Source organism: Pinus tabuliformis, chromosome 2_2, assembly GCF_031772625.1.
Source record: "Pinus tabuliformis cultivar Carrire ecotype Pingquan chromosome 2_2, CPIR1, whole genome shotgun sequence".
Taxonomy (NCBI): domain Eukaryota; kingdom Viridiplantae; phylum Streptophyta; class Pinopsida; order Pinales; family Pinaceae; genus Pinus; species Pinus tabuliformis.
The window spans coordinates 522,837,879-522,982,057 of NC_142300.1; the positions used below are offsets into that span (position 1 = coordinate 522,837,879).

The 144,179-nt window shown below is 38.6% G+C and overlaps 1 pseudogene across 1 annotated transcript; it reads left to right on the forward strand.

The window, feature by feature from the left end:
* Positions 1 to 19,392: 19,392 nt before the first annotated feature.
* Positions 19,393 to 116,472, forward strand: LOC149193652 (ISWI chromatin-remodeling complex ATPase CHR11-like; annotated as a pseudogene). The gene is made up of 12 exons (XR_016255048.1): positions 19,393 to 20,177; positions 20,440 to 20,751; positions 89,642 to 89,818; positions 89,877 to 90,059; positions 90,110 to 90,134; positions 90,172 to 90,361; positions 90,570 to 90,694; positions 90,768 to 91,066; positions 91,146 to 91,201; positions 115,930 to 115,987; positions 116,185 to 116,246; positions 116,383 to 116,472. The product of XR_016255048.1 is annotated as an ISWI chromatin-remodeling complex ATPase CHR11-like (transcript).
* Positions 116,473 to 144,179: the final 27,707 nt, after the last annotated feature.

A 144,179-nucleotide genomic window follows, 5' to 3' on the forward strand; every position in this document is an offset into this window, starting at 1 on the left:
ATTCAAGGACAAGCTTCAACTTGTTGAGAATTCATCTCTTAGTGAGAGAGAGTTCTAATGAGATAACATCAAGGAAAAACATTCTCCCTATGTCAAGTAAGTTAACTTGAAATAGGGAGAATCATTTAGTAGAGGACAATGATTCTTCCCATGTCATGTATGTTGACTAGAATTAGGAAGAATGGTATTAGAGGCCCAGGATCACTCAATTGAGTGGGTGCCTTTCAGCATCAGGTTCAGAACTCTTCAAATATGTTGAGTGAGCTCATTTAGCATTAGGCTCGGAATTACTCAGGTAGAATGTGGCCTTTGGAGATTCACCATGTATCAAAGATATTGACCAAAATGATGGTGCACCAAGACTAGTATGTATAACATGTGTCAGATGAACCAAAATTATGGTGACTAGTTGATGCTAATGATGTACCATGTGCCAGGAGTACCGACCAGGATTATGGTGAGGATATGCCATAGGGCAGAGGTGCTGACCAAAATTATGGTAACTTGTTGATGTTGATTTACCATGCGTTAAATTTGTTGACCATGAGTATGGTAATTGGATGATGTTGATGATGAATAGTTATAACCTCTTCTTAGAGAAATTTGTTAGCAAGAGAACTTTTGGATAGTCATTATGAATACCTCCCTAGCTAAGAGGAAGTGTTTAATTTTTGTAGCTATGGTTAGTCTTCATAATTAATAGTTTAGCCCTTGATACATATAATGAAAATGTAAGACATGTTCTTCATTTAATTATATTGACTAGCCCATGAAATGATTAATAGAATACATGTTCTTCATGTTGGTTTCAAAAGAGAAAATTTTGAATTTTTGGCTCCAAACTTGTCAAGTTGGCCCTCCTTCAAGTCAAATTGGCCCTAGTGAAGAGACACCTATACAAGTTAGGAAGAACACAATATATAAGGCACTCGGCCTCCTCCACAAAGCACCATTCGATCTCTTACACAAAAAGATATATTTTGGACAACCAAGTGAAGAATAAGAAGGACAATGAAGGACGAAGAAGAATGAAATCATCTCAAGTATATATCTCTTTCTTTATCTTTAACTTCATACATGTGACTTTCTAGGAATATTCTAGGCAACAAGTCAAGCTTTTGGGCATCAGTTTTTGGGTAGCAGGGCCAAAATTCTAGGCAACATATTCTGGGCAGTTTTTCGAAGTCCGAAATTCAACGTAGGCGGATTAGATAGGGCCAAGTTTTTTGGTTAGAATATTGACTTGATGAGAGGGTTTTTTTACGAGGCTTGACCATAGCATTGTTGGTCATTTTGATCATCATAGTTGATTAGCAAATTTAGGTGTATCCCTTGTTGAACTAAATAATTTTTGTAAGCAAAAGGTTGTTGGCTTTTTCCCCCAAGTGGGTTTTCCTAGGGTAAATCTTGTGTTTTCTTTTTGCATTGTGATCTCTTACACCCTTGAGCATTTATGGTTGAATTTCTAAAGTGTAATTACTCAATGATAAACTGGAAGTGCTAAAAGAATATTTACATCATTTTAAGTAATTATCATTTTTTTCAGAAATTGGTGCTTGTATCTATTGCACTTGAAAAATCTACAATCTCTACCCTATAATCACTGTATTCCAACAAACAAGATCCCTCTATGGCATTTTCACAAACATATTGTAAGAATTTCCCATTTTTTTGCATTTGGCATACAAGAATGTTTCTCATAGTGGCATCCTCACAGTAGAACCTTGTTTACATGATGTGGACATGAATCAATTTTCCTTTTGTCACCAAATTCTTTCTCATGCATTCGTATAAGAAAGGTGTGTAAGTCGAGGGACACATAAGTTCACACATGACTATTAGAACCAACATTACCTTTTTCAACTTTCCCCATTTCATAGAGTATTTGTACAGAGATTCCCTATTCGTGCTAGAGTATCTTGTTCATATGCATTGTCAACAAAACAATGGTCCACAAATATGTTGGACATAAATATAGTCTTAATGATGGATGCATAGAGATGATTACCATATTACATAGATTTTAGATTTTCATATGTCGTGAAAGCTCTAGAAAAGGAATCTTGTCATCTAACTCACTAATTGATCATTGCATATCATGGAAGAACTTCAATGCCTCTACCCCATAGCCATTTCCGATGTAACCAAAAATTGTCATAGTCCATGGAATGACAATCAATTTGAACACATTTTCAAAAGTTTTTAAATGCAACTCCATGATGGGCATGCCCAACAATAATTTCCTTATATGCCAGAGCATTTGGTTTGGTCATTTTTTCAAACACTAGAGAGGCATCTTCCATACTCTCACATCTGACATATATAGAAATAAAAATTTTGCACATAGAGGTATCACACTATGTCCTAGCTTTCATATTTGGAATATGAACAAACTTAACCCCTTTGAAGAACCATTAAGTTGCTACATATCCAACAATTATAGAAAATTAAGGAACCACATCTGATTCAAATATTTGTTGAATAAATGGTAGAAATGTCTTACAAATTCCAAATCCTATAAAAAAGTGATGGTCAACTTTTGCAACTTCTTAATTTAGCTCGATTTGACTCTATGATTTTCAACAAATCTCCCTAAATCACTTTTTCCATAGATTGGTTCCAAAAATAGAGGCTTTGTGATTGAATTTGTCCCTTGAAATCTCTCAAATAGTTTGTATGCATACTAAAAATTTCACATCTGCCTATTGTCTTTGGCCCATGCAAACCCATTGTGGCAACAAGGCTCTCATACCACTTGTAACATCACCAACCCTCCCACTAGGTGATGCCACTCACAAAATCACCAATACAACCAAGAACACACACACACATATAAATTAACTAGAACACATAACTATTGTGCACGATCAAACCATAACAACCAAAAATCGTATAAATACACAACAAAAACATGTCATGATAACTCATAAATAGGCACATAGCAAGTTTTGTGCATTTATTTACTAAATTTTCTAGCTGGCTATAACCCTTAGACATTTCTTCTAAGTATCAACCAACCTGCTCTAGTCTTCTTAGCAATCAGTCACCCCCGATCTCGGGCCATGACCCCACACGACATCAAATTCTTAGGCCAAGTATGGGCCTCATACCAAACAAAATAGGGATAAGGTGCAAAACCTGGAAGCCTCCAACCAACATACTCGATCCCCTATCAACCATTATTTCTGCTAGTCAGGGATGTTTTAGAGTCTTCCGGCTCTAAGAGTTTCACTTCCTTCACGGTTCTTCTAGGTACCTTTGAGGCCTTCAGCCAAGATATCAATCCTGACAACCTCCAACCAATAGTGTTGTGGCTTCCAAGAATTCCACTGCCTTCACAAGCCTTCTAGGTACCCTTCCAAGCTTCACACAACCAAGGTTCCAAGCTCGACTGCCTCCAACCAACAGTCCTATGGCTTCCAGGAGTTCCATTACCCTCACATGCCTTTCAGGTACCCTTACAGGCTCTCATTTAGGGACCCTCGTCCCCTTATTCTAACTGTCTAGCTTAATAAGGGAAACACCTTTTTATAGATTTGGTGTCCCCTTTACTTTATATTTAATATTATAATATATTTTCACATCATGATGTCTATTATTGAGTATCACCCCCCACAAATCTTTTTTTCCATCGATTTGCAACATAATGACAAGTTAGCTAAAAGCCATGTCATCTAGCCTCACTATCTTGATCATCACACAAGCTCATTGGTATGATTTCCCTAGGTGCTCTGGCCTAAAATTCATAAGTATGTTGGACCATCAACATAGTACATCAGACATATATAGGAGCAGAGGCCTTAATGGAACTCATCTCACTAGCCTAATAATACGGGTTCTCTAACCCAATTACATAGGCACATCCGCCTGAGCATCACATGTACATTTACATTATAATTCAGGGTCCAAGCCAGGGGTGTTACATTGATTATAGTATCTTTTAAGCCCTATATAAGGCTATGTTAACCCTAAAATCCCTTATTAAGCCATAGATATTGAGTGATTGCATTTCTATTGTTATGTAGGCTAGAACATCTCATGCTCCCATTTTATTATAATTGTACCATTTGTCTCTTATATATACACTAAGGAGACCTAGTCTCAGATCATAAAATCTTGTCTTGTACATTGTATTCATTGTAAAAGGAGGTTTCCCCCTCAAACAACACTATAATTACTAGTTTCTTGTCATTTTTAAGGTGAAAGGTTGATAACATTTGTTATCAAAGCTCATGATCTGAGGGTTTTGCTGCTTCAAACAATTCATCTCAATTTTTTTCAATAAATTATTTTCTGGGAGGTTACAAATTATGAAACTTGGAAAAAAATTGTGAAGACATATTGAGGAACATCTAATTCAAATTTCAGATCTTGGTTTCCTATACTTTCGAAGGTATGCTCGAAGAAAGTTAGAGTTCCTAAATGCTCCTGAAATTAGTTTTAAATAGGTTAGTTTGGAATTTTTTCTATACTTTTTTTCCTAGGAGGTTTCAACCAGTGAAATTTGGATCATATTGAGGAGAAATATCAAGGAATGTTTGGTTCATATTAGCCTAAGATATGAAAAAAATGGTTCATATCATGTTTTTCTATATTTTTGGAGATATTCTCTAAGGAAGTTAGGGTCCATGAATGCTCTTGAAATATGTTTCAAACAGGTCGATGTAGATGTTTCTCTATAACACTTTTCTAGGAGGTTTTAGATGGTGAAACTTGGATCTTATTAAGGAGAAATATCTTGGAATATCTAATTCAAATTTTAGTGTTTGGTTTGTTATAATTTTGAGGATATACTTTATGGAAATTAGGGTTTATGAAGGATCATGAAATCAATTTCAAATAGGCCAGCTTGATATTTTTGCTAACTTATTTTCTAGGAATTTTCAGACTGTGAAATCTTCAAGAATCTTAAGAGACATATAAAAGTACCTCAAGTACAAATTTCAGAATTATATTTGAAGAATAAAAAATATGGCATACTATACAATTTTTCTCATGGGAAGAGGAAAAAAATTAGCAAATTCTAGGAAAGTTACCATAATTTTTTCTTGGCACATCAAATTCTTATCAAACTTGTTGAATTACAAAGAATACATATCAAAGTATTACAAACCAAAGTTTTAGATTCGGAAGGGCTCAAATCTCAAAGAAATATCATGAACAAGTTCAACGATTTAGATATTTTCCAAATTAAGTCTTTAAAGGCACATAATTTACAAGTGACATAACTTTTGATTAGAAAATCCTTTTTTTCTTTGTGACTGAAAGTGGTGAAAAATAGGAGTACTATTATTTTTTTCCAACATGCCTCTAAATAAATCTACTACACTAGTTAAACCTACCAATAGCTCATTCATGACTCGTGAAGAAACAAAAGACTTCAAATATTAATTATCAGTGTTGGAACATCAATTTAAGGAAATAAGTGATACCATGAGTGTTCAGTCGTCATTGATGAAAGGAGAAATTGGAAATATGGAACAAAATATGATGGATGAAATGGAAAAGAAGATGAATGAATATAAGGATGAAAAAAAAAATCCAAGAATGAAAATATGGAAGAAATAAAAAAACATTCTATTACAAAATCTCAGAGGAAAACATGAAAATAAGAAGAAGAATGGTGTTCAAAACCAATCACATATGACGAGTATTTTCTCACAATTGGAGATCACAAATATTGAATCTCAGAACCATAATCAACACTTTTCAATCCAAGATCCACATCATCAAGGATCCAAGTTAGCACCAAGGAGCTAATATATTATGAAGATCGATATGAGGAAATTTGATGGTAATGATCATATAACATGGATATTTCAAATGGAGAAAATACTTTGATCTACACCAAGTGGAAACATTGCAAAAGGTAAATATTGCATCGATGTTTTTAGAACAAGGCCATGTATGGTATCAATGGATTTGTGAAAGGAAAAAGGATTCTATTATATCTTGGTCCATTTTTATAGAGGAATTAATAGCACATTATGGGGATATTAAAAGAAATACATTCTTTAGTCAATTGGTAAATCTTCAACAAAAAGATCTAATTGCATAGCACATTCAACAATCCCAAAATTTTAGTCTCACGGTAAAAAATATTTCAAAGGATTATTTGTTAGACCTATTTATGCAAACACTAAAGGAAAACATCCAACATGAGGTGTGTCTCTTCGAACCTAAATCTCTAGAACATGCTTTCATTCTGGCAAGGAAAGTTGAAAGTAAAAATATGGCCACTAGAAAATTGGTCACTAATAATGATGTAGAAAATCATGCTCCCTCTCCTAAACTGACAAGGTTGACTCCTCAATAAATGGATGAAATAAGAGCAAAGGGACTATGTTTCAAATGTGATAGAAAGTATAGTAAGGGGCATAAATGTAGTGAGATTTTTTTTTACATGGACTGTCAAGATGAAGAAGATCAATAATTGGAATTGTCACAAGATATAGAGCTACAAGAGACTACACCAACAATCTCCTGTCATGCATTGGTCAACATCAGTACTCCAAAAACCCTTAAGATAGAAGGATATATCAAAAAGAAAAAGGTAACATTATTGAATTATTTAGGTAGTACCCATAACTTCACCAATTAGAAATTAGCAGAATTTCTTAATTTCTTTGTATATCTAGCACCAGAATTTCAAGTAATAATTGCAGTTAGAGGTAACATAAATTGTTTAGTGATGTGCCATAGTATTAAGTTGAATATTGGGTCGTATTTGTTGGATAGTCTCATGATTTCAATCTAAATGGGTGGTGTTGATGTTGTATTAGGGGTCTAATGGTTACAATCATTGGGAAAAATGGATCTTAATTTTCAAGATATTTTCATAATATTTTCCTCAGATGGAAAGGAAATTGAGCTTAGAGGTATTTGAGGGAAACCCAGTAAAGTGATAAGCTCTAATAGCATGACAAAATTGCTAGAAAAGGTACACCAAGGTGTAATTGTACACTTGTGTTTATTAAATGTTCAAACATCTATATCCCTTGCTCCAGTGGATCTCCAATAAGTTATCAACTATCATTCTAAGGCATTTGGAGAGATGCCTTAGGGTCTTCAACATGCCCGAGATCATGACCATGTTATTCATTTTCAACCTAGAATTGTACCACCTAACATTTGGACTTATAAGTATCCACATGCAACGAAGAGTGAGATTGAGCTTATGGTTCAAAAAATGTTGGATAATGGCATCATTCAACCTAACCATAAAACTTTCTCTTCATCGATGATGGTGGTTATCAGAAAGGATGGTTCATGGTGTACATGTCCATATTGTATATAGCTCAACAAAATGACAATCAAAGATAAGTTTCCTCTTCCTTGCATTGATGAATTATAAGACAAATTGCATGGAGCAATTTTATTTACTAAGTTGGATCTTCATTCTAGATAACATTGAATCAAAATGAGGCAAGAAGACATTACCAAAACAACCTTTAAAACACATGAAGGTCATTTTTTTTTTGGTTATACCCTTTGGACTTACAAATGCACCTTCAACATTTCAAAGCTCAATGAATTATATTTTAAAACCCTTCATTAGAAAAATTGTGTTAGTAGTTTTTTGATGACCTACTGATATACATAAAATCTTGGGAGGAGCATTTACAACATGTTAACAGGGTCTTAACACTATTGGAAGAGAAACAACTATATGAAAATCCTTCTAAGTGTGTCTTTGGGGTTTATGAAGTGTAATATTTGAGTCATATTGTATCACATAAGGGCATAAGGTGGATCCTTACAAAATCAAAGCTATGAAGGAATGGGAAATCCCTAATACCTTGAAGAAGCTCAAAGGATTCTTAGGATTGATAGGATATTACCACAATGGTCAAATAATAGCACCTCTAACAAAATTTTACATAAATAAGCATTTTATTGGACTAGAGAAGCAACCAATGCTTTTTAACAACTTAAAGAGGCTATGGGTACAATTCTCATCTTGGCGACACTTTAATTCACATAAACCTTCATTGTAGAGTGTGATGCCTTAGGCCATGCCACTAATGCAATTTTGATGCAAGAAGGAAGGCTCCTTGACTCTAAAAATATAAAACTCAAAGGAAAGAATTTACTTATACCCATCTATGAAAAATAGATGTTGGTCATGCTACATGCAGTTAAGAAATGACATCCATATCTAATAGGAAGACACTTCAATGTAAAAACAAATCATGATAATTTGAAGTAATTCTTGGAGCAAAGATTATCTTCAGAAGAGAAGCATAAATGGGTCACAAATATCTTTGATTACGACTTTGAAATTATATACAAAAAGAGAAAACACAATATTGTGGCAAATGCACTCTCAAGGAAAGAGGAAGACACAAAGGTTTTACTATGCACTATTTCCATTCCGCAATTTGATTGGGTGGAAGAAGCAAGGATAGAATGGAAGCAAGATGAGAATGTATGCAAGACCATTCAACAAATATAGGAGTGATCTCAATGAAATAGAAAAATTATGTGGAAAAATGATTTGTTGTGCTATCAAGATCACTTATGTAAGAATTCTCAACTCAAACAGAAGGTATTTTTGGAATTGCACGCTTATTATGTAGGAGGACATTTAAGGTTCTTGAAGACATGCCATAGGATAAAGAAAGAATTTATTTTGGGAAGGTATCAAAACGATTTTGTAAAATTTTGTGGTGGAATGTGCGGTATGTCAACAAAATAAGGGAGGGATAATAAAGACCCCAGGGCTCCATCCGCCATTTGCCATACTAGGCCAATGTTGGGTAGAAGTTTCAATGGATTTTATTACATATTTACTCAAATATGAAGGAAAGAGTGTAATTATGGTAATGGTAGATCGAATAACAAAGTATGTCCATATTTTCTCTCTTTCTCATCCTTTTAAAGCAAGTACAATGGAAAAAGCGTTAGTGGAAAAAATCCAAAAGCTACATGGAATACCAAAACTTATTGTAAGTGACAAAGATCCAATTTTCAATATAATTTTTTGAACTAAATTAGTTTCTTATTTGGGTACTCAATTGACTCATACTTTCATCTTACCATCCTCAATCTGATGGGAAAAATGAGATTGTGAATAAATGTTTAGAAGGATATCTACATTGCTTTGCATCTAATAAACAAACACAATGGGTCAAATGATTACCATTGACAAAATGGTGGTACAACGCATCCTTCCATACTTCATAAAAAATGTCACCATTTATGGCACTTTATGGATATCATCCTCCATCCATAACATCACTCTTGAAAGGGACTATAAAGGCTCAAGTAGTAGAGGACCACATACAACACCAACAAGAGGTTCTCAAACTATTGAAGGACAACTTGGTTATGGCACAAAACAGGGTGAAACAAGCATATCAACATCACATTGTGGGCATTTGTGACACAACACCCTTATAAATAGATGAGCCTAAAGCAAAAATAAGGACAATAAATTAGCATCGAGGAATTATGTCCCTTGTAAGGTGTTGTAGAGGATTGGAAGTATGGCTTATGAATTGGAGTTGCCTCCATCTTCACATGTACATCTACTCTTCCATCTTTCTTGCTTAAAGAATGTAATTGGTGATAATATACCAATACAAACTATTCTAGCATAGATTAATGAATAAGGGAAAATAATACTAGAACTAGAGACAATCTTGGAAACAAGGACAATTGTTGAGAAACCAAGCAATTACTTAGTACCTCATTAAGTGGAAGAACCTACTGGTGAAAGAAACACCATGGGCATATAGTTTTTTCATATAGAAACACCGACAAATAGCCAAGTGTTGAGGAAAACACTTCTAAACCCCATGTTAAACCTACATCCCCTTATTAAGCCATATATATTGAGTAATTACATTCTATTGTTATGTAGGCTAGAACCTCTCATGGTTGCATTTTATTATAATTGTACCCTTTGTCTCCTACATATATACTAAGAAGACCTTACATTGTATTCGTTGTAAGAGGAAGTTTCCAAATAGGAATATAATTATTGGTTTCTTATCATTTTTATGATGCAAGATTCATAACAGTAACATTAAACATACGGTTAATTTTTGTTTAGGGTCATAGGATACTTGTAATTGTAATCATGTAACAAGTCTACAATCATTTGCTTCAGAATCATAGACCACCCATTCCTCTAGGGATGGAAGTTTGTATTTCTTTTGCACTTTATTTTCATTAAAGTCTATGGGGTAGTTTAAAAGCTACTTAAGAATCTATTGTTTATATCAAAGGTAATGTAATAGATGATTGAAAATATCAATAAAACGAAGAAAACTTGTATTATTTGTTGGTTAGTGATGTTTAGTGTTTGTCAAACCTCCTTGGAAGTCCATGGATGTACTTTTACAAAGCCTTAATGAATAAGGAGATGAGTACACAATCCAAAATTAGTTTCTTTTTTCTTTTTCTTTTTTTCACACCTCTAGTTACTCATATTTTTGGAGAAGAATTTAGTCTAGTACAAAAGGATGTTTCTTTAGATGAGAATGCACATGGAATTTTGTTATTTCTAGTCGAATTCATCACAATCACCACTTTAAGTTAGATAATCTCTTTGACCTAGTACCCCATGCACCTAATTTTGTGTCACCCTTGGTATGTATTGGTTAATATACACAAGCACATGAATTTATAAGAATTATGTCATTAGGATGTAGCTAATGATCTTTTCTACTTCACAAATCCAACACAATTTGTTTTTTTGGTTATATATATAGGGATCTTAATCTATATGACTTTCTATTATATGTTTAGCTTGTATATGCAATTTTCTATAACTTACCCTTGTGTTATCTATAACAGTTCATGTATTAACTTGTATATGTAGGTTATCTATAACTTACCCATGTGTTTTCTATAATATTTCATGTGCTAATATTAGGAGCTTCGTGTCCCATTCATAGGATAGTGGCCAACGAAGAACATGGATTTTTTTTATTATTAATCCTAGCTCTGCAGTGGTATGGATGGCAATTTCTTTCGCCATGCATTTATTTTTAATTTGTTTTAGATACTTGTAGCTTTTTTTTTTTCATAAGTTGAGTTCTCTATTGATAATTCATGAATTCACAATAGTCAAGAATTATTGACAGTCTCTGGCATACCACATAAGAAACTAGACTAGAGAAAAAACAATTACTAGTCTATTATTGTCCAAAAAACATTTGATGAAGAGAACATTGAATATATGTTAGAAATTAAATAACTAAGCAACAAAACTAAAATATTGGAAACACAGAAAAGAATAAAACAAGATAGACACAGATATACGTGGTTCACCCAATCTGGGCTATGTCGATGGAGAAACAACTAGTCCTTCCTTTTATATTATCCAACAAACTGAAGTGATACAACCTACAACAAATTTGTTGTAACATCCTCTTTGCTCTCACGCAATCTCCTCTTTTTTTTTCCTTGCGTAGAATAATAATACACAACTACAATACAATTCCCTCATATAAACCGAGGGTTTTCCTCTAGGGAAAAAAACCTAAATTAACATAACTTCTACCATCATATCTTTTGCCTAATGAACGACCCAGATTGACTATGTAATTACAATATTTTACAAGGCAAATTTCTCTAATATTTTACTTTCAAGGGCATTTCCCCCATACCCACACTGGGGGGTGGCAACACTAGTTGGGGGAAAGTCCCTGACATCACCTCGGCCCCTCCCCATCAGGGACTAAGATCCAAACATAGTTGAAACCAGACCTCTAAATCAAGAAGATAACCAATCTCCACACCCAACAACATATAGAAAGTTTTGTTGCCCCTTAGAGGGGAAAACCAATTGATGAGAAAACAAAATTATGAACAGCCTTATATGTTTGCATCCCAATATTTAGCAATATCTATCTAAAAAGGAAATTGATTGTCCCATAAGTGGAAACATTGGACTCTAGAATAAGCGCTAAAATGACAAAAAATCTGAGCAAAGTAAACATAACGACAACAAAGAGAAACATGTAATTCATGAAAACAAAGAAGTTTCTAGATTGATGGGTTGGTTGACACCCTTGCAATGTGGTGTTGCCAATGGGCATATAGGTGAGCCCATTTCAAAGCAAGCTAGACAACCCTCCACATCAATCATCAATAGCTTCAACTTCTCTAATTTGTGCATAAGGTTGTCCTAGGCTTCCCTTTGATCTACCATAACTCTCCTCATAAGTAAATTTAAATGCCAACATATATCAATAGTATATAGGTAGTGATTTTAATGCCTCTTGGTGTTCCTAGTATCTAAGATCTAGGTTGAAATGGCATCCATATCCTCTGAGCTAAGAATTCATTGATGACACAACAAAATTCCTCCTATGTTGCGTTGATTTCTGACTGAATTTTTGGCTAGGTTTGAGATTGATAATGGAGGGCTAAAGACTCAAAATGGAATTAAGTGCATGAACCTCCAACACTTTCGTAGTCTCCACTTCCACGTCCTCCACCTCCCTATGATGATGGGCTTTCGGGGGGATCATAATAGCCACAGGGAGGAAGAATTTAACAGGACCGAGGGGACTCAGAGTAGAAGGTCACAGGACATGTAAGTCAAATAAGAGAATGATATTATCCTAGAGGACATGGGCTAAGTTTTCCATCACAAAGTCGAATCCTTCCTCCTCCACTATTAGCTCTAGCAAAGGAAAAATATAAGCAAAGGGGAGGAAACCAAGCGAGGGAGCTTGGGAAGGGGAGTCTCTACTGAAAGTCATGATAGGAGAAGGAAACATCAAGGAGGTAAGAACCAGAGTAGTAAAGGAAACCATATCTAAGGCCTTGGAGATAACACGCCTAATGAAATCTCTAGAGACATTTGCACAAGTGAGGTTAATGTGGAGCATTAAGCAAGGAGGGTAGTGTCTCGATTGATGTCGAAGGTATTGAATGCCCCGAGTTGGAGGTGCATTGTGACAAAATGTGGCTTTGAGCCAAGGTTTGATGTCCTCCCACCCCCTTGTTGTATACCATAAACACCCCCATTAGGAGTAAAACATTCAAGGACATGGGGGTGGGCTTTGGTCCACTTATGTGTGCACAAATCACGAGATCATTATAATATAATCTCTCTAGCTGCAACCACACGTTTGACCATTACCTCAAGGTGGCCCCATGGCTTTAGGTTAAACCCTCATGGGAATGGAACCTTGCCCACTAGTGAAATACTCCTCACTTTCCACCATTAGATCCAACCCATTTAGGCTTTAGAATTTTCACTTTATCTTGGATTTGTTCAATTTGATGTGCAATTTCACATCATACAACTATTTGTCCTTTTCTTGCTTGAATATGCCTAGAAACTAAGTAAAAGTTGTCTGTGAAGGAAATTTGGAAGTATCAAAAAATGATATTTTAGTCAATTGATGAATTGCTTGATCATAACAACATTAAATATATGGTTAGTTTTTGTTTCAAATCTTAAAATGCATGTAATCATAAGCATCTAACAATTCTACAATAATTTGGTTCACAACCTTACACCACCCATCTTTCTAAGGATGAACATTTAAAATCTATTTAATAATATGTTATTTATGTCAACAATTATAGAACTAGGAAACCAAAAAATATCAATTTAACACCCTCCTCCCACATCCACCCAAGTAACCATGCCAACCGGGGTAAACATGAGACAAGAGGCTACTATGATTAGATTCGACCTCCTATGTGACCTTAAGGAAGTGGAATCGATGGAACATCACACACAGTCATCCAACATCATCAACAAAACCCTCAGGAGACAAGTCAACCACTCAGATAGCCTGTCCCTGGGTCCCACTACTATTCTGGATCTCTTAGGCCATAGTCGCTCTCATGCTATGGGAAAGGGAGCAACCAGAAACCTAAAGTCGCTCTCATAGGCTTGCCTGCCAGCGACCAAAGACCAAAATTGCCAGTTCTGTGCTAGTGACCTCGGGATTTAAGCCACTTTTTTAGGCCTAGAGCCCAGACCACTACCCAGAATGGAGTGATAGCTTAGAATCAGTAAAAATATAGGGAAACAATGATGCAAAAGCAATAAACTGAACAAGACCATAACCAAATCCTTACTAGCCATGACATACATTTCGTCAAACACATCATTAACATGTAACCTACAAGTGTAAACAACATAATTAAGTGTAGGGATCTCATACTTATATGAGAATCGCTATGAACCATTGTTCCCTCATGTCATTTGCTGCATTATCATCTATTAGGTCATAGACACATTATCCATTCATATACAAGTAAAAAAATGTTGAGAGCCATACATAGTTGTTGTCATAAAATATACATATAACCAGCATAATAGGAACAAAAATACCATAAACATATCAGCCATCAAAATCCACATATACATCAATACATTTACACATGAAAATCAAGGGAATGAATTTCTCATTAATGAATGCAATGAACCAACCGGAGATGGGACTACCACGTTCCACCCGACCATAGATTGGCTGAGCCAAGTCTCTCTTCAGCTAATCACCCCCGTGCCATATTCCAAGCATGAATGTGGGACTCATAGAACACACCAAAAAACACCAATCAACATGGATGCCACCAGAGTTCTCTGCCTACACCGTGAGGAATTTGAGTGCCTCTTAGTCTCTCAGGATTTACCATGCATCCACAGTCTGATCTAGGGATCACTAGGCTCTACACCAAGACATACTCTCCAGGATTTATCGTGCATCCCATCCCGGGATCACTAGGCCCAATGGAGAGAAAATCCACCACTTGGATTTATTGTATATCCCACCATTCACCGGTAAGGATTCCTAGGCCCACTGAGGCACACAATTTGGATTTACCACAACCCACAGTCTGGTTCAAGGGTTACTAGGCCAGTGGCTTCGTGATCCTTAGTCTGGTTCAGGGACCACTCAGACCATGTGTTTGTCAATTCAGAGATCCACCCCACTCAACTTTGAATCCAATCCGGCCATCCCACATAAACCGAATGAGAGAACCCATCTCATCAAAGCTATTAGGAAATGGCAAGGCTAGGCTGAAAATATTGTCACACTTGGAAAAACCCATGCCATGGTAGAAAAGAACCACATGCAATCCCATGCATGCTAAATCTAGCAAGGAAAATACACATGCAAGTCGATACCTGCAATGAAGCCTGCTGTAGCCACTTGATCCTACCTTTCCTTGCTTGATCTTTGCTTCCTCTTGCCTTATTTGCTTTTCTTGCTCCAATGCCAAAATGCTCCAAGAAAACTCTAAGTGTCCAAGAGTATGAGAGAGAGAGAATAATGAGAGAGCTCCAAAACTCAACTGACCAAAGGTTACACTGACCAAACTTGCCAACTGATCCTCATAAGCCTTTTTATTAGTGAGGCCTCTAATTTCTTCATTTTCCATTATTTTCCTTCATTTCCCTCCTCACATGCAACTTGCGACCTTTCACCTTCATTTTCTCCTAATTTCCATTATTTCATAAATAATTGTGCCAAAATGCCATTTTGCCTTTCCAAAGCCTTAGCCATTGCCTTTGCCAATTTCCTTAGCCATAATCAACCAAATGAACACCCCCCAGGATGTCTTGCCCAACATTCAACTTGCAATGTGTCCCATCAATAGTGGTCTTATATATTTTTACATGGAATTTTTTATCAGGGCTGTTACAATCAATATATAAATGAAAAAACATTGATTATTCATTGATTAATTATAGTTCTCAACAAGCAAAGTGTTAGTCTTTGTCAAATCTCCTTGAAACTCTATTTAAAAGAAAACTTTTCTAAGACTTTACAAAATATGAATCAATATACAATTGAAAATTCAAATGGTTTTTCTTTTCCCCTCTAAAGCATGAATATCAATGTGCAATTTTTTTAATATTTGAATTGTATTCACAACCAATAAATGTACATTCACAATCTAGCAATTGTTTCATCTCGTTTGAGGTCAAGCACAAAGTAAATGATATGAGAATAGTTGGAACAAAGTGGTGTCACGTACTCAGTCTTAGGTATGCAAGACAAGTTAATGGTATTAAAGGAAAGGTTTCATTATCTCATTTTCCAACATATTTACATGAAATGGAATACAAGGGTGAACTACTTATCTAAAAGAGCTCTTACCTCGACCTTTCGAATCATTTTCTTTACAAAACAACAGTCCACTAATCTAATCAAAAGAGGCAGTTTTCCTTTATATCATTTGACTTAGTTTTATGCAAACAATTTTAGTGGACTTTGTATGATAAACACAATCAATGTACTTGTTATTTTTGTACTCTCTCTTAGAGACATGTTTATTTTCCTCCTGTTACTGCTGATGGTGTGGTTAGTTTCTAGTACTATCCAGAGTTTTCTTGGTAAATTAATATTTTGTGAATGTTAACATTTAGGCAGTTTGATTGGATAACATAAATACCTTTTGTAGGCTCCACATGGTTCTGGTTGAGTTTCTAATGTACCTTTTTTCAGGTTTCTGAGTGAAGCTTTGGCGTCATAACTCTGTTTTTGTATTGTATGCATCCTTTGATTTCATTTATAAAATAACAAGGTACAATGTTTTTTATTGAAAAAGAGAAAAACCACTTTCGACTTCATAACTTTGTTTTTGTATTGTATGTATCCTTTCATTTCATTTATAAAATGTTTTCTATTGAAAAAAAACCAACCTCTTGAATGCTAAGTCAAGAGTCGAGCTTGCTTACAACCCCATTAGCAACGAGAACCTTGAAAAGAATGGGTTTCCTGCTTAGATAATATGTGTGCAATATACAAGTCCTTAATGGAAGTGGAATCATTAGGAATTGTGTTAGAACCATAGTTACCAAATTCGTTCGTATTGGCAGAAAATATTGAAAATTCGATCGTTTGATTTCGTCGAATAATACATTGATTCAAAGTTTGGTACGCAATAATACAAGGAGAGTAGTGCCCATTTCAATGACATTTTGGAGCATAAATTACGTGGAAAGTTTTTAATGAACTTCTATATATATAGTAACCTATGGTTTATGATGTATATTAAAAGATGATGAAATTCTATATATATAATAACCTATGGCTTATGATGTATACCAAAAGCTATATAATTCACTAGGGCTTATGATATATATCAAAAGTTATAGAATATGTTAACTAGAGAACTAGTTTGTAAAGTAGAGGATTGATATATGTGTTATTTTCAATTTATAAATTAGTAATATGTGAATATGTGTGAGATATATCTATCAAATTTAAACAAAAAAAATTTATGAATTTTTAAAGGTGGCTTTTTTTGGATTTTTCAGTAAGTCTAAAATTGCAAAACTTTCTTTTTATATTATGAAGAATAAAAGATGTTACTAATTATTATAAAATAGAATTTGTGTTGGTTTGGTTAATCATTAATATCAATTTATATTTTGAAAAAATGTTTGCACATACCTAATATATACAAAATATATGACTCCATTTCAAACATAAAATGTATGATAATGTGGAATATATATGGTGCATTGTAGTATGGAATTTGTATAGAAATTTAGGAGGGTCCATATTTTGGCAAGTCAACTCTTGGTGGACCTCTTTTGACCATTGTTGATTGGTTTCTCTTGTTTGGACATCATTTAGAGAGAAGACATCCAAATCCAGGCTTCGTATTAGATGACAACATTTTTGTGAAGGAAATATATGCCTACATCATGCAGGATCTCAGGTCAGTGACTCAATTTTCGTGGTTGTCCAAATTATGGAAACAAACCGCTCCTCGAAAACTGAAATGTTTTTTATGGCTTGTTCTCCACAATAGAATTCTCACCTGGGAGAATCTGTACAAAAGGGGATTTCAGGGTCCTAGTATTTGTCCTATGTGCGGGAATGCAAGCGAAGAGACGTTGCACCTTTTCCTATCATGCCCCTTTGCAAGAGAGATCTAGTTCTCGGTACTACACCATTTTAATATCAATATGGCGATGGACTATTCCTCTATTGAAGTTTGCCTCACAAATTGGATGTCACAGCAGAAGGAATTTTGTATGCTTCCTCTATAAATCTTATGGGGTATTTGGCAAAGTAGGAATGCATGCATTTTCTAGCATTCTATATCTAACACCCGCAACACTAGCCTCAAGATCCTGACTTACTATCTTGAGATTGGGCCCTGCAGACAAAAACCCTACAAAAAAACTGTGTATACAAAGAGATAGATTTCTTAGATCCGGTGGGTTTTTTTGATAGACCTTCCAAGGAGGGAGAATGTGGACGCGACACTTATATTGTGTTAAATCTGGGATTATCCTATCATTTTTGCTAGTATGGGGGATTTAGTTCCAATTGCAGGACTGAATTGGTTGCTTTGTTGGGGTCTTGAGGTATGCTTCCTCGCTGGCCATCGAAGAGAGTTTTTCCTGTCATTTCTGCTAGTCTCAGGGATTTGGTTCCACTAGTTGGGTTGAATTGGTGGCTTTGTAGGGGTCTTGAGGTGCACTTCTTGGCTGGCTATCGAAGAGATAAATATCTATGGAGACTCCAAATCTGTCATAGAGTGGGCTTAGGGCAAGTCTTCCTTTAGAGCTCCCCTTCTCTCAAATTGGATGTGACTTATTTGCTGTCTTATGGCTTCTTTTAATCACATCTCCTCTTCACACATCTTTAGATAACAGAATGGGGAGGCTGATCTCCTATCCAAATGTGGAAGCTCTGTTTTGCTTGACGTAGTCAATTATAAGATTTAGGATAACAGAAATGTCTGCAGTGTAGGGATTTTTTTAATCTATAATGTATGGTTGTCTTCTTGTGGTATTTTGTGTAGGTCTTGTGGGCCCTACTTTTACAGGCTTCTATCACACGTTCAGAGTCAAGGTTTTGCATATCGACTGCTTAGAAGTACATCTTAAGGTTTTCTTGATCATATGCTCTTTGTTTCGGTTTGGAGGGTCTGTTCTTCCCCTGCCTCATGCGATTTGTAACGATGTATCAACTTTTCGAAAGGTTTTAAGGCTATATGGCACTATCTAATGAACGCATGTATCGCAGAAGAAGGAGCTAATGTAGCTACCTTTATATTTATAAAAGACAATTGTTTTTATCTTCTTAAAAAAAATTGATCATATTATATAATTTATGACATAATTGGTTATATGAATGTATATAAAATTTTTAACAACATGTTATTTTAAATATAAAACAATATAAATTTTTTTATTCAGTTTTTATGATAAAACCATTTTTAATTTTTTTTAGATTGTAAATATGATAATTTGTCTATTTCAACTTTTTAAAATATTGAAAAAATAATATATTTATATTTCTGAAGTATTTTTCTATTAAATTTTAAATCAAACTCGAATTCAAACTTGATAGCTATGATTAAAACTAACTAATAGTGTACTTTGCCCTATTGCAAAGGGGTCCTAAGACTTGAACCTCCGAAAGGTTGCCTAGTCATGAGAGAGCCCATATCGGATCTTGACTTTTCAAAAATCTTGTGAATCCGGAACCTCGTCACTTAACTAATTTGATACTTTCATTCACTAGATTATTATTATTGTTTAGATTCAGAGCCTCTTTTTATATGCTTGAATCTGTTTCTGTTTCTGTGAAAGATAAATTTAAGTCCTCTGAATTCCCAGCAAATCCTGCATCCTCAAGGAAGTTATGTTCCACATCTCACTTGTAAGATTAATTCTCGAACAGGAGAGCCCCCTACTAGGATTATGATCTTAGCTTGTTCTCACAGCAAGATTAGTTCTTACCGCATTAGTGTTGATTAATCTTCCTTAATTACAATCCTCCTTTGGTCTTGTGCAGGTTTTCTTTAGCAGCCTCATTGATTTTTAGACCAATTTATCACATGACGACTTCCACAGGGCGATGACTCATCAGTTACCTTTTAGAATCCTTTTCCAATTTGTCCAATTACCCCAGTGAAATTTGCTCGAATGTTGCCCTATACCCATATTAGTCTTTGGGCTTATGTAAAGCTTTAGTAAAGGGAATTAAAGAGCTATCTAAGTTGTCTCTGCCTCAGAAAGATTTTTCATTATCGCATGTCTGTTGGGGTTTTATGTTTTAATAAGTCTATGGATTTTATCTTTGGGTTTGCAAGCCCAACAAAAACCAGCGAGTGCAAAGGCTGTAAAGCGTGAAAACTAGAGGCTTACAGAACTTCGGAAGCTTCAAAAGATGAATCTTTCTGAAGTTTTGGCTCAGCAAAACGCTGCAGTTGATGCAGACATGGTAATTTGATAATTGTTTGTCACCGATAATCCTTGTTCATTTACACAGTAGTTGGAGCCTGTACATCATGCATAGGCTGGAAGCTTTCCTCTGATATGATTTTAAGTTTATGTCTGTTGTTACTATGTAAATGAATGTTTTCATGTGGTTTCTAGATTACATCATCTTTTGGCATTGTTTAATATGCCACAGAGTTAAGAGCAGCAAGATAGCTCAGAGTACTAATGTTAATCCCTCTGTGACATGTTTTTGTTGTTTCCAGAACAACATGGAAAAAGGATGATTGGAGCCCATTTTGCAACAAACAGAGATGTTTACTCATTTTGCTAGGGGTCCTGGTGCAGCAAAAGATTAAAACCAGGAGCAGGGGAGTGATGTGCATTTAATATTTGAGGAATCTGTCTGGAAAGAAAGATGCCACCGAAATTTAAGTAATAAAACTAATTATGACTTTTTTGGGACAGAGGTCGGCATCAATCAAAAGTCACCGAGGAAGAAGATAACGAGTACCTTAAAGAAGAGAAGAGTTCTCCCACTGGTATTAGGACCACAAGAGTAACGCCACAACCATCTTGTATGAATCTTTACCTTCTTGTTCCACTTGAAATGTATGCGTTTTGCATTTGTGACAACTTTGGTTTGTAGTGATTTGATATGTTTAATGTGCCTCTTCCTGTTTTGCCACTGTGGACAATTCATGTTGATTTTTCCAGTGGTTATTGCATTCAGTATTTGCCTGTTTAAAGCAAAAGAAAGAAAAGCAGATGCAATTCTAGCCTCTTGCCATGACATCAAAACTTATGTGACACAGCATGAAGCCAGACCACTAATATATATGCTGTTATCATCTTTTCAACAATTAAATTGTCTAGACATCACCTTTAGTTATGCTTGAAGAATCAGATAGATATGGTGACAACTTGGTTTTCTAAGAATGGCTTTCAACGTAAGCAGTAAGGTAGGTTTTTTGATTGAAAAACTCCATAGTGCATTGCCAACCTTACTTCATGATTGCCCAATGCAACCATAGTTGATTGAAATTGTCTTCTTTATCCTGTCCTTTTATTCCTAAGCCCTGTTGTTGCATATTGCACTTTATTTGTATTTATAAAGTGGTTTTTGAGTCTAGAAACCATATAAGATTGACATTGGCTATAAATTCTGTAACATTCCTCAGCTACCCAACTGGGGCGATGCTATTCTCACAATTACTGACATTATCAAGAGATAACCTAAAACACATGCATAACTTAACCAGACATACATCCATGTGCACAGTGAAGCCATAATAACAAAAACCAAATAACAGCACAGTGAAATACATGCCAAGGAAATCCATGAAACATGCACATAAGAGGTTTCAAACACTTATCTGTTAAATCTGTTGGCTGCCTATGGACCTCGAACATTCCTCCAAGCTGGGGGTTGACCAGCTGCTGAGAGAGCTGGAACTTGCCATAATCCCAACGCGCACAAAACATCTGCAAACAAAGGCTTGCAGCTTCGCCATTCTGTTATTATGGCATTCCACAAAAACAGATTTTGTTTTGGCATTTGATCAAACAGTTGATGTGCAACCTCCAATTTTCATTCCTAGCAATAATAGCTACCCAGGAAACTGTTGGAAAATCAAGATATTTGTAGATTAATGTTGATTCTCCTTGATAATTACTTGTGATATTTGTTGGCATTTTATTATTTTATTTTACTTCTTCATCAAGCAATTACCATAAGAACATGAAGATCACAAAAACACAAGGAACACAAGATATAGGCTCCATGCCAGGGAAAAACCCCACAACTGGGGAAAACTTGAACAATCCTCTTCTTATAGAATCAGATCAAAATGAGACCTCCAAGACCCAAAGACCAAGTCCAAGACCTCCTCAAGCCCCAAGTCAGCCCTCCAAATGATCTCCTCCAAACAAGACAAAGTCTACTAAAGTCAATGGAAGGTCAAACTCTTCACAAATTGCTTCAGTCAAAGTCTGCAACTTCAGGTCTGCAATTTGGCCTGCAACTTTCGGTCCCTGCAGCTTGCCCAGAAAACCCTAATTCCTCGCACGTGTGAGCAGAGATGATTCGTTTTCAAGGTCTTCTTCCTTTGCTCTTGATTTGTCCTTCTCTTCTTGACTTTCGCTCTTGAAAAATCTTCTTGTCTTACTGCAGATCGAACTTGTGCAAAGTGCTCCAAACGAGTTGAAGTCTCATGCTATATATACACTCTTCAAGAGGTTGAATAGGCCTCTTCTAGGCCGACTTCATCTTGGTAGGGCCGACTTGGTCTTTGGAGTCCAAATTGACTTTATAAGCTCAAAAATAATGTTTCTTTCTTAATGCAAATTTGCCCAAAAGGGTCTTTTAAATATGACCATAATTCTTTTTGTTGAAAATGTGTAACTAGGTTCGGTCTTCATAAAGATGAAATGTACTTTTGATTTTTGTAAAAGTGTAAAATGAAAGAAAATTATTATTATTATTTTTGGAGCATGGGTTTCATGTTCAAGGTCTTTTATTTTATAGGTCAAGCACCCATTGAGTGCTTCTAGGGTTTGTCCTAGGTCAAGAAGTCAAAAGAGTCATTGTCATAAGTTGAAGACCCCATCGGGCACATTGTAACTTGTAAAGAAAATTATTTTTGTCTTAAAAAGTGTCCAGATACCCTCCAAGACCAAGTCGGCTTGGCAGCTGGCAAGTCGACCTAAAAGGAAGAGCCACGTCCACCTTGAAGAGCCTATATATAGGAGGGAACTCGTCCTCCTTGAGATACATTCGTTCATTTCTCATTCAGCGAAGAAGAAGGAAGAGTAAGGCAACGAAGGAAGAGGACGAAGAAGATCTTTGTTTGGGATATTTCTCTCTCACACGTGCTAAGGAGAACTAGGGTTTTTGTAGCAGATCTAGGGTTTCTATCTACAAGTTCGATCTTGGAGGAAAGAAGGCAAGTAGGTCAAGTGAAGGTCACCAAGGGTAATCCTCAAGCTCCAAAAGTGAGGGAAATGCGAGCGAAGGTCAAATGGAGGCTCAGAAGGCGGATCAAAACTCACACGTGTGGCAACAACAATCGCTGGGGGGGCCGAAATTTCAGATCTGTAGTGGAGGCCGAAATTCTGCAGCTGGAGGTCGAAGAAGTGCTACTGGGAGAGATTTGACTGGCTTTGACTGGATCAAGGTTAGCACATCCTCCGGAGAGGTTGGTCTTGGTCTTGGAGGGTTCTGAAGTCAGTCGTAAAGTCTTGGAATTCGTCAATTGAAGAATCTATAAGGAAGAGAAGAGATTCATAGGTTTTCCTCTCAAGTGGAGAGGTTTTGGCCCTGGCTCGCAGCCTATATTCTGTGTTCTTGTTCTTCTTGTTTTTGGTAGCTATTTGATGATACACACACGTAATAATAAGTAACAAAGCTAATAAGTAAAAAGACATCACAAGTAGTTATTAAGTAGAGAGAAATCACTATAATCATTGCTCTATAGATTTCTCAACATGGTATTAGAGGTAAGGTTGACTAAGGGCATTATGAAGATCTCTACTGCATTGAGGAAGCTCTTCAAGAAGTGTTCAAAGGTAGCAAGCCATCTCAAGAGAGGCATCAAGGAAGCATGGAATCTTCTATTCACTACAAAGAAGGAAGGAACCAAGATAAAGGATGAAGGACTCTTCTCAGCACTCACTGGCACATTCCAAGACGAGAACATTTGGGTAATCGATAGTGGTGCATCTAGACACATGACTGGTCATCACAAACAACTGAAGACATTATCAAAGGGAAAATCTTCTTACTCAATGGAACTTGGAGATAATAAGAGCTATCCTATAAGAGGAATTGGATCTACCTCTATAGAGCTGGAAAATGGAAGCAACATTCATCTCAAAAACATCCTATTTGTTTCAGGTTTGCATAAGAACTTACTTTCTATTTCAAGTTTAGAAGATAAGGGTGATAGAGTAGCTTTCATTGATGGAAGAGTTGTAGTATGGAGTAAGAACTCAAGCATAGAGAATGCTAGAGTAATTGGTATTCGTGAAGGAAGGCTTTACAGGTTGATATCTCCTCTTGCACAAGCTTTGGTTCACATTGAAATCAACCCATGTGAACTCTGGCATAGAAGATTTGGCCATATTCATTTCAAAATCCTTCCAACTCTAAGTTCTATAGTAGAAGGAATCCTCGAATTGAAAGAAGATCACGAAGGAGTATGCAAAGGATGTGCATTAGGTAAGAATACGAAGAGACCATTTGGAAGCAGTGCTTCACGGTCAAAAGAAATCTTGGATCTTAATCATTCTGATGTTTGTGGTCCTATGGCTCCTAAATCACTTGGAGGTCATCTATATTATGTCACATTTATAGATGATCATTCAAGGAAAATTTGGGTTTACTTGATGAAATCCAAGGACGAAGTATTTACAAAATTTCAAGAATTCAAAGCTGAAGTTGAGAACCTTACAAAAAGGAAAATCAAGATACTAAGATCCGATAATGGAGGAGAGTATACATCCAAGGAAATTATAGTTTTCTGTAAGGAGTCTGCGTTTAAGAGGGAATTGATAGTCCCATATAATCCGGAACAAAATGGAGTTGCAGAGCGAAAAAACCGATCCATTGAAGAAAGTGTAAAAGCAATGTTGCATGATCAAGATCTACCGAAATTTCTGTGGGGAGAAGCCATGAAGACAACTATATATATTCAAAATCGAAGTCCCCATAGGTCACTAGATAACAGAACTCCCGAAGAAGTATTCACTGGGAAGAAACCAACTGTAGATCATCTTCGAATCTTTGGTTGTCCTGTATATATTCATATATCGAAGGACAAAAGAAAGAAGCTGGATCCATCAGGCATGAGAGGAACATTTTTTGGCTACAACAACTCCTCTAAGGCCTATAGAATCTACTTAAAAGAAGGACGCTGTATAGAAGTCAGTGGAGTTGTCATATTTGATGAAAGTATTGCTTTCAAGAAACCAACGGAACTTCTCATGGAGTTTGATGATGAAGAACTTCCTATATTTGAAGAAGAAGTTGAAAGGGAAGAAGAAGAATCTCACCATGAAGATGAAGGTCCCAGTGAACCTATTCAACCTGTGGTCATCCCCGAATCAAGAAAGAGACCTAATTGGTTGAAGTCAACACTACTTGATGCAGAAGGTCATGGAGCAACTCAGGGCACATTTAGGGAAAGAAAGAAGCCCAAACGATATTCTGGGTATGCAACCTACATGAAAAAACTAATAGAAGTAGAGCCATCCACTTTTGAAGAAGTTGTCAATCATCAAGAATGGAAGGATGCCATGAATGAAGAATATCAATCTATAATGAAGAATGGAGTTTGGGAGATTGTGCCTAGGCTCGATGACAAATTTGTGGTAACTTCCAAATGGATCTATAAGATCAAACATGCAACAGATGGAAGTATTGACAAGTATAAGGCAAGCTTTGTGGCTAGGGGGTTCTTTCAACTTGAAGGCATCGACTATGAAGAGACATTTGCTCCAACAACAAGATATACAACTATACGTTCGTTGGTCTCTTTGGCAGCATCGATGGGATGGAACATCCACCAAATGGATGTCAAGGCTGCATTTCTGAATGACACAATTGATGAGGAAGTCTATATAGAGCAACACTTGGGATTTGAAGTTAAAGACAGAAAGGCATATTTTTGTTGATTGAAGAAGGCATTATGTGGCCTCAAACAAGCACCAAGGGCATGGTATGCTAGAATGGATGCATACCTTCAGAGATTAGGCTTCACGAAGAGTTCTGCTGATTTGAACCTTTATATTAAGGTTGTGAAGGGTGAACTGGTAATCATTCTTCTGTATGTAGATGATATTCTCTTGACAGGTGTAGAAGGTCGAATTGAAGAATGTAAGAAGCAATTAGCAACAGAATTTGACATGAAGGATCTAGGGCTGATGCATTACTATTTGGGACTAGAAGTCTGGCAAGGACCTGATGAGATTTATCTGGGTCAAGGGAAGTATGTGATCAAGATGTTGAAGAGGTTTGACATGATGGATTGCAAACCAATGACAAATCCGATGATCACAAACTTGAAAAGGCTAAGGAGTTTCGAATCGAGCCCGGTAGATCCTTCCAAACATAGACAATTGATTGGCTCACTGATGTACTTGGTGAACACTTGACCAAACATATGCTTTGCAGTAAATGTTCTCAATCAATTCCAAATAGAGCCGAAGCATGATCATTGGATAGCAGCAAAACATATTCCGAGATATCTGTGAGGAACCATCCACTACTGCCTGAAGTACGATAGAAGGAATGATGTCCACCTAATTGGATATATAGATTCCAACTGGGGAGGCAGTGAGCAAGATGGAAGGAGCACTATAGGAGGATGTTTCAGTTTGGGATCCTCCATGGTCTCATGGATGAGTAGAAAGCAAGATACAGTTGCTTTGAGTAGTGCTGAGGCTGAGTATATTGCAGCCTGTGAAGTAAGCAGAAAAGCAGTCTGGTTCAGAAAGCTGCTATATGACCTATTAGTAGGACCTATGGACCCTGTTTACCACTACGTGTCAACGACCCATAGCAATACACCCCCTTTTTTCACAAAAGGGATAGCGCCTGATCGATGTGTCTGTGCTGTCCAACTATCATCATCAGCCTGATCATCATGTTATAATGTAAACCCATTCTGCATGTATATGATGTAAATAATCTCAGCAGAACTGTGTCATGTATGTAACAACTTAGGTAAACCTACCTTTCTAGTGACGATCTCCATTCTAGGAGGTTTTTCGTCTCACCGATTCATTTTCGGATGGTCGGTAGAGTTTTTCCCTCCAATCTTACCCCAAAGCTGTAATGGATTTTGTCGCTAGGATCTTAAGCGAGTCTTAGTGTTCTAGATCGAGTCTATGTAAAAGTAATTTGGGAATAATCCTAACTATTTGGTTAGATTATTTTATTACAAATTACTTGATTTGCTGGATTATACTTGTGTCATAGAAATGGATAATCTGTGAGGGTCTATTAGAAATGGGTTCCCCCCCTTATGATGTAAAAAATATGAAAATCATGATGTAAAGTATCTTGAGGGTTGGAAAAATAATATATCCGTTTATAGGTTAATTAATTAAATTTTCTGGCCCAAAATTAATTAAAATCCTAAACCAGAAATTTAATTAATTCTAGGTTCTAGGTAAATTTAAATTCTCCAAAGACAAAATTCATCGGTCCTAAAAAATTAAATTTTAAGAGGTCCAGGGACTAAGGTAGATAAATTATTTTGATAAATTTTAAACTTTTGATCCTTGTGGTTAAGTCAAAGTCAATTTTTTGGGGAAGTGAACTCAAAAATTTATTTTTTGAGTTAATTAAAATGCATTTAAATGAAAATTTCAAATTTCCTCCAAAATTAAATATTTTGACGGATGAGATTAAAAGAAATTTCAATCTTCATCAACGGTCGAGATTACTTTGACGAGGATCACTCGAACTAGCTGTTGGAGGATTTATCTTTAAATAGGAGGTCCTTTGTCAGTCAATCCGTCCGATCTCTGAGTCGTGTGTTTAGCAAGAAGCTCTGGTGTAATATTTTTTCTGGATAATAAAGAAAGACTTTGGGGTTAAATTCTGTTGGTGTTACTCTTCATGGGAATACTGTAAGATGTGTTGTTTTCATGCATAATTTTTTTTTTAAAGCCATTGATGATAGCTTCTGAAGAGTGATTTGAGTACAGGTATCTTGCTCAGTCGCTGGGGTTTGAATAATAATTTAAATTTTGAATGTAATAGCAGGTATCTCTATTTGTCTGAATTTTATTATTATTTTCTCGCTTTATTTTTGATGGCTAGATTGAGTTTTGCAAGGAAATCTTGATTTTAGATCCTCGGGTGTTAGGGGAAGTTTTCAGTTGGACTAGCCAACTCCCGATTTGTGTTTCCTAAAGAGCCCAGCTAAATTAGCTTCGGGCTTATCATAAGATACACTAAGGGTTTCTAGTTAGCACTTCCTTTAAAATTTAAAAAATCTTTTAATTTTTGTGCAGCATAATGATAGATCTGGCTACGTAGAGCCTTCAACTTGTAATTATTGTAATTTAACTGAGTTTTTGGGTTTTTTAATTTCATCATTGTATATATGGTTTTTGGGTGTTTCGTTTTTGTCATTACATGTACAGATTTGAAGGATAATTCCTGTTGAAGCCTGATCTAGGCCCTGGAGGGTAAGATCTGGCCTCAATATCACTTTGCAGGGATATTATTCAACATTTTTTACAGTCCAAGGGTTTTAAACTTTTAAATCTGGAAATTTTACAAGGGTTTCAAGGCCAAATCTGAAGCATAAAAATATATTGGTGTGAAATTCATTTTTTCGTGGTTTATTTTGGGTTTTCTGAGGCTACCATTGACTGCCTGGGGTTTTCCAACTGTTTTCTGTAAATTTCAAATTTCTTTGCTGCCCCGAAGCTTCCTCTTTGTACCCACGCCTTTTGTTGTTCACTGCCTAAACCCTCTCCATAGACCTGCATATTGAGCTCTTCCTCCAAATGCTTCCTATCTCCCTCTCCAGCGTCCAAACCCTTCTCCGTGGTCCTCTTTTCCTCCATTCTGCTTGCAAAAAAACCCTTCTTTTCCGCAGTTCACATCTCCTCTGCTCTTATCCGACCTGCAAACGCTAGCGCGGATCCCATCTCCATCGCATTACCTCCGTCAGCCTCTGCGTGTTTCTTTCCTCATCCCGCGACCCTTTGAGCCAGATCCCTCTCTTCATTCGACCTGCAAAACGCCATCAAACGCCGCCATCATATCCTCCCTCGAACCTCAGTTCTCCTTGCAGTCGCTGCAAATCTATCTCCTCTCCTTCTCCGCGGATCCCAGCTCCCGATTTCCACGTCCACCTGCAACTCCCTTCCTACTCGCAATCCTTCCCTCCTCGCGCTGCCTCATTCCCTGCGTCAAACCCTTTCTTCCAGCTCTACTCTATCCCTGCCCGAGTTCTCTGCAGATTCTATCCTCCCTTCCACCGCCGTCCAAGCCCACACCTGCACACACAACACTACAATTCGATTTTCTTTTTTTTTCATTTGTATTATGCTTGTTTAGGTGTTAGGGTTGGGTTTCATAAATTCGATTTTTGTTTGTTTGTTTTGCTTACTTTGTCGATTTGTTTATTTTGATTTAATTTTTTGTTTTATATTTTTTCATTTTTATTTTTTATGACTCAGAGTTGTGTTTTGATTTTGATTTTTGATTTCATTTAAAAAATATTAAAAAAAAACATTAAAACTTATTTGGTGATTTTAGAATTGCGAATGAAATAATTCAAAAAGGGGAATCTAAGCTTTCACATTTAAGAAATTTTTATTTTTATGTGGCATACGGCCCATAAAAATTTAAATGTAATTAAGGTCTTTTGATTTGGTTTTGGGTCACATTAAAATATTCATTTGCCACATTAAACTTTGCTTCGTAAGCTTAGCATATTAAAAAATTTACCCAAGGGATAATTAAATTCAAAATCTAAAGTTCCTTGGTGTCCTATTTGTGTTAAGTGTAAAATTTTAAATTTTGTGGTATTGATTTCTCTATTGTCAAGTGCGATTAATGTTTTAGAATCATATCTAAAGATTGACTATAGGAGAAAGATAAATTCTAGATCTGGGTTATTGAAGAAAATCATTTTAAATCTAGAATCATTGCTTAGCAGTTAATTTTCATAATTCTTCACGATATTTAATTGCTAGAATATATTGCATGATAAAGTTTTGGGCATTTACATTTAATCGTTCATGATCGTCACATTTATAAATTGCTCTGGATAACTTGTTTTATTTAGTCTATGGTTAATTGAATATAAAGACATTGGTCTAGAATCATTTCTATCTTGTGGTTGTGTCTTGTTCGTATTAATTGTTTGATCTATTCATCTTAGTTAACCAGGACTTGTTTACATCCATCAAGTTGTTCATCCTTAAGTCTCCTAGAGCCCGTGTTCCATAAGCTACCCTCATTCATCCACCCCAGGGACTATCCCCCTTGACTTGTCTAGGAGAGAGTCTAAACGGAGTGAGTAACGATAAGAGTGACAACCCTTTCTCTGAGCATTGTCGCGGTGCCTAGACACTTTGTGCGACAACATTTTTTGGCGCCAGTGTCGGAGACAGAGTTTTTCTGTTCTTGCTCCTCTCAATCTCTTCTCATCATTTGACCCTTTCATCTTCATCCATTGATCTTCACCCATTCATCTTCATCTCATTTTCATCATATCATCTTCTGTGTCGAGTTAGATTTTTGTCCGAGTGGCGACTCCACTTCCTTCATCTTCTACAGGGGCATGTACTAGGAGGAACCCAAGCAGCTTGGCTAATCTTGCTTTGGATCCTGAAAGGGCTATCAGAACTAGATTACAGAAGCTCTCTTCTCGTACACTCCTTAACAATCTCAACCAGGAAGCTCTCAGTGACATCCATTCACTCTTCTTGAATCCTCATGTTCTAGACATCATGGATATCTATGAGCCTCTTTAACTTTTCTAACATCCAGGGTTATCCCCATAACCTTCCTAATATTGGTATCTACAAGTTGCTTGCTTTCCAAGGAAATAATGCAATCACTGTTAAAAATCATTTATATGCTTTTCAGACTTGGTGGGCTAAATTTGCTCATGCTCATAATTATGAGGATGTGCAAATGAAATGCTTCGTCTTGACCCTTGAGCAGGATGCTATGGATTGGTTTAGGGATAGGCCTGATCATAGCATTGATTCATTTAATTCCCTCCTTAATTCTTTTAGAGAGAAATTTGGTGATAAGAAAGAAGATCGATTTCTAGCAAAAGCCATTAGCGTCATTAAAAAGAAAGAAAATGAGACGTGTGAAGAATTTAATAAAAGGTTTAATGGTATGCTTAAAGAGATATCTATTGATTATAAACCAACTGAGAAAATGCTTCTAGAATATTATCTTGATGCTTTCAATCCTGACACTTCTTATGAATTAAGGAGGTCCAAGCCTGGTGACTACAAGGCTTGTCAAATCACAGTTGAAGAGCTGGAAAAGGATAAGAAGGCTTTTGGTAAATCTGAGATTCCTGGGTTTGATAGATCTGCTGTTAAATTAAAAGAACCTAAAGGAAAAGAAAAGGAATCTGAAGAAGAACCTATGCAAAAATTGCTTAAGAAGTTAGAAAATATGGAGTTAAATCAAGCTAGGATGATTGTTGATCATGCTAAGGAGATAACTACATTACAATCTAGGTTGATTCAAATGGAAAGAGCTCAAATGCAAAATCCTCAACCTAGGGGTTAGGATAATAATAACAATCAAAATAATTGGCAGAAGAAAGGTCAAACCAGTGAGCAGAGGCCTCCCAATCCTCTTGAAACTAATAATCTTGTGGAGGATACCTTGCCTTACTGTAGGGCCTGTGATGAGGTTCATGAAGAAGCTACTTGTCCCGTTATCAAGAGAATCATGCATCATGAAATGCTTGGGACAAATAATTAGATAAATGTGGTTGGTAAATAATATCATCTATCGCAAGAGAATTGGGAAGAGGTCAAGGGAAATAGTCAACCCATTAGACCTTTCACATCTTCATATAGCATTAATAATTTTGGTCAAGAAACTGATGTCTTGGTTAAAATTTTTAGTGAGGAGCCTCCTCCTAAGCGAGTTCTTCAAATTGCTAAGAACAAGGGGCTAACCTATTAGAGAAGAAGTCAAAATGATAATCAAGTTAATTCTCGAAGTCTTAACCACGGATCAACTTTTGGCATGAATATTGATTTAGGAGGTTGGATTAATAACTCTAAAGTTTTGGTTCCTGTCACCGAAATAGTGAAGATCCCCTCCAAGAAGGCCAAGTTATTAAGTGTTATTGGCAGTACCCAGGTGAATGCAACTCGAGAGGAACCTCCTGAGGCTTTCTATTAGGATGCTCCCATATAGTTCCAAAGTATGGAATCCGATAACAAAGGGCATTCTCCTTTTTTCATTACTTTGCTTGTTAATAATTATCGGTTATATAACTGCATGCTTGACTTTGGTGCTTCTGCTTGTGTGATGACTAAGAGAGTCATGGAACAACTTAACTTGAGGATATCTAGGCCTTACTATAACATATGTGCCATGGATTTGAAGAAAATTAAAGTTCACGGGTTAATTAAAGACTTGCAAGTCCATCTGTCTGTGTACCCTGATATCATGATTGTCATGGACATAGTTGTGGTTGATGTGCCTGATGCTTGGGGTATGCTGTTGTCTAGGAAACGGGCCTCTGATTTAGGAGGAAGCATACAAATGAACTGGTCATATGCTGCGATTCCTTCCCATAATGGTCAAGGATTTCTTAAATTAAATAGAGAGCTCGAAAGGAGATTCCATGTCGAAGATCCTAAAAGTCCCCATAATGAGATAATATGTGAATGACCAGACCCTGGGGATCATGCTATTTTATCTAATTCAATCATTCCCGTAGAGGTCAAGGTTGATAAAAAAGAGGGTGACTTAAAAAATAAAGTTTTGCATTTGTATTTTGATGGTGCAGCATCTAGGCATGGTAAAGGTGCAAGAATTGTCTTGAAATCTCCCCTTGGTCATATTTTAAAATTTGCCTATCGATTAGAATTTGAAGCAACCAACAATGTGGTTGAATATGAAGCCTTGTTGTTGGGTATTGAAATGGAAAAAACTTTGAAAGTCAAATTGCTGAGTATCAAGGGTGATTCAGATTTAGTTATCATGCAAATAAAAAATAAATTTACATGTAAAAATCAAAGATTAAGAAATTATAGAAATGCTGTGTGGGATACCATGGAGTATTTTGATGCCATCAATCTTGAAGTTATCCCAAGAGAGAAAAATTGCTTAGCTGATGAGTTAGTTGTTGCTGCTTCTACCATGCAGTTGTCTGATAAATTAATTGAAGATAAAACTAAGACGGATATCATTTTTAAACCTTCTATCCCAGATAAATCTGAACATGGGCAGACCTTTGATAATGAAACACATGTTATTCACTTTCTAAATAATTTGGATAAGTTTAAGGGTTTTGTTTAGAGAGGGAAGAGTCCTACCATATGCACGATTGAACATGGCACATCTGAAAAGTGGCCTACAGATTTGCTTAAAAGCAGGCAAATGCTCAGCATGCACTACATTGAACGCATCTGATGCTGTGGGGCATCCTTTGTATTGTATTCCTAACCCTACACCCTTTTATTTCAGTGTTTTATTTTGTAGGTAGATTTATGTTTTTCATGTTATTAGGATAGTTAGTAAATGAAAAGCTTATATCTTTCCTGTGCTTAATATTACATTATGATTTTTGGATGGACGCTATTTATGTTATCTTGTGTGTTGCGTGGATGCAGATTCTGGATTCTCACATTCCTCCGGTGCAGCAATGTGTCCCCAAGTAGAGCCCAATGTTGACCACTACGTGTCAACGACCCATAGCAATACACCCCCTTTTTTTGCAAAAGGGATAATGTTATGAAATCAGCTCACAAAAAGATAGAAAAGATAGATCAATGCCTTAGAAATAAGCCTCTTCGAGGGGGCAACCTCCTTTACATTACACAAATGAACAATTCTTAGATGATACAAATGACAAGACCTCCTTTCTATATATAGGAGTCTAAGGGTTCATAATATAATCAGAGCCGACATAACAATAATAATGTAAGGGCACAATAATAACAATAGTGGGCTTCTATGGGGCACAATAATAACAATATGGGGACTACATGGGCACAACAATATAATAAGGGGGTTGTACTAATAACAATAAGGGGTTACACTAGTAGTATAGGGACCTAACATGCCCCTCTTCTTCAAAAAGTGTTGTCCTCAACGCTTGAGTAGTTCTTGATGCTTCTGTATAAATTCTTGTCCTCCCATGTGGAATCTTCAGCGGGTAAGTTCTTCCACTTGATGAGATACTCTGAAACTGATCTATTTCGTAGTTGTCGATTTCTCGGTTCTGTGACTGCTTCAGGTTCCAATATGATTTTTCCTTCCTTGTCAAGTTGTCGCAATACTGTTTGAACTGGAATCTTCTGCAACTTTTGAATGAGTTCCCACTCCTTTGGGCATATGGATATCTGTAAGGCCTGATGTTTGGAGGAACACTTCCTGGAATCAAATGAATAGCATGATCATGATCATGAATAGGTGGGAGGCCTTTGGGAGTCTCAAATACCTTGGAATGATTGTCCAAAACGTTTTGGAGATTTGGAGAAATACATGATTTCGATGTGGGATCCTCTAGTGAACATAATTGTGCAATTACGCCCCGTTGTTCTTTATTTAGAAGCTTTGTCATGCTGTTAGAGTTGATTATCTTTCCAAGTTTCCCTTCGATACCCCTCAATTCAACTTCCTTTCCTTCCCAAAAAAATTTCAAGAAAAGTTCTTGAAAATTAAAAGCTATCTTACCCAAAGATTGTAGCCATTGGACACCTAGTACAAAATCAACACCACGCATCGGAATGGAAAGCATTGGGCTATTCAATACATATTCTCCCATGGATAGCTTGATATTATGGCACTTTCCAGAGCAATTTATGGTTCCTCCACTTGCAACCATCACTTGATACTCTGGTGCTGGATATAGGAAGCAATTCAATTCCTTGGCTATCTTACAATGAATAAAATTATGGGTACTACCCGAATCAATCAACACTATTACCTTTTTCTTCTTTATATGTCCTTCTATCTTGATAGTTTGAGGAGTGGTAATTTCTTCCAACGCATTACAAGATATGGTCGAATTCATTTCTTGATGCTCGATGTGATCTTTCAATTCTTGAACATTTTTCTTCTTGATATGTCCTTCTATATTGATAGTTTGAAGCCATTCTCTTCATTCGACCTACAAAATGCCATCAAACGCTGGCACCATATACTCCCTCGACCCTCATTTCTCCCTGCAGTCGTTGCAAATCTATCTCCTCTCCTTCTCTGTGGATCCCAACTCTCGATTTCCGTGTCTACCTGCAACTCCCTTCCTGCTCGCAGTCCTTCCCTCCTCGCGCTGCCTCATTACCTGCGTCAAACCGTTTCTTCCAGCTCTCCTTTGTCCCTGCCCGAGTTCTCTGCGGATTCTCTCCTCCCTTTCGTCGCCGTCCAAGCCCACACCTACACACACAACACTACAATTCGATTTTCTTTTTTTTTCATTTGTATTATGTTTGTTTAGGTTAGGGTTGGGTTTCAAAAATTCGATTTTTTTTTTTGTTTTGCTTACTTTGTCGATTTGTTTATTTTGATTTAATTTTTTGTTTTATATTTTTTCATTTTTATTTTTTATGACCTAGAGTTGTGTTTTGATTTTGATTTTTGATTTCATTTAAAAAATATTATAAAAAAACATTAAAAATCAAAAAAATTTTAAAAATTATTTAGTGACTTTAGAAATGCGAATGAAATAAATCAAAAGGGGAATCTAAGCTTTCACATTTAAGAAATTTTTATTTTTATGTGGCCTACGACCCATAAAAATTTAAATTTAATTAAGGTCTTTTGATTTGGTTTTGGGTTACATTAAAAAATACATTTGCCACATTACACTTTGCTTCATAAGCTTAGCATATTAAAAAATTTACCTAAGGGATAATTAAATTCAAAATCTAAAGTTCCTTGGTGTCCTATTTGTGTTAAGTGTAAAATTTTAAATTTTGTGGTATTGATTTCTCTATTGTCAAGCGTGATTAATGTTTTATAATCATATCTAAAGATTGGCTATAGGAAGAAGATAAACTCTAGATCTAGGTTATTGAAGAAAATCATTTTAAATCTAGAATCATTGTTTAGCAGTTAATTTTCATAATTCTTCACGGTATTTAATTGCTAGAATATATTGCATGATAAAGTTTTGGGCGTTTACATTTAATTGTTCATGATCGTCAAATTTATAAATTGCTCTAGATAACTTGTTTTATTTAGTCTATGGTTAATTGAATATAAAGACACTGGTCTAGAATCATTTCTATCTTGTGGTTGTGTCTTATTCGTATTAATTGTTTGATCTATTCATCTCAGTTAACCAGGACTTGTTTACATCCATCAAGTTGTTCATCCTTAAGTCTCCTAGAGCCTGTGTTCCACAAACTACTACCCTCATTCATCCACCTCAGGGACTACCCCCTTGACTTGTCTAGGAAGGAGTCTAAACGAAGTAAGGATAAGAGTGACAACCCTTACTCTGAGTGTTGTCGCGGTGCTTAGACACTTTGTGCAACAACAAACCCTACAGTGATACATTGTGATAACACCAGTTGTATACAATTGTCTGAAGACCTAGTATTTCATATGGAAAGATAAAGCATATTAACAAAAAGTATCACTATATTCGGAAGCTAGTACAAGATGGTGTATTGTAGCTACTATATATCTCCATTGATGAGCAGGTAGTTGACATATTGACAAAATCTCTTCCTAATAAGAAGCTTGTGTATTTGAGAGACAAGCTTGGTTTGGTTGATATATCCTCCCTAGTTGAGAGGGAGAGATAGGCACATCATTCTTGTCTTCACTTGGGAAGACAAATGGAGGATTGTGTAAGCATCTGACATCTGATACACTCTGAGAATGTGGTAGGGCATCCAAGATAAGAGTAGTCGTGGATTGATATTTTTTTAGGACTGGCTATCCAAGATAAGAATAGTCCAAAGAAGGTCATACTATATGAACACCTGGGTGGAGTATTTACCTTGAGAGACAATGATGATGGTGTTTATAAATCATTGGTCTTGCCAGCATTGTAATTTGTGCTCTAATATTGTGGAGAGATAGAGTTGCTATGTGACAATGCTAGTTGTTATGATGCTAAAACAGATGGGTTACCAATCCAACTCTTTTTATGAGATCTCTTCAGATTGAGAATGTCCATGTACCATATATGAATACCTCCTTAGTTAAGAGGGAGTGTTGAAAAATGTGTAACTAGGTTTGGTCTTCATAAAAATGAAATCTACTTTGATTCTTGTAAAAGTGTAAAATGGAAGAAAATTATTACTATTATTCTTGGAGGATGGGTTTCATGCTCAAGGTCTTTTATTTTATAAGTCAAGCACCCATTGAGTGCTTCTAGGGTTTGTCCTAGGTCAAGAAGTCAAAAGAGTCATTGTCATAAGTTGAACACCCCATCGGGCACATTGTAACTTGTAAAGAAAATTAGTTGTCTTAAAAAGTGTCCAAATACCCTCCAAGACCAAGTCGGCCTAAAAGGAAGAGCCACATCCACCTTGAAGAGCCTACACATAGGAGGGAACTTGTCCTCCTTGAGACACATTCATTCATCTCTCATTCTAGCGAAGAAGAAGGAAGAGGATGAAGAAGATCTTTGTTTGGGCTATTTCTCTCTCACACGTGCTAAGGAGAACTAGGGTTTCTGCAACAGATCTAGGGTTTTTATCTACAAGTTTGATCTTGGAGAAAAGAAGGCAAGTAGGTCAAGCGAAGGTCATCAAGGGTAATCCTCAAGCTCCAAAAGTTAGGGAAAGGCAAGCGAAGGTCAAAAGAACGCTCAAAAGGCAGATCGAAGCTCGCATGTGTGGTGATAGCGACTGCTGGGGGGGCGAAATTTCAGATCTGCAGTGGAGGCTGAAATTCTGCAGTTGGAGGTCGAAGAAGTGCTACTGGAAGAGATTTGACTAGGTTTGACTAGATCAAGGTTAGCACATCATCCGGAGAGGTTGGTCTTGCTCTTGGTCTTGGAGGGTTCTGAAGTCAGTCTTAAGGTCTTGGAATTCGTCAATTGAAGAATCTATAAGGAAGCGAAGAGATTCGCGGGTTTTCCTCTCAAGTGGAGAGGTTTTGGCCTTGGCTTGAAACCTATATTCTGTGTTCTTTTTCTTCTTGTTTTTGGTAGTTATTTGATGATACACACATAATAATAAGTAGGAAAGCTAATAAGTAAAAAGACGTCACAAGCAGTTATCAAGTAGAGAGAAATCACTATAATCATTGCCCTATAGATTTCTCAACACTTTTGACTCATGACAAATATTTCTTGACTTGACAAACCCTAGGAGCATGAAACCCATGCTTGAAAAACAATATTTTCTTTCTTCTTTTGCTTGATACATAAAATATACATAATGACATAAGTACAAAGACAATTATGAAGACCGAACCTAGTTATTTTTTCAACATAAACCACCTCTAATTCCACCATTTCATCAAATAGTTTCAGGGCCTCATCAACATACCCATTCTGTGCATGCCCAAAAGTAAATGTATTCTAGCATATTATACCTTGCTGCCACATTTGATCAAAAGTTTGGCATGCATCTACTATATGTTTTTCTCTATATGAGGTCTATCTCCAGAATATTTGGAAAAACATTCACAGTGCACTATACCCACCAATTATCATGGTCCAAAACTAACATAATGGCAACTGAAATAGTTGAAATCTTTTCCACGACAATCTCGCAATTTCAGCATTTTGTCAAATAATTTACAAACATACTCTTAAATTTTTTGTGCTCTGCCTTTGGTTGGCCTATTCAGGCTCAATATTGTAGCCTGCACCCTTATACCACTTGTAAGATTCCCTAACTACTCCGCCAGGACGATGCTACTCTCACAAATACCGACGTTTTCAAGAGATAACCAAAAACATATGCATAAATTAACCAACACATAAATCCATGTGCAAAGTGAAGCCATAATAATGAAAATCAAACAACATAGTGAAATACATGCCAAGAAAATCCATGAAACATCCGCATAACAAGTTTTGACCACATATCTGTTAAATTTGTCAGTTGGCTGTGGACCTTGGATGTTCCTCCCAGCTCAGGGGTGATTGATTGCTGAGAGATTGGAGCAGTGCGGTATACGGTTGGGAAAAATGATGCAGGAGCATTTCATTTCCAAGTCAAAAATCCTTTTTGACTAGACCTAGGGGTTTCATTTACCAGGGGAGTTAGTTCCCTAAACGAGTGTTTTTGTTTAATTTATTTGTTATGTATTTAAAGAATTCTAGAAGAATATGTAATTAAAGAAAGCAATTGTAATCAGATCTATTCCTTAGGAGTGAGTTGGAGAGATTTGAGGGTAGTTGAATTGCTTTAAAGATTTGTGGATCTAGAAAATCCTAGATTAGAGGTTTAGGTGAGGAAATAATGGATCTGAACCAAAATTCTATTCAGAATCCTGTTTGTATAAAATATGTAATCAAATAGAGGGGTGTGTGGTGTAGACAGGACAAAATAGAGGGTCTGAGTGAGACCGAGTAAGGTTGAAGGCCAAGAGGGCCATTTGATGCAATGAGGTCAAGGCCTTTGTAATTTATTTGTATATAAACATAAGACATCTGTCAGAGTGTATAGAGCCAAGAGTTGAGCCATTGAATATTTGCACTTTTGTTATATATGTTTAGCTTCCCTGTGTTCGTGTGTAATCATGTATAATTAAGCTCAGGAGGGACCAATGTCTCTCTCTCTCTCTCTCTCTATATATATATATATATATAGTGGTTTGTAGAGAATCATAGTATGTGACAGTAAGAGCTGAGACTAAAAAGAGTGCAGAGCTTAGAAGGAAGAGGGTGCATTAAATAATGCATAGGGCTTGTGACAAAAGCAAGATCAGAGCCGCAACAGAAGTGTAGAGGAAGAATAAGCTCATGAGAGATAAGCGTTGATCGTTTATAAACGAAGGATCAACAATCCATTAACCAAAGGTTTTTTAGAGTATCGGGCATCAAGTACAAGTAGAAGGGAAGCTTGAAGACGAAGTCTTGAGATCGGAGTAGAAGGGACGAGTAGGGAGCTAAAAGGGCGAAATCAACCGAATTTGAGCTAAAGGAGTAGAATGCAGAGGAGCCAGAAGTTTTTGAGCAAAGCCAGAGGAAGAGTCGAGCTCAGAGGAGCATTACAATACTTAGTCATTTTTGGCATTTTGGAAAGCCTAGTAGCTAACTAGAACCAGGGTGACAAAACTTGATTTATGTAAAGAGGATCATCACTTAACAAGATTCGGGTTGGAGGTTTCATCTTGGAAGTCGGAGAAGGAGTGCACAAGGGAGCAGCCGGGCTGACTGGTGTTGGGATGACATGGAGATCAACCAATAGAAAAGGGGACAAAATACAATGTACAACTCACGTGGCATTATGGGTCCCACCCGAAAGTTTTCCCCGGTCGTTCCCATAAAGGTTCTTTCCCATTAAGTGTTAGAAAATTGGAAAGGCAGAAAGATTTTCTTGCCTTGAGAATTACTTGTGATATACTTATGTTCTTATTTGCTTTCTTTATATTCTTATCTTATTTTATTTTCTTTTCATCAAGCAATCATCAAAATAAAACATGAAGACCAAGGACACCAGATATAGGCACTCAGCGAGGGCTAAAACCCCTATACAAGGGAAAACCCAGTCAAACTCTTCCACTAGTAGATTCAAATCAAACTTGAGACAATCCAAGACCTTAGACCAAACCAAAAAACCTTTCTCCTCCACCAAGTCAACCTTCCAAGATGATGAACCAAACACTAGAAGTGAACTTTTGTCAAATTGCTTCAACCTAGTTTCAAGTAAGACTTTCGGCTTCCCAGCTTCAGAATTTTGGCCCTACTGCAGCCCTGCAACTTCAACCCTCCTGCAGCTTCAATTTCTTCACACATGTGAGATAGAGACAAGATAAAATGGTCTTCTTCCTTCGCTAGGGTTTCTCCTTTGCTTTAGGTTTTCTTCTTCTTTTCTTACCTTTTTCTTGCCTTTTTCTCTTCTTTGAATTGCAGATCGAACTTGAGTGAGTGAGTGTCCAAATGAGGTCGAGTAGTTGCCTATTTATATTTGTTTCTGACTCCTATTTGAGGCCGACTTGTCTTCTTTGAGGCCAACTTGGTGGAGGAGGCCTAAATGACTCAATTTACATCAAAATAAATTTCTTTCTTGATAAACAAACCCCAAGAAGAGTCTATTACATGATGACATGGACAAGGAATCTTGACATAAACCCTAGAAGCCTACAATGGATCCTATGACCTATTAATCATTGACCCAAGCATGAAACCCATGCTTTAATAAGTCAATTTCTTTTATAAGTCAATTGTTTTTTCTTTCTTTTGACAAATACATTGCATTATGACTCGAATACAATTATGAAGACCGATACTAGTTACATTCTTCATCACTCCCTCTTAACTAGGGAGGTATTCATAATTACATATATACAGAGGTACATGGAAAATCTCAAAATGATATACTCTATGAAGAGTTACAACACACGCAGTGCTACAGATTAGATACCTGACCAGGGTATCTCACTAGGTGGGACTAAGGTGTGTTCCAAGCTTCAACCTCTATAGCTACCATCAAGCTTCTACTCTAACACCAACCCAGGGATCTAGGTGCATATCCAAAGTTGGAGCTCCAAGACCAACACCACCCTCCCTACTTCATGATCTAGACATCATCACAGGTCGGCTAGATGTCCTCCCAAGAATCTTGTCACCCCAAGATGCTTCATCTCTTCTTATTAACTAAACCAGATATATCCACCAATCCAATCATGCTTCAAACATTCAACCTTCTTATGGAGAGATCTGCACAAACACAACCCCAATTAGTAATAAACTTTCACTATACATATTTAACACAAACCTTCAGGGTCCTTAATCATTCTGATGTTGCTTAGATCATCATCATATCAAACACATCTAGTCGGAAGCTTTACTTCTTCAACTTTTCCAACAGCACCAAACTCAGCCTCAACACTTCTTCCAAAAAATCCAAGTCTTGTTCACAACTTTATCAATCAAAAATAGCCATCAGTATTGCTTCAACTATTCTTTGATTTCAAACATCCTCATGGGAAAGTTGATCACTTCTCTTCAAGCTCCCTCTCAATTAGGGAGATGTATACTTTCCTTTATCCAAGTACAAGTCATACAGGCTCTTCCAAGCTCATCGGAGAATTTAGACCTTCCAAAACATCATCATTCCTTTACATGGCAACAAGCTCATTTATCGAACTTTAATGTCATCGAGGTTTTCACAACTCCCTCTTTCCATCATGCTCGACATCATCATCAAATTGTCATCAAATATGAGGTAAGCATTCTCATCATCTAGAAGACTATGTACCTGTAAACCAATAAGTACAACTAGACACAAGTATATGTAAAAGAGCATGAAGTCAACTTATCAATATATCATTATGATAGGAGCATAATAAATCAGATTTTAGATATTCAACACCTAAACCTAGTTAGGTTTTATAATCAATCAAGAGTTTCATCCATTAGACTTATTGCAACAACATTTACTAGAGTTTCATCACAAACCCTAGATTTTATCATCAAAACTAAATCATATCAATAATTGAAAACATTATACTTCTAGGGTTTCATTATCATGCCCTAGAATATCAATCTCTACTAGGGTTTTGTTACAAACCCTAGATTTCAAAAACTAAATCATGAATATCAACAATCAAGTTAGCATACCAACATTTCATATAGAAACTTATATCAATGTCATACAAGGGTTTTATCGTAAACCTTAGATACAAACATCAAATTCCAAAATTAGATATACAACAAATTTTGACCAGGATAGGGTTTCAATTATACAGAAGCATATACACCCAAAGATCCATTTCTAGGGTTTTATATTGACTATTACAAGGGTTTTGTCATAAACCCTAATTTACCAAACCCTAAGAAAAATAGGGTTTCTAGATATCAACAACAAACCCTAAAAGCTAGGGTTTTACCATAATATTACCAAAACCCTAAACATCAAAAGAGTAGGATTTTATTATGAGATATAAACTTTATGGACAAACTCTAAGAAGACTAGGGTTTTAGAATGCCTTAAGCATCGTAAGGCTAGGGTTTTATAGTGAACCCTAAAGATTAGGGTTTCACCAAAATGAGCAAACAATAAGAGATAAAATGATAAGGGTAGATTCAATCTAAAGATTAATTACCCAAACAAGAATCCTTATGATTCAAAACCCTAGACATGAGAGATTTAGTAATATGAAGCAAATTTCAACATGAAGAATAGTCATACCTTATTCTGCAACGAATTAAATCAAATCAAACATACCTTGAGTTGTTCTTTAACAAACCTTGTAGAGACTCTTTAACAACAAGCCTACTTTCATGACAAATGTCCTTTCTTGTAGTTTCCTCCATAACCTTTGTGTATTCCTGCAAGTTTTTCTACAAAGAAAGAATTATGAGTATGCAATACAAATAAATCTAGGTGTGTGGAGGAAGTTAAACATGAAAGAGGAAACAAAGAACAATATACTTATCTTTTGGTAAAATGGTGAAGGCTCCCTCTTAATCCAATCTTTCTGAGGGATACCTACAACTTATCAAAACAATTCAAGAACTTCTAACAAGACATATTAGATTTATGAATTCTAGAAATCAAAACATAAAAGAAAACATTACAAAACCTAAGGTAGAAGGATATGCAAGGGATAACATCCCTAAGTGACTTAAGAAATTAAGTCTTTGACTGCGGTTTCTTTAGTCTTGTTCTTCTTTGGTGGAGCTTCATCAACAACATTTGCATGTTCTCTTTCTCTCCTTTTATTCCTTGGATTTTCAGGACATTGACTCTTGTAATGTCCCATCTTATGACAATTGTAGCATTCAATCTTTGATAGATCAACCTTCTTCTTTGGTCCTTTGAATTTCTTGTATCCTCCCTTCTTGTGATTAGCAGAGTATGCATTGGAGGTGTTGTCTTCATCTTCTTCCTTCTTATTATTTGCTAATGAGATGCGGGCTTCTTCTTGACTGCAAGCATTCCACATTTGTTCAAAGGATGGTGTGTCCTTCCAACTACTAATACTTGATGCAAAAGAGCTCCATGATTTTGGTAGACCTAATAGTGCAACAATCACAAGTTCTTTTTCTGGTATAGCTTCATCAATGGCTTGGAGCTCATCTCTTATTTGGGAGATCCTCACAAAATATGAAGAAACAGTATCATCTTTTGTCATCTTCATTGTTCTTAGTTCATTCTTGAGATTGGCTATTTGTCCAATGTTCTTGATGGTGAATAGTTTGGAGAGAGCTTCATACATCCCTTGTGTAGTATCTATGTTGGATATGTAGGGGATTAGATTGTCCTTTACTCCATCCACAATTAGATTCATGGCCAAGATGTCAGTTTCCCTGTACTTTTCTTTTCCTGCATCATCTATTGGTTTCTGAACTTTCCCTTGAACAAATTCTAATACTTTATGTTTTGCAAGGATGAGATCCATCATTTTCTTCCATGCTCTATAGTTGGTGGCTCCTTCTAACTTATTCTTTGTCTTCATTGAAGTTGCCATAGATTTTTCTAGATGTTGATTCTTCCCTTCTTCTTATGATCTTGTCTTGAATCCTTTCTTTTGATCCTTCCTTCTTTCAATAGATCTTCAAGCTACCTTTTTCCTTCTCCTCTTTTACCTTAGCTCTGATACCATGTTAGAAAATCAGAAAGGCAGAAAGATTTTCTTGTCTTGACAATTACTTGTGATATACTTATGTTCTTATTTACTTTCTTTATATTCTTATTTTATCTTCTTCTCATCAAGCAATCATCAAAATAAAACATGAAGATCAAGGACACCAGATATAGGCACTCAGCCAGGGCTAAAACCCCTATACAAGGGAAAACCCAGTCAAACTCTTCCACTAGTAGATTCAAATCAAACTTGAGACAATCCAAGACCTTAGACCAGACCAAAAGACCTTCCTCCTCCACCAAGTCAACCTTCCAAGATGATGAACCAAACACTAGAAGTCAACTTTTGTCAAATTGCTTCAACCCAACTTCAAGTCAGAATTTCAGCCCTACTGCAGCCTTGCAACTTCGGCATTCCTACCGCTTCAATTTCTTCACATGTGTGAGATAGAGACAAGATAAAATGGTCTTCTTCCTTCGCTAGGGTTTCTCCTTCTTCGCTTTAGGTTTTCTTCTACTTTTCTTGCCTTTTTGGCACCTTTTTCTCTTCTTTGAATTGCAGATTGAACTTGAGTGAGTGAGTGTCCTAATGATCCGCAAGCACGATATAAAGCATACATATATGGAGGATTATGTCAATGATATCCTCGTGAAATCCAGGACAAGAACACTTTGTGGTGCTAAAGAGAGTCCTTAGTGAACTGATTGCATATGACCTTTTTGTTTTATTTTTCACAATAAATATGCGAGGTTGCCCTTTAAGCAAGTAAGAAGTGTGATTCCAGAAATGACGTAAATGACATATTGTATAGAGGGTAAATAAGCTAATGTGTGAAAAGGTCTATATCTTCAGGTGGACGCCGACTTGGTGGAGGAGGCCTAAATGACTCAATTTACATCAAAATAATTTCTTTCTTGATAAACAAAGTCCAAGAAGAGTCTATTACATGATGACATGGACAAGGACTCTTGACATAAACCCTAGAAGCCTACAATGGAGGCTATGACCTATTAATCATTGACCCAAGCATGAAACCCTTGCTTTAATAACTCAATTTCTTTTATAATAAAATTTCTTTTTCTTTCTTTTGACAAATACATTACATTATGACTCGAATACAATTATGAAGACCAACACTAGTTACATTCTTCAACATTAAGCCGAACCAATAATAGCGGGGCAGAGCATTAAAGTGGAGGAGTAAGTGGGTCCCGCCCAGAGGGTTATACCTCACCAAATTGTTGTGAAAGCCTTTTCCATTGTGCTGGGACGATATAGGAGCGGGCTGACGTGTTAGAAGCGACAATGTGGAGCTGGTGTACTAGTCGATGAGATCAATGGAGAAAGTGACATGCCCCGGCGGAGGAAGAACAATGCACCAAGAAAAAGGAAAAAGGACCAAGTCACGAGGCTGGTCACATTGAGCGAAGCATGAGTTAAAGCTTGAGCGTCGAGAGCTATAAGAAAAGCTCATATAGTAAAAAGGTAAGGGCTACATCCCTATGTCCGTGTATTGGAAATATCTTGGCTTTAGTGGCTATTGAAACAAAAGGAAAGGGCTTGGATTGGCGCGATGTTATCTTGATCTAGTAGGGTTGCAAGAAACTCCAATTTGGAGAGCAACTGGGCATTGTGGGAATTTGAGCAGACTCATAATTGAGTTTGCATCATGTGGTACTAGAGCTTGAAAGCTCTTTAGCTTGACAATTCTTAGAGGGGAATTTCCAAAAACAATAACGACAGAGGAATTTGAAAGACGGTAAGTTTTTTTGTTTTGTAATTTATATTTGTGTTTGAAAATTGAAGATCACAGGGTAAAGCCTGAAGGAGGAGCGTTGGAAACTTTGTGAAGAAGTAGAGCAGAGGAGTGACTAGAAGGAAAAATGTTCTGAGCAAAAGAAAAGAGGTCTGCAACAATAAAGAGATGATAGTAGCAAGAAGAATTCTGCAGCAACAGTTTACATGTTTCGAGTAAGGAGGTAGAGTTGAAGAGGTTGAAGCAGGTTGAATATGCTCAAATTTAGAGAATATATGCATAGATATAAGGACAGAGGAAATGTGCAGAGAACTATTCAAAAAAGAGGTCATGGAGAAGTATTGATATTGGTCATAAGCATTTATGTTTGTAGCAACAACCATACAACAAGGAGCAGTGATGGGAAAAGAAGATGCAACCATCATAACAATAAAGCTATGACAAGAAAAGAGGAAGTAGCCAAAGAATTCAAGCAAGGATTGTGATAGAGCCTAATAGCAGTGGGAGAGATTGTGGGATGAGGACAACGGAGTTCTCAAGAAGAGTGAGCAGATGAAGATGCAGAAGCTAGGCAACTTTGGAAGTTGAGGAGCAGACGTGCTCAAGAGAAGAAGAAGAGGTTCTACTATAGGGAAACAAAAGAAGGGTGACTTCCAACAAGCAGAAGTTGGGTAGAAGTTGTCAGAAAGGCAGTTCCATAGTGAGTGTGGGTAGAACTATCCAGAAGAAGAAAGAAAAGGCCAAGAGGAGAGCTTGGTATTAATAGCAAGCAATAAACTTGCTACAGAGGAGATAGGCTTCTTGTTGCTCACAAGTGAATGGGGAGAGTTCACAAAGGAAAGAGGTAAAAATGGCTATTGATAGTCATGTGCAAGGTTCAAGCGGAAGTCACAATAAGAGAGAAGAAAATGCCAAAGTAGTAGGCATGAAGAAGAGGAAGATGAGTGATGAAGAAAAGGAGAGAAAGTTGGTTGAGTTAAGAGCATATTTTGATCAGCTCAAGCCACAGTTTGCAGAGTGGGGATGTTATGGTTGGATAATGAAGAAGAAAAAGGTAAGATGGCCTTCATTTGCGGGCAAAGTTGAGACAGAGGAAGTATAACAAGCTGAAGGAGGAACTCATAGCAATTGAATTTGAAAGAAATGTGTTCTATGGTGTAGAAGAAGCCAGAGATATCGAGGAAAAATTTATAGATAGTCTGCAGGAGGAAGAAAAGGTAGTTGAAGCCTTGGAAAAGGAAGAGAACTGTAATGTCACCCGACCCCTCAAGTTACCATTAGAGGAATGGGGTAATTATATATATATATATTTTGTCGCGTTAATAGTTCCATCTAACTGTGCCCAACGAAAACCCAATGGGCCTTCGCTCTCTGCATTAGCCAATCACCTTCCGGGTGGGTCCCACTAGATACGCCACCTTGCTTACTCTCTCTTGGCGGTTCCCAAATTGCGTGCTTGGTTACCCACCGAGCTCTCTGTTCTGGGCTTGCCTGGACAACGGGTCCTTCTCTATTGTCTCTTCATTGGCCCAAGGCCTATCCACTAACCGCTGTCGCCACTGGTTCACGTGATCCCGGTTATGTTATCGCAACACCTTCCTTTACTACGCCTCTTCATCTCGTCGGGGTCACGACGTTGTGATGACTTAGTTGTGGGTCCTTCCTCCGCCAATGGCATCACCGCTGGGCTTGTGTGTATGGCTTGCACGACCTGCCTACATCATCCCGTTGGGTCACTCCTAGCGCACACTAGAGAGTGCCCTTTACCAATTGTCGGGGCTCTCTTACCGGGCTTGCATGGATGGTGGGACCATATGGTCCCTTCTCCCATTGATCTGCTGCCCCAACTCTTATTGTCAATGCTTGTCATCCCACGTCATCTCGCTTCCTTTACCCCAGAGCCTCCCTTGTGGTTCCTATTTATTGTTTCAGGGTCATGTCGTCGGGCTGACATGGCTAGTGCGACCCTTCTCCACCAATTGGATGTGTGCATACCAATGTTGCATGAAGCAGGGACATTTTTTGGAAGTAGATCCGCGAAAGCATCGTTTCCCAAAAATCTAGGAAGTGAAGCATCTCAGAAGCGTCTACTACATATATATTTATTTTTTTGCATTTATATTAAAAAAAACATCCAAAATACCAAATTAGTTGTAGAAGACATGAAAACATGCATATTTTTACATCAATCAAGATAGATATGGCATCCATTGTACATTAATGATTAATTATTCCAGCAACAACCATCTAGAATCTAGATTCCTCTTCACTTGTCTAGCCTTTGCCTCTACTTCGATTCTTTAGGGATATTAGTCAACATTCCCCAATTTTGATCAAACGGCGTAATCCAAGCCTTATAATATGGTAGAGAAAGCTTAACATGCCTGATCCATGATTTTGACTTGAGTGAACAGTACATTTTTGCTAAGGCCATGACAAAGGAGTTCAACGATCAACAACACCAACAAGGGTACATTTTACCCACCATTTTGTGGGTAATATCCCTAGGAGAATTTTTTTTCTCCAAGATAGTCCTTATCCGGCAGCCAACAGCCCCTTGCAGCCACCAGCTAGCTCATTGTGCCATTTCTCTGCCACTTGAGCCAGCCATGTGGTCCCTTGCCCATATGCCATGATCGTATGTTTGAAGGTGGGCCTCCTGACCCTAAAGGTATGCCTTGTCATTTGGAAATTGAATATTGTAGTTTTCTTATCATGGACACTTCTGGGCATGGATTAATGGGAGGATTCGGCGTAAAGAATGGGCTAGGTCTGTGCTCTTGTCCCCTAGACCCCTTTAAGATATTAACCTTGGATTCTAGTCCTGTGGGATTTCTTTTACTGACCATTTGGCTCTAGGGATGGTATTTCATGGAAAACCCCGATTTTGGTTGCGTGATCTCGCTCCCTTGTCTGCTTATATTACCCTCTTTCCATTCATTATTACCCCATTCATCATTCCTCCCACTTGGGTCCACATTCCCCCATTGGGTCCACATAGGGTTAGCATGCCCCTTCCCCTTACCCACACCTTGGGTCATGGCCTGGAATGAAGCTCGAAGGTTGATGTAGCTAAAAGAAAGATAAAGCATATATGGCCACATTCAACAGGAAAATGTACCACAAAATGCAGAAGATGGTCGGGACAAACACATTTAGCACTTGGGCAAAAGCCAACACATGAGCTGTACCCCATCATCATGGCCATCACCCTAGTTATTATAGGTTCTATGAAGCTCCTTCATCATATAGGAACCCATGATTGTCCCAACCCCTAGTGGGCAATGAACTGCCCCACCTTAAAAGGGGGTATTCACTGCTATATTTTATACATCATGCTCTCACCCCTTGAGCCCCAAGTAGTTAATCAAAGAAAATCATAAAAAGGCAAAAGGCAAAAGGCATATAAAGAAGGGTGGAAAAATCAAGGTCGGGGCACCTCATGTACCACGATTTCTCCCTCTTATACATTATAAACTCAAGTGTGGGCTTCCCTCTTATTAGCTACCCTTGTACCTCAGCATGTGACCCAGGGTTGCCCCTTCTCATCCCCTTCTTCATTCACCTATTTGTCACATGCCACCACCTTTTGAAGGATGTACCCTGAATATATCATCCCCTTTAGAAGTAGAAACCACCTAATAGGATTATTGGTTAATCTCGTTTGGAGTTGAGGAGACATTGGCACATCTCGAAGCCCATTATGGAAGGGCAAGCCATTATGAAGTCTCCATTTGTGGTCCAGGATTTTGTAAGCTCATTTACTCGATTTCTCTAATGACTTGTTGTACTAGAAGGCTAGGGGATGCATTGGATCTTATGCAGGATTGTAGATGGTCTCCATTTTGGGTTTGGTCTCCCTATACGGGGTCCTAATCCTTCAGAGGGCTACATTGGCACTTGTAGGGTGTGCGTTGAGAGCCATGGGCCTCCACACCAACAAAAAATACTCCGTGTATCCCCACAGCCATTTAGAGATTGCTTGTGGTTCACTTATTGGACGAGGAAGATGCACCTGATCCATCATGCCCAGCTGGCCCTAGATTTACACCATACACTTGGCAGATGATCTAGGCCTTGCACGATGATGTGGCACCACCTACACCATCATCCTAGCCCTTGCAAGTGATCTACAGGCATCTTTGATTTGTTTGGAGATCCATGAGGACACTTGTGTGCCCCCACATGTCATTTGGGGCACCACAGGTTATTACAAGGGGCCAACCCCTTGTCCATTGCTTTTGAGGGTCCTATTTTCATTGTGGCACCCATGGACCTCATTAGGCCTCTTAGAGGGCCCTATGACATGCATAGATTATTATTTGACCTCTTGAGAGGCTTACTTTTTCATTTATGAGCTAGTTTGGTGGGTTTGTCACCAAAAGTTGAATTATTAGAACATTATTTTTGGGGCTTATGTAGGCCAAGGAGGCTAATTCGAACTCCTAAGTTGTGTATAAATACAAGTGAGATGAGCTCATTTTCTCATCATCACTTTGGATTGGATCTTTTCTCTCTCTTGAGATTTTTGCACTTTTTCTAGAGGATGAATTGGAGCTTTATGGATGAATTTTGATGTGTGGATATTGGTCTATCTTCTCTTGGAGCTTCTCTCTTGTCAATTGTGAATGGTTGGATATATTCTGTTACATGTAAGTACATGCTTTTAATGTTATTCTTGTTTTACTTTGTCATATACATTGGATTGGGATTTTCGCTGTTCTAGGGCTAATTGCTGCATGCATTTACTGCTTAAAATTGTGGAATTTTGTCTCTATTATAGCATCTCTCAATGTATGGGCCATGTAATATGAATGAAATCTCCTAGGGGTAATTCTATCAAAGAATTTGACCTTGATAAGCCATTCCCTTTGTGCATCGAAGTATAAAAGCTGCAAGATTGCTTCTCCTTGACCTAGAAGGCTAGCAAAGTGGTCTTGAGGCCTCCTTGACTGGGAACCAAGAAATCCTACTCATATTCATCATAGACTCCATTCTCCCAAAGACTAAGGCATTGGTCTACCAAAGGTGGTCACCAAAAATTACATTCTTTCACCTTCTTCCAGGTCTAGCCAAGTTGGGGCACCTAGGGCATCAATTTCCCGACAAGATAGCCCTCCAAAAAGTTCGATCTCCTAGGGTTTCCTGTGCTGGTGTTTCCTCAAGGTCTCCTCCAGTTTTCAAGCCATTCTGATGGTGGAGTTGGGAGGAAAGCCAAGCCCTAACTCCGAGATCAAACTTTGCCTTAGCATCCCCAAGCCTAGTACCTCATAGGATGAAATCAACACCTTCAAGTGAAGATTCTTTCTTTGATCCATTCCCCACATTGTTTAGGGTAAGAATATCATTGGTTGCTATACTCATTCTCCCTATCTTAGACTGGTTCCATTTGGTCTCGTGTGGTCCCATTCCTTTGAAAAGACAACTCTTCAAGAACCATCAAGGATGCCAATTACAATAAGGATTTTAGGGATTGGGAAGTTCCTTCATAAGTTATATCCAATAAACCTAACCCTTGAATCCTCCTTTCCTTTCCCTAGAAGACATTGTACTTTGCTTAGGAAGCAAGCAAGCCTTATCCTTCTAACTCTTTCGGGAAAGGGATTGTTTGGGTCACTCCACATCATTTCATTGACTTATTATTCCTTAAACCTAACTATTGAATCCTCCTTTCCTTTCCCTAGAAGACATTGTACTTTGCTTAGGAAGCAAGCAAGCCTTGCCCTTCTAACTCTTCTGTGAAAGGGATTGTTTGGGTCACTCCACATCATTTCATTGACTTATCCTTCATCGGTGACTCCATAATATACTGGGTCTCCTCCCATTGATGAAAGTCCGTAAATAGAAGGGAGCCTTAGCTTAGGTGACAATGGGTTAAGTCTCCATTTGTTGCCCTTGGCCTAGCATTTGCCTTTTAGGGATCCCTCTTAGGTCCCTTGCTAGTTTGAGCAGTAACAGTACATATAGGGCTTGGTGCTATTGATTAAGTGCTAGTCACATGCCCTCATACATGATATAATCCAATGAAACGCTACAATCCCATTGATCCTAAAAAATGTTAAGTCTATTGAATTTTGAATGGGATATGAAATTCTATTTTCTCCATATCAAGTCTGATGAGGTTGGAACCACTTTCAAACATCCAGAGTATTTCATGGTAATGTTAAAAATTTAAGTAAAATGATGAAAATGAAAAATAAAGGAGAATGTCACTTTTACTTTAAGAATTTAACATTATCCCGAGTCATTTCATGGTAATGTTAAAAATTTAAGTAAAATGATGAAAATGAAAAATAAAGGAGAATGTCACTTTTACTTTAAGAATTTAACATTACCATTAGGGAGCATCTAGGAAGCGTCTAGGGAGCATCAAGGGGTATCTTGGGAGTATTCAGAAAGCATAGTTTGTCACATAACAATTCGAAATTAAAAAAAAAAAAAACCTTAGAACCATGTGAACTGTCCATCTTCTCTCAAATCTGCTTGCGATCTGCGGCGAATACACGCTCGAACCTCCATGGATCTGCAATCGATCCTTTCCGCATCCGTGGATCAGGCAACCTGAACTGTAGATTCTATTTTCCAGGAATCGTCGAAAAATGGTAGAACCGTGGATCCAATTTTCGGATCTGCGGTTCTGCTGGAGGATTGGTGGCGGATCCGTACGGGATGCGATTCCACCTCTTGATCCTTGGGGGGGGATCCTGCGATATTGGTACATATTGCCCGCATGGCATGACTTATGTCATCCTACTAGCTTCCTCCCAGTGTTTTTCAATTGCCTCCTACTTAATCTTCTCGGGTGGACTCGTTAGGATAACTCGGCAAGTGGACCAGTCCCCAACTAATAATACCTCATCAACGTTGCGGCCCTGGCCATGCATCCCCTTATGTCATCCCGCCTGGCTTTGCCCGACGTCTTCCATCGCGCCTTCTTTTCGTTCTTCCGGGTTAGGAATCTAGTTGTATTTGGGTCGTGGGCCACTCCTCCATCCAATAGCAAGACTGTCGAGCACACGTTTGCGTGCCGTATCATCCCACTCTAACCCGACTCTCTTTGCTTGCGTCCCTAGAAATATTCTGGGAAAATCCTCCGGGCTCCTAGCTCCGGGCCTCGTCAGTTCCCTCGCGACGAATCGCGTTAGAGGGGGATCGAGCCACACCAATGGAATGCCTCTACAAATAGGGCTTTGATCTATGTTAGGATAAGATTCCCCATTCCTTCTTCTAAGATCAGGGCTTGACTCGTCTTGTGCCGCATCGAATCTTCCTTCTATCTCTCCCATGGCACGACTAAGGGATCTTAACCTTTCCTTTTGCTATGAAGCGGATGGGGATCTCCATGATCGCCCTAAGACAAGCTTTGCTACTGCGAATACTTCCTTGAGCTAGTCTTTTCAACCATAGCTCTGTCTCAGAGGTCCGAATGACCTCCAGATCAGTGATAGGGCCTCATGCCAACACCGATGGTTCATTAAGGCCTCTTAGGGTGCTACCCTTCCTGAGCTTGAGCTAATCTAACTCCAAGGAGTTCCTGGCCCGCCTACATTCCCCATTCTTGGACAGGGAATTCCACGCGTGTCGGCGTAGGCGCTTCTGCGGCCGTTACCTACCATGGGCTTGGTGTGAGCTCCTGAAAGGTCTCCACCTAGCCTACAACATGTTGTGAGTACCAAAATGCATGTCAAGCATGTAAGCAGCTTCATGGTGCTATGCAGAAGCTTCCAGGGCCGAACTAGCTACGCCCTGGTGCCAGTGGAAGACACCCAGGCTGCTGATAATGCATGGCTGATATGCCATTTAGGTAAAGCGTATGGGGATCGAACGACCCCCAAGGGAAAAACAAACCCCTTATCGTTCATACAACGCATTCCTTGCGGCATAACAACTTGTGACTTAGGCAATAAGCTAATGTAAGCAATTGCAGAGCCTGCTAGGCAGACAATCTTCTGTGTAATTTATTTCATATTAATGAAAGGGCCTCTGAGCCTACTATTTCCAAGTTCTTATGGCTTTTGCTACAACTTGTAACATGGCATGATGTTTCTCTGTTATTTATTTATTCATGTGGTTTGCAACACAGTTAACCATTTCATTTAGAATAAGGTCCAGCTCAGCGTTATGGCTCAGTCCTTATTGTCATGTGGTTTATTACACATTTTATGCATAAGATGTTTTGTGCTTAAAATCAACAAGCTATTCACACGACAATTTATTTTCGGTTCAGTGGTTCACGCATTGCTTAGCTTATTTATCAGTGTCATTCATTTCAAAGAAACAACACACACAAATATAATCAGTATGTCCATTGGTGACATATCCACACAGAGATGTAACCACATATTTGAGCATTGACAACACATACAATTCCAAAATCCAGAGTTATTACCATCAGAAATGCATCACACATTCATTAACAGGTAAACAAGTATAAGCAGATACTTATATTTGAACTGTTAGTTTTTGTAGCATCGAAGGTGTTCTAGTCTCGAAACTTTGTGGAGAGACTAAAAACACATGAGTTCTTCATAACCCAGAAATCGTTTTTGGAAATTCCACCTAGAAGTGTTTCAATTAGATTATTAACGTATTTTTAAATATTTCCTTAGTCTAAACTTAGGAAATGGGGTTAATTAATCAATATTAATTGAGATAAGGTGTGAATCATTAGAAACTCACACGGATCGACTGGGAAATAATCTTAGCCCTTGATTAAGTTTTAATCTTAGCCATTGGATTCCCAACAGAAAATTATAAGAAGACGTCGATGGGTAGATGGAGAACACACACTTGAGATCGATTTCCTTGGAGAGTTCGATTTTCCAAAGAGCAGTAGCAGTTGCCGGAAGGGTTTGAGCTAGAGAAGGAAGCAGAGATAGAGAGGGGCAGGGACCAATGTTGCACTAATCGTTATCGGGATAATATCGGCGCAAGGAAAAAATCGTAATAATTGGGAAAAAATCGGTAATAATCGGGAAAAAATCGTTTGGTACAAAAATATTCATTTTTTTCAATTTTTTTAATATCTAAACCATCTACAACATAAAATAAATACATTGACACATAAATATGATAAAAGAACTAATATATAAGATGTTTAATATCATTTCTAGTGCTAAAATCACACATAACAGTGAATCATGTCTTGAATAGTAAGTCCTGACTCTTGAGTCCCAACTCAACCTCAAAATATCAACAAAAAATATAATAATGTATCTCATATCATGAGTCATAATGTCATATACAATGAAATGAACCAAATAACTAAAGTTTAATACTACTGATTTCCTTTGCGCCTCTAGATGTAGATGTTGGTGGAGTTGGCAGGCTGCAGTAGACTATGGAGTCTGCTGTGTTCTAGAAGCTGAAGAACTAGGAGCTACAGGAGGTAGACCACGTTCTCTACGTGTGACAGGGGTAGCTTGGGTCACCTCCTTCTCCTCAGAGAAAAAGAAAAAGAAAAAAATTAAATTCCCCCCCCCCCCCCCCACGATTGCGATTTTTTCGAAAAAATTGGGCCAAAAAAAAATTTACGAGTACTACTCATGATATTCTCGTTCTGATGAAAAACTCGCGGTAAAACGATAAAATCGCGATTTTCACAACACTGGCAGCGACAATGAAGGCGGAGGAAGATTTTCCAGATCCAGTGAGTACTTTGCAGAGAGGCTGAGATTTTCTCCTGGAGGCTATGTAGAGGCAGCATAGAAGCCTCAAAAGGGCAGTTTGATTTTGCTGGAGGAGAAGAAGTTTTCAGTTCCAGAAGCTGAGAAGAGTTTCCAGAGGGCTGGAGAAGCGTTTTCCCAATTAGCAACAGGCAGGACAGGTAGATTAGCAATCGATTTAGGTAGCACGTGTGACAAGCAACACTAGAGTGATGTAGAGCTTGTGCAGACCCAGTTGGACGACTAGCTTTTCAGAGGTCAGACAGTGTCGCAATTGCTTGGACTGAGGGTAATTTTCCTCAGATAATTTTTGCCAGTGTTTTCTCTGTAGGATAGCCAATTTTTCAACATCTAGATTGTACTTAGATTATTTCACTACTGCTTAATAATTAAAACCCTCAATTGTTGCATCAATTTTCCCAAATTGGGTTTTTCGGAGGACGTTTATCCAAAAATAAGTGTGTCAAATTTTTATGTGTGCTAGAATATTTCTCAGTTTCCAGTGCTATTATTTTATGTAGTACTTTTGTGAAGATTGTAGTGTGTTTATTTCATTGTTGCTATAGCAATAAACTGCTAATTTAATTAACATTTAGAAGAAATAATACCAGTTGCTGCAATAGAATTTCGATAGTGAAATTTTCACAATTTGTTCAGGTCGACCTAGAGGACAAATTGTCCCTCCTCCAACGCCTATAAATACAAGTCAAGTGACCCTCATTTGGACATCATCATCAAGCATTTTCTTCTTCTCCCTTCTTTGGTTTGGCTCTCACAGGTCTGAAGTTGGTTCGCGGATATTTGTTTGTACAAGTCCGAAATTGCAGGGTCTAAAGCTCGCAGATTATAGTTTTGGTTTGTAGTTGCAAGGTTGTCACATGAATTTTTCAGCTATAGCCGCCCACATACAAGCCTATTCGTGTCGCTAAAATGCTTCAACCACACGCATGAACACTTGCTCCATGTGACCGAAACTTAGGGTTTCTGGTGACAGTTAACCACATGCTTGAATGTTACTTTGATAAAAAATTTTGCTGGACTCATATCTTGGATATTGTTTGGTTGATTTTGCTGGATAATTTTAGGCTCATTGTTCTCTCCGCTGAACATTTTATGACAATCTAATAGAAGAAGAATTTCAAAGGGTTTTCCCCCTTGTGGGGTTTTTCCCTGGTCTTTGATCAAATCGATGTCTCTTGTTGATTTGTCGATTGTCTCCCATGTCATTGCATTTACTGTTCTATCTTCAATTACTGTTGATGATTGGAAATATTAATTATTGTTGAAAGATTGCTAATTGAAGAATTGAATTGGGCTAAAGAAATAGAAACAACATAGAACAGTGGTAAACTTAATATGACCTTGCAGGGAAACTGACACTGGGAAAAGGACTCTCCACCCAACCATAGACAAGCTGCAGCCAAGCTACTTGCAGCTGTCACCACCTGTGAAAAATCTATCACTGCAACAACTGATTTACTTTACCTGCTTATTTTCCAATAAGTTATTTATGAAATTCCTTCAATAAACATTAAAATAAATTCTGCTGCAGATATCACACCATAATACAGAAACAAACACATGTACAAGAATCGACATAGATATTTTGGACAATAGTGCCCGGAAAAACCCAATGTGGGAAAACCGGTGCAACAAGGGAGGATTTTATTATTTAGCAATTCTTCAGTACAACAGGGTGCCAAATTAGCTTACCCAACAGAGAAAATTCTCCATCACTTCTCCAGTCTCTGCGTCAGCCTAGCTAACCTTTGCGTAGCTCCCAGACACTCTGCGTCAGCACTGGGCCTCTCTGTGTCACCCACGCAGGCCCTCCAGTGACTGCGCAGTCTGCTGCTGCCTTTGTGTCTGCTTGAGAGGCTCTGCCTCTGCCTCTCCAACCTCTACGCTGGTCTCCTGATGCTGATCCCGACTCTCTGCTCCATACTTGCTTCCTCTTGTTGCTCTCCAGACCCTTAGTTCGAATTTTTCAGCTAACCTCGCTCTAGAAATCGAACTGACTGGTCTGCCTTGGTGTGTCCTCCAATTGACCCTCAAGCCTCTTCTTATACTTTTCTTGTTGGTCCATCAATAACCGAGATTAAATCTCTAATCAACGGCTAAGATTAGAATTGGCTTGATCCATGACTTTTGGACCTTTCTAACCCAATTTTATATTAATACCCATTAATATGTTATTTTTCCCAAGTTTAGACTTAGGAACTCTATTAAAAATATTAATTATTTTAATATCTCCCAAACTAGTTAGAATCTGCCCAAACCATTCTGGGTCTTGGAGATCTCATGTGCTTTAGCCTCTCCACCAATTTTCATGGGTAGAGCACATCCAATGCTACCTCAACTCAACACTCCCTCTTAGCGAGGACTGTTCTCTAGTAATACTCCTCACTGAGCATCACCCTGATCATCCAGCATCGGTCCCTGTACTGATACTAGGCCTCCCTGCCTAACATCCTCTGCACTGCTGCACCCTGTACTGTTGCCCATGGTCACTGCTGCATCTGTACGATAGCTCCTTTTGCATCTGTGCTGCTGCTAGTCCTTTCTCCCAACACCGCATCTGCACTGCAACTCCCTCTGCATCTGTGCTGCTGTTGGTCCTTCTTCCCAACACCGTATCTGCATTGCAATCTCTTCTCGCCACGTTGCACCATGTAACTGCTGACTGCTATCACGCTGCAACATCACCCCCATTTCTGCTACTCAAATGGATTCTCTATCATCCCCATCTTTTCCTTGAAATAATCAAACTTTGTTCCTCCAAGGGCCTTGGTGAGGATGTCTGCCACCTGTTCTCCTGTAGGAGTGTCGCTCAATTGTACAGCTCCTCGTTGGACACAGTCTCTGACAAAGTGACACCGGATATCAATATGCTTTGACCGATCATGAAACACTGGATTCTTAGAGAGCTTAATGCAACTTTGATTATCGCACATGATCCTGGTCGCCTCCATTTTTCTTTTGAATAGGTTCACAAGCAGTTTTCTAAGCCATATGGCCTCACACGAAGCTATGCTCGCTGCCATATATTCTGCCTCAGATGAGCTCAGAGCCACGAACTTCTGTTTCCTACTGCACCAGGAGGTCATTCTTGATCCAATGTTGAAACAGTACCCAGAGGTACTTTTCCGATCCACTGAACTTCTTGCCCAATCTGCATTAGTAAATCCACTCAATCTGATATCCTTACTCCTGGTGTACAAGAGTCCATAATTGACTGTTCCCTGTAAATACCTGAGAACATGTTTGGCTGCTGCCCAGTGCGCCCTCTTCGGTTCCACCATGAACTGATTGAGGGTGTTGACAGCGTAGCAAATGTCTGGCCTAGTAATGACCAGATACATCATGGACCCTATGAGCTACTTGTATAAGGTGGGATCAACATCTTTGTCTTTTGATGCATCAATCTTCTTCCAGTTGGTGATCATTGGAGTAGCCATGGGTCTACAGCCCTCCATCCTGAAATTCTTCAGGATTTCTGTAGCATATCTCCCTTGCTTAAAGAAGATCTCTCCCTTTTGCTGCCAAACTTCCAACCCTAAGAAATAATGCATTTGTCCCAAATCCTTCATATCGAATTCTTTGGCTAGATTCTTCTTGCAGTCCCCGATGAGCCTGGATGATCCTGTCAGAAAGAGATCATCCACATATGATACCAAGATTAGCGACTCATTCTCTACAACCAGATAGTAGAGATTTTGATCTACGTCACTCTTGACAAATCCCATCTTTTGCAAGTAGCCATCAATTCGACCATACCATGCTCTAGGTGCATGTTTCAGCCCATACAAGGCTTTCTTCAACCTGCATACATGAGACTTCTTCTCATGTGTCTCAAAGCCCTCTGGTTGTTCAATGTATACCTCTTCTTCTATCACCCCATTCAGAAATGTCGTTTTGACATTCATCTAATGAATCACCCAACCCATCTATGCTGCAAGAGATATCACTGTTCTAATAGATGTATACCTGGCTACCGGGGCGAAGGTCTCTTCATAGTCAATTCCTTCCTTTTGAGCATACCCCTTAGCCACAAACTTGGCTTTATATTTCTCAACACTGCCGTCTGCAGCGTATTTGATCTTGTAGATCCATCTCGAACCTACCACTGATCTGTCTTGAGGCCTTGGCACTACCTCCCAGACATTGTTCACCATTATGGAGTTGTACTCCTCTACCATCGCATCTAGCCAAACTTGACGTTGAGCTGCCTCCTGGAAACTGGCAGGCTCCCCATCCCGAGCTACTAATGCCTGATATCTATCTCGCTGTTTTCGCTCTCTCTTATTGTTTCTTGGTGCACCGATGAAGTCCTTTGCATCTCGCAGAATCTGACGAAGTTCCCTGCTAGTTCTTCCTCTGCTAGCAGGTGCTTCTGTTAGCTCCTCCTCATCCTGTGAATCTTCCTGACCCAAGGAAGAATTCTTTACTTCTAGTGGTTGAAGAGGTTTAACCAACGACTCCTCTTTTCACTGCTCCTTGGAAGGCATTTCACAAGATTTTCTGAAAGCCCTGTCCTCCATGAACTTTACATCTCGTCGAACCACTACCTTCCTGCTCCCTGGAAGATAGATTCTGTATGCCTTAGCGTTCTCGCTATATCCCACTAGATATCCTTTTTTCACAGTTTGATCCAGCTTTTTCCTCTTTTCCTCGGGTACGCGGCAATATGCTAAACTCCCAAATATCTTGAAATGACTGACTTCAGGTGTCTTCCCTGTGAAAACTTTCTCTGGAGTAATCTTGCCCAATGCCCGATGAGGAGTCCTGTTCTGAACATAGACTGTTGTGTTGCATGCTTCTGCCCACAGGAATTTTGGCATATCCTGATCATACATCATGGCCCTAGCTGCTTCTACAATAGTCTTGTTCTTCCTTTCTGCTACTCCATTTTGCTCCAGATTGTAAGGAGTTGTCCACTCTCTTCTGATGCCCTCCTTAGTGCAAAAATCAGTGAAGTCCTTATCGACATACTCTCCATCATTATCTAAGAGCAAAAATTTTATTTTCTTCCCAGACAGATTCTCCACCAGAGCCTTGAAATCTTTGAATCGACGGAAAACGTCGTCCTTGGTTTTCAGAAAATAAATCCAAGTTTTCCTTGAGTGGTCATCAATGAAGGTAAGGAAGTACTCGGCACCACTAAGAGCTTTAGTGGACATAGGTCCGTAGATATCTGTGTGTATCAATCCTAGTACACTCTTGGCACTGTTTTTACTTCTAGGAAATGTTGCGTTGGCATAATTTCCTAGAGCACATCCTTTGCATACATCATCTCGTTCCATACTAAGATCCAGAACCCCTGTTACAGTGCTCCTGAGAATTCTTAGAGCCCCATGGTGCAAATGTCTCATTCTTCTATGCCATAGTTCGTTCAAATCCTTGTCTCCATGATTGCCTATTAGTGCCATTGGTGATTCAAGTTGTAGTCTATACAACTTGTTACTTTTGATTCCGATCTGCACTTTCTTTTTCCAGCTCGGGTGTTTGACATATACTTTCTCCTTGATGAAGAAGACGTCATAGCCTTTGCCTTGAAGTTGCGACACGGAAAGTAAGTTCATCCCCAATCCTAGTACATGCAACACATTGGTAGCACGAAACCGCTCTCCCGATTCTGTTTGAAAAATTATGGCACCCCTCCCTACTGGAGTACACTTTGTCTTGTTCCCCATGGTGATCTGAAAGTTCATCTTCTCCTCCCGATAATTTGAGAAACATTCCCGGATTCTTGTCATATGCTAAGAGGCTCCACTGTCTATATACCATACCTCTGATGATGCAGAACTAGTCATACAAGCCACTTCTTCTTCTAGCCTGGAAGCCAACATAGAGAAATCGAAATCTCTTTCTCATGTGCAATTTTCTGAAAATCGGTGTGAGTCTCTTGACATAGATGCCTCTGCATCATGGTCTTGACCCATAATTGATTTTCCCTTGCTGTCTTTAATTACTCGCTCTGATACCATGTGAAAAATCTATCACTGCAACAACTTATTTACTTTACCTACTTACTTTCCAATAAGTTATGAAATTCCTTCAATAAACATTAAAATAAATTCTGCTGCAGATATCACACCATAATACATAAACAAACACATGCACAAGAATCGACATGGATATTTTGGACAACAGTGCCTAGAAAAACCCAATGTGGGAAAACCGGTGCAGCAAGGGAGGATTTTATTATTCAGCAATTCTTTAATTCAACAGGGTGCCAAACAGGCTTACCCAACAGAGAGAAATTTCTCAAGCACTTCTCCAGTCTCCGCGTCAGCTTGGTTGACCTCTGCGTAGCTCCCAGACACTCTGCGTCAACATTGGGCCTCTCTGCGTCACCCATGCAGGTCCTCCAGTGACTGCGCAGTCTGCTGCTGCCTCTGTGTCTGCCTCTCCAACCTCTATGCTGGTCTCCTGATGCTGTTCTTGACTCTTTGCTCCGTACTTGCTGTTATCCAGACCACTAGTTTGAATTTCTCAGCTAACCCCGCTCCAGAAATTGGACTGGTCTCCTTCAATGTGTCCTCCAACTGACCCTCAAGCCTCTTCTTATACTTTTCTCGTTGGTCCATTAACGACCGAGATTAAATCTCTAATCAATGGCTAAGATTAGATTTGGTTTGATCCATGACTTTTGGACCCTTCTAACTCAGTTTTATATTAATACCCATTAATATTTTATTTTTCCTAAGTTTAGACTTAGGAACTCCATTAAAAATATTAATTATTTTAATATCTCCCAAACCAGTTATAATCTGCCCAAACTATTTCTGGGTCTTGGAGATCTCATGTGCTTTAGCCTCTCCACCAATTTTCATGGCTAGAGCACATCCGATGCTACCCCAAATCAACACCACCTAGCCATATTCAAAGGGTGTGAGGTGGTCTTGCTCAAGGGAATAAACACCAATCTACTAGCTGAAACAATGACTCAGGAGATTCATCTTCCTCCACCCACCAGCTGTTCAATAGTTCACCAATACATAGGGAGTTCGAGAGGCCTCCTGCCTCTACCCACCAATTTTCTAATGAAGGACAAACAATACTCAGAGAAAACCAGAGGGTTGTTGCCTCTCCTCTCTTCTATGTTGTCTCTTGCAGTTCAATTCTCTTTCTTCATAATTCAAGTTCTTTTTGCCCACTCCTGTCTAAATCACGTTCTCCCTTCCTGAATGAATGAGAGCATGCCTTCCTCTCTTATGTTTTTCTGCTACTGTGCAGTTCCCTGCCAACATTCTGTCTCTCATTAATTTTCCTATCCTTTTGCTGTTTGTTTTCCTTGTTGTGGTTTCCAAGCCAGCATGGGCTTGTCCTTGGTGTTGCGGCCTGATTAATTTCCAGCAACAATCCCATTCTATAGACCATCCTTGTGCATTCGATGCTCAACAACCATCCCTTAATGGTTGTCATATACTTCATATTTTTACTCCCTTCAGCAAGTAAGTTGAAATTCCCAAGCAACCGACCTCCCCAAACCTCTTGGAATTTGTGTCCCTTACTCAACCCATTTAATTTTTAAATTCAATTTACATGATGAGATTACGTGGCCAAATCAAGCCATTCATGGCTGGGCTGTCACAAGAACTATGTTTTTGAATATGACATTTTGTGTATGTATGCAAGTTTGACAGGTAGTGATCATTGCGTGACTGATGTATTTGTGCAGGCTAGTGAAGAAATGAGACTTCTCAAGGAGATGATTGAAATGGAAAAGTTTTGTGAGCATCTTTGAAGAGGTCAAAGTTAACAGGAACGCTGCTATGCCAGAGGAAATCGAGGGAGCACCAACCTTAATTTTTGATTTAGAGAATGATGAAGCAACATTATTTCAAGAATATGATACAAATGTAGAAGATGGAGCAGCATTAGAAGATGAAGCAACAATTGGAGATGAAGAGTTACTTTATGAATATATGCTCGAGAAGACTTCAGTTGAAAGTCTCATGCTTGAGGAAGGAAGTATGAGTGAAGATGTGTTAATTTTAGTTAACAATGGTATGTTCTATGCTTAGCACAATTACTTCAATGTTCGTGGGTAAGCTCGTATGCGACAGAGAGATAGTTGGCTTCAAGCTGTTGAGCAAGAAGCCAATTTGGCTTGCCAGAGATGGAAGTATCATCATCGTAGATCTAAACAGAAACCCTTTCTTCAAACCCTAACTTCCTATCTTGCTTTGCGAAGATTGCTATTACAAATCTGTGGTCCTTATAATATGAAATTAGATCGATTCTCTACTCTGACCTTCAGTGCATGGAGCTGAAGAATTTATTTAAGGCAACAAATTTGAGATAGAATAACCACACACACATCATTTGGACTCTTTCACACTCACCCTCGTTATATAGATGTGTGGGATTAAATTCAAAAACACACTTCTGCTTATCCAAATTAGATGATCTTTAGATCAATTTTGGTCCTCTCGAAATGAGGAATTCAATGCAATCATCATCTCCATCAAATGAGTTGTCCAAAGTGGAATTTTGCCCTAGTTGCCAATTTTAACACTCCCTCTCAACTAGGGAGAATTCCACCTGCCAATCCATCCATCATCATCGATCATCATGCCATCTTGTTGTCATGTACCATCTCTGTATCTCATCTCATCTCTGCTTTGCTGAACACTAATATGAATAATGAAGAAGAATTGATCGAGAGTGAGTCACAAGACCTTACCACTCTCCACTAACAAAAGTCAGTCTAGAGGTAGAACCTTAATCAGACTTGATCCCAGATCAAGTTGTTGAACACCATGCATCCTAGACATAAGGAGTACGACAATACACGATGCGTCCATCTGTAGTGCTATGGTCCCTATCCACTTTTCCTAACTCATTGGCCAGATGAGAGGTACTTCCCATGAGTCCTGGACTACATGGGTAGGATGTATGCTGGGGCATCAACAGGAGAAGGTGAACCACTCATCCTTCTCATATGCCATAAGAGAAGGTGAACCACTCATCCTATGCATATGTCAATCGTAGGGGAAGGTGAACCACTCACCCTACACACGCGTCATCAATTATAGGGGAAGGTGAACCAGTCACTCTACACACATGTCAACCATCATGGGGTATCATAGGGGAAGGTGAACCACTCACCCTGTACACAACACACCAATAGGGGAAGGTGAACCACTCACCCTATGGTCGCTCATAGCTCCAAGAAGTACCCCAAGCCCCCAGGAGCTCCCAGAGCTCAATGTCCAACTCAAGCAGGACCCTCATGGGAGGGTCTTTCCACGACTCCAAGTCTCTCTCGGAAGGCTAAGAATTTGACCTTCCCTAAGGGCTTGTGAGGATGTTTGCGACCTGCTCATTAGTCCTGATGTGTTGGAGCCTTATTGCTCCCCGTTGTACCATATCCCGGATAAAGTGGTACTTGATATCAATGTGCTTGGAGCGGTCATGGAACACGAGATTCTCTGAAAGGAAAATCCCACTCTATTTGTTGCAAAAGATCATGGTGGTATCCAAAACATGCTCAAATAGCTCACTAAAGAGCTTCCTCAACCAAACAGCCTCACAACAGGCCATACTAGTTGCAATGTATTCGGCCTCGATGGTGCTTAGAGCAACCGATTTTTGCTTCCTGCTCATCCAAGAAATTGAAGCAAACCCCAATGAGAAGCAACATCTAGACGTGCTTTTATGATCCACCACACTGCCAGCCCAGTCAACATCAGTATATCCATGTAGCCTCAAATTCCTGGCAGTGTATCTCAGTCCATTGTTGATTGTGCCATGAAGATATCTCAAGAGATTCTTAGCGGCAATCCAATGTATGTGATGAGGCTTGACCATAAATTGACTCAACATATTCACAATGCAGCATATGATGGGAGTTTACCAAGAACATCAGGCCCCCCACAAGTCGTCTATATTTAGAAGGGTTTTCCAATTTGGGCCCAACAACACTCCCACATATCTTCTTGAAGTTGAGTTCCATCAGAGTAGACACAGACTTACAATCCACCATCCCACATCTCTCGAGCAGCTTCACAATGTATTTTCCTTGAAAAAGGAAAATCTCGACCTCCAGGCCTAAGAAGTAGTGCATCAGCCCTAGGTCCTTCATCTCAAACTCAGAAGCCAACTCCCTCTTGCATTGATAAATGAGAGGGCCTGCACCTGTTAGGAAGAGATCATCTACATAAAGAACCAAAATGAGAGGCATGTCCTTTTCAACCTTGAAGTATAGGTTAGGATCAACATCTCTCCTTGTAAACCCCAGCTTCATAAGATAACTATCAATCCTCTCATACCAAGCCTTAGGGGCTTGCTTCAACCCATAGAGGGCTTTCTTCAACCTGCATACATGTATCCTTCGATCTTGCACATCGAACCCCTGAGGTTGTTCCAAGTAGACTTCCTCCTTAAGCGAGCCATGTAAGGAAGCAATTTTAACATCCATTTGATGTAGGGTTTATCCTTGAGTGGCAATAAGAGCAATAATAGGTTGGATAGTGGTATATCGGGCAACCGGTGCAAATATCTCGTCATATTCCACTCCTTCCTTTTGAGAGAAGCCTCGAGCAACGAACTTGGCCTTATACTTTTCAACACTCCCGTCAGCGCCGTGTTTTATTTTGTAGAGCCATTTAGAGGTGACCACAGATTTGTCCTTGGGCCTAGGCAACACATCCCAGACATCATTCTTCATGATAGATTCATATTCCTCATTCATCGCATCCTTCTAGACTTGGTGCTTTATGACTTTTTCAAACGAACATGGCTCAATTTGAACAATAGTACTCATAGCAGCTAAGTACCCTTGATACCTGTTTGGCTTCTTACTTTCACGAGATGTCCCTCTTGGAGCAGTATGTCTTTCAGCATCTTCGAGAGTATCTTTGAGCCATAGGGGTCGTTTCTTTGAGGTAGAGGGATCACTAGGAGGTGGATCAATAGGATACATCAGACCATCAACATCGAGTATGGGCTAATCTGTTGGAGGTTCATCTTGTTATTCCACAACATCATCATTGTCCTTCCTTGGAATGGGGAGATCTCTGGCTTTCCCAAGGGCACTGTCTTCATCGAAGGTGATATCATGGCTTAATTCCACATCTCTTTGACTAGACACATAGATTCTATATGCCTTTGAATTTTCACTGTAGCCCACAAGTGTACTTTTCTTCCCAGATGCTTCTAACGTGTTTCTTTTCTCTTTAGCTACATGAAAATACACGGGACAACCAAATATTCTAAAATGGGAAACATCAGGTTTCTTACCAGTGAAAACTTCTTCAGGTGTCTTGAAATCCAGTGCTTGATGCGGGCTCCTATTTTGAACATACACGACAATGTTGGCAGCTTCTCCCCATAAGAACTTTGGTAGACCTTGATCATGGAGCATGGCACGGGTGGCTTCCATGATTGTTCGATTCTTCCTTTCAGCAACTCCATTTTGCTCAGGAGTGTATGGAACAGTTGTCTCCCTCTTAATGCTAGCCTCTCTGCAAAATTCATTGAATTCATTTGATTCATATTCGGTTCCATTGTCGGTCCTCAATATTTTGATCTTCTTCCCTGTTTGATTTTCCACCAAGGCTTTGAAAGAATGGAACCATTTGAACACTTCATCCTTCTTCTTCAAGAAATAGATCCATGTTTTGCGAGAGAAGTCATCCACAAAAATTGCATAGTATAAGTATCCTCCCAATGATGTTACAGGCAACATACCAGATAGGTCAGAATGGACCAATTGAAGAATATCGGTAGTTTGACTTTCACTTGAAGGGAATGGTCCCCTTGTAAGTTTCCCAGCTGCACAAGCCTCCTTCATGATTCATGTTGAACTTAGGCATGCCTATGACCATCTTCCTTACCCCAGGTAAGGATTTGTAATGAAGGTGGGCAAATCTCTGGTGCCATAATTCAAATTGAAGAGGAGTATCACAAGTCAAGGCTCCCAAAGGAATTCCTCCAACTTGATAGAGACCGTCAACCCTAAATCCAAGTGTAAATGCCTCTTTAGGGTTTTTTTGTCGAATACGTACCTTTCCATCAATGAATGCTACCTTGAAGCCTTTATCTTCCATTGCAGAAATGGACACCAGGTTCTTCTTCAAATCGGGCACATACAATACTTCTTGTAGATGAATGGTTTGACCTTGATTCAAGTGAAGAGTGACAATACCTATCCCTTTCACGGGGTAAGTGGCATTATCTCCAAGTATGATCTCCAAATTTGTCTTCTTTTCAATCAAATTTGAGAGGGCCTCTTTGTACCCAGTGAAGTGCCTTGAGGCTCCACTATCAATCAACCAATGATCCAAAGTATTCAGAGGAGAGGCAGTAGATAGAGCGGAAATAAGATAAAACTCCTTTTGTTTTTCTACAACATTACTTTCCTCATGTTATCACTCCTTTGGATCTCCAAGGCTGAGGAAGAGTCCAGCTGAGGTAACCACAGACCAATCTTTTGACTTGGTAGCTAGCCCTACCAGGCCGGAGAGGGCTCTCTCCAAAGAATCACAACCAAGAGGGCTGGATGGATTAGGGTTTTAGGCTAGGTATAAAGTGCAGAGGTTGTTTTGATTTGATTTGATTGGGTTATTGCTGGATAAGGATATTAGGTCAAAGAGGCTAGGTCAGGGCAAATCAAATATGATTGCAGACATTCAAAGGGGCAAGGTAGGCAGGAGGCTTAGCACTTAAAAGGTGATTTGGTGAGATGGTTTAAGACTGATGAGGAGTTAGGAAGAGCATAGGAGATGTATTCTTCCTAAATTGAAGAAAAAATGGACAAATTATGATAACTTTCCCAAAACAGAGCATGAGCAAACATGTATTCTGCCTATCAACTTGAAAATTACCATATAACAGACATGAAATGGTTTATGAACTTACAAAACATTCATACAAATGATAACAGAGAAGAAACAATGCTAAACATCCATACCACATGTATCCCAAAGAAATAGCTGCAACTCATCTATTAAAACTGGCCAAATTCTGATACAATAGTGTCTCTGATCAATACTACAACATCCAACTGAGTCCAACCTCTAAAAAGAGTGAAGAAAGGGAAGATATAGACATCAAAACAACCTTCTCTCATCCTCAGGGGTCGAATCCCTGAGTTGAGGAAGAGATCCACAAAAATCTAAACTGATACCTAGAGTGTAGGGAGCTCTAAGTGACTCCTCCCTAATTACATTGAAATTGATTCATTTGACTTGATGATAACTTTTACCTAATGAATCTACCCCTAGGTAACTTATTCACATCATTATTACATTGACAACATCAATTACACCAATAAAAAGTTGATTTCCAAAGATGAAAATCGAATCTGGAGAAAAACAGTGAAAAATCAGGCAACTGGTCAAGTGCGCCCTCACAGTGTCAAGTGCGCCCTCCATCTTGCAGGCTGATTTTGACTGCCTTCCCGGTGTCCAATTGAGCCTAGGATAGCTCATTGGAAAGCTTGTCCTATCTAGTTTCCAAATCTACCTTTAGTTTCCAAAATGGACTTGATTTGACCCTCCAAAAGTTGATTCTCCCAAGACTGGTCTGTGCGCAGTGCCTAGGCCAAAATTGAGGCAGAAACATGATTTTTTTGCTTGTTTTTTGCCCTTTTCACTTGCTAGTTTTGCAAACTAAGGCTGACAACGTGGTTTTCTTAGATGTATTTTTCATTTTGCATCTAGTGGTGGTCTCCATTTGCTCAAAAAGTGCCCCCAAAAAGTGTGTAGCGCCTAGGGCACTGCGCGTTTGACCATGCTGCTGATATAACATTGTCTAAAACACACAGAAAAGACAAAAATTGCAAAAATGAGCCAAAATGCTTCAAAATTGGTGAAGTGGCTGATGTTGGTGTGGCTAGGCTTGGAGTGAAGCCTCTGCAAGTATATCAAGTTTCTTTTTCTCTTCTTGGTGAGTTAGAGCTTCAATTTTTGCCTTTGCTGCCTTGAGCTTTGCCCTTGCATTTCTTTCTCTTTTGGCATAATGTTTTGCCATCTTTCTCTGAATGTCATTTTGTTGATTGGCCTTGTCTAGGAGCTTTTCTAAATGTTGGTTTACCTTGTCAAGCCAATGCTCCCGGTTCTCATTAATCATGATGGAAAACTGCTCATTCCATGTGAGCTGATTTGCAAGCTCAACCTCCCTTTGTCTCTCTAGTTCTAGAGCTCTTTTCAGCCCTCTAGTCCTAGGTCTGCTTTTTGGTTCTTGCTCTTGTTCAGGTTCACCATACCTGTCATAGGCCTCATCAAGCAATGCCTTGGCTTTCATTTCTTCCCTTTTTGCCTTGATGAGCTGAATCTCCATGACATCATGTTTGGCTTGAAGTTGCTGGTTTTCTTGCTCATAATATGAAATAATATATTTTGACCTCTCTAAGTTGGTCTGGAGCTCTCTGATGAGTGCATCTTTTTCCTTGATGACAATGCTAGTGTCCTCATTGTCATCATGCTCACCTAGGTCAACCAGGTCAAAATCCTGCTCTGTCTCATGGAGGTCCTCCTCATGTCTGATTTCTGCCATGGTGTCTTAATGTCAAAACCCTAGGGAGGTATGATGTTGGTGGAATGTGGTTTTTAGGAATAAGGAATGGGAAAGGGAAATTGAGGGAGATGGTGCTAGGGATTTATGAAATGGGGGAGGGGACAGGGAGTAGTAATATGATGGAATTTAGGATGGGGAAATTATTTACAAGTTGGGGGTTGGGAGCCTAGGTAGTTGTAGCACCTAGGGCTTAGGGTATTGGGATAAAGGGTTTAGGGAAAGGGAATTGTAATGAGGGAAGGGTATGAAAGTGTAGGGGAATGCAATTTGGGAATTGAGAGTGCAAATGGTGATTTGAGGGAGATACTAGGGTTTGAAATGAGTAAAACACCAAATCTTTAATGAAACTTTCAAAATACCATAAGGAATGACTGTAGGAGGAAGAAGAATGATATATTTAATTGTCACTCACTTGCTAGAGGTTGAAGACAACGTTGCTGAAGCTTTGGAGGCAATTTGGCGAAGTCTGGAAGTGTTTCTGGCTTTTTTGGGCAAGTGAGCAGCGCCACAAGGAAGTGTGCCCTCTCTTTGGCAAGTGCGTAGTGCTAGAAGGAAGTGCGCCCTCACAGTGTCAAGTGCGCAACGCCATCTTCAAACCAAATTTTGAGTGCCTTCCCAGAGTCCAAATTGAGCTCATGATAGCTTGTTGGAAAGATATCTCTCTTGGCTACACAATGGACCTATCAAGCACTACAAATGATCAAGTATAGCCCCTCAAAAATCAATTCTCCCAAGACTAGTCAAAAAGTGCAGAATGAGGGTGAAAAAATGAAGTGTGATCTTGCAGGAAACTTTTGGAGGTCTTCCTCAACTCCAAATTGAGCTCATGATAGCTCATTGGAAAGCTCTTTCTGTCTAGTTATCATTTGACTTATCAAGCAAGTCATGTGGACACTCCAGCTAGGAGAAAAATTGATTTTTCCAAGGTCACTCCAGAAGTGCAACAACTCTCTTGTAGCAACTGTATTTTTGACATTTCTCCCAAACCATAACACCTGTGTAAAAATTGAAGGAGGTTTTTGTTCCTTGGCCTATGATGGACAAAAACCTCTCTCACTTTTGTAAAATTCATTTCTGTTTGGTCAGAAACATACTTTGAAGCAAAACTGGCCTTATGCAGTGAAATGGTGTTTTATTGGACCTTGGAAAATGAAACCTAGTGACCTAATGGGACCTTGAATGACCAGACTCCATGTTGACTTGAATGACATAAAGACATGATGAAATGAGCTTTTATGATTGATGTATGCTCAGTAAGATATGAAGGTGGACCAACAAGTTTTGATTTTTGAGGGAGAGTGAGGTTTTTTTGACTAGGGCTATCATTAGTGAGTAAATTTTTGAATGAGGACCTAGGTGGAATGAAAAAAATTTCTGAGTGCGACCCTAATATGAATATGAAAAGAGGATTTTTGATCACTGATAGTAGGATGCAAACACTGACTCTAACACCTCATACTTGGAATTTCTTGTCCTTTTGGGAGGTCGACCATTTCCATATCGAGTAGTAGGAGCATTCCTCTTTCCTTTATTGTTGAACCTATTGTTCCTTTGATTGCCATTGCCTTTGAAATTGTTGTTGTTTTTGTCATCATCCCTTGGAGAATCCTTCTTGTGAGGACAATCTCTAGCATAGTGGCCGAACCTGTTACAATTGTAGCACCTTCCTTTTCTTCCTTCTTTGAATCCTTGCTTGAATCCTTGACCTTGTCTCCTTGGACCAACATTATTTTTCCTCTTAGCATGAGCGGAGAAAGAAGTAGGTTCATTTCCATTTGAAGGTTTGTCTCTCTCCATCATCCTTGTCTCCTCTTGAGTGCATCTAGCGAATAATTCATGGAAACTAGGGATCCTGTCATTGTTGAGAATGGTGGTGTTAAATAAATCCCATGCTCTTGAAAGACCTCCAAGTGCAATGAGAGTGAGCTCCCTGTTAGTAATAACTTCTCCAATAGATAGTAGGTCATTCTTGATTTGTGTTATTCTCATAAAGTAGGATTGGATAGACTCCCCTTTATCCATCTTGATGTCCTTCAACTTGTTCTTGAGAAAGAGGATTTGATTTGCATTGTTTACTTTGAACATCCCAACCAGCTTATCATACATCTCCTTAGATGTTCCCAAATCAGAAATATAGGCAACCAAATGCTTTTGAATGGAGTCTATGATAATTCTCTTAGCTTTGACCTCACCTTCCTTGTACTTCGTCTTTGTAGTAGCAGGTGCATTTTAAGGAAGCTCTACCACTCTTTCCTACACATAGTCCATGGCATCATGCTCTTCCAAAGTCAAGTCCAAAGTCATCTTCCATGCATGATAGTCAAATTTGTCCTTGAGCTTATCCTCAGATTTGAAGTAAGATGTAGTAGCCATTGAGGCTAGTCCAATAATCTTGTCTAACAGATCTCCCTTAGTGATTTATTTTCTCTCTCTTGCTTGGGCTTTGTCTTCACCTGTGCTCTGATACCATGTTAATTTTAGTTAACAATGGTATGTTCTATGCTTAGCACAATTACTTCAATGTTTGTGGGTAAGCTCGTATGCGACAAAGAGATAGTTGGCCTCGTTCACGCTGTTGAGCAAGAAGCCAATTTGGCTTGCCAGAGATGGAAGTATCGTCATCGTGGTCGTCACTGTAGATCTAAACAAAAACCCTTCCTTCAAACCCTATCCTTCTGTCTTGCTTTGCGAAGATTGCGATTATAAATATGTGGTCCTTATAATACGAAACTAGATTGATTCTCTTCTCCGGCCTTTAGTGCATGGAGGTGAAGAATTTATTTAAGGCAACAAACTTGAGATAGCATAACCATGCACATACATCATTTGGACACTTTCACAATCACCCTCGTTATATAGATGTGTGGGATTAAATTCAAAAACACACTTTTGCTTGTTCAAATTAGATGATCTTTAGATCAATTTTGGTCCTCTCGAAAATAGGAATTCAATGCAATCATCATCTCCATCAAATGAGCTGTCCAAAGTGGAATTTGACCCTAGTCGTCAATTTTAAGAAGATGAGGAGGAATGGCTCACAGAAGCTCTAAGCATGGAGGATATGGGGACAATTGAAGGTGATTTTGAATTGTTTGAAGAGTTAAACTTCTTGGAGCAGAGGATAAAGAGCCAAAACCTACAGATTTAGAATGCAAAAGTAGAGTTAGAGGAGGAGGAAATAATGTTTAGAAGTGATGAGGAGCAGACTACAAAATGTGGACAACAGACTAATAAAGGGATGTGCAAGCCAACAATGAAGAAGAGTTTTATAACTCTTGTGAAAGAAAAGATATACAACAACCTGAGGACAATAACAACAATGAAGTTCTGTTATGCAACCAACTCACAAAATAGAAGAAAAGATAGATCAACGACTTCAAAATTAGCCTCTTCGAGGGGGCATCCTCCTTTACATTACACAAATGAACAATTTTCGGATGATACAAATGATAAAACCTCCTTTTTATATATAGGAGTCTAAGGGGTCACAATATAATCAAAGTCGACATAACAATAATAATATAAGGGCACAACAATAAAAATAGTGGGCTTCTATGGGGCACAATAATAACAATATGGGGACAATAGGGGCACAACAATAACAATAAGGGCTACAATGACAATAGTAATGGGGGAATCACTAGTATTATAGGGACCTAACATGCCCCTCTCCTTCAAAAAAGTGTTGTCCTCAATGCTTGAGTAGTTCTGGATGCTTCTGTATAAAATTCTCATCCTCCCATGTGGAATCTTCAGCGGGTAAGTTCTTCCACTTGATGAGATACTTCGAAATTGATCGATTTCGTAGCTGTCGAGTTCTTGTTTCTGTGACTGCTTTAGGTTCCAATATGATTTTTCCTTCCTCGTCAAGTTCTGGCAATATTGTTTGAATTGGGAGCTTGTCACCTATAACCTTCTTTAAGCATGAAACATGGAAAACTGGGTGCACTTGGGAAGCTGCAGGAAGCTCCAATTTGTATGCCATAGTACCAATCTTTTGCAACACCTTGTACAGACCATAATACTTTGGTGATAATTTATTATCCTTCTTAGCTTGCTTGAGGGACATTTGTTTATATGGTTGTAGCTGTAGAAATACCCAGTCACCTACATTAAAACTTCTTTCACTGCGATGTTGATCTGCCTGTTGTTTCATTCTATTCTGTGCCAAAGTGAGGTTATCCTTTAAGAGTTGGAGAACTTGTTGTTGATGCTCGATGTGATCTTCCACTGCTTGAACCTTAGAATTTTCTCTTAAATATGATGTGATGGACGGTGGATGATATCCATAAAGTGCCATAAATGGGGTCATTTTTGCTGCAGTATGGAAGGAAGTGTTATACCACCATTTAGCCAGAGGCAACCATTTGACCCTATGTTTATCAGATACAAAGCAACGAAGATATCCTTCCAAACATTTGTTTACTATCTCAGTTTGCCCATCAGATTGAGGATGATAGAATGAGCTATGAGCTAACTAAGTACCAAGACAAGAAAATAATTCTGTCAAATTTTTTTTAGTGAAAATGGGATCTCTGTCGCTTACAATAGTCTTTGGATTTCCATGTAGCTTTTGAATTATTTCCATAAATGCAGTAGAAACTGTACTGGCTTTAAATGGATGAGATAATGCACAAAAGTGCGCATACTTGGTAAATCTATCAACTACCACCATGATGACACTCTTTCCTTCAGACTTGGGTAAACTTGTGATAAAATCCATTGAAACCTCTTTCCAACGTTAGCTTGGAATCGATAAAGGTTGTAATAGACCTAGAGTCTTAATTGTTTCAACTTTATTTTGTTGGCAAACCAAACATTCTGCCACAAACTTTTGAATATTAGATTTAAGGCCATCCCAAAAAAATTCCTTCTTAACCTTGTGGCAAGTTTTTAAAAATCCTGAGTGCCCTCCTAAGGGAGAGGTGTGCAATTCCAAAAGAATCTTTTGTTTGAGTTGGGAATTCTTACATAGGTATAAACGATCTTTGTACCATAACTAATCATTTTTCCAGCTAAATATATCAGATGTACTGAGATCTTGTTGTAACTTTTGAATGAGTGCTCACATTTCTTCGTCATTCTTCCATTCATCCCTTGCTTCGTTTATCCAATCTGTTTGGATAATAGAAATGATGCAAAACAATGCTTCCACATCCTCATCCTTTCTTGAGAGTGCATCTGCCACAACATTTTGCTTCCCTTTTTGTAGATGATTTCAAAGTCATAACCCAACATCTTTGTGACCCATTTTTGCTACTCTTCTAAAGATAATCTTTGTTCTAAAAAGTATTTAAGACTATCATTATCCATTTTTACATTGAAGTGTCTTCCCATTAGGTAGGGTCGCCATTTCTTAAGTGCATGTAGTATTGCCAACATTTCCTTCTCATAAATAGCTTTGTGTAAATACTTTCCTTTGATTGGACGACTTTCGAAAACAATGGGTCTTTCTTATTGCATTAAAACAACACTAATTCCATTTCCTAAGGCATCACATTCCACAATAAAGGTTTTTGTGAAGTCTAGCGTAGCTAAGACCGGTGCTTGGCACATTGCCTCTTTAAGATGTTCAAAGGCCTTCGTTGCTTTTGGAGTCCTTGAAAATGCATCTTTCTTCAATAATGTTGTTAGAGGAGATGTTATTCTCCCATAATTCTTAACAAACTTACGATAATACCCTGTCAACCCGAGAAATTCTCACAGATGCTTTATGGATGTGGGGATTTTCCATTCCTTAATGGATTTAATTTTGCTAGGGTCTACCTTAACACCTTCATGAGATACAATATGACCTAGATATTCCACCTCTTGTACTCCAAAGAAACATTTGAAGCTTTTTGCATATAATTGTTTCTCCTCCAATAGTTTGAGCACCTTGTCAATATGTTGAACATGATCATTCCAAGACTTGCTGTAGATTAGTATATCATCAAAAAATACTAACACAAATTTTCTAAGGGTGGGTTTGAAAATGAAATTCATCAAACCTTGAAATGTAGAAGGTGCATTGGTAAGGCCAAAAGGCATGACGAAAAATTCATAATGACTCTCATGAGTTCTAATTGTTGTTTTCAGAATGTCTTTGGTCTTCATTCTGATTTGATGATATTCTGAACGAAGATCCAACTTGGTGAAGTAAATTGATCTATGCAATTCATCCAATAATTCATCAATGACAGGAATCGGAAATTTATTTTTAATAGTGAGCTTGTTGAGCTCCCTATAATCCAGACACATGCGCCATGATCCATCCTTCTTGTGCACCAATACTGCTGGAGCAGAGAAAAAACTTTGACTAGGTTGAATTATACTAGTCTCTAGCATTTCTGCAACCATACGTTCAATTTCACTCTTTTGGGCATAGGGATATCTGTAAGGCTTGATGTTTGGAGGAACACTTCCTGGAATCAAATGAATAGCATGATCATGATCATGAATAGGTGAGAGGCCTTTGGGAGTCTCAAATACCTTGGAATGATTGTCCAAGACTTCTTGGAGATCTAGAGAAATAGATGATTTTGATGTGGGAACCTCTAGTGAACATAATTGTGCAATTACGCCTTGTTGTTCTTTCTTTAGAAGCTTTGTCATTCCGTTAGAGATGATTATCTTTCCTTGTTTCCCTGCGATGCCCCTTAATTCAACTTCCTTTCCTTCTGAAGAAAATTTCATGACAAGTTCTTGAAAATTAAAAGCTATCGTACCAAATATTGTAGCCGTTGGACTTCTAGTACAATATCAACACCACCCATTGAAATAGAAAGCATTGGGCTATTCAATACATATTCTCCCATGGATAGCTTGATATTATGGCACTTTTCAGAGCAATTTATGGTTTCTCCACTTGCAACCATCACTTGACACTTTGGTGCTAGATATAGGAAGCAATTCAATTCCTTGGCTATCTTACAATGAATAAAATTATGGGTACTACCCGAATCAATCAACACTATTACCTTTTCCTTCTTGATATGTCCTTCTATCTTGATAGTTTGAGGAGTGGTAATTCCGGTCAATGCATCACAAGATATGGTCGGATTCATTTCTTATTTCTCTAGAGTTTGTTCCTGGTGTATATCCTCTTCTTTTGACGTTTCTTGTTCCTTTTCTTCCTTCTCTTCACAATCTATGTAAAATAATTTATTCTCAGCGCACTAATGACCTTTAGTGTATTTGCTATCACAACTGTAACAAGCCCTTTTGCTATTTTTTCTTCCAATTGTTGTGGTGTCAACCTGGTATGTTGTGGAAGGCTAGGGGAAACAACGCTTCCATCTTTATAGTTGTGAGTGGTAGGCTTCCTTGTTGCCATAATTTTGCTTTCCATTTTTCTTGCCAACCTGAATGCCTTCTCTAATGAATTAGGTTCCCAAAGGCGAACCTTATGTTGGATGTTATCCTTTAAAGTCCCTAAGAACACATCAATCCTATGCTCCTCTGGAATATCTTTTACCCTTATATTCAATTTTTGGAAGTCCTCAATGTGCTCCATCATTGAACCCTTTTGTTTGAGATTTATCAATTGGCTAAAAAAGGTGTTGCTTTTTGTATCCTCATAATGTGCTATCATTTCTTCCGTAAAAATTGCCCAAGTGACAATTTGTTTACGAGAGCAAAGCCATCGATACCATACAAATTGATTTGGTTCCAAATATAAAATTGCAATGCGTACCTTTTGTGTGTTTTGCACATTATGGAGATCGAAATATTGCTCCATTTGTAGTATCCATGTTACGGGATCCTTGCCATCAAACTTCCTCATATCGATCTTTGGAACATGGTGGGTCTTCAATCCAACGTTAGAGTCTATGAAATCATGATTAACATTTCTTTTGTTCTCATTATGAGTTTCTTCTACTACCTTTTTGCCATTAGGAAGCATTTCTTGTAGCAATTTTGCCAAACCTCTTTTCAAACCTTCCATGTCTTTCTTCAAATCTTCAATGTTTATTTCTAAACCATCCATTTTGGCTTCCACATCTTTCTTTAAACCATCCATCTTAGCTTCCACGCCTTTTTTTAAGCCATCCATTTTAGTTTCCGCGACATCCATCTTAGCTTCCACGCTTTCTTTAAACCATCCATCTTAGCTACGACTACTTTTTGTGAGAGTGAATTTTGTTGCGCTTGGTCTCGTAATTTTGATATATGATGTTGCATTTCTTCCTTTTCTTCATGAGTCATGCTAGAGCTTTCAGGTTTCTTACTGGGTGTTTCCATTTTCTTTCTTCAGGGCATCAATTAATGATAATTATGCTTCACTATGCTCTTTGAATTCTTTCAAACTAATTTTTCAAACCAAACTTATGCAAAATTTAAAAAAACTACACACCTTTTTTCACTTTGTAGGAGCTCGATATTGAATCTGTTGTATCTCTGTAATTGCGGATCTCGAAGGTTTGAAATTTCATCCTGCCATAGCCCTCTGAGTCCTCTTTCCAACCCCGCAAGTCTGATCAAGATTGGATTCTCCAAGGAAGAGTTATGCCAAATCTCCCACGATGGCTTGGTTATAGATTAGTTCAGTAGAGCGAACTTGTACGAAATGCCACGTGTCACTGTTTCGACCTTAGGTCTTGAACCCGATACACAGAAAACTATAGGCCGTCCTCTTTCTGTAACTTGCTACAAAATTTCAATCTGATGCTTAGAGCGAAAGTTATGATGATTTTCCCCAGGTCACCAATTTGAGATATAATTCGGGAGCTTGCAAAAACCCTAACTTCCTTGGATCATATCTCCAAAAATATAGCGAGACAAGATCTGAAATTCGTACTCGAGGTTCATCAAGATTTTAGCTCAAATGGGTTTTAATTTTAGCTTCTGAAACGTCGTAGAAAAAAATTTATAGCGAAAATGCCATGATGACCTGTTTGAAGTAGCGAAACCCTAGAATCCAAAGCTCTGATACCAATTGTTATGCAACCAACTCACAAAATAGAAGAAAAGATAGATCAACGACTTCAAAATCAACCTCTTCGAGGGGGCAACCTCCTTTACATTACACAAATGAACAATTCTTGGATGATACAAATGACAAAACCTCATTTCTATATATAGGAGTCTAAGGGGTCACAATATAATCAAAGATTACATAATAATAATAATATAAGGGCACAACAATAACAATAGTGGGCTTTTATGGGGCACAATAATAATAATATGGGGACAATAGGGCCACAACAATAACAATAAGGGCTACAATGACAATAGTAATGGGGGAATCACTCGTATTATAGGGACCTAACAAGTTCAGCCAACATTGGAGATTGATGAGGTGATAGAGGAAATGTGGGTGTTGATGAGGAAGACATCCAAGAAAAGGTACAACAAAAGGAGGAGGACATCCAACAAAGAATTGTAGTTGACTGAAGAAGTATGTATCAACAGAGCAAAATGACAACAACAACATAAAGTATGGAGACCTGTAGAATTGGAAGTAGTAAAACAACAACAACATATCAAATATGAAGACCAGTTGCAAGCAAAAGGCTGGGACACAGGAGGATTTTTCATTAACATATGGAAGCGCATGGTCGGGAGACCATGCTTTTTTTTTACCTTGGGAGTCTGATGTAGGAGCATTTCACTTCCAAGTCAAAAATCCTTTTTGACTAGACCTAGGGGTTTCATTTACCAAGGGAGTTGGTTCCCTAAGTGAGTGTTTTTGTTTAATTTATTTGCTATGTATTTAAAGAATTCTAGAAGAATATGTAATTAAAGAAAGCAATTGTAATCAGATCTATTCCTTAGGATGGATCTCGAGAATATTTGAGTGAGTTGGAGAGATTTGAGGGTAGTTGGATTCCTTTAAAGATTTGTGGATCTAGAAAATCCCAGGTTAGAGGTTTAGGTGGGGAATAGTGGATTTGAGCCAAAATTCTATTCATAATCCTGTTTGTATAAAATATGTAATCAAATAGAGGGGTGTGTGGTGTAAACAGAATAGAAAACAGGGTCTGAGTGAGGCTGAGTAACGTTGAAGGCCAAGAGAGCCATTTGATGTAATCAGGCCAAGGCCTTTGTAATTTATTTGAATTTTGTATATAAACAAAAGACATTCTATTTGAGTGTACAGAGCCAGAGCCGAGAGTCAAGCCATTGAATATTTGCACTTCTGTTATATATGTTTAGCTTCCCTGTGTTCGTGTGTAATGATATGTCACATGAATAATTAAACTTAGGAGGGACCAAATATATATATATATATATAGTTGTTTACAGAGAATCATAGTACGCAGTAGTAGGAGCCGAGACTAAAAGGAGTGTAGATCTTAGAAGGAAGAGGGTGAATTAAAGAATGTAGAATACTTGAGATAGAAGTAGGATCAGAGACGCAACAGAAGCGTGGAGGAAGAATAATCTCAGGAGAGATAGGCATTGATCATTGATCAACGAAGGATCAACAATCCATTAACCAAAGGTCTTTTAGAGTATCAGGCATTGAGTACAAGTAGAAGGGACGCTTGAAGACAAAGGCTTGAGATCGGAGCAGAAGGACCGAGTAGGGGGCTAAAAGGGCGAAATCAGCCGAATTTGAGCCAGAGTAGAACGCAGAGGAGCCGGAAGTGGTAGAACAAAACCAGAGGAAGAGTGAAGCTGGGAGGAGCAGTGCAATACTTAGTCATTTTTGGCGTTTTGGAAAGTCCAGCTACTGATCAGAACCAGGGTGACAAAACTTGATTTCTGTAAAGAGGATTGCCACTTAACAGGATCTGGGTTGGAGGTTTCATCCTGGAAGTTGGTGGAGCGCATGAGAGAGCAGTCAGGTTGAATGGCCCCAGGATGACATGGAAATCAACCAAATAGAAAAGGGGTTGGGCTACGATGTACAACTCACGTGGCATTGTTGGTCCTGCCCGAAAGTTTTACTCGAACCGTTCCCATAAAGGTTCTTTCCCATTAAACCAGACCAATAATAGCAGGCTAGAATATTAAAGTGGAGGAGTAAGTGGGTCCTGCCCGGAGAGCTATACCATGACGAATTGTTGTGAAATCTTTTTCCATTGCACCGGAGCCCGGGACGATATAGGAGCGGCCTGATTTGTTAGAAGCAACAACGTGGAGCTGGCGTACTAGTTGATGAGACCAATGGAGAAAGTGACATGCCCCGACGGAGGAAGAATGATGCACCAAGAAAAAGGGAAAAGGATAAAGTCACAAGGCTGGTCACATTGAGCGAAGCATGAGGTAAAGTTTGAGCGTCAGGAGCTATAGGAAAAGCTCATATTAGTAAACAGGTAAGGGCTACATCCCTACGTCCATGTAATATCTTGGCTCCGGTGCCTAATGAAACAAACAGAAAGGGCTTGGATTGGCGCAATGTTATCCTGATCTAGTTGGGTTGCAAGAAGCGCCGATTTGGAACGCAATTGGGCATTGTGGGAATTTGAGCAGACTCAAAATTGAATTTGCATCATGTGGTATTAGAGCTTGAAAGCTCTTTAGCTTTACAACTCTTAGAGGAGGAATTTCCAGAAACAATAACGACAGAGGAATCTGAAAGTTTGTTTGTTTTGTAATTTATATTTGTGCTTGGAAATTGAAGGCCACAAGGTAAAGCTTGAAGGAGGAGCGCTGGAAACTTTGTGAAGAAGTAGAGCAGAGGAGCGATTAGAAGGAAGATTGTTCTGATTGAAAGAATAGAGGAGGTTTGCAACAGTAAAGGGATGACAGCAGCAAGAAGAATTCTGCAGCAGTGGTTTACATGTTTCAAGTAAGGAGGCAGAGCTGAAGAGGTTGAAGCAGGTTGAATATTCTCAAATTTAGAGAATATATGCAGAGATATAAAGATAGAGGAAATGTGCAGAGAACTATTCGGAAATGAGGTCATGGAGAAATATTGATATTTTTTTTTTATATTGGTCATAAGCCTTTATGTTTGCAGCAACAACCATACAACAAGGAGTAGTGATGGGAAAAGAAGATTCAGCCATCATAGTGGCAAAGCTATGACAGGAAAAGAGGAAGCCAGTGGTTATTGCATTACAGTATTTGCCTATTTAAAGCAAAAGAAAGAAGAGCAGATGCAATTCTAGCCTCTTGCCATGCCATCAAAACTTATGTGATACAGCATGAAGCCAGACCACTAATATATATGCTGTTATCATCTTTTCAACAATCAAATTGTCTAGACATTACCTTTACTTATGCTTTACTTGAAGAATCAGATAGATATGTTGACGACTTGGTTTTCTAAGAATGGCTTTCAACGCAAGCAGTAAGGTAGGTTTTTTGATTGAAAAACTCCATAGTGCATTACCAACCTTACTTCATGATTGCCCAATGCACTCATAGTTGATTGAAATTGTCTGCTTTATCCTGTCCTTTTATTCCTAAGCCCTGTTGTTGCATATTGCGCTTTATTTGTATTTCTAAAGTGGTCTTTGAGTCTAGAAACCATATAAGATTGACATTGGCTATAAACTCTATAACATTCCTCAGCTACCCAGCTGGGGCAGTGCAATTCTCACAATTACCAACGTTACCAAGAAATAACCTAAAACACATGCATAACTTAACCATAACATAAATCCATGTGCACAGTGAAACCATAATAACAAAAACCAAATAACAACACAGTGAAATGCATGCCAAGAAAATCCATGGAACATGGACATAAGAGGTTTCAAGCACTTATCTGTTAAATCTGTTGGCTGGCTATGGACCTCGAACATTCCTCCCAGCTGGGGGATGACCAGTTGCTGAGAGAACTGGAACTTGCCATAATCCCAATGCACACAAAGCACCTGCAAACAAAGGCTTGCAGCTTCGCCATTTTTCTATTATGGCATTCCATGAAAGCAGATTTTGTTTTGGCATTTCGTTGAACAGTTGATGTGCAACCTCCAATTTCCATTCCTAGCAATAATAGCTACCCAGGAAATTGTTGGAAAATCAAGGTATTTGTAGATTAATGTTGATTCTCCTTACTTGATAAATTACTTGTGATATTTGTTGGCATTTTATTATTTTATTTTACTTCATCAAGCAATTACCAAAAAAAACATGAAGATCACAAAAACACAAGGAACACAAGATATAGGCTGCAATGCTAGGGCAAAACCCCCACAACTGGGGAAAACTTGAACAATCCTCTAATTATAGAATCAAATCAAAGTGAGACCTCCAAGACCCAAATACCAAGTCCAAGACTTCCTCAATCACTAAGTCAGCCCTCCAAATGATCTCCTCCAAACAAGACAAGTCTAGTAAAGTCAACGAAGGTCAAACTCTTCACAAACTGCTCCAGTCAAAGTCTTGGTCCTGCAACTTTCAACCCCTGCAACATGCCCAAAAAAACTCTAATTCCTTGCATGCGTGAGCAAAGATGATTTGATTTCAAGGTATTCTTCCTTCGCTCTTGATTTGTCCTTCTCTTCATGACTCTTGCTCTTGAAAAATCTTCTTGTCTTACTGCAGATCGAACTTGTGCAAAGTGCTCCAAATGAGTCGAAGTGTCATGCTATATATACACTCTTCAAGAGGTCGAATAGGCCTCTTCTAGGCCAACTTCATCTTGGTAGGGCCGATTTGGTCTTGGGAGTCCAAATTGACTTTATAAGCTCAAAATTATTGTTTCTTTCTTAACGCAAATTTGCCCAAAAGGGTCTTTTACATATGACAATAATTCTTTTGACTCATGACAAATATTTCTTGACTTGATAAATCCTAGGAGCATGAAACCCATGCTTGAAAAACAATATTTTCTTTCTTCTTTTTCTTGATACATAAAATATACATAATGACATAAGTACAAAGACAATTATGAAGACCGAACCTAGTTATTTTTCCAACAGAAACCACCTCTAATTCCACCATTTCATCAAATAGTTTCAGGGCCTCATCAACATACCCATTCTGTGCATGCCCAAAAGTAAATTTATTCTAGCATAAGCATATTATACTTTGCTGTCACATTTTATCAAACGTTTGGCATGCATCTGCTATATGTTTTTCTCTATATGAGGTCGGTCTCCAGAATCTTTGGAAAAACATTCACAGTGCACTATACCCACCAATTATCATGGTCCAAAACTAACATAATGGCAGCTGAAACAGTTGAAATCTTTTCCACAACAATCTCGCAAATTTCAACATCTTGTCAAATAATTTGCAAACATACTCTTAACATCTTTTGTGCTCTGCCTCTCGTTGGCCTATGCAGGCCCAGTGTTGCAGCCTGCACTCTTACATCACTTGTAAGATTCCCCAGCTACTCTGCCGGGGCGATGCTACTCTTACAAATACCAACGTTATCAAGAGATAACCAAAAACATATGCATAACTTAACCAGCACATAAATCCATGTACACAGTGAAGCCATAATAATGAAAACCAAACAACATAGTGAAATACATGCCAAGGAAATCCATGAAACATGCGCATAACAGGTTTCGAGCACTTATCTGTTAAATTTGCCAGCTGGCTGTGGACCTTGGATGTTCCTCCCAGCTCAGGGGTGACCGACTGCTAAGAGACTGGAGCAGTGTGGTCGACGGCTGGGAAGAATATCCGAGGTTCGCGGCCAGCCAAAAAGTTTAGCAGACAAGTGCTTGAACCCTGTTATATTCATGTTTCATGGATTTTTTTGGCATGTATTTCACTGTGCCGTTATTTGGTTTTTGTTATTATGGCTTGTGCACATAGATTCATGTTCTGGTTGAGTTATGCATATGTTTTTGGTTATCTCTTGATAATGTTGATATTTGTGAGAGTAGCGTCGCCCTAGCTGGGTAGCGGGGGAATGTTACGAACTCATAGGTGATGCTTCTGGAATGTAAGATGCATTTTCAAAATTCCTTTAAATAATATTTTTGTTGTGGCTGAAAGTAATAATATTTTTGTTGTAACTGAAGTAGAGTGGTTCAAACTTCAAAGTCCATGTCTGCTATAGGTAGAGTTTCGTAATGAATGAAAGTTTAAGTTTTCTTATGAAATTAATTATTCTAAATTGGATATTAATGGTATATAGTCAATTACCATAAGATATTGGCCTTTGCGGATTGGGTTGTGATCAAATGCAATTTTTAGTTATTGTTAATATTAAATTTTATGCTGACTTCTCTTAATATATTTGTTGGCTAATTCTGAAAATTTATTTCTCAAATTACTTAAGCTATGGATTTCTAATGTAATTTGCCAGTTTATATAAATTACTATTTATTGCCAATATATGTAAATGCTATTTGAAATATCCTTGAAAAAGTGTCAGTTTGCTTTCCCTTGGTTTTGTTACGAAGTAAAAGATCTTATCTTTGTGCTTTACATGGAGTGGTAGCTTGCTTTGTGAGGCAGTTTACATTCAATGCAGGCAAGATCTTGTGATTTTGTGACCCCTGCATTGATATCTTTTAATTGAGGATATCCATTAAATCATTTCAATCCTCCGTTTTTGAGGAGCCTGTGATTTGATGCCCATTTTAATGTTTTGTCTGTTCTTAAGATGAACAGTTCAATAAGCAATCAGATTTGCTGCTTGATCAAGATCCTTTTGGACATTGGTGGGAGTTATTGCTTACCTTCCCCAAGTAAATCGTTTGAAACTTTGATCTCTAATTATTGTTGATTTCTCCTCCTTTATTCATAATGCCAATGATAGACTCTGTCATCTGAATCCTCTTCAAGGACATAACGTCGTATAACCTTTCAATATGGCTATCCTTGTCCTAATATAAAACCTTTTATCTCACCCACATTATTGGAAGCACTTACAATGTCTTCGATATGAGCTTGCAAATGATTGCTCATAATTTGCCCTCATCCAACTTCTACAACTTACTTGGGAACTTTTTGGACTTTTCAAAATTTAACTGAAGTCAAATCTAGTATTTGGTGGCCACCGGTTCTCTTCAATACTGATTGGTTCTGGTTAAAATTTAGCCTTATTGGTAGGAGATTTTATAAAATTGGTAGACTCATCCCCCTTTATCCAAATGATTATGTTGCTTTCTTTCAACTCCTTTAATCTCAGCATTTTTAAACTTGTGATAGTTAATAGATGGTGGCTGTGAATGTTCTTCTAGTTCTTTCTTCAGGATATTCCGACTTATTAAGGTTTGTCCTAACTCCCAAGGCATCTTAATTTTCCTGTTCTAATCTTCTTGTTTAGTTACCTCTTTAATATTTCTTTATGTTTCCAGGCAATTGCCAATTCTATGTTGTATCATAGAAGCTTTTCCAGATCTGTTGTTCAAGCTGACATGATAAGGAGAAATGGTTGTTCCTTTCCTCCTCGAAGATCAGTGTCATTACCTTTTTACTTAGTGCTCTGAAATAATTTGTGGGAGGTAGCTTTAGAATATCCTCTTGCTTCCTATCCCTAACAATATGTTTGATTCTTGGCAAGTCTCTGGGCTTGCTGATTGTGTTTCCAGCTTCTCTTCTTCGGTCATTATGAACTAGAATTTCTTATTAAAAATCATCGATTGTGTGGCTGGTCTATGGAAAACAGTGACATTCCTATTTCCTGCTTTTATTCATTCCATCCTTTTCATCCAAAGGTTTTTCTTACTCCATTTTATCTAGATTTGTTAGAATCTGGCTTTCCTCTATAGCAGCTATGATATCATATCTCCCACTGAATCTTGCCTTGTATTTGCCTTGTATCTTTTCAAAAAACTTTTAACTTTCTTTCTGGAGTGTACATTTTAGATGCATGGTTTGGCTCCCCTTCACTCAATTTTCAGATCATCCTGCTGGTCTGAGTCACTTAACGACATTTTCTGAAATTTGAAGAACATATTTCTTGGTTTAGAATTCTCTAGTTTGTGAAGGTTGATTGGCCAATAGTTTGATGCAGCATCTCTTAGTACATGAATCCATTTTCTTGTTCTCCCTATACTATGTGTTGTTTATCACAAACCTATCAATTCTTTCTTTGATTGTTGTTGCTCCACAGGTGGCCACACCTTTGCAGTGTTCTGTTTCTACCGCTTTTTGTTTGTAATTAAACACTGTTATTGAACTGCTGCTTTAGACCCTTCTACAATTCTAGTTATTGCCAGCATTTCATCTTATCTTGGTAACTATTTTGTCCATAAATATTGGGGCATATATGGGGTTTAATCCCATACACATATACATATATATTTAACCCCATATATGTGCCATTTGGGGCAATATCATATATATTAAACCCTGTATATGTCCCCGTTGGGGTCATATCATCCTTTTCTGATTCATTTTCCTTTTGGGGGCCTTGTGTAGTCCCTGCTGGAGCTGCTTTCACTCGCTTGCATATTCTCTTCAGTTGTATCATGTCCATATTCATGATAAAAGTGACAGTAGAAGGGAATTGCATACAAAGGCAAATGCTTGCATATGCTACTCTGGCTTTGCTTTGTCAGATTTGCAGATCTCACATACTCACTAAGTAAATGCCCAGTGCTTGAAAAAATTCTTCATGCTTGAATTCTACAGGTCAAAATTAAAGTCTAATTCTAACGGTGTCGGAGGGGGAGGTGATTGTTCTGTTGGATTAAATCCAGTTGTTTGGTAGTTAACAATCCTGTTATATTGAATGATCCATGCTGGCTAATTGCTGTACGTCAAATGCACACAGCTCTGGTTTCTGGTTGGGTTGAATGATATTCAAATCAATGTCTATGGGTTATTAGTTTTTGATTGATATGATTCTGTTCTTGATCTAGTTTCGAGTCAAGATATGTTCCCTATACCAGGGGCTTTCTTCGAAGATTCTGTCTGCTCTTATATTAGTAAAATTTTTGGTCAGATCACTTCCCACATAGAATAATCTTGATTTGCCCCCTTACCAATCACAGGCAATCCAGATTCTGATCAGAAGGTCAGGTTCCTAAATTTTTACTAAACTTTTACAGATGAGGGCACGGTTATACAGATATCTTGCCTTATCTGTTATTATTTATGACTTGATTTGAATTGTTGGTTTCTTGTCTGCTTTTGTCGAGTAATTGTTGGACCAGTAGCTCAAATCTTGCAGAGGGAGCACTTTTTGTTTTCCATGTGTGTACTTGCTTTTTTGAAGGATGTTTCAAGAGATCTATGGACCTTTCTGGATTCAATTCATGATTTGAATTGGGATTGAATCTCATTTAGTTTGTTCTGTCTTTTCAAACTGCGTGTACAGACTTACATAGAGCTCCAACAAATGCAATATTTTTTTGACTAAGTTGACCTGGTATTTGTTTTATCAGTGTAATGTAAAAGGTGATTTATTTTAGTTGTTTTTAATATCTAACTTTTTGAAAATCTCGATTTGGCGAACTTCCACCAAAATTAAAATTGATCAGAATCTGTTTCATCTGCATGTTTTGCACTGGCGCTTCTGATAACTTTTGTTTGAGATTATTTGATTTATTGTGTCATTAAGGTGTTTGATGTGGTTCTCATGAAGTCATAAAACTACTTTTGAGAATTATTTGGTAGGTTGTTCGTGTTGAGTTGCAGTTTCCAAATTCCTTTTAAAATACTAGTCATTGATGCATTAGTCTGGGATATTTTATATCGTTTTAGCTAGTATTGAGCTCTGTTGAGGGATATTTTATATTGTTTTAGCCAGTATTGAGCTCTGTTGATTATCTGTAATGTCTGAGTGGAACTATTTACTGGAGAAGGGATCATATCTTTCGTATGTTCCTACTTCTTTAGAGTAGGAATGGTTTACTAGGTCCATGTTCTGTTACGGGGCTTAATTTCCTGTTAGGAAATTTGGCATCTACTTCGCTTAGTTCAGCTGTAGATTGTATTGGCAGTTCTTTTGTATATTTCATCAAGAACACATTACAGATAGAAATTTGTTTTATATAGTAGGCATTATTTTGTGCTATTTATATTTTGCAAGAACTTCTAGGTCACTGTTGAATGTTTTCATTTTTATATGAATATTCTGGAATTGTCTCTGTTCCTTATCTCAAAGCTTGGAATTGCACTGAATTACTCACGCGTAAAATTTTCCTGCAATAGGAAAATGTGACTCATTTTTTGAACTATTAGCTTCTTTGGACAATTTACTTCTTAATAGTAGTCTCTATTTTGTTACTGTAATTAATTCTTTCATAATATAATGAAATATTACATTATAGTTTTGTTTTCCTTGTGCATTAATGAATTAAACTGTTCTTCAGTGAAGTTGGAACTTGGGACGCCGATCATGCGTTTTTATTCAATTTTGGGCATTCAGGTATTTAAGGGAGATGAAAAGTTATCAGCTAGTTGGGTTGAACTGGCTTATTCAGTTGTACGAAATTGGCATAAATGGAATCTTTGCACAAATGAAATGGTAGTTTATATGCTTCTACTTGGTATTGCTTCTCAATTTTGTCGTTTTATGTATTACTTGGTATTCTATGTTTATACCAGGGTCTTGGAAAACGCTTGCAAACAATTTCCCTACTTGGTTATTTGTATGAATTTTGAGGGATCAAAGGGCTGCATATGGTTATGGTACCAAAATCAACTCTTGGTAACTGGATGAATGGGATTCTGCATTTCTGTCCTATTTTTCAGACAGTCAAGTTCCTGGGACTTAAGATGAAGGGATATGTTTTCCCTGAAAGAAATTATATCCCTTCAATATTTTGTGTTGCTTTTAGTTCGTTGATGATAATTTGATATCGAATAGGGCTTTGGTTCTTTGTTAATCTGCAAATTCTACCCTCGAAATTTGATATATGTGTTACTAGTTTGAAATGATGATTAAAGAAAAGGCTGCACTCAAACATTTCAGCTGGTGATACATTATTATAGATGAAGCATTGAATAAAGAATGAAAATTCACGTCTTGCAAGATTAAGAGAATCCACAGCACCAACTACAGGCTTATTATAACTGGCACACATCTTCAAGTATATACCTTTCCAAACTGCATAATGATGCCTATATTATGTAATTAAGTACAGTTGTTGATATGCCTTTCTGTTTGTGTCTATAGTTTGTTTTGATGTTCAATGTCAGGAGCTTTGAAGGTTTGGCATGTCTACTATCTTTTTGAAATAAAAGTGTATGTCATAGCCAATTGCCTATGTTTTATGATTTTTCTTTTTATACTAGCAGAGGAACCTTCATGAACTCCTGTCTCTTTTGAATTTCTTACTCCCGAAATTTTTAGTTCTACCGAAACCTTTTATGAGTGGTTCAAAATATTAGGTGAAAATGACCAACAAAAAGTGGTTCATAAGGTAATACTTGTACTAATTTGTTCATGTTTTTGAGCTTTACATGGTATTCTATTGACTGCAAATGCATATGAAGGTTATTTGGTGATTTCTTCCATGGAGACTCAAGTCAGATATTGAAACAGGTTTGCCTCCTAAAATGGAAATCATATTAGAAGTTGGAATGTCATAAATGGAAAAACAATTTTACTGACCATTGCTTCAAAAACATTTAGACGTTGTTAATGCTGGAGGAGAGCTTAAGTGCCTTTTGAATAAATATTATAGCCATGCAATTATGGAAGTGTTACAAGCATCCATATCTCTTTCAGGGTGCTGAGCCAGGGCCACCATACCCACCATACACTACTGGAGATCATCTAATCATCAATGTGGGTAAGAATTAGCTCGTGATACATTATTTAGTTTTCATCCTGCGCTTTTTTCCAATGTGTAAGCAGGAAAGCTTTTGCAGGCAAAATGGTTATTTTGGACAAGTTGCTTTCAAAACTGAAGGGTTGTGATTCCAAAGTTTTTAGTTTTTATTTTTTATGTTTTTTATCCACATTCAAGGCATTGAATTCTCATATCATTCCATTCCCTTTTAAAAATAAAACCAAGAGCACCCATGAGATGTAGACTAGTTGGTTCGCATGGGGTTTAGTTCCCGCCAGGTCACATGTTCAAACTTCATGGGAAGGGGATGAGGATGGAAGCCATTTTGGGAGAATTAAACTTCCTAAGAGGCATCCTGATCCAGGTGGATATTGGTGGCCACTCGCCAATTCCACCTGGACCCCCACCATTGTTTCTTTCAGTTTTTTAGTTTTCTTAATTGTAGCACAATTTACTATTTTTAGTAGTTTTTCGGGTCCTAAACTTCCGGAGCCATTTTGAGGCCCTAAACGACGTTTTTTTGGCAATCTACTTCCAACAATCTTTGGTTTAAAATCATCTTTTCCATTGTAGTCAGAGAGATCTTTCCAACGGGTTATCATGCGCGTCAAACGAAGATAATATGACCAAGTCGCGACCCCGCAAAGTTGGCTGTCCAACTCACCCAAACGGGGCCCATAAACTTTTGGTGTTACATCTCCTCGGGTTAGGGTTTTGGTTGTTTAGTGTTTGCTCTTATTGTTCAATAATAAAAAGGCCCTTGACTGTCATTGTAATGTAGTTCAGAGGCATGTAGCCGCCACATCTTTTCTCAGAGATAAGCTACCATCACCTGAGCGAGTCTTATTTCCATTATGTTTGTAAGCATATTTCAGTATTTGATATTAATGAAATGAAGTGTTATTTATACTGCATCTTTGTATTTATGGTTATATTTGTAATTTGTTGCGTTCCTGTTTAAATTCGAATCACTGGTATCAAAGCAGTCTACTCTTTCTCTGTTTTTCTATGCATGTCCCCAACGAGGTTGGGATGTAAGGAGTTAGGGCTTGAACTGGTCGAACCTTTACAAGATCAACGTCGCAAATCCCAACGGCCTCCCATGGCGGATGAAAAGAAAGACGAGGGGGTAGGAGATCCTATCAAAATCTTTCTCGAGGAAGCCCTCGAGCGACAAAGGAATGCGATGATGGACAACTTTGCCTAGATCTTTTAGCGGCTACCCAGGGGCGACGCATCTACTTTTGGCAGCTACTTTGGAAGCTCCACACCCTTTAAGGTACAAGTTAACTTTGACATTCCCATATTTGAGGGTCAGATAGATGCAGACGCTATAGATAAATGGTTAAATCCGCTAGAAGAATATTTTTTCGTTCATAATTTTTCCAGCCGGGAAAATATCACTTTTTCACTTCTCAAAGCAGCCCCCCACGTCAAGGACTGGTGGGAAACCTACTGTGAGCAGAAGGATGAAAGTACGAACTCACTGTTTTCAGCCACACCCACTTGGAACTCGTTCCGAGATGCCATTAAGGAGCAGTACTACCCTATCAGGAGCTATGAGGATATTTACATAAAGTGGACAACGCTGCGATAGGGAAGGGACCAAGATGTGCCAGAGTTTACCAATGTTTTTCATACCCTTCGCACAAAGTTGGGTATCAAGGATTTTGAGAAGCATTTGGTTCTCAAGTACCTCGGCTACCTGCACAGGTACATCCAGGACGAGATGGAATTCTTGGACGTCCCCTCGCTCGACATGGCATACCGATATGTGGTCAAGATCGAGCAAAAGTTTAAATAGAATAAGTGAGACTTTGGATCTGCGAATCCGATGCAAGGGAAAGGTGCCCCCAAACCGCAGAACAAAGGACAGCCAAGGCGGGGCGGCCCATGACAACCCGCCAAATCCGCAAGCAAAGAAAAATTCCGCGAAGCCAAAGAAGGACACGGGAAAGGACACGGGAAAGTGGTGCGAGTTCCATAAGAGCTCCACTCACAACACAAGTGAGTGTCGGGCCAAGCAGTGACTGGTGGCCGAGCTAAAGGCTTGGAATTAGATGCATGTTACGACTCTGAGTCAGAACCCGACAAGGGGAATGACAAAGGGAAGTAGATTATCGATGCGGAGCCCAACGCCACCGTTGCTACCACGAAGATACAGAAGGAGGAACCCGAAGATCCAGAGGAGGAGCGCCTCTTCCACTCCCAAATGTGGGTAAAGGGTTCCCCGCTACAGTTCATTGTTGACAACAGGAGCCAAAAGAACCTCATTTCGGTAGAGGTCGTGAAGCGGCTGGGCTTATCGACCACAACACATCCACAATCGTACATGATCCAAGTCTGGGTGTGACGAAGGACCCTTCCAAGACCTTTTACTTTCGTGATGTGTTAAGTTGCATTTTTAAAAGAACATAAGTGAATACATCTGCATGTTGTAAAGAAGAGGAACATGTCAATCATCAACACATGAAAACATAAGCCGTTGATAACGAAGTTCGTCCAAGAGGGACTACGTCTCTGGGCCCAATGTCAAGATGGTGCAGGCCACTGCATTAAGCGCTGCCAATAGTGATGATGTACATAGAGGTGATGTCACTATCATACAAGGAAAATGGCCTCACGCAGGAGTGGCTCCAAGAGATGTTCCACTACAAAAACTCTCAGTCAAAGGACTCCTATCAGTATGACACAAACTCATGCATGATGAGCATCCCACCAACATGGCATAAAAGGGATCTCAATGCAAACATACATGACGAATCATGACAACAAGTACATCACATAGATGATTCTGCGTCACATCAAGTAGGAATCATGAAAACAAGTATGAAAACAAGATCCCTCATCAGCATCAAACAGGGCTCTGTGCAGCACAATGCATATCAAAAGAAGTACATGAACACACTGCATATACCACACAACCAGGGGCCATCTGAAGAAGCGGATGTCAAACTACTAAAGCTGTTCATGCCATCAATCTCACGACATCAATCACATGGAAATGGATGCTCGCACATAAATGTTGACACCTACATTCCACCTAGAAAAGTGGTTGAAAAATAGAATAAGAAAATGGAAAATATGAACGCACCATCGGATTTGTGGCATTGAATAGTGCAAAATAGACTGTCAAATTTTTGGATTCCAAGAAAATGAAAATTTGGGGCTCAAGGAATCTTTTAGATCCCCCCTAGATTCCTCAAAGATTCTGCTCCATGGGTGGACTGGAAATCTGCAACTCAAAAGGCGAATCTGACCTCGCCATTGTGATCCCTGCGGAAAACCATGAAAAACGACTGTAAACTTGACTATGTTCTGACATGGAGAAAAATTACCTCGGGAAAATTTTAAGGGTCATGGTTCCGCTTCCTGTTTCTACAGCAGTCATGGTTCCACTTGCATCGATTTGTGTGTGCGCTCCTAGCTTCCTCCATCTCCCACACACTGAGAAAATTGGGTTTATATAAGTTTCTCCAGGCAGATATTCCAATGTAATTAGTTTGGCATAGTGGTAAATTTGGTAGTTTGTTGAGGAGGGGTCGGGGGATCAAATCCCGCCCCTCCCTATTTTAACATATTCACTGTTTGAAGCCATATATTAAATCTTTGGTGGGGGTTGGGTTCGCCTTGGGCGATCCGCTCCTTAACCTTCGCTATAATGATTGATGGGCACGCTTGTGGTTGGTGCATTAAGGTTTTTCCGTATGGATGGTGGTGTATTACATGATGGTACATTGTTTGGTATGTCGTATCGACCCCCGCCGGCTCCCTTACTAAACTCTGGTGGCCCATGCCCACCCCATATATACGTTATGTTAACGGGTTTGGTGGGTGCGGTTGGACCGGCGGGGTCATGGCCGTCGGTCCTTCGATATATATGGTATTGGGGGTGGCGGGGGTGGTGGCCCGCCACCACATTTATTATATATATATATATATATATATATATATATATATATATATATATATTTAATTTTTAATACTACAATGCCATTTTTAAATATTCAGATTTTAGGCCGAAGGAGACAAATTAATCAGGCCGCAAATTCGCTCGGAATCTGGCCCAGGTTGGTCGGAATCGGTGGACGAATTTTGTCCAAATTGCGGCCTCCTTAAGCCTGCCCAGTCAGCAAAAGTCAACCGAACTTTGACTGCTTCTAACTTTCGCATATGGACTCGGTTTGACAAACTGTTCACACCACCGCGATCAGGACGATGAGATCTATGCTCTGGTCCTGGTTCGAAATCATTCTGATCACTTTGATTTTCGAGCTTTCATAAGCCCTCTTTGTCTTGTGTGTGTCCCTGGAGCCACCTGGATCAATCCTCCCCACTGAGGAGCTTTTGGTCCTCCAAAAGCATGAAAAATAATCTGCAACTTCTCTGTACCTTGTTTGCATCACAAGCATCCTGAAAGGTCTCGCTTTCATCTCCTTCACCTTTGTTCTTCGGAGCCTTAAGCGATGAGCCGACACCTGCCATCTCTGCAACCTGTAGTACATTATTTTGCAAATTACTTATTTGATTCTTATGACCAACTAATGACCCAAGCATCCCACACTTGCCACGAGTTTATAACACATACTCGGTGGTCAAGTTTACATCAAGATGGACACAATACCCTAGCTACGAAAATAAGGCCAACATATCATTGTTGCTTCAACAAGTGATGGAAAACACATCATCACTACAACACATGATTTACAACAATAAGGCCAAACACTATTTTTTTCTTTGACAAGTGATGGAAACATGACATCACTTTCACAGTTTATCATGCAACTCAAAATAAGACTAGACATCATTGTTGTTGAACAAGTGATGGAAAACACATCATCACTTTTACATTTTAAAATGCAACAAATGATTTACAAAAGCACAACCATGAAACACTAACATGTCTAGAAACCATTTTTCACTTATCACTGTGAATGGGTCGCCTCCTTGTGGTGATTTTGCTTGTTGAACAATTGTTTCATCTGGTTCATGCACTGACACTTTGTCTTTAAGGCGATGTTCTGGATGGAACCTCCAACAAGTGGCTCTTTGATGGCCACTTTTGTCGCAATGATTGCAATAGATTTTCTTCCTTCATATTTGCACATGTTTCTTTACTTGCTGTTGAGGGGGTCTTTCACGCCTCATCCTTTTGTGTGTTGCCATTCTTTTCCAACACTTAGAAAATGTATGGTTATGTAATCCACAAAAGGTACATGTTTTTCGATTCCAGGTTTTACGCTTATCATTAAAAACATAATTATAATTGAAATGAACATTCGAATGTCGCGAGTGGTTATACCTTTCCTTGCCGTCTTTGATGTCATTGTGATGATGAGAGCTTGCTTCAACTTTCTCCCTGCAATGGGCACTGCCATGGGATGATGGGGATGTGTTCCCATCATTCTCTTTCCTCGACGATTTCAACGATGTCTCGGAAGCATCTGACACCTTCGAGCATTCTCCCTCGGTGTATCTCAAGCCTGCAAATTGAGGTCTCTGCACAACCTCCAATGGTTGAGTTATGCCTTGGTTATTAACACCAAGTTCTTCTTCCTTCTCGTGCCTCGTCCTGGTAAGGAGCCTCATGTTTGTCCCTGTAATTGGGATCTCCAAATCTCCAACAGAAATCATACTATGTGAAGATGAAACCGAAAGGAAATCAACATCTTTTACCTCCTCTGTCAATTTGGAAAGAACTGATGAGGGCTGCTCATCATCTGTTGTTGGTGGTTCACTAACTATCGTGGCGCATTCCCCAACTTCCTTTCTGACATACCCAAGTCCTGTTCGACACGGTAATTCCTCTACTTTGATGGGGTTGATAATGCCTTGGCCATTGACGCCCAAGCCCTTTCCTTCATACCCCATTTTCTTCAACAGTTTGGAGCCAATTCCTGTGGTGTGATTTTCAAAAACAGCGAAATCATCATCAGGACACATACATGAATTTAGAGAATTACTTTTTACCTCACATGGGTCGCGCTGCAGTTTTTCCAAGGCCTCGTCCTTTGTTTTTCCTCTTTCTCTTCATGTAGGCACATCTTCAATTCAGCGTTATCTGTTTGAAGACTTTGGTTGTTGTGCTTCAGTTCTTCCAAGGCCTCTTCCATGGCTTTCAACTAAAGCTGCAATCACTCTTTTCCTCTGTCTCTTTCTGTAGAGTTTCATACATTATTTCCACCCTTTTGGAAATTTTGAGCATGGTCTTGTACATCGTTTTTTCATCCTCTATCACTGCACGTTCCATTGTTCACACTGCAATTCACATCCACGCAAAGACTACTCTGATACCACTTGATCCAGGTCCGAGTGTGACGAAGGACCCTTCCAAGACCTTTTACTTTCGTGATGTGTTAAATTGCATTTTTAAAAGAACATAAGTGAATACATCTGCATGCTGTAAAGAAGAGGAACATGTCAATCATCAACACATGAAAACATAAGCTGTTGATAACGGAGTTCGTCTAGGAGGGACTACGTCTCCGGGCCCCGGTGTCAAGATGGTGTAGGCCGCTGCGTTAAGTGTTGTCAATAATGATGATGTACATAGAGGTGATGTCGCTATCATACAAGGAAAATGGCCTCACGCAGGAGTGGCTCCAAGAGATGTTCCACTACAGGAACTCAGTCAAAAGACTCCTATCAGTATGACACAAACTCATGCATGATGAGCATCCCGCCAACATGGCATAAAAGGGATCTCAATGCAAACATACATGACGAATCATGACAACAAGTACATCACATAGATGATTCCGCGTCACATCAAGTAGGAATCATGAAAACAAGTATGAAAACAAGATCCCTCATCAACATCAAACAGGGATCTGTGCAGCACAATGCATATCAAAAGAAGTACATGAACACACTGCATAAAACACACAACCAGGGGCCATCTGAAGAAGCGGATGTCAAACTGCTGAAGTTGTTCGTGCCATCGATCTCACGGCATCAATCGCATGGAAATTGCTGCTCACACATAAATGCTGACACCTACATTCCACTTAGAAAAGTGGCTAAAAAATAGAATGAGCAAATGGAAAATCTGAACGCACCATCAAATTTGTGGCGTCGAATAGTGCAAAATCGACTGTCAAATTTCTGGATTCTGAGAAAATGAAAATCTGGGGCTCAAGGAATCTTTTAGATCCCCCCTAGATTCCTCAAAGATTCTACTCCATGGGTGGACTGGAAATCTGCAACTCAAAAGGAGAATCTGACCTCGCCAATGCAATCCCTATGGAAAACCATGAAAAATGGTTGTAAACTTGACTATGTTCCGACATGGAGAAAAATTACCTCCTCGGGAAAATTTCAAGGATCATGGTTCCGCTTCCTGTTTCTACAGTATTCATGGTTCCACCTGCATCGATTTGCATGCATGCTCCTGGTCTCCTCCATCTCCCACACATTGAGAAAATTGGGTTTATATAAGTTTCTCCAGGTGGATATTCCAATGTAATTAGTTTGGCGTAGTGGTAAATTTGGTAGTTTGTTGAGGAGGGGTCGGGGGATCAAACCCTGCCCCTCCCTATTTTAACATATTAATTGTTTGAAGCCATATATTAAATCTTTGGTGGGGGTCGGGTCCACCTTGGGCGGCCCGCCCCTTAACCTCCGCCGTAATGATTGATGGGCGCGCTTGTGGTTTGTGCATTAAGGTTTTGTTGTATGGATGGTGGCGTATTACATGATGGTACGTTGTTTGGTTTGTTGTATTACATGGGGCAACCCGTTTGGGGGTCGGCCACGTGGGACGGCGGGTTCGACCCCTGCCGACTCCCTTACTAAATTCTTGTCGTCGTTTTATATACGTTATGTTAATGGGTTTGGTGGGTGCGGTTGGACCCGTGGGGTCATGGCCATCGGTCCTTCCAATCATTAATTTTTTTGTGATATATATGGTTTTGGGGGTGGCGGGGTGGTGGCTCGCCACCACATTTATTATATATATATTTTTAATTTTTAATACTATAATTCCATTTTCAAATATTTGGATTTTAGGTTGAAGGAGACAAATCAATCAGGCTGCAAATTCGCCCGGAATCTGGCCCAGGTTGGCCGGAATCCGGTGGCTTCACTAAGGACGGGATCTTCGCGTGAGCCAGCAGTGCCGCCTTCCATACAACATCAAGCCCTTCATAGATGATGTATTATGTGACATTGCTCCCCTTGATGTTTGTGATGTATTATTAGGCCAACCATACTTATGGAAGCGACATGCTGTGTATGAGTCAAGGCCTCATGCTGTTATTGTTACTTTGGGAAATAAGTTGTACAGGATACCGGAGGTAGCACCACCTACTGCCATCTCTTTGGTTACTGCAAAACAATGCAGTAAGCTCATTTCCAAAACCGGGAAATTTGTTTTCTTGATGATACGCCCTCAGGGAAAGAAGAAGACGGTGGCCACAACCTCTAGACAGGGCCCCTTCGCATGACAACAACAGATGGACAAGGTCGTGGAGGAGTACGAGGACATCTTCACCTCCCCCACAGGGGTGCCTCTGCACTGTCAGGTCAAGCACTCCATCGATCTGACCCTAGATGTGCTGCTGCCCAATGGACCAATCTATCGGCGCTCCGTTCTGGAGAACGACGAAATCAAGAGGTAGATTTAGGAGTTGCTGCAGAAAGGTCACATCCGTTCGAGTTCATTGCTCTGTGGGAGCCTGATCGTGTTGGTATAGAAGGAGGATGGGACTTGGAGACTCTGTATTGACTATCGGGCGCTGAACAAGATCACTGTCCAGAATAGGAATCTGATCCCACGGATTGAGGACCTTCTAGACCAACTGAAGGGGGAAAAATATTTCAGCAAGATTGACTTGAAGTTCGATTATCATCAGGTACCAATCGAACCCTTCGATGTGTGGAAAACTGCCTTCAAAGCTAAGGAGGGCCTTTGAATGGTTGGTTATGCCTTTTGGGTTGACGAATGCTTCTGCAACCTTCATGAGGCTGATGGATGACATCTTGCGACCATTCACCAAATCATTTGTAGTGGTATACTTGGATGACATCCTAATCTTCAACAAGAGTTGGGAAGAACACTTCCACCACATCTGACAGGTTCTCTAAACACTGCGACTAACACAAACTGTGTGCCAATTTGGAAAAATGCACTTTTGACATGACCCGGGTTCAGTCTTTGGGATATATTATTGATGAATGAGGGGTGCATGTGGATCTAGCCAAGATCCAAGTCATTCAGGATTAGCCAGCCTTGACCACTTTGACAAAGTTCTGTAGCTTTCTGGGTCTTGCCAATTTCTACCGCAGGTTCATGTTGGGATTCTCTCATATCACTTGGCCCTTGAGTCAAGTCACCAAGGGAGGAGCGAAAGCAAAATTCTTTTGGTTTGAATCTCAACAGAAGGCATTCGTAGAGTTGAAACATCGCCTCTGCTCTGCACCAGTGCTCACTTTACTAGACTTGCAACAACCATTTGAGATCGAGACAGATGCCTTTGACTATGCTATTGGGGCAGTCCTTACTCAACAGGGGCATCCAGTGGAATATCACAGTGAGACACTTTCAAACACAGTTCAGAAGTATCCCACTTATGAAAAAGAGATGTATTCCATTGTGCAGGCTTGCCGACAATGGAAGCATTACATTTTGGGGAAGGAAATGGTCATCCACACAGACCATTGACCCCTGTAGTTCATACAGACGCAAGGGAAGTTGCAGAATGATCACCATCAAAAGTGGTCCACATACCTACAATAGTTTTATTTGAATATCAAGTATAAGAAGGGTAGCATCAATAATGTTGCACACTGCCTCAGCCGACCACCGATCATGGCGTTAACCATCGTGCTCAACTCTTGTGGGCACGAGACTTCTGATTAACCACTTCTCTACAAAAGCGACCCAGAGTTTGGCCACACATACCAGAGGCTCTTGGAGGGTCAGCAAGTTCTAGATTTTAACCTCCAGGATGCCCTGCTATGCCACCTGGACACCTTTCTGTTCCTTCAAGTGAGCGAGCCAAGATGATTGGGGAAGCGCACTACAGTCGGTCCACTGGGCATTTCGAGGTCGAGAAAACAGTGGCAGTACTGTAGAAGTATTTCTACTAGCCGAATCTTCGACAAGATGTAGGGAAGTACATCAGATCCTGTGCTATTGCCAAATCGACCATCAAGAAGCAAGGCCTCTATACTCCGCTACCTACCCCTAGTTGACCTTGGGAATCCATCTCCATGGATTACATGTCGGGCCTTCCTTCTATTAAGCATGGCAACAACTGTGTTTTTGTGGTCGTCGATAGATTCTCGAAGATGGCCATTCTCGCAGCCTGCAAGAAGAATATCACAGCAGAAGAAACTGCTAAACTCTTCTTTGAACGAGTGTGGGTACACTTTGGGATCCCATAGTCTATCATCTCAGATCGGGACAACAGGTTCCTCAGTACATTTTGGTCCAGTCTTTGGTCGATGCTGGACACCAAGCTCACTAAGTCCACAACTTTCCATCCCCAAACTGATGGCCAGACAGAGGTCATCAATAGGATGATCGTACACATTTTGCGCATGTAAAACTCAAAGCATCCACACACATGGGATGAGAGCCTTCCCTATGTCCAACACAGCTATAACCGAGCTCTCCACAGCTCGACTGGCCACAACCCTTTTCAGGTGGGCTTGGGATTCCAGCCACTATGTCCCATTGATGTGGCCATACCATTTGCAGCTACTCAGGCAGATTCGGTTCATGTCCAGTCGGAAGCCGATAAGGCAAACAACTTCATTGAGCACATCCAACATATCCGCTAGCAGGTCCATGACATTCTAGAGAAATCAAATGCCAAGTACAAACAACGACATGATCAACATCAGGTGCCACACAAGTTTCAAGTGGGCGACAAAGTCTGGTTGTATTTGTAGAAGGAACACCTGATCAGAGCCTATCGTAAACTCAGACCACTCCGATATGGTCCTTAAACCATTACCAAGGCTGTGGGTGACAATGCATTTGAGCTCAACATTTCCCCATTCCTTGGCCTGCACCCAGTGTTCAATGTGGACTGCCTTTGACCATACTTCCCACCATTGCTAGACACATCAGAGATTGCAGAACAACTCACACCTATAGAGTTAAATCCAGATTGCATGGAGCAAGCCACAACTGATCGGATCATGGACATGCATATCAAGAACACTCACCAGCAGAAGATCCAACTGTATCGAGTTGTGAAAGCAGGCCAACTCCTTCACCAGGGCAAGTGGCTCACGAGGGACCAAGTTCAACAGAAGTTTCCTCATCTCATGGAGGAACTCAACGCAATGGGGACCACTGCTTCCTAAGGGGGGAGGAATGATCTAGGTGGATATTGGTGGCCACCCGCCAATCCACTTGGACCCCCACCATTGTTTTTTTTAGTTTTTCAGTTTCCTTAATTGTAGCACAATTTACTATTTTTAGTAGTTTTTCGGGTCCTAAACTTCCAGAGCCGTTTTGAGGCCCTAAACGACATTTCTTTGGCAATCTACTTCCAACGATTTTTGGTTTAAAATCATCTTTTCCGTCGTAGTCCTCAGAGAGATCTTTCCAACAGGTTATCATGCTCGTCAAACGGAGATAATATGACCAAGTTGCGACCCCGCGAAGTTCGCTGTCCAACTCACCCCAACGGGGCCCATAAACTCTTGGTGTTACATCTCCTCGGGTTAGGGTTTTGGTTGTTCATGGTTTGTTCTTATTGTTCAATAATAAAAAGGCCCTTGAGCCTCATTGTAACGCAGTTTAGAGGCATGTAGCCGCCACATCTCTTCTCAAAGATAAGCTACCATCGCCCGAGTGAGTCTTATTTCCATTCAGTTTGTAAGCATATTTCAGTATTTGGTATTAATGAAATGAAGTGTTATTTACACTGCATCTTTGTATTTATGGTTATATTTGTAATTTGTTGCGTTCTTGTTTAAATCCGGATCACATCCAAGTTCAATCGAGCCTTGCACAATCCTGATGATAAGCATCTCTTTGTGGGTGGATCAGTCTTCTTCCATCCAATAAACGAGCTAGCCCTGTCCTAGGCTTAGCCTAGTCACAAAAAGATAATAAAAAAATAAACCCATGAGCATGTCAGAAATATTCCCTGCTTGCAATTGATTATGAGACTATGGCATTTTGGGGGATTATTGTATGTTTCATGGATTTCAGTGTTGTTTAATTGACGGAAATACTTTAGGAGAGGATCATGATGCTTTAATAGATTCTTGCAATCGAGGAGTGAGAAGTTTATTTTCTTGCTTTCAACCAGAGCTGTACATATTCGTTTTAACTTTGTGACGACAGATGTGGTCATTCTGTATGACAATGTCTAGTATGGATATGATTTAGGAAATACTAGTGTTAAAATATTGCTTGGATATTGCGAATCTAAATATTTGGGTTTGTAGGAATCCACAAGTTGATTTAGAAGCCCAATATCATGCATATAGGATTGGATAGAAGAAAGAAGTTCAATTTTTCCACTTTTGTACGAGGGTTGCTGTTTTTTCTTGATGAGTAGCACATATTCAACATTGTATTTGTCCTTTCTACACCACCCACATAAAAAAAGTATAGCTTTGGGAACTCTGATGCACATGAGGCCTTTCACTCATGTTACATTCAGAGGTATATACTGATGATAAGGATTCCGAGGAGGTGTTTTAGTAGCTATAGGGAAAGAGTAATGCCCTGTTAAGTAATGCAAATGATGATGACTTCACAATTGACTATCATCTCTAGAATGGGTTACTCTTTAGGCTCGATAAATTGTGTTCCTAATGCTGAACAACTGCAGCTTATCATAGAGACTCATATATCCATGGTTGCAAGGCATTTTGGTGTTTGGGAAGACAATTGCTAACTTACAAGGTATGTTTACTAACACAAAATGCAAGGAGATATAGCAAGGTTCATTAGAGGATATATACTTTGTTGTATGAATGTTAAATTGTGAAACTAGGGCCAAATTCCACTTTGGACAACTCATTTGATGGAGATAATTATTGCATTGAATTCCTCTTTTCGAGAGGACCAAAATTGATCTAAGGTTCACTGAATTAGATAAGAAGAAATATGTTTTTGAAGTAAAGCCCACACATGTGCAATTTGTCAAGGCCGGCCTCACCATCATGTAGGCTCATGAAGCCCAAGAGACATGTATTTTGACCTACACTGACTCATATAAATAAGAGTGACCTCAAACCTCATTTGGCATCATCACAACTCATCATATCTTCTCTCTCATCATTTGATTGGGTCATACAAATTGCAGGAAACCTATTTCTCTCACACGTGCGGATTTCAGGAGGCAGTTTGACTGGGCGTTGACTTTCTGTTTTAGCTAAGTTTTACCAATGTTGATCGAGGCTCCTTTGACTTGTGTTGACCACAAACTTGTTTGACTGTAGGGTTGACTTCAGGTTGACTGAGTTTGATTGTTGATTTGTTGAATGTTTTGGGTTGAATTTGACTAGCAAGAGAGGCCGAATTCCTCTCTCCTTTGAACGAGCTGTTTTGGAAGAGTTTGACCATACTTTGATTGCTGTTGACTTTCTGGTTAGGGTAGAATTTGACCGCTATTAATTGATGGCATAATTGCTGATTTGACTGGGCTGTTTTGGACAATGGTATTGGATCATCAAATTGGCAAGTCAATTTTGACTTTGACTTTGTATTATTGTACCCTCTCTCTTTGCTGAACATTTGATATTTATAATAAGAAGAATTGATCAAGGGTTTTCCCCATCTTGGGGTTTTTCCCTGGCTTGAGCCAAATTCTTATGTTCTCTTGTCTTGGCTTGTCTTCTGCATTTATTGTTTATGTTCTATCTACAGTTACTGTTAATGTGAATTAATGATTTATGTGATTTCTATAGGAAATTAAGTGGGAATTATCATTGGGCTAATAAGTGGACATTGAAGTAATTGTTGTAAGTATAGAACATACCATTGTTAACTAGAATTAACATGGTATTAGAGCCTAGGTGAGGACAAGCCCAAGCAAGAGAGAGAAAATCAATCACTAAGATATCTATTGGACAAAGAATAGTTGACAATTCTCCATGGCCTCTACATCTTACTTCAAGACTGAGGACAAGCTTAATGACAAATCTGACTATCATGCATGGAAGATGACTTTGGACTTGACTTTGGAGGAGCATGAAGTATTGGACTATGTGCAAGGAAAAGTGGTGGAGCCTCCTTCAAATGCACCTACTGCTGCGAGAACGAAGTATAGAAAAGGTGAGGTCAAAGCTAAGAAAATTATAATTGACTCCATTCAAAAGCATTTGGTTGCCTATATTTCTGATTTGGGAACTTCTAAGGAAATGTATGATAAGTTGGTTGGGATGTTCAAAGTGAACAATGCAAGTCAAATTCTCTTTCTCAAGAACAAGTTGAAGGATATCAAGATGGATAAACGAGATTCTATCCAATCCTACTTTGTGATAGTAACTCAAATCAAGAATGACCTATTATCTATTGGAGAAGTTATTGCTGACAGGGAGCTCACTCTCATTGCTTTCTGTGGTCTTTCAAGACCATGGGATATATTTACCACCCCCATTCTCAACAATGACATGATACTTGGTTTTGATGAGTTATTGGCTAGATGTAGCACCGGTTGCTTGATATACCACTATCCAATCTATTATTTCTCTCACTGCCAATCAAGGATGGAGTCTACATCAAATGGACGTCGAGACTGCTTTCTTGCATGGCTCACTTAAGTAGGAAGTTTGCTTGAAACAACCTTAGGGGTTTGAAGTACAAGATAAAAGGACACGTTTACCGGTTGAAGAAATCCCTCTATGGGTTGAAGCAAGCCCTAGGGCTTGGTATGAAAGGATTGATAACTATCTTATGAAGCTGGGATTTACAAGGAGCTATGTCGATCCAAACCTATACTTCAAGGTCGAAAAGGACATGCCACTTATTTTGGTCCTTCATGTTGATGATCTTTTTCTAACGGTGCAAACCCTCTCATTTATCAATGCAAGAGGGAGTTGACTTCTAAATTCGAGATGAAGGACCTAGGACTGATGCATTACTTCCTAGGCCTAGAGGTATGGAAAAAGGCAGGCGAGGTTTCCCTTTCTCAAGGAAAATACATTGTGAAGTTGTTAGAAAGATGTGGGATGGTGGAATGCAAGTTTGTGTCTACTCCGATGGAACTCAACTTCAAGAAGCTATGTGGAAATGTTACTGGTCTCGAATTTGCAAATCCTTCTGAATACAGGCAACTTGTGGGGGCCTTGATGTTCTTGGTAAAGTTCTGACTGGACATATGCTTTGCTGTAAATACTTTGAGTCAATTTATGGTTGAGCCTCATCACATACATTGGGTTGTTGCAAAGAATCTCTTAAGATATCTTCGTGGAACTATCAACTAGGGATTGAGATGCATTGCTGGGAATTTGAGGCTACATGTATATTTTGATGCTGACTGGGCTGGTAGTGTGGTAGATAGAAATATCACGTTATCATGTTGCTTCACTTTGGGACTTGCTTCAATTTCTTGGATGAGCAAGAAGCAGAAGTCAGTTTCTCTAAGCAGCACCGAGGCTTATATTGCAGCTAGTATGGCCTGTTGAGAAGCTATATGGTTGAGGAAGCTATTTAATGAGCTATTTGAGAAAGTGATGGATACCACCATTATCTATTGCGATAATCAGAGTGGGATTCACCTTTCAAATAATCCCGTGACCACTCCAAGCATATTGATATCAGGTACCACTTTATCCAGGATATGGTACAATGGGGAGCAATAAGCCTCCAACACATCAGGATGGATGAATATGTTGCAGGCATCCTCACGAAGCCCTTGGGGAAGGTCAAGTTCTTAGCCTTCCAAGAGAAACTTGGAGTCGTGGAAGGACCCTCCCATGATGTTCCCACTTGAGTTGGACATTGAGCTCTGAGAGCTCTTAGAGTTCCGGGGTTCTTCTTGGAGCTATGTGTGACCATCGGGTGAGTGGTTCACCTTCCCCTATAGCTATGTATAGGGTGAGTAGTTCACCTTCCTCTGTGATACCCCATGATGATATATGAGAGCATAGGGTGAGTGGTTCACCTTCCCCTCTGGTGGTTGACATGTGTGTAGGGTGAGTGGTTCACCTTCCCCTCGGGTGGTTGACATGTGTGTAGGGTAAGTGGTTCACCTTCCCCTACGATTGATGAAATATGCATAGGATGAGTGGTTCACCTTCTTCTATGGCATATGAGCATGATGAGTGGTTTACCTTCTCATGTGGATGCCCCAATATACATCCTACCCATGTAGTCCAAAACTATTGGAAAGTACCTCTCATCTGGCCATTAAGTTCAGAAAAGAGGATACAGAACATAACACTACAGATGGATGCATCATCTACCGCTGTACTCCCTATGACTAGGATGCATGATTTTCAATAACTTGATTGCTCAGGATCAAGTTTGATTGGGGTTCTACCCTTGGTTATGTGGACTAACTTTTGTTAGTGGAGAGTGGTAAGGTCTTGTGACTCACTATTGATCGATTCTTCTTATTATCTATATCAATCTTTAGTAGAGATGAGACGAGATGCATATATAGTACATGATGACAAGATGGCATGATGATTGATAGTCAGATATTGGCAGGTGGAATTCTCCCTAGTTGAGAGGGAGTGTTAAATTGTGCAACTAAGGCCAAATTCCACTTTGGACAACTAATTTGATGGAGATAATTATTGCATTTAATTCCTCTTTTCGAGAGGACCAAAATTGACCTAAGGTTCATTGAAATTAGACAAGGAGAAATATGTTTGTGAGGTAAAGCCCACGCATGTGCAATTTGTCAAGGTCGACCTCACCATCATGTAGGCTCATGAAGCCCAAGAGACATGTCTTTTGACCCACATTGACTCATATAAATAAAAGTGATCTCAAACCTCATTTGGCATCATCACAACTCATCATATCTTCTCTCTCCTCATCTGATTGGGTCATACAAATTGAAGGCACCCTGTTTCTCTCACACATGCGGATTTCAGGGGGTAGTTTGACTGGGCTTTGACTTTCTATTTCATCCAAGTTTGACTAGTTGTTGACCAAGGATCCTTTGACTTATTTTGACTGCAATTTTTTGGAGGAATAATTCTGTTTGGGCAGGGCACATTGACTAGCAAAGGAACCAAAGATTTTTGGGCACTTTGACTTGCGTTGACCACAGGGTTGACTTAGGTTGACCAAGTTTGAATGTTGATTTGTTGACTATTTTGGGTTCACTTTGATCAACAAGAGAGGCCAAGTTCCTCTCTCCTTTGACCGAGTTGTTTTGGTAGAGCTTGACCAGACTTTGACTGCTGTTGACTTTCTGGTTAGGGTAGAATTTGACTGCTGTTGATTTAGGGTAGAATTTCATATTTGATTGCGTTGTTTTGGACAATGGTATTGGATCATCAAATTGGGAAGTCAATTTTGACTTTGAATTTATATTATTGTACTCCCTTTCTGTGCTAAACATTTGATATTTATAATAAGAAAAAATGATCAATGGTTTTCCCTGGCTTGAGCCAAATTCTTGTGTTCTCTTGTCTTGACTTGTCTTTTGCATTTATTGTTTATGTTCTATCTACAGTTACTATCAATGTGAATTAATGGTTTATGTGATTGCTATTGGAAAATAAGTGGAAATTATCATTGGGCTAATAAACATACATTGAAGTAATTGTTGCAAGCCTAGAACATACCATTGTTATCTAAAATTAACATTGAGCAAGTCCATTAACAAGAAATAGGGTCTATAATATCCCTTACTTGTACCTACTCATCCTTGGGAAAGCATTTTCATGGATTTTGTCAAAAAATTTCTAACTACTAGGAAGGGACACAACTACTTGTTTGTGGTAGTTGACAAGTTTAGTAAGATTTGTATACTTATTCTTTGTAAAAAAACCATTAGAGGGAAAGAAGTAGAAAATTTGTTTTGGTGCACTTTGAGATATTAAGGAGCATCATTTCAGACATAGATGCTACGAATTTTAGTGCATTTTGGACCACGTTGTACGAGAAGACGAACAAGAAGATAAAGAGGCATACAACATTCTATTCACAGATAGATGGGCAAACTAAAGTAGTCAATAAGACTTTGATGCAATTTTTGAGGGGTTACAACTAGAAGCTTCTAAAGATATAGGACTAAAATATGGTCTATGTTAGCACCTAAATCTGCCTTAGGTTGAAGGAAGGAAAAAATTAGGGTAACCACAAACCACGCTCAGTCTGGTAGCTAGCCCTACCAGAGCAGGAGAGGGCTCTCTCCGAGTCACGCGCAGTGAATATATAAGCAAAACGGTTTGAGATGACTTATAATGAAATATTTACCTTAGGCTAGTAAGTGAATAGGGATTCGGGAAACAATTTTCATGAATGACCGAGCTTCTGGGATGGTATGGGACCAACGGTCAGCAAAGAACAGAGAATTTAATACAAAGGCACAGATTATTTCGTGAGGCAAGGTAGGCAGAAAATGTAACAATTTAGTTTGAAGTACCGCGGCATGAATAGATTGCCGAAGAAAGTGAAAAGGGCTTAGTGACATGAATCCTTTTCAACAGAAGAATAACACACATGAAATTTTCCCATAGGCAGAGCAATAAAATTGAATTCTACCTAATCTCACTTAGAAAATTTCACTGGAAATGAACATGAATTGAATTATGAAACATAACGAAATACGTATGAAAACATAAGAGACACATTTTCTACACTCACAACCACAAGAATCTCATGAAACAGAGCCGCTGCCTTTCATTGATTCTCTGTAAAAAATACACAGTGCAGAAACAAAGTTTCTTTCCCATAGTCTCTTAGAAGTTACCAGCCAACCAACCCTTTGCAAATAACTTGCATACAATATATAGAATGTGTGAGGAAGATATAGAATGCCCAGGGGTTGGGAAGTTACTCGAATCATTACAAAATGGAGATGGAGAGCCAACCATCAGTTACAGGTGCAGCGCTGCAAACATGACATTTGGCATTGGGTGACCGTTTGCCTTCCTTCGCCACTTGGATAGAAGCCAATCTGGAGAAAAAAATCTTTAAATGGCGCCTTTGGTGCCAAAAAACCGAAGTGTAGATGACCGGGCCCACTTGGAGAAGTCGCGAACTGAAATTTCGCGAAACAGAAGAAAATTGACAATTTTTCCTCTGTGCGCCGCACCATTTTCTCTATGCGTCACGCTTCTTTGGGGCCTGTTTTGGGGCACTTGCAGGTGTCCAAAATGTGCCCAAGTGGGCTTGTTGGAAAGCCTGTCCTGTCTACTTTCTAACCCCACTGGAATTTTCAAATTTGGTGCTCGTTTGCCTTCCAAATCTTCATTCTCCCAAGACTGCTTTCTGTGTGTCAAAAAAGTGGTAGAGAGGCCATTTTTGGGTGTTTTTTGACCTTTAGGAGACCCAGACCTTGCCCAAATCTCTTGCTTACAGGGAGAAAATCCCTGTTTTTTGCCCAAAAAATTTCCATGTGACCAAAAATTCCCCAAATTTCTTGAAATTTGTGCTGGAGGTTCTCTATGGGGTGCCATGCTGAGCCAAGGAAGCCTCAGCCAAGATTATAAGCCTATCTTGCTCTTTTGCCTCTTTTTCCCTCCTTGTTGCTTTCCTCAATTTTGCTTTTAAACTCTTTATTCGGGCCTTGGCGCTCATGATTTGTGCCCTGTAATGAAACACCATGTGTCTCAACAGAGCAAGGTCTTTGTCGGCCTTGTCTAGCAGCCTCTCCAAATGCATGTTGAAAGCTGCCTCAATGAAAGTGTCCCATGTCATGTTATTTTTTGTCAACTAATGGAGAACCATAACCTTTATCAAGCTATGATTAAAGAGACTGGGATAATGCACTTTTCTTTTCAATTTCATCTTTTTAGACATCTTGGTTAAGCTCCTATACAAGTAACTACTCAAATTGAGCAACTTGGTTGCTGTAAAGTGTATGAGCAGCCTTATGTGATATTGATGCAACCTGGAAAATTTTCCCTCACATGTGAAGAATTTCATGACAGCCTTCATTAATGGTGCATGTATCTCCAAAAATATCTAAATGGGAAAACATGTGAGTGAGTTTCTTTATATTATGATTTCAGTTAGGGTTTGTACTCTTCTAGGTCTAGGTTCATGTCTTTGAACCAATTTTCACCATGGTTTGGTATGCCTGTAGCTTGAGAGATGGAATCTACTGAAAACATGAAATCATTCCCTGCAATGGTGATTTTGTCTTCCATCCAAGTGAGGGAAATATACATCTGAGATACTCATGGTGAAAAACTTGTTCTTGGCCTTTTTCTTGCCACATGTTCTTCATGGTGCTCAATGTTATCATGGTCCACCAATTCCTTTCCCTTCATCTCTTGTTTCTTGACTTTGAATTGTTCTTTCTCCATAGATAGATGTTGTGCTTTAAGCTGACTGTTTTCTTGATCAAGGCATGAAATGATAAATTTGGCCCTTATCAAATTGTTCTTGACCTACATGATCTGAGAATGTTTCTCTTTGATGACTTGTTGTATGGATTTATGCTCATCTTGTGCCTCCAAGTCAACTAGGTCAAAATCATGCTCAATGAGCTCCTCATCATGAAAAGAAGTCTCATGATGTGATGGTGATCCCTGTTCTTGTTTGCTTTCGCCAACAGCTTCTCTAAGTGGATGTGGATCCTCTCAAGCCAAATCTCTCAATCAGCCTCTATCTCCTGCTGAATAGGTGTCTTCTTGTGGTTGTCTTTATGAAATTTGTTGCATTCAATCATAGGCATATAACCACCATATCACTCATAAAATTTGATAAACAAGTGATGTTATAGAGCCTACCTTGCAATTTGATGGGCTTCACAAGAAATTTGAGGCAAAATGGCACAATTTCAGGCCTTTTTTTTTTTCCTGTGCTCCGCGCTCTCTATGTGCACCGCGCCAGTGTAAATTTACACTGGAAATTTCCTCCAGTGCACTGCGCTCCCTCTGTGCGCCGCGCTCTTTTCCAGGCGACTTTTGGAGGCCTTCCCTGTGTCCAAATTGGGTGCAAGATAGCTCGTTGGAAAGGTATTTGAGTCTACTTTCCAACCCAACTGGAATTTTTCAATTTGGAGTTCATTTGCCATGTCAAAAGTCAAATCTCCCAAGACTGGTCAAAATGTGCCCAGTGAGGCTGCCTCAAGGTAGAGTGCTGTTACAGTCAACTTTTGAATGCCTTCCTCAACTCCAAATTGAGCTCATGATAGCTCATTGGAAAGCTCTTTGTGTCTAGTTATCATTTGACTCATCAAGCAAGTCATTTGGCCAACTGAGCTAGGAGAAAATTTTATTTTCCCAAGGTCACTTCAGAGGTGCATCAATTCTCCCGAGGCAACTATATTTTTGACATTTCTCCAAAACCATGACACCTGTGTAAAAAGTGAAGGAGGTTTTTCTTCCTTGGAATGTTGTGGACAAAAATCTCTCTCAGTTTTCCCAAATTCATCTTTTATTGCTCAGAAACCTCATTTGAGTGAAACCTATCCCGATGTGTGGAACAAGGGATTTGTCGAAATGAAGCGAAATGAAGGGGATAGGGAGCTTCTAAATTCTTGAGGAAATTTTGGGAAGTAGGGAGGGATGTTAGGAAGTAGGGGAAAGTGAAATCTCAGAGATTGAGTGAGGGGAAGGGGTCCAAAAAGGCAAAACACAGGTCCAACCTAGAAAATTGCTAGGTTGTAGCAAGAAACTAGGGTTTGTGCGAGAATGAGGAATTTGGGGGATCTCAGTGATGGGAAGTGTTTGATAAGGTACTTTAAGGATAGGGGAAGGTGTATGAACATCAAGAGATCAGTTTTTTCGATGATTTGACCGCCCAAGAGAAATTGCCTTCAAAACCCTAGGAGAGGGAAATGACCTTACCTAGGGGCAACTGAAGCATGAACAAGCTGTAGAATGACCCAGTGGGACTTGACATGATAATGACAACTCTCTTAATGATGGTACACTCAGCTGAACGGTGACATGGATCGACATTTGGACAACTTTGACAAGGGTAAAATCAAATCCTAGACCGAATGCCTTGTGACCAAATTTTTGCTTGAAGACCCACTGAAATGACAAAATTTGACCTTGACACCTTAAAATCACTTTGTAAGAGCATGTTTGATCACTGGAGGAAGGCTGGAAAGACTCACACTAACAATATATATACAACATTTTTATAACATAATAGCTTACACTTCTACTGATAAATCTCCATTGGAAACTTGTTTTGGATATTTGCTATCTTTATCTTTAGATGTTGTATGTGGATATCAAGGAGTGAGGGAGGATTTCATAAAGGATGCTTTAAGAGCATAAAATTTTGTTGATAAGATTAAAAAATCCATTTGCAAGTACAAGAGATGCTGAAAATGTTATAGGAAAAGTACAAGGCCAAGCATGATCAACACATAACAAAGAAGACATTTAGAGTGGGAGACAAAGTATAGCTATAGTGGAACAAGGAAAAACTATAGGGTTTTGGGAAGAAGTTTAAGGATTTGTAATATGGTCCCTTCAAGACACTGGAAGAGGTGGGAGATGCCTATACACTTGATAATAGGACTAGTGGCCTAGCTTTTAACATAACCTGATAGCAAACTAGGGGTCATGTGTGACTCCTACAAATCTTAATTGGAGTTACAAATTTGACCCTTCTATATTTTTCTTCATAGTCCACCTGTGGCTAGTCCCATTTGCATGAATCGGGGCTGACACTACATCCTCTTGAATCATGTTGGTCAATCATAATAGGTCAAATTGTTAGATATCAGTGTTTGGGATTCAACTGTGTTAATTAAGTCATCCATCTATGACTATTTTCATGAGAGTTAGTCATAACTGACTAATTTCTCATGATTTTTGAATAGTCCACTTAGCGCTCATTGCATCCGGGTGATGCAAACTCCAGTTGACATAATTCTTGCACCGTTGAGAAGATATCTTAATATCGCATTATATGCCAAGGTCCAACATTTAAGGAGAGTTTTGACCCCCAAAAATGCCATTTAATGCCTTAAAATGCCCCCAAAATTTTTAGATCTTAATTCTCCAAACTGAGACATGGTGGTAAAAATGACCATGCAAGATGATTTCTCCCATTTTTCCACTCTAAAAGCATCAAGATGGATGAAAAATAGTATAATGATCCAATTTAGATCATAATAATAGTGTTATGGGTCTACACTTAAGTGAGAGACTTTTGATTCCAAAAAAATGCCATTTAATGCTTTAAAATGGCCTTAGAAATTTTCAAACCCCAATTCTACAAACTGGGATTTGTCTATAAAAATGACCCTACAAGTTGATTTCTCTAGTTTTTCCACTCTGATAACATTGAGATTGATGAAAAATAATATGATCATCCAACCCAAATGCAACAATTAGAATTATATTTTAGCATTCACCACATTGATGAGGAGCAAAAAAATGTCATTTACTAGATTGAAGTTAAAGGGCTATGCCTTAACTTGGTGAGAAAGCCATACAAGGACACTTGGGTTGGATGGTGATCTCACAATAATTAAGTGGGAGGGCTTTATAACCATCATAAAATTCTGATTCTACCCTATCGGATATGTAGAGCACTGATGGATTCAGTGGCACTATTTTAGGTAGAGGCAGGGACAAAGCATACATGATTACACCACCAAATTCAAGAAGATAGCGATCATGCTAGGTATCTCTCTCAAGAACCAAAATTTACTCTAGTGTCTTGGGGGTATACACAACAATTTACAAAAGAAGGTAATGATTTTCAAGCCATTAATGGTTTGACAAGGCTTATGTCTAAGAATAATACCTAGAAAGCATAAGCTAAAAGAAAGGGCAGTCAAATGGTTCAAAATAGAAAGAGCATTGGGACGCTTCCAAGGAAGGGAAGAAGAAGTGGAAAAGGGAAAAGGAAAAGAAAAAAACAACCACTTCACATGAGTGCAAGTATCTTAGCAATCATAGCAATGACCACAACATTGATGGTCACACTAAGGAGAAGTGCTAGAAATTGTATCCAATGTTGAACTCGAAGAACCAAAAGAAGTATGGGAAGGAAAAAATTCGTCTTGCCACATATTCAAGCAATTAGGTGAAAAGCAACTGTGCATGAGAATATTGTGTACACATTAATGCAAAAGGAGGTGAATCTGAGTAGCTTTCATCCCTAGAAAGAGAAGGAGATGACCAAATTCTTCCACACTAATATCTAGGTCAAAAAGACAAATATTAATGCCTTGTCCAACTTAGGCTTAGACTAATCTTATAACAATGGATTGGGTCAACAAAATTGGATTGGAGGTTCAATATCATCCTATCTTATATGATTGGGATGGGTACATAAGGATGCAAAAATTAAGCTAACAAAACAATGTAGAATAAAATTTTCTATAGGTGTTATTTTTATTGATGAAATAGATTTGGATGCAGTTCCACTTGATGTATGTGGAGTTGTGTTTGGGAGTTCCTATGTGTATATGTGAAATGAAATCTTCATACGGAGAGCCAATTAATATTTCCTCGTCAAGGATGGGAAATCATTCATCATCAATGCACACAATAGTAAGTCCAAGATTTCATTGCTCAGTGCCAACCAAGCCAAGGAATTAATTAGTTCTAGCAAGAAATATGTTTTACTATTTTTAAGAAAAAATAATGGTTATTGAGTCAATAAGAGAAAAATCATCCCTGGAGGGGTGTACTAAAGCACATAAATAGAAATTGGAAGGGTTGCTACAGGCATACAGGGGAGTGTTCTAGGAGCCTAAAGGACTACCACCTAAGAGTGACTAAGTGGAGCTCATAATACAATTACTGCTGGACTCTCCATGGCCAAATATTGGGCTATACAGATAGTTTGTTTTGAAATCAAGCGAAGTGAAGAAGAGGTTGCAGTGGTTACTAGAGCAGGTTGTGATATGACGAAGTACATCACCTTTTGGGTCACCCATCTTAATTGTACTAAAGAATGATGGGACATGGTGAATGTGCCTTGATTATAGAACATTAAACAAGATTATGCTAAGGTACCCTCTTCCCATGATTGATGCTTTATTGTATCAATTGCAATAAGTAAAATATTTGACCAAGTTGGATTTAAAATCTAGGTATCATCAGGTTTGAGTCAAAGAAGAAGACACCTGGAACACCGCCTTCAAAATTAGATAAGGTTTGTGTAAGTTGTTAGTCATGCCATTTGGTCTATACAATGCACCAACTACATTCATGAGACCAATGAATCATGTATTGCACCCTAATTTAGATTCATTTGTTATTGTTTATTTGGACGATATACTGGTTTACAGTGCTACATGGGAGGAACACATTGCACACTTGATGTAGATGCTAGAGACTTTGAAGAAGCATTAGCTACTGACAAATCTCAAGAGATGTGAGTTTGCACAACAATCATTGGTGTATCTAGGCTATGTAATTGGTGGAGTGGGGCTTAAGATAGATTCAGCAAGGATGGAGGCCATCACAAAGTGGCTGGTTCCTACAAATGTCTCTGAAGTTAGGAGTTTCATTGGAGCAACATAGTACATGATGAAATTCATGGATTCATTTTTAGCAATAGTTGCACCACTCCATGTTATAGCAACAAGTAGTGAGAACTTTTAGTGAGGGAAGGGTTATTAAAGGCCTTTGCAGAGTTGAAAAAAATGAGTCAACTACTATTTCTCGCATTACCAAATTTGCATTAGCCTTTCAAGGTGGAGACAAATGTGAGTGGGTATGCCATGGGAGTAGTCTTGATGTAGGGAGGAAGTCTTGTATGCTACGATTCTGAAATATTTCATGGGGTAGTTCTCAACTACCCTACCTATGACAAGGAGCTCTATGCCTCGATGACACAAGTTGTAGAAAGGTGGAAACATTGTCTAGTGGTAAAGGAGATGAACTATCCAATGTAATATCCATGATAGTTTATAGATCACTCAAATTCTTCTAGGTCAAGCTTGCCTATGCTTAGTTCATCCTCAACTAATTCAATTTCATCTAACCCATTCTTCATTCTATCATCCATTATACTGTACCTACACTACCAACATCAAATATAAGGTATGTTGGCCTAAAGTTTCATTGCAAACATTGGGAATTATGTCAAAATAAAAATAAAAATTTAAGGCCATATACAAACAAAGCCTTTTCTCTTTAATTATTATAATAGAGTTTGACATTCCACCAGGCAATATAACAAGCTTTCATTCTTTGTATGCAAAATCTAGATATGATTTCCTCTTTACATCACTATATAGATTCACAAACTTCAGTTGATTAGGATATACTGAATGACAATGTGCCCCATAACACACCCATGATTGTGTCCACTACACTTAAATGGAATACTTTATTCTATATATCATAATTTAATTAATCCACATACTAATTTTTCCTTACTAGCATAATATTATATTTTCTATTCAATTAATTAACAATTCCCAATGTAGGTTTCATTTTTCCTTAAGGAGGACAATTTCATGGGTTGGGTTAATGTCCCTAAGCCCATGCATAAAACACGTTATTCATTGCCTAGAAAAATGACTCTATGATCTTTAATGTTAACATATGCAACTGATTCTTTAGCGTATAGGCTTCTTCGCTTCATTATCTACATATGCATGGATACTTAAAGAGTTACAAAAGCTTAAAAGATAAACACCATTATCCTTGCAGCCAAAACTTAATATGATCCATCATATATATGAGGTAAATAGCTCATGAAAATCTTGAATCTATTAATGATAGTTACACAAAATTTATATTTGTTAGTTTATGTAGCTTGAATAGGTGTTCTATACTCAGGTGGTGTCTATGAGGCTAGAAACACATATGGGTTAATTATTTCCAATACTCAAAAAAAGTTTTAAGAAAAATTGTCTTAATTAGATTTAACTAGCCAATTTATTTATTTAAGTGTAACTTAGGGAAAGTGGTTAATTAATTAGGATTAATTGAGACAAATCGATTTTTCTCTAGTGATTTCTAGAAAAGAAATTTTTAGAAGTCAGGATGATCTTATCCATTGATTATGATTAGATCGTGGTTGTTGATTTCTCAATGAGAGATTATAAGAGGAGATCAATGGGGCTTTTAGAGACACAATGAATTGTAGTGAGTGCAAGGGTGCAATGATAGTGTGGAGGACGCCAACAATTGGATGTGACAGTGATTGAAGATCAAGTTTCCGAAGAGATATTTATTCAAAATAATTTACAGCTTCCCAGTGATAGAGGGAGATCAAATTTATCTACAAAGGCTAGGTTTCCCACCAATGGTGTGAATTGACTAAAGAAGTTGAGTTTCCGAAGTAAGAACAAAATTCCCAAAGAAAGTTGATTTGCAAGAGAGAATTTGATTTTCCCAATAGAGTTCAATTTTCTAGTGGAGGCCATGATATTTTGCTAGGAAGTGCGAGTTGCCAGAATAGGTCGAGTTATCTATTGGGGCTACATGTGTGGACCGATTCAGGGTTCCAGGGGAGGGACAAATTGATTTTGAGAGGCTGAATTGATTCCAGGAGGACAGACCATTTAACAGAAATGAAAAAACTAATTTTTTATAGATTTTCTAATTTTACCACAAACAATATATGTAATTTCAATTACATAATTGTTGAAGCATAATAAAATACTCATCTGCATAACTGGTTTTCCCCACATTCAGGTTTTTCTAGGGAAAACTCGTCCAAAACATTGACGTCTATTATTTTTTGTATGTGATCTTTTCTTAGTTCATGTGATTTATTTTTGGTGAAGTTACAATAGTGTTTTATTTAGTTTTTGCCGTATACAATTTATAGAAGACAAATAATATTGTGAAGATAGGTTGATAACAACCAGATTAGATGGAAAAATTTTAAAAATTTCACATGGTATCGGAGTAGATCTGACAATAGAAGAGGCTTAGTGCAAGCACATGAAGAGAATCGAGGGTTTATAAAACCTAGTTCGACTTCTTCATAATTATTTGGGTTTTGCTACATTTTCCAAGGTTTTTTTGTTTTTTTTTGTTTTGTTTTCAGAAATGGATTTAGTAGGATTGAAAGATTAGGGAAAATTAGATGGTGTCTCTAATTTTGGTGTCTGGAAATCCAAAATTTCTTTGTTTTTGGAATAAAATTGTCTCAAGGAGTATGCAACCATTGTTGTAACACTACCTACAGATACAACATAACTAATTGCATACAAGGAAGATGCCAAAGCGAGGACGAGAATACTTGACGGCGTTAAGGATTATATAGTTCCACATACCACAGAGCTAGATACAACAAAGAAGATGTGGGATTTCGTCATAAATTTGTACTAGAATGCTACCACTAACATTAAATTGATTCTCACGGAGAAGCTGAGAAACAACTAGATAAATAAGGGTGAAGACATTGTTAGCTACCTCACTAGGCTCAGACTTGTTAAGGATGAGTTAGCAGCTGTTGGAGATAAACCAGATGATGACGAGCTAGTGCGAATAACCCTGAATGGGTTTACTAAGAAGTGGGATGTATTTGTTCAAGTCATCAATGGATGAGACACCTTACTGAGTTGGGATCGACTATGGAGAAATTTCACTCAAGAGGAGCTTAGACTAAGTCTTGTTAGTGGGAACAACAGTAAAGTGCAAAAAAGTGAGGAGCAACAGGAAAATGTGGCCCTAGCAGGAAAAGGGAAAGTGAAGAAGGGGTCTAGCAAAGGACCTAACCCAAAAGGTGAGAAGAAGAAGAAGGACCTTTCTAAGGTAAAATTCTATGACTATCACGAGTTTGTCCACTATGTCAAAAATTGCCTGCAAAGGAAGAAGAAATTTTGTGGCATTGAGTTCTACAGAGGAAAAAACATAGTAGCTAGCATGGTGACATGTAAGGCCATATGGCTTTGAAAGATGCTAGTAGCCTTGTTTGGTCAGAGGGTTGAAACAACAATGATACATTGTGACAATCAGAGTTGCATTAGATTATCTGAGAATCTAGTGTTTCATGACAGGTCCAAGCATATATACATCATGTATCACTTCATTAGGGATTGTGTACAACGAAAGATAGTTCAACTATAATATATACCTACAGATTGTTAGAATATCAAAAAGGCAGAAAGATTTTCTTATACTTGATAATTACTTGTGATATTCTTGATTTTGTTATTAGGTTTCTTTATATCTTCTTTCCTTTAGTTCATCAAGCAATTACCAAAGCAATAGCATAGAAATCAATGGACAATAGATATAGGCTCATAGTCAGGGATAAACCCCTCTCTAGGGGAAAACCCAGTCAGTAATTCTTCCTTCAATAGTTTTCCTGAGATATTCCAAGACTCTAGACCTTGACACAAACTTTGCTTCACACCAATTCAACCTTCTTCTTCCTTTGCAGATGATCCTTCTAGACCTGACAACAACAACAACAATAGCAGCACTTTTTTCGACCCAACAACTTCGACCTTGCCTTAGGCTTCGATCTTGACTGAAAGACTTCGATCCTCTCTTAGAAACTTTGATCTTGGCCCAATACAACTTCTTGAGGTAGAAACACCCAAAAATACCAAATTCGACCTATGGCAACAACACCATGCAGTAACTAGCTACGACATCAACTAGAGAACTTCGATCTTCCAAACCAGGGCACAAAAGAGAGAGATAGATGGACCAAAACTTTGATTTTCCTTCTTTCCTTCACCTAGACCAAACTCGCATCACTTTTTCCTTCCTTCCTCTATTTCACACTTTTTCCCAGCTTCAAGAGATATCAAACTTGCTTGTTGTGAGTGTGCTTCAAATGGAATTCAAACTGCTTCATTTATAGTCCTTTGGTGAGGTCGAATAACCCTCTTTGAGGCTGACTTGATCATCTTAAGGCCGACTTGGTGTGGAGGCAACATAATTCATATTTGACTCAATACTTAACCTTTTTACATGATTCAAAAGCCCAAGAAGGGTCTCTTTAAAAGTACAATGACTCTATTAACTCAAAATAAATCCTAGAAGTCCTCAATGGGGACTTTGACCTAAAACATGATGACCCAAGCATGAAACCCATGCTTTAATAAGTCATAATAATAATAATAACAATAACAATAATAATAATAATAATTCTTTTCTTTATTCTTTTGACAAGTACATTACATGATGACTCAAATACATTTAATGAAGACCGAACCTAGTTACATTTTCCAACACTCCCTCTTAACTAGGGAGGTATTCATTATATACAAGTACAAGGAAGATCTCAACTATATGAACCATGAAGAAATTTAGGCACCACAATGCCATGGACTAGATTCCTGACCAAGGCAATCTATCCATTGGTCTCTCAACAATTTACGCACCATAATGCCATGGAATAGATTCCTGACCAAGGAAATCTATCCAGGTGGGACCAAGATGGACTCAATATTTCAACCTCTATAGGTACCATTAGGCTTACTTGCTAACCATCAACCCAGGGATACAAGTGTGTATCCAAAATCAGAGCTCTATAACCAACACCACCTTCCCAACTTCAAGACCTAGACATCAACACAAAGTGACGACCATATGTCCTCCCAGAAAATGCTTTACTCACAAAGCCTCAACACTCATTGATCCAACAGATCAAGGAAAACAAATCTCTCCTAATCAAACTGATTGGTAACCAACGTTCTATCAAAACCTTCAAGAGATTTCCATTTACCTGTACAAACATGACCCTAATCAATAATATACTTTCGCATATTCATAAATAAACAGAAATCTCCCAGGTTTTTCTTGATGTTGCTTTTCAAACATGATAGGCCCATCAACCGAATCTTTGATACTTTTATTTTCATACAACAACATGTCCTTCAAACTTCATTCTCCAATCAAAAATATGCTATTCCTCTCAACCAAGGAGATTTTCTCTATCCAGGCTACCTCTTAATCTCAGGGATATCTCTTCTTCTTTTCGACAGCGGAGAATCTATCGTGGCTTCCATTCATCTCATCAGAGTTATCATTACCATCATTCATATCATGCTTATCACATCAAATTTTATTTTGATCATCCTCACCACCTTGAAGATTGTGTACCTTCACAACTTAGATAGCAAGTACAACCAAAAATATAGAAGCATGAAGTTAGCCATATCGAAATCTTATAATAACGGAAGCATTTTACAGACATAATCAACAAGAGACTATACTTCAATACTTCAACTTCTTGCCTACGTCTTGTTACAAACCCTAAATCACATTCATAGCTCATCAAGCTATCAAACTTATTATATCTAGGGTTTCAATATTATTGAATGACATGACACGATATATCATATAACAAACCGTAGAATCAAATCAGATTAATGCATCTAACAATTTTAAACTTCATATGTTACACTTCTTACTAGGATTTCATGTAAATCCTAGATTTTATACGTGAGCTCCAACAATAAAAAAACAATCACAACTTAATCAACATCATGACTAGCATCTACTAGAGTTTGATGTAAACCCTAGATTTACAAAACAACATCGTCCTAGAACATCAAACTTTGACTAGGTCTTGTCTCCGAACCCTAGGACTCATGACCATTAATACTTAGGTTAACAAATATATCTAGGAATTTGTAAGCACATAATATGCCAGACAATATGAGTATGTTAGACATATACCGACCTAGAACAAGCCAGGGTTTTAACCAAATGAACACATACCTAGGGTTCATTCCTAAGTATCTAAATACATAACAAGGGTTTCTCTTATAGACCCAACCAAACCCTAAAGATCTAGGGTTTCATAATATAGCAAATCAAATCCTACTATACCAAAATTTCAAAGGTTCGAGATTTTAGACAACATAATTCAACCCTAACAAGTTAGGGTTTTCATGATCATACCAAAACCAAAACATGTCATCATCAATAATAGAAATCTCCTAATAACCCTAAGCAGGATAGGGTTTCAAAACCCCTCTCTAGGTTAGGGTTTTCCAGAGAACCTGTCTAGGGTTCTATAAGATAAATTAAGAATATGAAGAGGAGGGTAGATTTATCAAGTGATGAATTACCCAAAACAAGAATCATTAAGGTTCGATATAGCTAGACATAATGATGTTGGTAATATATTCTCAAATGAATGAACATTTATTATAAATAAATCAATGTTTTTATATTTTTGATCGATACCTTTTTTTCTTGGCAAACCTTATCTTGGGAGACCTTCTTCCATTGCCTTTGAGGATATAGTAGATGTTTTCCTAATCAAGATAATAGAGGGAGAATAATGATTAGTATTTAATACAATCAAAACTTAAACAAGTACATAAAAATGGAAATTGAAAGGAAATGAGATACTTATCTTAGGGAGATGTTGGGGTCTCCCTCCAAAGCTTGAGGGATACCTATAAACTTATAAAAATAAAAGAAAATGTATTTTACAAAAATATGTTAAAACCTATAGATTCTAAACATGAAAAATACAAAATATAATATCTAAGACTTAGAAGCAAAGGAATTAGTAGTGTAAGTCCCTTATATCAGATTCTTCAGGTTTGGATTTCTTTAGGTATTTTTCTTCAAAAACATTGGATTGATCTTTTTCTTTCTTCTTGTTTCTTAGATTGTCGAGACAATCACTCCTGTTGTGACCCTTCTTATGACATTGATAGCATTTTGCTTTGGACATGCCAACCTTCCTGTTTGGTCCTTTCTTGAAGTTTTCTCTATGTTGAGCAGCATAGGAATTTGACACTCCTTCAGGGTTGGCAACTAATGAAATTCTTAATTCTTGTTGACTGCAAGTAGTCCATAGTTCTTCAAAAGTGGGAGCTTCCTTCCAACTGTTGAGTCTTGCTGCAAATGCACCCCAAGTAGGTGGCAATCCTAGTATAGCAGTGATCACAAGTTCTTTGTTTGGAACAATTTCATCTATGGCCAAAAGATCATCTCTGATTCTTGCTATCTTCACAAAGAAGGAGGCCACTGTATCTTCTTTAGTCATCTTTGTGGTCCTTAGTTCATTCTTTAGGCTTGCTACTTGACCAATGTTCTTAATAGTGAATAAATTTGACAAGACCTCATACATTTCTTAAGCATGGTCATTGTTAGCTATGAATGAGACAAGATTGTAATTTTATTCCTTCTACCATTAGATTCATGGCCACTAATTCCAAATCTATAAACTTTGCTTTATCAAGATCATTGGATTCTTCTGTAGGCTTCTTTACTTTTCCTTTTACCAAGTCTAATACCTTGTTTTTTTCAAGGATGAGGTCATTCCTCTTCTTCCAAGATTTGTAGTTTGAGGCTCCTTCAAGTTTATTCTCTCCCTTGATTGTGTTAGACATATTCCTTGAATATAGTAGTCTTCTTCCTTGAAATAATCCTTTTGAATGATTCCTTGATCAAGTGCTTGAGACTGCCTTTAGCTTATTTCCTCATCAAAGCTCTGATACCATGTTAGAAAATCGGAAAGGCATAAATATTTTCTTATACTTGATAATTACTTGTGATATTCTTGATTTATTATTAGGTTCCTTTATATCTTGTTTCTTTTAGTTCATCAAGCAATTACCAAAGAAATAACAAAAAAATCAATGGACACCAGATATAGGCTCACAACTAGGGAAAAACCCCTCTCTAGGGGAAAACCCAGTCAATAATTATTCCTTCAATAGTTTTCCTGAGATATTCCAAGACTCTAGACCAATGTTGCACTAAGCGGGGATGAAACAGGGACATTTTTTGGAAGGGGGACGCAGAAGCATAATTTTCAAAAAATCTAGGAAGTGAAGCATCTATATATATATATATATATATATATATATATATATTTTCCGAAGAAATAGAATTCGTAATTTTCATTAGATCAGAAAATTACATGTTGTAGATGCTGAACGCATATGCTGTAGTGTGGGTAAACCACTTACAAAAACAGTACTTCAAAAGAAGTATGCAGAAAAGCCCTCAGAGAGGGCAGCAAGAAAATGGGTGTGTAAACCCCAACAGGAGGATACCCCAACCCATCCCCAAACAAATAACAGAAAAAAAAACACATAAGCTCCTGAGTAATGAGCAGTAAGTTCGAAATGGCCGCCATGATAAGGAGAAGAGGCACGAAATGGAGGAGACCTCCTCCACCCCCTCAAAAACTCTGCTCCTGATACCGAAGAAACCAAGGGAAGAACCCCCATACAGCCTCAGAAACCAAGAGAAAAACATCCATGTACAGCCATGATGAAAGCGGCACGAATCGATGCAGAGACAGACTCCACACCTCAGATCCCTCAACGCTCCATATAAACTGCAGAGGAAAACCAGCAAGCTGCCAAAAACGGACCCAAATCCTCAGCAAGGGAACCCATCAGGTCCCAACAAAGCAGAGGCGGATCGATTCCGGGGGCAGAGGCGGCTAGGGCAGCCACCTCGCCCCCACGAAGAGTATCGAAGAAAAACCAACAAATCCCCCACACCAGCTCCGCGGCTCAGCTCAAGAAAGCCCAAGTCAAAAATATCCTGGTGAGTCTGCCAAAGCAGAGCAGCGCGGAAGTAGTTCAAAAAACCACCGGAAACCAGTAAGATGAGCACACTCCGCCGCCGCCCAAATCAAAGCACAATGAAGAACACCGAAACCCCGCCGCAGAGCCGCAGAGCCCAAGCCGAGTGTTGGGCACAGAGCCCCACAGAGGTAAACAACACGTCGTAGGGGAAGAGGGCCTCAAGAGCGGCGGAATCCCCTCCACAGGCTACAGAAATCGCAGCACTTCGATGCCCACCTGGCACAGCGAACCCCGGCACCGGAACACCAAGAAACAAAGGCCGCCCAACAATGCGACGAAGCAAGAGGAAGCCACACCAGAGGCAGGCCCTGCCGCCGCAGGCGCCGGCGGCTGCAAGAGCCGAAAGAAAACCCTAGCTACTCCGCCTCAGGAGCTCTCCCGTTCCCTCAACTCTGATCCAAGTTTCTTCTTTTCTATGGTTCCATATATATATATATATATATATATATATATATATATATATATATATATATATATATATATATATATATATATATATTGCATTTATATTCAAAAAAAAATTCCCAAATACCAAATTAGTTGTAGAAGACATGAAAACATGCATATTTTTACATAAATCAAGATAGATTTGGCATCCATGATTCCAATGTAAATCAATGATTAATTATTCAAGCATCAACCATCTATATTCTAGCAATTACAAACATACATAAAATTTTTAAGCATATTATAAAACATAAAACATTTAAGCATATTATAAAACATAAAGCATAAAATTTAAGCATATTATAAAACATAAAACATAAAACATATTATCTAGCAAGTGAGCAACTGTCAACATTAGTCATGTCCAAAATTCAAATAATAATGTTTACAAAATAGGCCACTTGGTCACCGCCAAGACAAAAAGGTTCAAATTCACAACAAGCCTACAAGTCTAATGATTAATTTATGACAAAAGTAGTAAATTGTGAATATATCTACTAATCTCTCCTACTTCCACCACGAAGAGAACGTGGTGGTGGGCCTCCACATGGTGGCAATGAAGAAGATGGTGCATGTGGAAGTTGTGGGAGTGGGACTAAAACTGATGAATATGAAGCCCCTTATGTTGGTGTTAAACCATGGAACCTGGGAACCAAGGTACTAGATGGGGGTTGCATCTCAACTCGATCATCATCATCCTGGAATCAATCAAAAAATTAATACAAAAAAACAACTAGTTAACAAAAAAAATTAAAAACAAGAATTAAATAAATTATTTATAAGAATAATTCATACCATAATGGACATACATGGAGAAGAGCATCCTCTAATTTATCTAATTGCAACACTCCATCCTCCAAATTGGGCTCCTCTAGATTCTTGTCCCAAACCTTATGGTCTTTATTATTCTTTACATCATCATAGTAATGGGATAACAATTGCAAGTTGTAATGAACATAAACCAAGCTCTCTGCTCAGTCTAAACTCAACATGTTCCTTTTAACGCCATGGATGAAAGAATAAGAGCTCCAGCATCTCTCTGCAGAAGAAGTGTTTACCACCTGTGATAGCACCCGCAATGCCAAAGTATGTAAAAATGAAGTAGCACCTCCATGCATGTTCCACCACTCAAGAGGAAAAACTCTCTCGATCTCTAATTGCATGCGCGCTCCCAAACAGACCAGTTCTAAGTGTATAGTTGCCCAACTGTTTTCGTACCATGGAAACCCTCATCAGAGACTAATTTACCTAATGCAATCATATATTATTCTAGAACCTTTGGATCTAGGTGTGGTTTTCTCCTGCTCCCCCCTAGGTGCTGGTGTGGAAATCCATGACGGATGATAGTATTTAGGTGTCAAAACATATGCTAATGCATACAATGGAACATTTAGAATTTCCCATCAGTTTTCCACCTCTGAACGAGTATAATTTTACAAGGTGATATCTCTAGGCTCAACAATGTCTTTAATCTGCCCCAACATGCTATCCATTTTCTCATACACCTCCCCAATTATTGGCTGATCTGAATCTGCAAACTTGATCATGTAATAAATTGGTTTGGTGATTTGCAAAACATATTTAACCTATGACCAAATGAACATGTCAAGAATAGTGTCCTTGGCTACATTAGCACCATCTTTATCAGTGTTAATTTCCTCCCATGATTCAGAGGTCACCATATTAGTTAAAGCTTGTCTCACCTTCACTAGCCACCTAAAGGTCAAGTAATAACTTGCAAATCTTGTTTTTGCAATTTTAAGCAACTGCAACTTGGAGTAAGTGCCATAGAAGTAGTTTACCCTTGTATGCCATGTGATAATTTTAATGAGTTGTTTCCCTTTCCTGTAAAGCTCATTAATCCATCCACATTCATTATGATTCACAATATCATGCATCAAAAGGTTCAATGTGTGCACCAAGCACCCAAACCAAAATATGTGTGGATGAGTACGCTCAGTAACTTTTCTTGTTGCCTTACAATTTACTACATTATCTGTGATCACTTAAACCACATTATTCGGACCAACATCTTTGATTGATTGTAATAGGATATCTGCAATGTTTTGGGAACTTGCACTAATGGAGGAGGAGTCATGACATGTAATAAACACTACACCACTAGCAGAAACACCAAGAACATTGATCAAATGTTGGTTTCTAATATTTGTCCACCCATATGATACAATGGATACCCCACAATCCACCCACTCATTTGTAAAATGTGTTAAATCTCTTTGAACCTTTGCTTTTTCTCTTTCTAATAACATTGTTCTAGATTTCTCATAGTTGGGGGACTTGTATCATTTTGGGGCTTCATTGATGGCCTTTACCATTTCATGCCAATAGGGAGAGTGAAGCACATTGAATGGTACACCGCAAGCACAAAGAAATTGGACTATCTTTCCATCTACATCATCCTTTCCATCAACATTCAAGAAATCTCCTATTGTTTTTTTACCTCCAGATATTGCAGAAGTACCACGAGGAGATGAGCTACCAAATCTAGAGGTTGCACTTGATTCAAACTAAGTTTTATGTTTTTTTCTTTTTTGTTGTGCAACCTCCTATATTTGGATGTATTTTCTTCTTTGTTCAGCTTGTAAATTTGTATCCCCACAACACCCATTTTATCATCGCTATCCATCACCCCACAAAGATGTGTCCTCACACGGGTATAAGAACCACTAAATGGTTTTCCTCCATGACAACCACGAGGGCACAAAAATTTGTAGCTTCCACCACCTTTTCCCCCTTCAATTTTGGTCTCATAATTCCACAAGGGTGTCAATGCAACTTTCCCCTCTACTGTTTCAGTGTTCCCTTCAAGTTCATCCCCTTCCTCTTCAAACCCTTCCTCCTCATCATACATTGGGTCACTCATATGGGGACCACTATCCTCTTGTTCTTCTTGCCTTCTATTCATACTCCCCGTTGCCATCATTAAAACCAAAAGTGGAATGATTTATAGAAGCAAAAAGAACACCATATTTGAATATGAATATAGGTGGTGGAAAACTTACAATTAAATGACCAAGAAGAACGAATGGGAAAGAGTAGGAGAGGGAGGAGAAAAATACGAAAAACAATGACAAAAAATGAGGGAATTTGGGGTTTTCACTTCTTTATCTCTTGTATATGGAAGCCCTTTTTTACTCTTCCAAGCTCCTCCTCCTTCCCCTAGCTTCACCTTCTTCACTCCTCCAGTCTCTCCTCAAGTCTCTCCTCTCCTTCCCCTCTCTTCTCCAAGCTCTCAAAAAATACAAGTGAGAAAATGAGAGGTGAAAGGGAATTTTAATCCCTTCATTCCTTACGCTAACCCATCTTGGATCCACCCCTAAGAAATAGATTTTTGTTTTTTTAAAGTCACATTTGTGGGGCCGCACGGTGGAACTGGTCAGATGCCCATGGAAATGGTTGCGATCCATACGGATCCGACCCTGAAACACCACGTTTCGGCTGGGCTATCTGCTGACCAAAACCCGGTTTGGGCTGGCCAGTTCCGACAAGGCAGGAACCATCTTTTCCAGCTCGATCCACGTTTCGAAATTTCTGAAATGCATTTCGACCGGCGGATCACTCATGGATCCGTATGGATCGAATTTCAGGGTTTTGATCTTGGGGGGGGGGCATTTCATGCAACACGTCTCTAGACCTTGACACAAAATTTCCTCCACACCAAGCTAGCCTTCTTCTTCCTTTGCAGATGATACTTCTAGACCTGACAACAACAACAATAATAGCAACACTTTCTTTGACCCAACAACTTCGACCTTGCCTTAGAGACTTCTATATTCACTGAAAGACTTCGATCCTCTCTTAGAAACTTCGATCTTGGCCCAATACAAATTCTTGAGGTAGTAGCACCCAACACCAACAACTTCGACCTATGGCAATAGCAACATGCATCAACTGGCTATGACATCAACTAGAGAACTTTGATCTTCCAAACTAGGGCGCGAAAGAGAGAGATAGATGGACCAAAACTTTGATTTTCATTCTTTCCTTTACCTAGACCAAACTCGTATCACTTTTTCCTTCCTTCCTCTATTTAACACTTTTTCCCAGCTTCAAGAGACATTGAACTTGCTTGTTATGAGTGTGCTTCAAATGGAATTCAAACTGCTTCATTTATAGTCCTTTAATGAGGTCGAATAACCCTCTTTGAGGCCGGATTGATCATCTTAAGGTTGACTTGGTGTGGAGGCAACATAATTCATATCTGACTCAATACTTAACCTTTTTATATGATTCAAAAGCCCAATAAGGGTCTCTTTAAGAGAACAATGACTCTATTAACTTAGAATAAATCCTAAAAGTCCTCAATCGGGACTTTGACCTAAAACATTATGACCTAAGCATGAAACCCATGATTTAATAAGTCATAATAATAATAATAAAAATTATTTTCTTTATTCTTTTGACAAGTACATTACATGATGACTCAAATACATTTAATGAAGACCAAACCTAGTTACATTTTCCAACACAGATCAACATGTAGCAGACATTTTGACAAAGGCTTTGGGGAAGACGAGATTCATCTTCTTCAAAGATAAGTTGGTTGTTATGTAGTACACCTTCCTCTATAAGAGGGAGTGTTAGTTTATGTAACTCAGATAGGTGTTATAGACTGCGGGGGAGGGGGCGGGGTGTTTATGAGGCTAGAAACAAAGATGGATTAATTATCTCCAATACCCATAAAATTTTCTAAGGAAAACTTTCTCAATTATATTTAATTATTTTCCTAAGTCTAACACACGAAAAGTGGTTAATTAATTAGGATTAATTGAGACAAATCGATTTCTCAGTGTCTTCTAGAAAATTATTTTTTAGAAGTAAAGATGAACTTAGCCATCGATTATGATTATATTGTGGCTGTTGATTTCTCAATGAGATATTATAAGATGAGATCGATGAGACTTTTGGAGACATAATGAATTATAGTGAGAGCAAGGGCACATTGATAGTGTCGATGACACTAGCAGTTGGGTTCAAAAAGGATTTAAGATTGAGTTTCCAGAGAGAGATTTCGTCACAATAATTTCCATATTCTCAGTGATAGAGGGAGATCAATTTTATCTGTGGAGGCTGAGTTTCCTAGTAGTGGTGCGAATTCACCGAAGAGGTCGAGTTGTTGGAGGAAGAATGAAATTCCTAGAGAAAGTCGATTTCCAGGAGAAAATACAATTTTGCTAGTAGAGTTTGATTTTATAGTGGAGGGCGTGATATTCTGCCAGGAAGTGCGAGTTTCCAGAAGAGGCCAATTTATCTACCAAGGCTGCACATGTGGATCTATTCAGGGTTCTAGACGAGGGCCAAATTGATTTTGAGAGGCGGAATTGATTCAAGGAGGTCAGATCATCTAGCGAAAGTGAATAAAATAATTTTCCAGAGGTTTGCAAATTTTATGGCAAACAATGTATGCAATTTAAATTACATAATCGTTGAAGCATAATAAAATACTCATCTGCAGAACTGGTTTTCTGCACACTGGGGCTTTTCCAAGGATAATTCATCCAAAATATTAGAGTCTATTATTTTGTGTATGATATTTTCTCAGTTCATGTGATCTAATTTTGGTGAAGTTGCAGTAGTGTTTTATTCAATATTTTTCATATATAATTTACAAAAGACAAATAATATTTTGAATATAGGTAAATAAAAACTAGATTAATTACAACAATTTTAAAAATTTCACAATATATAACATTCACATATGTTTACGGTGTTAGGGGGGATGACAAATTGTGTGATAGATCATTGAATAATTTTCCACTATATCTAAACTTTTAACAAATGAAGCTCTGCAGGCCCTGCTTTGCAATAACTCAAGTTTCCCTAGTTGCTTGAACTTCCAATGCTATGATACACTTAGAGAAAGCCTGTTGTAGTCGAGATTTGGGTTCGTTCACATTTTATCGTTGGATGTGTAGCTGTGCATTGGTTTGCAGGGGTAAAATGGGTGGGAGTTATGTGCAATGGAAGCCATTGCAGGATGATTTGTCCCCTTGCGCTCCTCTTCAACATCTCCTCAGCTGCTCACCATGTCCTTTTTTGTAGTATTTTCCTTCAATAAACTAGGTTATAATGTATTTAAAGGGGTTAAAACTGGGAATGAAATTTTTTTGAAGAACGGAAAGTATTCTGAAGGTTGAGGTAAATCCTAGTAGATCTAGAGCTATAGTTCTCAATCTCGCTGAAAGGGGCTTGGTAGGAAAATTTATGGGAATTTGGCCATCCCCTAATTGCCTCATATAAAAGGTGGAGAAGAATTGGAAGCCCTTGGTTAAGGGACAAATTTAATGTGCTTTTTGTGGGAAAGGATTCTTCACTTTTCTTTTTGAGCACAAAGAAGATAGGGATTTGATCTTCTGAAATGGATCATATTTTATGGACAGATGGACATTATATTTTGGCATGGAGAATGATGTCCCATGTACTATTCCAGTTTGGGTAAAATTACCCCATCTCCCTCTTCACTTCTGGGATGAAGATACCCTGAGAAATTTTGGAAATGCATTGGGAAAATATATAGATAGGGAAATGGTTAAAAATTCAATGTATGCATGTGCTAGGATTTGTGTTGAACTTAATGTAGATAATGGTCTTCCTAAATCAATCCAACTCTCTCTCGATTAGTAATCATATATCCAACCCGTAGATTATGATAATATCCCATTCGAGTGTAGGAATTATCATGATTATGGTGTTGAAAAATCGAGGGAAATATTGTTTAGCTTGATTTCTCCATTAGTTGACAATTTATTTTGATTAATTATTTTTATTCTTCTTTGTTGTTACATTAGTATCATCAAGATAATTTCCGAAAAAAAAAACACAAGAGAACACAAGATATAGGTGCACAACTAGTGAAAAACCCCTAGGTAGGGGAAAATCCAATCAAGAACTCTTCCTTCAGTAGATTCAAATCAAGTGAGACAAACAAGACCATTTTCCCAAGACCAAGAATTTCCTCCAACCATCAAGTTAGCCTCCCATATTGATCATTTGAATACTAGTCCATTCCTTCATACTCCTGCTTCTCAAAAATCAAGTCAACAAGGTCTCTATTATGTCATTTTGTACTTTTGGTCCTGCAATGTTAAGCCTACAATCTGTTCATACTATTCGTTCAACCTTGCAATAGTAAGTCAACAATCATTTTGTCCCTGTAATTGTAGAGAACTTTGCCCATGAACTGCATAGAATTTCAACCCTGAACTTCATTGTCTGTAGTCATACGAACTTGTTGACTTCTACACCATTAGGTCGACTTCATTGGGGTATATATAGTTGTTTATGCTTGTATATTGAGCCAACATGACTAGTAGGATAAGCTGACTTGTAGAATATGAAATTGAAGCCAAATTTGAAGAGCTTGAGGCCGACTTGATGGTGGAGGAGTTAACATGACTCAAATAATTTTCTTTCTTTAATATAATGATCTCAAGAAGGGTTTGACTTTGACTCAACAAAATCCTAGAGCACTCAATGGGTGCTTTGACCTATTGACTATTGACTCAAGCATGAAACCCGTGCTTTAATAAGTCAATTTTAATAATAATAAAAATATTTTTGACAAATATATTACATCATGACTCAAGTACAATTATGAAGACTGACACTAGTTACATTTGAAGAAATTTCAACCCCACTCTGGTTATCATTTTTCCTTATCACTCCATGCATTTAGTTTTAAATCCAAGCATGATAAAAAATTGTAAAATATGGAAATGACAATATTTTTTGAAAACAAAAATTTAGAGATTTCACAACTGTTGAAATTGTAGAAATAAAACACAGCAAAATTATGACAGCCACACAAAGAAAATAACACAGTGATTTTTGGTCAATGTGACGCTGGAAAAACCCCCTACAACTCTTGCGGAAAACTAGTTTGAGAGCTCTTCTTTATTTCTGAAAATGCTTTTACAGAGAAACTGAAATACACAGTAAAAATTCCAGCAACCATAAATTACAACTTATCTCGATTTTCGTGCTTGCACTCTGCCTCGAAAATCATGCCAATTAGCAAACAACCAAAGCATAAATTTCCAGCAATAAAACAACATTAAATGCTATACACCATGTCTCGAAAAATGTGCCCAGAAATTTCTGTACAGACTATATGAACCGTATGGATTTCAACAGTACGATTGCCTCAAAATTCATGCCCAGATCTGCCTCGAAATTCGTGCCCTTGCTGCTGTCCCTCTTCCTCGATTTCTGTGCTACCCCTCTTCCTCGATTTTTTGCATTTCTCCTGTTGTACGATTTTGCCTTGGGATGCATGCCAATAAATGCTGTTGCCTAGATTTCCTGAAATGTCTTCTTCCTGCTCTCCTTCACTTCCTCACTGCTTAGAAATTTTCTCCTTGCTCTCTCTTCTCTTTCTCTCAAGTGCTCATGAAAGAATGAATTGATCTTTTCCTCTTCTCTTCACCTTTTAACTCTCTAAATGACCTTTTGGGTTACCCTAAGATGTAATGGCTGAGATTCATTTAGATCTAGGGATGAGAATAAATGTGCATTTAATTCTCACTTTCTATTTTTTAACTTACCCACTTAAATCAAGACCCACTTAGCCTTTTACTTCCATAGTCATTTTTTCACCTTCTAATTCTTCATTGACTTTAATAAAGTCACTTTTAAATTAGAATGTAACTTTACCACTTATAAAATTACTTTTAAATTAGAATGTAACTTTACCACTTATAAAGTCACTTTTAAATTAAATTGACTTTACCACTTATAAAGTCACTTTAGAAGAAAAGTAAAAATAAATTTGGACAATTTTCCCTAGGCGAAAGATCAAAGCCTTAGGGAACCACTTGTCTTCTGGATCCCAAATTTTAACGCTCCCTCTTACCGAGGAAAGTGTTCCTCACCACTTCCATCTTGTCTCTGAAGTAGACATGTTTGCCCTGTGGTAAGGCTTTGGTGAAAATGTCCACTACCTGCTCATTTGTGGAAATGTACTCAAGCTTGACAGCTCCCTTTTGGACATAGTCTCTAATGAAGTGATATTTGATCTCAATATGCTTTGACCTGTCATGAAAAATTGGATTCTCCGTGAGTTTTATGCACCTATGATTATCATAGTAAATTACTGAAGGTCTCAATGCGTGAACAAATAGACCAAACAACATCTTGTGAAGCCATATGGCCTCACAACTAGCCAAACTAGCAACCATATACTCTGCCTCAGCTGAGCTCAATGCAATTGACTATTGTTTTCTGCTGATCCACGATACAACTGCTGAACCCAACCCAAAACAGCACCTGGAAGTACTCTTCCTATTTGAAGCAAAACCTGCCCAATCTAAATCCATGTACCCTGCCAGTCTCACTCCATCACCCTGTCTGTAATCCAGACCAAAGTGCACAGTCCCCTGCAAGTAACGAAGAATGTGTTTTATAGCCACCCAATGCACTCTCCTGGGCTCACACATGAACTGATTCATAGTGTTAATTGCAAAACATATATCTGGTCGAGTGTTGACCAAATACATCAAACAACCAATCAGATGTTTGTATAGAGTAGGATCCATCAACTCGGAATCAAAAGCGTGAAGCTTCTTCTAGTTAGTGATCATAAGTGTAGACATGGGTTTGTAGTCCTCCATGTGAAATCTGATAAGAATATCCACAATGTACTTCGCTTGTCCCAGGAAGAAATTCCCCTCCTCGTGCCACACCTCCAATCCTAGAAAATAATGCATCAAGCCGATATCCTTCATCTCAAACTCTGAAGCAAGATCTCTCTTGCAACCCTCAATGAGTCTCTTGCAGCATAAGACAAGCCAAGACAAGAGGACATAGTATTAGGAGGATGCCAGGGAAATACCCCAATGTGGGGAAAACCCTTTGATCAAATGTTCTTATTATTATTCAAAAGTTTAGCTGAGATAGAGAGTATAATATACAAAATTTACTTGCCCAAACACAGTAAAAAACGTCCAATCAAACTGCAGTCAACAAGATGCCCTAACCAAAAAGTCAATGTTGGTCAAATTAGCAGAAATTCTCCTCCAATTTAGCTTAGTCAAACCCAGTCAAATCGGCCTCCAAAGATAGTTTAAATCAGCCAAAAACATTCCTGAAAAATTTGGTTAAACTTGTTCAACACATAATCAACTTTCTGCAGTCAAACAACTATAGTTAACGCTGGTCAACCTGCTAAGAAAATCTTGATTTCTATGCTAGAATATGTGGCCTACCCAAACAAAGAATTTCCCACAAAAAAATAGTCAAACAAAGTCAAACACTGCCCGTTCAACGCTAGTCAAAGTTCGCTGCAACTCAGTCAATGCAGAAAATAGAAATTCCTAGTCAAACCTTCACACATGTGGAGAAGAATAGGCTGCTTGTAGTTTTGTACAAACCAATCAGATGTAGAGAGAGAAAGATGTGTGATGATGAGTGACCAAATGAGGAAAATTAATCCTCTATATATACACAACATTGAGGGTGAAGTGACACGTCTGTTGGGCTTCACGAGCCTACATTAGACTTCTGGCCGACCTTGAAAATTTGTCCATAGAATAAATAAATTCATAATTCCATTTATACTTGTTAAAATGAGATGATCTCTAGATCAATCCTGCACCTCTCAGAAAGAGGAATCCAATAAAAATATCACCTCCATCATATGAGCTGTCTAAGGTGGAGTTTGGCCCTAGTTTCCAATTTTAACACTCCCTCTCAAGTAGGGAGAACTCCACATGTCAAACCATTTGAAAATCTGTACCATCTCTATCATCCTTTCTCTCTCTGATCTGCTCTACTTTGCTGAACCATGAATAATAAATGATCGAGAGTGTATCATACCACTCTCCATTGACTCAAAGCTAGTCTCCATTGATCCCAGATCAATATCAAACATCCTAACATAGGGAGTATGGTAGTACATGATGCATCCATCGGAAGTACTATGGTCTGTATCCTCATTTCCCTAATCATTGGTGATATGAGAGGTACTTCCCATGAGTCCCAGATTACATGGGTAGGATTTATCGGCATGAGAAGGTGAACCACTCATCCTATGCATATATCAACCATCATGGGGTATCATAGGGGAAGGTGAACCACTCACCCTATGGTCACTCATAGCTCCAAGAAGTACCCCCAGCCCCCCCCGGAGCTCATAGAGATCAATATCCAACTCAAATGGGACCCTCATAAGGGTGTCTCTCCACGAATCCAAGTTGTTCACAAAAAATTAAGAATTTGACCTTCCCTAGGGGCTTCATAAGAATATCTATGACCTGTTCATCAATCCCAATGTGATGGAGCCTTATTGCTTCCTATTGTACCATATCTCGGATAAAGTGGTACCTGATATCAATATGCTTGGAGCGATCATGAAACATGGGATTATCAGAAAGAATAATCCCACTTTGGTTGTCGCAGTAGATCACAGTGGTATCCAGCACATGCCCAAACAGCCCACAAGCAACTTCACATGAGGCCATACTAGCAGCAATAAATTTGGTCTCGGTGGTGCTCAAAGCAATCAATTTTTTCTTCCTGTTCATCCTAGATATCAAAGAAAAACCTAGTGAGAAGCAACATCCCGATGTGCTCTTATGATCCACTACACTGCCAGCCCAGTCAACATCAGAATAACCATGAAGCCTCAAATTCCCTGCAGTGTATCTCAGTCCATAGGTGATTGTGCCCCAAATATATTTCAAAAGATTCTTGGCAGAAATATAATGTATGTGATGAGGATCGACCATGAATTGACTCAATTTATTCACTGAAAAACATATTTTTGGATGGGAGTTCACCAAGAACATCATGGCCCACACGAGTTGACAATACTTAGAAGGATTTTCAACCTTAGGCCCAACAACACTTCCGCATAACTTATTGAAATTAAGTTCCATTGGAGTAGTCACGGACTTACAATCCACCATCCCAAATATTTCAAGTAGATTCACAATATATTTTCCTTGGGAAAGGAAAATCTCACCTGCTTTTTTGCCAGACCTCCAAACCTAGGAAGTAGTGCATCAATCCTAGGTCCTTCATGTCAAATTCGGAAGCCAACTCCCTCTTGGATTGATAAATAAGAGGGTCTGCACCAGTCAGATCGATATCGTCCACATAAAGTATCAATATGAGAGGTCTTTCATTTTCAACCTTAAAGTAAAGGAATGGATTAGGTTCACTTCTTGTAAAACCCATCTTCATCAGATAACTATCAATCCTCTCATACCAAGTCCGGGGAGCTTGCTTCAACCCATAGAGGGCTTTCTTCAACCTGCATACATGTGTCTTTCAATCGAGAAATTCAAACCCCTCGGGTTGTTCTACATAGACTTCCTCCTTAAGTGAACCATGCAAGAAGACGATCTTGACATCCATTTGATGTAGATTCCATCCTTGAGAGGAAGCAAGGGAAAAGATTGAACGGATGGTGGTATGTAGGGCAACTGGTGCAAAAATCTCATCATAGTCCACACCTTCCTTTTGAGAGAAGCCTCGAGCAACAAACTAGCCTTGAACTTTTCAACACTTCCATCAGCTCCACGCTTGATCTTGTAGAGCCATTTCGAGGTGACAACATATTTGTCCTTGGGTTTAGGGACCACATCCCAGACATCATTCTTCATAATTGAGCCATACTCTTCGTTCATAGCATCCTTCCAAACTTGGTACTTCACAACTTCTTCAATATGCAAGGCTCAGTTTGAACAATGGTGCTTATGGAAACTAGGTACCCTTGGTACCTATTCAGCTTCTTACTTTCATGAAATGTCCCCCTTGGTGAAATATGTCTCTCGGAATCTTTGAGAGTGTCCTTGAGACATGAGGGTCTCCTTTTTGAGGAGGAGGGCTCATGAGGAGGTGGATCAATGGGATCCATCGGTCCTTCAACATTGGGCATTGACTCATCCTATGGTTCTCCCTGTTTTCCTGTGTTTGCTTCTTTGTCCTTCCTTGGAATAGGAAGGTTCGTAATTTTCCTAAGGGAAACATCTTCATCGAAGGTGACGGTCATGACTTATTTCTAGTTCTCTTTGACCAGGCACATAGATTCTATATGCCTTTGAAGTTTCACTGTATCCCACAAATATTCCTTTATTCATAGATGCATCTAATTTTCTTCTCTTTTCTTTCGAAACATGAAAATACATAGGGCTACCAAAAATTATAAAGTGAGAAACATCATGTTTCTTACTGGTGAAAATTTATTCAGGAGTTTTAGAGTCTAATGCTTGATGAGGGCATCGATTTTGAACATAAACAGTAGTGTTGGAAGCTTCTCCCCATAGGAAATTTGGAAGGCCTTGATCATGAAGCATGCCATGAGTGGCTTTTATAATAGAATGATTCTTCCTTTCAACAATACCATTTTGGTCAAGAGTATATGTAGTAGTAGTCTCCCTCTTAATGCCAACTTCTCTACAATAGTCATTGAACTCATTTGATTCATATTCGGTTCCATTATTGGTCCTCAATATTTTGATCTTCTTCCATGTTTGATTTTCAACCAAGGATTTCAAAGAGTGGAACCATGTGAATATTTCGTCCTTCTTCTTCAAGAAATAAATCCAAGTTTTGTGAGAGAAGTCATCCACAAAGATAACATAATATAAATATCCTCCCAAATATGTCATGGGCAACATAACAGATATATCAGAATGAACCAATTGTAAAATGTCGGTAATCTTGCTATCACTTGAGGGGAATGGTCCCCTTGATGTTTTCCTTCAACACATCCTTGACAAACACCTTCATGTTCTACTTTAAATTTAGGTATACTTGTCACCATCTTCCTTGCATCAAGTAGAGCCTTATAATGTAAATGAGAAAACCTTCGGAGCCATAATTCAGATTGAAGAGATGTGTCGCAAGACATAGCTCCTAATGGAATTCATCCAACTTGATATAGGCTATCAACCCTGAATCCAAGAGTAAATGCTTCTTTGAAATTTATTTTCCAAACATGTACCTTTCCATCACTGAATTCCACCTTGAATCCTTTTTCCTCCATTGCCGAGATGGATACCAGGTTCTTCTTTAGATTGGGTACATTTAGTACATCTTGTAGATGAATGATGTTACCTTGATTCAATTAAAGAGTAACATTCCTAGTCCCTTTCACAGGATAAGTGGTACTGTCTCCAAGAATGATTTCCAAATTTGTATCCTTTTCTATCAGATTTGAAAGAGCCTCCTTGCACCCAGTGAAGTGCCTTGAGGCACCACTATCAATCAACCAATTTCCCAAGATATCCAGAGGAGAGGTAGTAGAAAGGGAAGATATAAGATAGAATTATTTTTGCTTGTTATATACAACATCATATTCATCATACCTAGAGTTCCTTGATCTTTTGGGAGGTAAACCATTTCCAGGTTGAGTAGCGGAAGCATTCATTTTTCCTTTGTTGTTAAACTTGCCATTCCTTTGACTGTTGTTGCCCTTGAAATTGTTGTGGTTGTTGTTGTCATCATCTCAAGGTGTATCCCTTCTATTAGGAGACTCCCTAGCATAGTGGCCAAACCTGTTACAAATGAAGCATCTACCCTTTCTTTCATATTTGAATCCCAATCTTCCTTGACATTGATTATTTGAACTTGCATTGTTATTTATTTTAGCATGAGCGGAGAATGTAGTAGGATCATTCCTATTTGAAGGTATGTCTCTCTCTATCATCCTTGTTTCTTCTTGAGTAAATCTAATCAAAAAATCATCAAAACCTGGAATTCAGTCATTGTTGAGGATAGTATTGTTGAACACATGCCATTCATGATGGAGACCTCCAAGGGAAATAAGAGTGAGCTCCCTATCAACAATAATTTCTCCAATTGAAAGAAGATATTTTTTTATTTCGGTAATCCTCATGAAATAGGATTGGATATCTTCTCCTCTTCCCTTCTTTATGTCCTTCAACTTGTTCTTTAGAAAGCGGACTTGGTTTTCATTGCTAGCTTTGAACACGCGAACCAAATTTTCATATATCTCCTTATATGTGTTCAAATCGGAGATGTAAGCAAGTAAATTATAATGAATAGAATCCCTAATGATATTCTTAGCTTTGACTTCACCTTTCTTGTACTTTGTCTTAGCAGAAACCAGTGCATTTGAAGGAGTTTCAGTAATATTTCCCTACACATAGTCCATAACATCATGCTCTTCCAAAGTCAAATCAAGAGACATCTTACATGCATGATAATTAGACTTATCATGGACCTTGTCATAAGGTTTGAAGTAAGATGAGGAGGCCATTGAATTTTGTCCTTGTCCAACAAATCTCAGTGATTTCTCTTCTCACTCTTGCTTGGGCTTTGTCTTCACCTCAACTCCGATACCATGTTAATTTTAGATAACAATGTTATGTTCTATGCTTAAGAGCAATTTACTTCAATTTTTCTTATTAGCCCAATATCAATTTCCAGATTAGCAATCACATTAACATTGATAGTAAATGCAGATAGAACATAAAAAATAAGCAGAAGACAAGCCAAGACAAGAGGACATAGTATTTGGGGGATGCTAGGGAAAACCCCAATGTGGGGAAAACACTTTGATCAAATGTTCTTATTATTCTTCAAAAGTTCAACTGAGAGAGAGAGTACAATATACAAAATTTACTTGCCCAAACACTGTAAAAAATAGTCCAGTCAAACTGCAGTCAACATGATGCCCTAAATAGAAAGTGAATGCTGATCAAACCAACACAAATTCTCCTCCAATTCAGCTCGGTCAAACCCAGTCAACTCGGCCTCCAAAGATAGTACAAATCATCCCAAAACAGTCCTGAAAATCCTTGTCAAACTTGGTAAATGCATAGTTAACGTTTTGTGGTCAAACGACTGTAGTTAATGCTGATCAACTTGCTAAGAAAATATCGATTTCTATGCCAGAATATGCAGCCTACCCAAACAAAGAATTTCCCACAAAAATGTAGTCAAACACTGCCTGATCAACACTGGTCAAATCTTGTTGCAACTCGGTCAACACAAAAAATAGAAATGCCCAGTCAAACCTTTGCACGTGTGGAGAAGAACATGATGCCTGTAATTTTGTACTACCCAATTAGATGTAGAGAGAGAAATATGTGTGATGATGAGTGACCAAATGAGGAAAATGACTCCTCTGTATATACACAATTTTGAGGGTGAAGAGACACGCCTATTGGGCTTCATGAGCCTACATTAGACTTTTGGCCAACCTTGACAATTTGTCCATAGAAGAAATAAATTCATAATTCCATTTATACTTGTTAGAATAAGATGATATTTAGATCAATCTTGCACCTCTTGGAAAGAGGAATCCAATAAAAATATCATCTCCATCATATGATATGTCCAAGGTGGAGTTTGGCCCTAGTTCCCAATTTTAATAGTTTCTCATTCTGAGATTTAATTCTCAGTCAAACTGTGTTCTTTAGCAAGGCACTCCATGCTTATTAATTCCCCACATAGCTCAAATTGTACTTCAGGCATGGCTTCTCTATGCTTGATCTAATCTTCATTACTCTCATTGTGGCATGAGGAGCACTTAGGTTTGACTTGTTATTATTTGAGCCAGGCTTCATTAATTTATTCTACAAATCATGGTCCTCTCAGATTCATTTCTATAGTCTTAGAAATCGCCCATTAACATTGCTTCTGCCATGGCCACTAGCTATTTAATATCTTGTTGTCGACCCATTCCATGACTTATTAATGAAAAATGTGGTGCACTACTACATATGGTGCACCTATCAAATATAGCACAAACAATTTACAATTTGTTCTATCCCACTAGTGGTTAGCCCTCAGTGCTTATTTGTCATTGTAAGCCTAAAGGCCTCTGGTCATACAAACCACAAAAAAACCTTCGTGAAATGGCTCATGGGTGCCTCTTTTAACAATAACCCCTAGGGCTTAAATACCATGCATTAAACCTTCCACACCAACGGTCACAAAATGCGCACAAAACCAAGTACTGGGCTTAACCTTAGCCTTTGACCTTCCTCTTAGGATTGTGTCATGTGGGATTTCAAGTCGTGCATATTGAGCAATCGAAAGGCTTCCAAGATGAGTTGCAATTTCCACCATAGTGCCTTCATGTCCCAATGCCCAGTCAACATCGATCTCCCTCTCTTGTGACTTTTTAAAAAATTTCGGGGTTGTAGGTCCGGTATGATTTGTACCATTGGGACTTGGGCCACGTACTTGGACCAATCAACCTTTCATTGGGATGAGTTGTACGTCCACCTATCCTAGAGCTTAGTCAACCGAGATGCCTTTGCTTGTTCTCTTTCTAAACCTTCCAGGGTAGAGACTTTGGGATGATGTCATGCTTACATCAATATTCCCACATGGCGCCTCCTTTGTGGTGACACGTATCACTCACATTTGGCCCCTTCGAACACCTGAGAACACCAAAAATGCATGCCATGTGTCCCTTGTGCTGACATCATGCCGATGTCATCACGAGTCAATAACATTGTGCCATCTGTCGTCGACACTGTCTTGAGTACAAAGGAAGAGGGGGTCTGAGCCTTTGTTTTGCAACGAATTCCTTTGTTAAATTTAAAGGGTCATGGGCCTTATTTTTCAAGTATTTCCTTTGTTACATAAATTACATGTTATCTTGACATCTTGTCATCTTGGGATCCTCCAAACTCTGTTTCCCCTTGCTCTACTGGGAAAGTGTTGAAAAATGTGTAACTAGGTTTGGTCTTCATAAGTATGAATAGTATTTTTGATTCTTGTAAATTATGAAAATAGAGAAAATTATTATTATTATTTTTGAGCATGGGTTTCATGCTCAAGGTCTTTTATTTTATAGGTCAAGCACCCATTGAGTGCTTCTAGGGTTTTTTCTAGGTCAAGAAGTCAAAAGAGTCACTCCAATGGGAACATTGTAACTTGTAAGGAAAATTATTTTTGTCTTTAAAAGTGTTAGAATACCATCCATGAACAAGTTGGCCTAGAAGCTGGTAAGTTGGCCTAAAGGAAGAGCCACATCCACCCTTGAAGAGCCTAGAAATAGAAGAGGACTTGTCCTCTTTGAAGCACACTCACTCACCACTCATTCTAGCGAAGGAAGAGGAAGGAAGAGGCAGTGAAGAAGAAGAAGGATGAAGGAAACTTATGTTTGGGTTATATTTCTCTCACATGTGCTAAAGAGGACTAAAGATTTT